Genomic DNA, 117,216 nt, shown 5'->3' with positions numbered 1-117,216 from the left:
AGAGACAGAGAGAGACAGAGAGAGAGAGAGAGACAGAGAGAGACAGAGACAGAGACAGAGAGAGACAGAGACAGAGACAGAGAGAGACAGAGAGAGAGAGAGAGACAGAGACAGAGACAGAGACAGAGAAAGAGAGAGAGAGAGAGATGGGTGGATGGGTGAATAGATAGATGATAGCTAGATAGATAGATAGATGTAGAATGGGAAGTCATTTAGCCCAATTCTCTCATTTTACAGCAGAGGAATCTGAGGACCAGGGAGATGGAATGTTTTATCCTAAGTCACACAGGCAGTAGTAACAAATCTGGGATTCGAATTCTGGTCCTGTGACTCAGAATTCAGCACTCTTTGCTGCCTCTGTTTATTCATCTCTAGAAGGTAGATAACAATATTTCCACAAATTACCTACCATAGCTTGATTAAATAGAAGAAAAAGCATTTATGAATCACTATTTGCCAGGCATTCTACTAAACAACGGGGTATCAATACAAAAAGCAAGACAGTGCCTGCCCTCAGCAAGCTTACATCCCAAGAGAGGAAGGCAACACATAGAGGAAAGTGGTTTCCAGGCATGGATGGTTTGGATGGGGGTGGAATCACTGGTTGACTCTTCCTTTTCACAGTGTGTTTTGGTTACTGATGCTGGAGCTAGAGATGAAAAAACATGGCGGGGTGGTGGTGGTGGGAGTGGCATGGCATGACTATGGAAGAGGTTTCATCACTCAGAAGCCCAGGGCCCTAGGGCAGGAGTTGAAAGGAACTTCAAAGTCATCTAGTCCCAATGCCATCATCATTGCAGTTAGGGATCTTGAGGCCTTGTGAGTTTAGTGATTTGCCCAAGGTCACAGAGGTAGTGAGCCGAAGAGAAAGGATGTTGTTACCCCAGGTCTTCTACCTCCAAACCTGTGTCTTCTTCATCCTCCTCCTCACTACCTCTCTTTCCACATCTCTAAAAGATAGAGGTAAGACAACTCACCCCTAAGGCTGTTCACAGGAAAGGGCTTTTAAATGACATTTAAAATAAGAGTCTTTATTATTAACCCAGGTAAGAATGGCCCCTGGGACAGAATCAAAGTCTTTCCCCCTCTTTTCCTTCAAATTCCTCCACTTCCTCCCTGTAATTAAGGCCTGGGAAAATGAAGAAAACAAAGTCTACTTAAGATCTCAGTCCTAAGCAGGCAGATCCAGAAATCCCGGGAAAGAGGGAAGTAAAAGTGGATCTGCCTAAAGGGTGACTGATGAGATCGCTGATCTAGGAGAATTACAAGGGTTCTGACATTGATGGGAAGAGGAAAGGAGGACACAAGCAAGGAGGGGGTTTAAGAAGCCAACATGGTCCAGGCAGCTCAGTGGTGCAGTGAATAATGCACCAGCCCTGGAGTCAGGAGGACCTGAGTTCAAATCCAGCCTCAGATACCTGTGACTTTGGGCAAGTCACTTTACCCCCAATTGCCTTGCTTTCCCCCCTCCAAAAAGAAAAAGCAATAGCTATTATTCTATCTGAACTTAAGGGAGATAAGGAATGCCACTTCCTTAAACCTCAAGTCCTTTGTTGTTGTTCATTTGTGGCCATATTTGTTCTTTGTGGCCATATTTGGGATTTTCTTGGCTTAGATAATGGAATGGTTTGCCATTTCCTTTTCCAGCTCATTGTACAGATGAGGAAACTGAAGTAAACAGGATTAAGTGATTTACCCAGGGTCACCAGCTAATAAGTGTCTGAAGCCAGATTTGAACTCAGGTTGATGAATCTTCCTGACTCCAGGTCTGGTACTTTATCCACTGCTCCACCTCGCTGCCAGTGAACTGCCCTTCAAGTCCCTAGCCTTCTTCTATTCCTAGGCCTAGGGTAGAGCAGAGTAGAGGGGGACAGCAATTTTCCCTTTAGGGTGAAGCTGTGAGTCTAACATCCTTTCCCACCCCAGTTCTGCTGCCCTCATTTTTCCAATGTCTCCCACCCCACCTCCCCAACATTATCTCAGCTAAATCCCACTTTTTCCTGAGAGTAACCAGCTTCAGGAGAGGGCTAGGTGGTGAATTGGGAAAAGCTCTGATAGAACTTCAAAGGGAGCTGGTGATTTTTCTTCCTAAATAAAAGGAGATACAATCGAAATAATGAAGTCATTGAGAGGCAGAGCCAGAACTTGTGTGTGTGTGTGTGTGTGTGTGTGTGTCTTGGGGGGGGGTGACTAGTTGGGGAGCACTCAGAGAAGGGCAAACAGAGAGAAAAGAAGAAAGGCACAAAAACAAGTAGCACTCTCCGTGACAGCTTTAACTACCTTGCCCGAGAGAAGGCAAGATGTTCGTACCCATCATTGAACATAATTATTGGGGCTGGGATTCCGGGTGATAGCCCATAATTAAACATAATGACTCTGTATTGCTCTGCCCAAGTAGGAGCCCAGACATTTCAAGATAATGGCTTTTCTTCCCTTTTTCTTTGGAGCATATTAGCTCCCTGCATGGACTGAAAGGCACCGATTAACACAAGCACATTCAATAATTAGGTTGGTCCTGACTTCCACACTATTCATTTACTACTTAAAGTCAAACCTGATAAGTTCCTCACTGTGGGACTGGGACGAGAGGAGGAACATAGGAGAGGTACTTGATTCTGTTCAGAAAATCATTATGTCCTGTTCTTGGGGGATAGATTTGAAGCTGAGGCCAGAGAGAAAACCGGGGAATAAGACACTGAGGCATTGAGAAAGAATGGGCTTTGGGGTGAGTCAGAAGACCCGTGTGCTTGTCCACTTACCTGTGCATGAGTCTCCATATCCATAAAGGGAGGATGGCAACACCCAGATGCCTGCACCTCCTCTATAACACTTGTCTTGATTCCCTCAGCTGATAGCGCCTCCCCCATCCCAGATCGCCTTGCCTGTGCCTACTTAGATCTAGACCTGGGAAGGATCCTAGAAGTCATCTGGTCCAACCCCATCATTTTACCGTTGAGGAAACTGGGGCCCAAAGAGATTATGTGACTTGTCCAATATAATACAGATAGAATATATCCAATAGGATTTGAACCCAGGCCTTCCAAGTCTAAGGTCAGTGTTCATTCCACTGTACCCCATTACAGCCTCTGAAGTCCTTGAGGCTAGAGACTGTTTAAGTTTTTTTTGTTTGTATTCCCAGTGCTTGGCACATAGTAGGCATTTAATTAATTCATGTTGGTAGATTAACAAATTGTCCTGTGCCCTTTAATAGCTCTGGGATAGAGTGGTTCAGTAGAAAGAAAGGTTGGACTTCGAGTCAGCGGGCTTGGCTAACTCTACTGTCAAATTTGGGCAAAGGAAAACTCAGCAAGAATTGTGTCTCTCGCAACACTCCACAAAAATGGTGTTTCTAGTAGAAGAAACATGGTAAATAGATGTATGATGTCAGTTCCGATTCTGCCCTAAGGAATACTTTGCTTTAATGCCCTTTCTTTCCAAAGGTGACCAAAAGATTGTTGAGTTTGGGGTCAGAGCACACGAACATGAATCCCAGCTGTGCTATTTACCATATATGTGACCTTGGACAAATGACTTAACTTGTTTGGGCCTTGGATTTTGTACCTGTAAAATGGAGGCTTGGGGGGTGGGGTAGGAGGCAGACTAAATTATTGCTAGGTCTATTCTAGCTCTAAATCTATGATTTAAGTCACTTCAACTCTCTGAGCTTTTGACACTGTTGGCTGTCCCCTCGCCATATTTTCTCCCCCGTAACATTTCTCTCTTTTGGTATTCCTCCACTCTGCCCTCGGTCTCCTTTGTTGGATTATCATCATTCTCCTGTCAATAAATGTCCATATCCTATAAGGCTTTGTCCTGAATCTTCTATTCATCTCTTTACTTATTCCTGGACGATTTTTATTTATTTCTATAGGTAGGGGGAGAGAAAGAGAGGGGGGGGGTAGGGGGAGAGAAGGAGGGAGAGAGAGAGAGAGAGAGAGAGAGAGAGAGAGAGAGAGAGAGAGTTCTAACTTCTCTCCTGAACTTCATTACCAATTTAGGACTGGACATCTCCACCTGGATGTTCCATAAGCATTTCAAATTTAACATGATCAAAAAGGAACTCTCTATTTGTTTTCCACAAATCTGTCCTTCCTCTAAACATGCCTATTTGGTGGGCACCACCATCCTTCCAGTCACCCAGATCCATAACCTTACAATCATTCTTCTCTCTCCCTCATTCTAACTAATCAATAGCCAAATCTTATAGGTTCTACCTGGACAACATTTGTCACTTCCATCCCTTTCTCTCCACTTAGCCTCTACCATAGTTCAGGCCCTCAAATTTCACTCCTGGACTATTGAAATAGACTCTTAAGTGGTCTCCCTGCTTCCAGTCCCTCACCTTCCTAATCCGTTTTACAAAACTGCCAAACTGATATACCTAAAACAAAGATCTGACCATGCCACTCCCCACCTTTCACCCTAACCGCTCAAAAATCTTCATGGATCTCTTTTGTATCTAGGATAAAAGACAAAAAAAAAGCCCTTCACAATTAAGTTTCCACATACCTTTCTATTCTTCTTTCATATTACTCCCCCTGACACCTTCTCTGTTCTAATAAAATTGGCCAGCGAGCTACTCCCTGTACACAGAATTCCATTACCCATCTTCAGATCTTGCATAAGGTATTTTCCATGACTGGGATGCTCTCCTTCCTCACTTCTGCCTCTTAGAATCCTTTCCATTCTTCAAAATACGACTCAGGTTCTGCCACCTATGCAAGGCCTCTCCTGCTCCCCCTCACCGCCGTTTTTAGCAGTCCTTCCCTCTTGAAATCTTTAGTTTCGTGGAAAGGTGTTGCCCTTTTCTTATTTGGACAATTTCATGAATAGAAAACAGAAGAAGTAAGGATAGTTATAAGAGACACACTGAAAGAAGCAGCCCTTGAAGAAAGGGACTCCCTTGGAATAAGGATGACTGTTGTGTCCAAGTTCCTAAAATCCAATTTATGTGAAAGTAAGCATTACAAGACTCAAAGAAGGGAGACCTTGATACCAGAAATATTGGGTGTCTATGGAACAACTGTATATTGCCAGTTTGTGGTGTGGCTGGTCGTAGAGCCATTTCAAATAAGAAACTAAAAGGAAGCTTGGTCAAGACCAGACCACTGAGGGATAAGATTAGATCTCTGAGTAAGTCTTAAAAGAGACCTCAGTGTTCTATCAGAGTAAGACCTCAGAGCCTGCTCTGACATGCACTGCTTGCAGGGACTGTCTTGTGCCTCTTTGTATAACCCCAGAGTTTAGTATAGTGTTTGACACAGAGTAGATGTTTAATAAATGTTAATTGACTGATTGACTGCCTGAAAAAGCTGATTAGAGGGAGAGTTTTACTGCTTGAAAGAACATATTGATCCCAGCTACTAAATGGCCAAAGGATGTGAATGGGCACTTATCAAGGGAAGAAATCCAAGTTACCTCTAGTTATATTTTTTTAAATGCTCCAAATCACTAAAAATTAGGGAAATGTAAATCAAAACAAGTATGATACTCCCTCTCATACCCATAAGTTTATAAAAAGAGATTTTAAAAAGCAAGGAAAATGACAAATGGATATGGGAAAACAGGTACATTGATGTGCTATTTATGGAGCTGTTAATTGGTACAGATATTCTGGAAAACAATTTGAAAACTGTACTTAAAAAGTTACTACTGTTCATATCCTTTGACCCAACTGTACCATTACTAGGTTTATATCCCAAAGAAATAAAGGAAAAATGTCTCTAGGTACTAACATATTTATAGCATCTCTTATTGTAGTGACAAAGACCTGGAAATTAAGAAGGTATCTCTAAATTGGGGAATGACTGAATAAATTGTGATTTATGATTGTAAAGGAATGCTATTGTACTATAATAAATGAAGAGATGATTTCAGATAAATGCAGTAAAACTTGCATAAACTTATGCAGAGTGAAATGAATAGATCCAAGAGAATAATTACTACCGTAAACATTAAATATTGTAAAAATTGAACAATTCAGAAATTCTTATTCTGGCCAATGCAATCATCAGCCATCATTCCAAAGGATCAATAATTAAGAAGGCTATCACATCATGACAGAAAGGTGATGGATTAATATGCAAAACAAGACACATATTTTTAGATATGACCAAATGGGAATTTATTTTGTTTGACTATGGTTACAAGGGCTTTGTTTTCTTCTTCCATTTGGGAGGAAAAACAATGTTTGGTAATTGAAAACAATTTAAAATTAGTTAAACGGTTGAAAGCCTTTGCTGCTTTTCAGAGTTGATTTGAGGAAAAGCTTTGTTGTTTGAGAGAATTGATTGGAGGATTCAAGTTCTATCTTTCTCTTTCCCTGAACTGCCTTCCACTCCTTAAAAGGAGAAATCCCTCAAAGCCTAGCCAAGGGAGCTACCCTGAAAAAGCTCTGTAGTCCCCAGGCTTAGGGTCCTTTTTTGTTGAAAGAGTTTAATGCTACCTGGGCAGCCCAGTAGAAGAAAAGCAAATAGCAGGTAGCCAAGAATCTGCTCTAACCAGCAGTAGAGTGGAGAGGTTGAGAAAAAAAGGTGAACCCACTCAACAATGAACTGCTGTGTAGACTGTGCTTGAAGTAGACCAAGACTATCAAGGCTCAAAGTCCAGACTTTGTGAGTTGCCATGGGTATATAAGTATATGTGCTATATGGGGATACCATATTAAAATTGTATAAGCTTGTATTCACCATCTCTCATGAATACTTATAAATTACAGGGAATATATGTCCAAAGTTTTGGATGGAACATTATGTTTTAATTCTTCTTGTCTTGCACCTTACCTTTTGTTTAATGAATGGATGTTTCTGATGAAGTATTATGGTGTCATTTTGACTGATTTGTTAAATGGGAAGAACATTGGTGGGGCTCAGAAGTTACGGTTGTGAGTAGTATAGCTCTCACAGCAGGATTATCTCTAGAACCGCAAAGAGAGCGGTAGCTATGTGGTCATTCTATGTGTGAACCTCCCAATCTGCCAGCGAGAGTGCTAGATGAATGAGGGAAGAGGGAGAGAAGACAGCAGGTTGGGAGCCATGGCCACACCACATAATTCTTCTTTTGCATTTACTAATCAGTCTAGCTGGGGATATTCTTGGCATAGAGGATAGAGCTCTGGACTTGGAGTCAAGGAGACCTGGCTTTGAGGGCAGCCTCAGACACTTACTAATCCTGGGCACTTCACTTAATGATTCTCAGCCTGTTTCCTCATCACTAAAATGGAGATAACGAGCAGGTCCTACCTCAGAGTATCGTTGTGAGGATCAAATGAGGGAATATATATATAAACATTTTGCAAATCTTAAAGAGCTATGTAAATATTAGCTATCATCATCATCCCTCTGGTAGAAAGTAAGCTCCTGGAGGGCAAGGATTGTTTCATTCTTGTTTCTGTATCTCCAGGGCTTAACATTTATGCTTTGCACTTAAAGGATGATTAATAAATGTTTACCTCAATTTCCTTGTCTGTAAAATGATCTGGAAAGGGAAATGGTAAACCACTCCAGTATCTTTGCCAAGAAAACCCAAAATGGAGTCATAAAGATAACTGAGAAATAACCAAACAACAAATAAATGTTTGTTGAATTGGAGTAAAATATTGCTTTGCCAACTTTCCCATGTTTTTATGAGTATCAAGTGAGGTAATGTCCATGAAATGTCTTTGTACACCATAAAAGCACTCTACAAATGTAGGTGGCTTTGCAGGTACTCCTAAGGACCACGTTGTTCAGTCATTTCAATTGTGTCCAACTCTTTGTGACCCCATTTGGGGTTTTCTTGGCAAAAATACTGAAGTGATTTGCCATGTTCTTCTCCAGTTCATTTTACAGATGAGGAAACGGAGGCAAACAGGGTTAAGTGGCTTGCCCAGGGTGACACAGCTAGGAAGTGTCTGAGGCCAGATTTGAACATAGGAAGATGAATCTTTGTGACTTCCAGGCTGGCACTCTAATGCTTCTTGGTGCTGTCCACTTGGTGTGGTCCTTAAGGACCACAGGAGCATAGCTTCAGAGCTGGAAGGCATCTCAGAGGTCCCGAAGAGGTTCTTGGAAAGAACCTTAGCATGAGTATCAGGGCACTCAAGTTCAAATCCCAGCCCTGCTATGAACAATTGTGTCACTTGAGTAAAGCAAGACCCTTGCTGTCTCCAAAACATATTTTCCTTCTCTGTAAAATGGGGCTCTTCTCTTACTCCGGAATATTTGAAGGTACTGAGGAAATAGTAAGAATTGTGGATTAGGAGGCAGAAGATCTGATTTCTAGTACTAATCTCATCACTTACTTACTGTGCCACCTTGGGCAAGAACCCTAATCTCTCTGAGCCTCATTTTCTGTAAATAATAAATTTTAATAAAATAAAACTTGCTCTGTTTATATTATAGGGCTGGGACAGTTGTATGGAATCAAATGAAAAAATGTTGGGGAGTTTTGAACACGACAAGGTGTTGGCAATGTCAGAAGGGTTCATGATGATTTTAACTGCCAGATTCTTTCCTGTTGCTTCTGCCCCCAGGTGAACTCCTCATTATTTTTCCTTCTTCCTCCCCCTCCCCATTTTAAGACTGCATATGGCTCTGATTTCAGCCAAGACAAGGGAGCTTTCAGAATTCTCACTTGCCAGCAGCCTCTCATAAAAGGAGCATCTCTATTTGGTTTCTGAATTATTTAACCCACAAGTCCCTTTTAAAATATTAAAACTTTAAATAGGTTTACGGCCAAGGCCTTGGGAGATAAACACACCTTGCCTGCCCCCTTTTCCTTGATGGGTTCTGTCATCTGGGGCTCAAATCTGGGGAAAAAACTCCATAGAATAGGACTTCCCTGTTTACTCTGTACATTAGACTCCTCAACTGGGTTCTAAGGACTAGGGGTAGTTTTCAGAGGGTCTGTCAACCTGGATGAGAAAAAATACATGTCAATTTTCCCTAATCTATAACTGAAATTTAACATTTCCTTCAATTATGAATTACCAAAAAAAAAAAACAAAACCGAACATTTTTCTGAGTCCATAGGTTTCACTGCGCTGTTAAAGAGGCAGAAGAAGGGGGAAGGTGGGAGGGAAGAAGGAAGGAAGGAAGGAAGGAATGAAGGAAGGAAGGGAGGAAGGGAGGGAGGGAAGGAGGGAAGGAGGGAAGAAGGGCTAAGTGCTGGGGATGGGAGAGGCACGATTTTGAGGTCCAGAAAGTCAGTACAGGGCCAGGCTGCCCTGGGTCTCTGCTGTATATATTAGTAATTGAATGGAGGGTTGTTGGGCCAGTCTTAATTAGACAGCTGTGTGCCTAAGAGTTGAGTCAGAGGTCCCAGCCCTAGTTCCTTAGAACCCCACCCCAGCCCTAGTCCCAGCTCTAGCTCTTCAAGTTGTACTGTTTCTACAATGCATTTGTTTTCTGTCTCAAGCTTCAATGATGAGCCCCGCTGAATATTTTATATGCATGTCTATAGCTGTTCTCCTTCAGTCTAAAGTTAGAAGGCTCCTGCAGAGGTCATTATACCAATTCCCCTGCCTCTAGGCAGGATCACTTCTAACCTAATCTGGACAGATGAAGACTTTCTGTGTATGTGCTCTAAGAAAAGAGAGGTCCAGGGCACATCTAGGGTCTTCTCCTGACTATTTCCATCTCAGGAGGATAGACTCCGACACTCATCATAACTACCTTGGAAAACCATTGTGTCCTTTTCTGATTGGCAGTGAGAGACATGAGCAGAGAGTGGTTAATTAGACCTTTGTAGAAATGTAGAAATGACAACTTGAATGTATATAGTGCTTTAAGCTGCTTTGCTTTACAAAAGAGAACTGGGTATAGCAGGAAGAGTACAGAACCTGAAGTCTAGAGAAACTTGGGTTTGAATTTCGCCCCTTTGAGCCTCAGTTTCCTCATGTATAAAATGAGGTTAATAGTTCCTCACAGGCTTGTTGAAATGATCAAATAAGAACTCGTACCAAGTGTCTTATAACCCTAAAGCTGCTATTGAAATATCTAGTATTACTAATTGTACTAATATTATGGTCCCTCAATTTCATGTAAAATGGGGCTTAGAATATTCATAATATTCTTTTGTATTCTCCTCTTGATTGTGTTTCTGACTTTCTTCACTTCCTGCTAACACCATGCCTTAGGTACAGTAGTACCCTGAAACTTCAGTGTGTGCCTGGGACCTCCTCGGCCTGAAAGTTCAGCCCTCTCCTATGGCCTTCTGTATCAGCAAGCACCCCAGTGTCCCCAGGGTGGCTGCCAACGCAGGTTCTTAGATCTGCTTTGTTAAAGGAAAGCAACTCAAAATGGGTTAACAAGCTTACTTTAATCAGTCAAATATGTATCGTTTACCTAGTTCAGGGGAAAAAAGGTCAGCACCCCGAACTTCAGAATATACAGACAGAATTATCAAGACAGAGAAACAGATCAAGTAGACAGGTTTCCAAACTGTCCAACCATTACATCCATACCAAATCAACATCTGGGTTTTTCAAAGCCAGGGGGCTCTCAACAACAGCTTCCCAGAGTCTCATCAGATCAAATCACAGAACACTTCTCAAAGTGAGCCCCAAAGTAAAGCCTCACATCAGGGATTATATAGCCTTCTCCTGGGTCAGAGAATGTAACCACCCTCTTGACCCACTGCCCAATCACACAACATCAAGGTGTGGGCATTCCTGAAAACCAAGCCTCCTGACACAGGCTCCATAAGACCACGTTCAGCCTATTAGGAGGCAGAGTATATTTTCAAATCAAGAAAGGCTCTCAGAGTCTCTTAAGCCTATCAAAGGGCCTAAGGGCAGGGAAGATCTTTAAATTTGCATTTCCATTACACCTTCTCACCATGGAACAGCCATCAGCCACACCTGCCCCTTTCTCCTAAATTCTCAGAGAATCTGTTTTGGGGAGTGGTCCAGGTCGGTCCATCTATATTATTCTCCAGGCTGTGCCCCTTCCCCTTACCTGCCCTGGCTACTTTTTGTGTATTGTCTTCCCCCATTAGGATGTAAGTTCCCTGGGAGCAGGTACTGTCTTCCTTTTCACAAGTAATCATATCAAGGGCCAAGGTCTCTCATCACATCCTGGGTCATCTCCAGTCCTCCTGATGAATATCTGGCCACTGGACTGGATATATCTGGCTCTGGAGGAGAAAGTGAGACTGGTGACCTTGCACAACATTCCCTCAACTCAAAAATCCAATTCGCCTACAAGTCATGGCATCATCTCCCTGATGTCATGGTCCTCTTTGAGAACAGAGGACAAACACAATATCCCCAGGGTATAGTTCTTGGCACACTGTAAGTACTTAAATGCTTGTAGCCCTGGTGCCTTGCAATATCTTCCCAGAGTTACACTCCTGAAATCTTAGTGAGAAATTATCTCAGAGGCTGTCTGGTCCAAGCCACACATGAACAAGGAATCCCTCTCCAACATCACCTACAAGTGGTATTCATCCAGCCTTATCTTGAACACATGGAAAGAAACCATCTCCCAAGGTGTCCCATTCCTCTTATAGACAGCAAACCTCTCTGCTTCTCTGAAATGTTCATTCATTCATTGTTCCTATCTCTGCCCTCTGTGGCCAAGAGAAAACCAAATTTTTCTTCCACAGGTTGTTCAATTGTGTTCAACCCTTTGTGACCCCATTTGGGGTTTTCTTGGTAGATACTGGAGTGGTTTTCCATGTTTTTCTCCAGCTCATTTTACAGATGAGGAAACTGAGGCAAGCAGAGTTAAGTGACTTGCCCAGGGTCACACAGTTGGTAAGCATCTGAAGCCAGATTTGGATTCAGAAAGACCAATCTTCCCGATTCTAGGCCCAGCCCACTCTACACACTATGGCACCACCTAGCTGCCCCTGGACACAGGACAGTCATTCAAATACGTGTTAAGAATTCAAGTGTAATGGAGTACCAGACTTGCCATCAGGAAAATCTGGGTTTTAACCTGTCTCTCTATATAAGACCCTGAGTCATTTATTTACCCTCTCTTAGACAGTTTCTTGTCTAAAACTTGCAGTACCTCCCGTCAAGGTTGTTGTGAGACCTATATGAAACAATTATGAACCAAACTTTGCAAGCTAAAAGCATCATATAAATGTCAGCTATTACTGTTATGATTTTATTTAACAAATATAATTTATTAAGCACCAAACTCTGTGAAAAACATAGGGCTATGCATGGAAGATAAAAAGACAAAAATGGGAAATAGTGCCTGCTCTCAAGGAGCTTACATTCTACTCACAGGAAAATTCTGTAAAACATCCAAATAAATTCAAGTAATTTACAGAGGAGGAGAGCAGCTGAAGCATTAATTATAGCTCATTTATGGATGATCAGATATGATAGGTAAAAGCATTTTGAGTATTTTGTCTGAAAACACAATGCAAATGTTGTTTGTTATTCCTTCTCAATGAAAGCAAAGAATAGTTCCTTCCTCTACCCTCACACTTTGCCATTTCTAGCCATTGTTTTGCTGAAGCCAGTAGACAATTACATTGTACATTTCTAATTTGGGGTCAGTGAAGTTCCTGGGTTTGGGATGTGTAAGATATACATGTATGAGTGTATGAACAGAAGTGTGTTTGCAGATATTTCAGGGTGTGAGCTCAACTTCTTGGGGGCCACAGATGGCTCTCAGCATGAAGTAAGGGTGACACCTAGCTGTAGCAATTGCTCATAATGGTAGCTGGAGTCTTAAGCGTCAACAGCTGTAGCCTCAGGCCAGCTTTTGTCTTAATGAGAGCCTAAGCAGTACTCACAGTGGTAACCAAAATGGTAGTCATAGCTGTGACCATAGCTGTAAATAGAATCTGGGCTAGTACTAATAGCTAGCATTACATACGTGTGTGTGTATTTGCACTTTAAGGTTTGGAAAGCACTTTATAAATATTATCTCATTTTACCTCCACAACAACCTTGGGTAGATGGGTCTAATGCTTACCTACCTCAAAAGGTTGTCATAAGGCCTATATGAAGCAATTATGGATTAAACTTTGCCAAGCTAAGAGCATTATACAAATTTCAGCTATTGTCAGGGTTTTTTAATTGTTTTTTTTTTTTAGGAAACTGGAACAGACAGAAGTTAAGTGTCTTGCCCATGGCCACATAGCTAGGAGGTATCTTAGGCTGGATTTGAACTCAGATCTTCCTACCTCTAAGCCTAATGCTCTAGCTATGGCAAACTTGACTGTAGCCATAGCCATAGCTGTAACTGCCACTTTGGACTCACCTGTATACATGGCTGTAACTACAACCAGAACTACAATCGTAGCTATACTTGGACTCTAACCCCAGCTACAATCAGCTATAGTTATCATCATTGCAATGGTACCTATAGTTATAGCTTCAGTCACCCCTATGCTGTACTGTTCTTCCATCATGTCTGACCTTTGTGACCCCTTGGACCACAGTACACCAGGCACTTTTATCCTCCACCATCTTTTGAAGTCTGTCCAAGATGATGTTCATTGTTTCCATCTCCTCTGCCATCCCCTTTTCCTTTCGTCTTCAACCTTTCCCAACATCAGGGTCTTTTCCAATGAGGCCTGTCTTCTCATCATGTGGCCACAGTATTTAAGCTTCAGCTTCAGTATTTGACGTTCCAAGGAAAAGCCTGAATGAATTTCTCTAAGTATTGATTGATTTGATCTCCTTACTATCCAAGGGACTCCCAAAATTTTCTCCAGGACCACAGCTCAAAAGTGTCAATTCTGTGCTACTCAGCTTTCCTTTTAGTTCAGCTCTCACTGCCATGCATTGCTACTGGAAAAGCCATACCTTTGACTACATGGACCTTTGTCAGCAAGGTGATGTCTCTGCTTTTTAGTATGTTGTCCAGATTTGCCAGTTTTCCTTCCAAGGAGTGAGTGTCTTTTAATTTCTTGACTGCAGTCACCTGTCTACAGTGATATTTGAGCCCTAGAATATAAAATCTGACATTGCTTCCATTTCTTATCCCTCTATTTTCCAGGAAGTGATGGGACTAGTTTCCAAGATCTTAGGGTTCATTTGTTTTTCTTTTTTTATATTAAGTTAACTTCAAGCCAGTTTTTACACTTTCCTCTTTCACTCTCATCAAGAGACTTCTTAATTCCTCTTCATGTTCTTCCATCAGAGTGCTATCATTTACATATCAAAGATGGTTGATAATTCTCCCAGCAATCTTCTTTTTTTTTTTTTTTTTTTGTTTTTTTTGGAGGGGAGAAGGTAGAGCAATTTGGGTTAAGTGACTTGCCCAAGGTCACACAGCTAGTTTTGTGTTAAGTGTCTAAGGTTGAATTTGAACTCAGGATTTGTGTTAGTGTCTGAGGTTGAATTTGAATCCTGACTCCAGGGCCAGTACTCTATTCACTGTGCCACCTAGCCACTTCATCCAGCAATCTTAATTCCAGATTTTGATTCATCCAGCCTGGCATTTAGCATGCTGTGCTCTGTATATAAGTTTTTTTTTTAAATGAAATGACAATATATGGTCTTATTGTATTCCTTTTCCAATCTTAATCCAATCAGTTACTCCATGTTCGGTTCTAACTGTTGCTTCTTGTCCCACATACAGGTTCCTCAAGAGACAAGTAAGATGATATGATATTCCCATCTCTTTGAGTACTTGTCACAGAAGTAGATATTTTTCTGGAATTCTCTTGCTCTCACCATAATCCAGTGCATGTTAGCAATTTGGTCTCCAGTTCTTCTGCCTCTTCAAAAACCAGCCTGTTCTTCTGGTAATACCTGATTCACATTTTGCTGAAACCTATCTTGCAGAATTTTAAGCATAACCTTGTTGGCATGTGAAATTAATGCAATTGTATGGTAATTTGAACATTTCTTGGCATTGCCCTTCTTTAGAACTGGGACATGAATGGATCTTTTCTAATCCAGTGCCCATTGTTGAATTTTCCAAATTTGCTGGTGTATTGAGTCCAGCACTTTAACAGCATCATCTTTAGGGTTTTAAATAGCTCAGCTGGAATGACAATACTTGTAACTCATGAGACTTTCCTCAGTATGAGGATAGTTGAAGGGAATATATATATATGTATATATGTATGTATACCTGGGCATATATGTGTATATATGTGTGTACCTGTATACGTAGAGAGAGGGCACAGGATGAGTTGATATGAAGGGATGATAACTAATAAATAAAATTAAGAGGTGATAGAGGAATATATCGGGAAAAGGAGAAAGGAAGAGATAGAATAGGGTAAATTATTTCACATAAAAGAGGCAAGAGAAAGCTGTTACAATGGAGGGAAAGAGCAAGAAGGTGAAAGGGAATGAGTCAACCTTACTCTCATTGAATTTGGCTTAAGGGAGGAATAACATACACACTCATTTGGGTGTCTTACCCTACAGGAAAGTAGCAGGGAAGGGGAGAAGAGGGGGAATGATAGAAGGGAAGGCAGATTGGGGGAGAGGGTAGTTACAAGCAAACACTTTTGAAAAGGGACAAGGTCAAAGGAGAAAACAGAATAAGTGGGGCTTGGAATAGAATAGAGGGAAATATAGTTAGTCTTTCACAACGTGACTACTATGGAAATATTTTGCATAACTACACATGTATAACCTATATTGAATTGCTTATCTTCCCAGTGGGGGTGGGTGAGGAGGGAAGAAGGGAGAGAATCAAACTCAAAATAAATAAAACTCTAAGTTTTAAAAACAAATGTTAAAAACGGTTTTTTACATGCAACCAGGAAATAAGATATAGAGGCAATGGGGTATAAAAATCCATCTTGCCCTACAAGAAAGTAAAGAGAGGGAGGATGAGGGGGGGATATAAGAGAGGGCAGATTGGGGGAAGGGGTATTCAGTATGCTTGCCATCTTGGGGTGGGGGTAGGAGAGAGACAGGGAGAAAATATGTAACTCAAAATCTGGTGGAAATGAATGTTGAAAACAAAATTAATTAGTTAATTAAAGAAATACGCAAAAAAATAACTCAGCTGGAATTTTATCACCTCCACTAACTAACCTTATTGTTAGCCATGGGCCCACTTGACTTCATTCTCCAATATATCTGGCTCTAGAGCAGTAACCGTACCATTGTTATTGGTGATGTTAAGATCCTTCTTTTATAGTTCTTTTGTGTCTTCTTGCCACCTCTTCTTAATCTCTTCTGCTTCTGTAAAATCTCTACCATTTTTGTCTTTTATCATTTTATATGAAACATTCCCTTGACATCTCTAATTTTCTTTAAGGAATTTATTGTTTTCTTCTATTTCTTTGCATTGCTCTTTTAAGAAAAATTTACCTCTCCTTGCTATTCTCTGGAATTCTGCATTCAGTTGGGTTTATCTTTCCATTTTTCCTTTCCCATTCCTTCTTTCCTCAGCTATTTATAAAGCCTCATCAGACAATCATTTTGTTTTCTTTTTTTTGGTTGTTGTTTGTTTTTGGAGGGCAATTGGGGTTAAGTGACTTGCCCAAGGTCACATGGCTAGTTTTTGTGTTAAGTGTTTGATATCAGATTTGAACTCAGGTTCTCCTGACTCCAGGGCTGGTGCTCTATTCACTGGCCACCTAGCTGCCCCACCATTTTGTTTTCTTGCTCTTATTTTTCTTTGGAATGCTTTTTGTTGCTGTTTCCTGTACAATGTTATAAACCTCTGTCCATAGTTCTTCAGATACTCTATCTCCCAGGTCCAATCTCTCTTTTTTTTTAAGCAATTGGGGTTAAGTAACTTGCTCAAGGTTACACGGCCAGTTATTTCTAGGTGTGGTGCTAAGTATCTGAGCCTGGATTTGATCCCCAGGTCATCCCGACACTGGGGCTGGTGCTCTTACTCACTGTGCTACCTGGCTGCCCCCAGATCCAATCTCTTAAATCTATTCATTACCTCTACTTCATATTCATAAAGGAGGTTACTTAGGTCATACCTATACAGTCTGATGTTTTTCCCTACTTTCTTCTGTTAAATCTGAATTTTGCAGTAAGAATCTCTTGATCTTAACCACAGTAAGCTCCAGGTCTTTTTTTTAACTGACTATGTAGAGTTTTTCTACCTTTGACTCCAAAGTATATAATCCATGTGATTTCTATATGGACTGTCTGGTGACACCCATATGTAGAGTCACCTTTTAAATTGTTGAAAAAGAGTATTTGTTATGATCAGGGAGTAATCTTCACAAAACTCTACTAATCTCTGCCCTGCTTCATTTTGTACTCCAAGTCCAAACATGCCTGCTATTCCAGTTATCTTTTGATTTCCTACTTTAGCAATCCAATCCCCTACAAAGAAAGGGACATCTTTTTTAGTGTTTTTTTTTCCATTCATTGTAGGTCTTCATAGAACTGATCATCTTTGGCATCTGTACGGTGACTGTACTACAGTCATAGCTGTAGTCTTTAGATTACTATCTTAAGTGCCAAATCTATGGGTTTCTTCTGAGTCCTCATCCTTCTTGACCTCTCTGCAGCACTTGGCACTGATGACCCCCTTCTCCTCCTGGATTCTCGTTTTTCTCTAGGGTTTTGTGACACTGCTCTCTCCTAGCTATACTTCTATCAGACTGCTACTTCTGTCTTCTTCACTGGGCTGTAACATCATGCCCATTAACTTTGGCTGTGCATTAAGCCTCTGTTCTGGGCCCACTTCTCTTTTCTCATACTCTCTTGCTTGGGGACCTTGTCAGCTCTCATGGGTTCAATTATCATCTCAAAGCAGATTTACCCAGATCTGTATTTCAAATGTTTGTCTCTCTCCTGAGTGCCAATCCTGTATCACAAATTACCTCTTGGCTATTTTGAATTGGATGTTCCCTAGACATCTCATACTTAACTTGGGTCAAACAGAGCTCATTATTCCCCCCCCCAAAAAAATAATTCTCCCTCTTTCCAAATTTCCCTATTATCATCAAAGATACCATCATCCTTTCAGTTCTCTGGGTTCACAGCCTCCTTAGTTTCACTCACCCACATACCTAAGAAGTTGCCAAATCTTGTTTTTATCTCTATAAGACTCCTTGCATGTTCCCTTTCTCTCCACTCACTCAGCTACCAGCCTTGTTCAGGCCCTTGTTACCTCTTGATTGGACTATTGAAATAGCTTCCTAATTGGTCTCCCTGCCATAAATCTTTCCCCATTCCAATCCATCTTCTTTCTACCTGCCAAAGTGATTTTCCTAAAACATAGCTTTGACCATGTGATTCTCCCTATTTAACAAAATCCAGGGGCTTCCCATTATTTCAAGGATATAATATGCATTTTCTGATTGCCATTCCTAATTCTTTACAACCTGATCCCTTCCTATCTTTCCCAGGCTTTTTGTAATAACCTTTTGAAAAATGATATATGGGGCGGCTAGGTGGTGCAGTGAGTAGAGTGCTGGCCCTGGAGACAGGAGGACCTGAGTTCGGATCCGTTCTCAGACACAACACACACAAACAACAACAAAAAAAACCTAGCCATGTGACCTTGGGCAAGTTACTTAAACCCAATTGCCCTCCAAAAAGCAAAAAAAAAAAAAAAAGATATATGAGGGACTGGCCATTGAAAATCCAGTCATTAGGAGCATGTGCAGAATGGGTTACACTTTTGTTTTCATATCATCATCATTTCTAGAGTTATTCTTCTCCATTCCCTTCCCAGTGATAAGATCCTTACTTTCCCCATCCTGAAAGCAATTGGCACTTGGACCCACCCTTGGGAAATACATTCTTCTAGTCTACAAGAAACACTCTCAGCACTGCCTGTTCAAAACCCTATTATGAACCAGGTACTAGACTAAGGTCATAATACATACACACATATGTACATACATGTATATGTTGTGTATGTTCTTTGAATGTAGGCACTTTTTCACTTTTGTCTTTATATCTTGGCACAGTGAATAGAGTATTGTGCCTGGAGTCAGGAAAACCTGAGTTCAAATTCAGCCTCAGACACTTACTAGCAAGTCACTGAATCTCTAACTTAATTTCCCCAATGGTTAAATAAAGATAATAATAGCATCTACCTCCCAGAGTTGTTGAGAGGATCAAATGAAGTCATATTTTTTAAGTGCTTGGAATGTATAGAAGCTTCATAAAGTTTTTTTTTTCATTCCTTTCTCACCTTCTTCAATCCAAGTTGGAGACTTTCTACTATTAGGCCACTGGGTTGGGGGACTAGTCCATCAAGATGTTACAAAGTAAATGTGATTTTAATTTTTCTCCAACAGCTCCAATGGGATAGACCACATCCATCATGATGAGTCCCAAATCTAGATATCCAGCTCTAGTCTTTCTCTTGATTTCCAATCCCACATCATAAATTTCCTCCTAGATACATTGAATTAGACTCAACATACTGAAAACAAAATCCATCTTTCTCCAAAACACATTCCCTTCTCTTCAAAACTTCTCTATTACTATTGTGGAAGCATATTTTAAAAAACCTCTTTAGTATCTCTAGAAATGTTAAAAAATAGTTTCTTCTAAATCCTTCTCCAAAATCCTTGGAAAGGTCCTTTGGAAAGGTGAGAGGACAATGGAGACATAATCTAAAGGTGATACCTTAAATCAAGTAACCGTTTTAAATAATTGCCTCCCCATCCACCCGACTGAAGTGACATATCTTTTCCATTGAGAAAGGATAAAGATATCGGGGAAAGGAGGTGACTTCTTTGTGAATGAGGGGAATAGTCCAGAATACTCGATTACTCAATAATTCAGAATGTTAATCTAGAACTTATTTTCACATATCTTTCCCTTGTTCAATATTCTTATAAATGTTACCTGAAATCTTAGGGCAAAGAGTCACACCACAGGTCAAGGGAGACCGTACCAGTTTGGACATCTCCGTTTCCAAGTCTGAAATGACTTGGATATAGATTAATGTTAAATTAAATAAGTCAAGTCAACAAGTATTAATCTGCAGGAATTTAAATATAGACAAAGATGGAACAAACAAATAAAAGGAAACTGAAAAGTTGAATACCCACCCATGGATATGGTAGAGGAAGTTTGGAAAAGTCAGGGGGGGGAAGACTGAGGAGGATATAGATGTGACTCACCTGGGATTTTCCTTAAAATTTCCTTGAAATGGAAGTTCTGGGAGGAGAAAGTCAATCAGAGGAAGGGGTTTCAGGGGCAAACTGAATTTCCAGAGTGAGAAAGCTGCTGGTGAGAAAGCACGGTAAGAAAGTCTGGAGGGAAACTCAGACAGATGAGCTCAGTTTTTAATTTGAGCTTCAATTTCAGAGTGCTGTACTAATAAGTTTTCTTCAACATTATTGAGGACGCCATGATCCTTCCAGTCACCAAGGTCCATAATCTAGTATCATCTTCTTGTAATATATAAAATGGCTTTTGTGTTAATGCTACAATTAATACAAACTATAGTCAAATAAACATAACAGCAAAATAAGAAACAAGCATATTCAAACATGAACTAATTCATATGTACAACAGTAAACAGATGCAATTACATGCAAGGTACATTTCACACGGGCAATCTTTAATATTAATGCCTAGATACATGTATAACTATATCTTCAGGTTGACCCATAGCATCATAACTTAGCCTAGTGACTGGTTTAATAAACCTCATTCTCTTGTCACTAACTGATCTCTCTGCTCCTCTGTCAGAACTAGTAGCTAATTCTTTTACAACATGACTAATATGGAAAAATATTTTTAAAAAAAGGAACTAAGAGTTAATATAGACTGATCATGAGGATCATTATATAGACTTGTTTGTCTACACCTGGTCTGACAGCCAAATCAGGTCGGTTATCAGTTGATCTCTGTAAGGGGCTGCAAAAAGTTTTGGCCCAGGGGAAGAATGGCCCATTGGTATGGGACTTTCTCCTAATTGGTAGAGTTTAATGTCTCACAGATGCATGAAGGGTAGAGTTGGTGACAGCAGGAAAGAAGAAAGGTCTGTTCATTCTCTTTTGGCTCTCTAGTCTCTTCAAGGGCTTCAGGCCTCTAGCATTGAGAGAGAAGATACATGGGATTCCAACAGCTCTTTAGGGCCATGAAAGGATAAAGGCTCTGGGAAGAAGCCAATTTAAGAGGAACTGGCAGCTTCTATCATGTCACTATCCTCAGCTTGCTACACTGGAAACTTGGAGGAATTTTCCCTTTGGGGAAAGTCAGGACTCTGCCTCTTGGTTGAGCTAATTCATCTCACTCCCAATAAGAGAATTACTTCATTCTGTATTTGGGGGTATGTATTCTCCTATGTATACTTTCTCTGATTTTTGTTTTGCTACCAAGTAGGGTAAATGGATTTCAGAGAGAGAGAAAGAGAGAGAGAGAGAGAGAGAGAGAGAGAGAGAGAGAGAGAGAGAGAGAGAGAGAGAGAGAGAGAGAGAGAGAGAGAGAGAGAGAGCACACATTGGCGACTTTGGAGAGAGTAGTTTCAATTGAATAAGTTTGGAAACAAGACTACAAAGGATTTTCAATCAAGTGAGAGAGGAAGAAACAGGCAGTGAGTATAACTGGCTTTCTCAAGCAGTTTAGCTGAGAAAGGGAAGAGAGATATGTGACAATAGTTAGCAGGGATGGTAGGATCAAGTGAGGGCTTTTTAAGAGTGAGAGAGATAAGGAGATATGAATTTGTAGGGATTAGAGAAGCATCCAATAGAAAGGGAAAGGATAGAGATTAGAGACTATAGGATCACTGAGAAGACAGAGAGATCAAGTATTTTGTCTTGGCAAGAAAAAGGGCTCTTAGAGAGTGGAAAAGAGGATATAATGGGAGAAGGCATTTGAGCAATGTGAGATGAATCAGAGGGGAGAAGATAGAGCTCTTGTAAAATGGTCTCATTTTTTATTTCTCAGTAAAGCAAGGTCCTTATCTGAGAGAGTTAGAAGAAGTACCTGGGAAACCTGAGGAGAGAAGAAAAGGTTTCTAATAGTCACCATGTTGATTGGGAGAGTGATTCAATTAGGAAGGTTCTAAAGGATTGCCTTCCCCAAGTGAGGGCTCAATTGAGATTCTGGAACATAAATGTGTAGCAGACCTGGTCAGCACAGTTTCCAACTTTCTCCAGCTCTGTTTACAGTATATGAATGGGAGCAAAGGCAATGGATTGTCAGAGTAATCCTAGGTTGGGATTTGGCAAGATGAGACAGAACCATGGGGCAAAGGATTTGAGCATGAGGAAGAGTAGAGATGAAATGATTCACCAAAGATTTGCTATAAGGAAGCAAAGCAAGTCGACCTGGTAAAGGACTGGGGGATGGAGGCATTAGAGGTTGGGATGAATATTTTGGCAGCAAAGTCATACTTAAGTTAAAGGTATGAATGTTCCCAAATGGAACTTTAGGTATTAGTGAACTTTGTGGGAGAGGATTTTGAAGGAAGAGATGGGGGATTTCTTGGGGGCAGAAACTATCCCAGAGGCAGCCACCTGCACTAACTAGGCACAAAAGCCTTCCTCCCTCCTCTCCTCACTGAAGGGCATTGACTTTAGCTGTCAGGAAGATCATTCCAAGCCCACAAGGGTATTTGCCAGATGCATCAAAAAGAAGACTACTTCATTGCCTCTCCTATTCCCTACTCAGTTTAACTGAGGACTAGAGGGCACAGCTCCATTCTACTGTCTATGGAAAGCAGAGCTGACACCAAGTTCAGGAGCAGGGAAGCCAGAGGCTGTTGTGCTCTAATTGCTTACAATTAGATCTTGGAAAAATGAGCTTATTCTTATTCAAGCCATGTAAGAACCCTAATTAAATTTTAAACTCCTGTTTCTTTAAAAAAAAAATTTTTCCTTTTTAAATATTTCCACAGAAGGTAATTAACTTCTCCTTTCTGTGGGTAAGCAATTAATTAATACCCTGTTAATTATGATGGAGATCAGGCTGCTGGGTTTCATTCAGAAGCTGGTTTTTGTTGTTTTCTTTTCCCTGAAGGAAGCATTTCAGTACTAGAGGGAGTAAGGAGGAAAAGATATTAGGGAATGAATGTCTTCTTTAGAACCTAGAGAAAGAGTAAGGGGAAAGTAATCCATATGTAGAACCTACAGACTTCCTCTGACTGTAGAGGGCAGTAGACAGGCCGATTCACAGAATGTCACTGAAGGTTGGAAGGGAACTCAGCCAGAGGCCAACCAGTCCAATAGTTTCATTTTAGGATGGGGTCCAGAGAAGCAGATTGCCTTGCCTTAGGTCCTCCAGCTTGGACTAGAACCCAGGTCTCCTAAATCCCATTGCAGAACTCTTTCTAGCCCCTTTCCCCAACCCCATCCCTACCTAGGGTTCCCTTTATACAGTCCATATCTCATTCCCATGTGGAGAGGGGCATAGGGAGACAACTTAGTGGAGACAAAGTGATTCAGGGGTAAAGCCAGGAAGATGAGATAAGGGAATGTCAGAGGCATCTTGAGTCCTAGGGAGAATGAGTCTTAGAAGGGACAGAAAAGGTGGACAAAGCAATGTCAAGATTTAGGGTGAGAAGGAAGAATACAATTCTTAGCCACAAGAGGACGCTCAACACCACCAGATCTCCCAGAGGAGGCCACGTCTCCTTCCACTCCCCTCCCCTCTGCCTTCTTCGAAAATTTAAAAAATTACATGTAGGGAAAGGAGAGTCTGGGAGCTTCCTGTAGATTTTCCTTTGCTCTCTGATGCATCTAGCCCTGCTTGTCAATGATATACGCAAGGGGAAATATGCCTTGAAAGCCACCGTGTGTGTATGTGGACTCTGTGTGTGTGTGTGTGTGTGTGTGTGTGTGTGTGTAAGAGAGACAGACAGAGGGACTGAGCCAGAGACAAAAAGACAGACAGAAAATGAGAATAAATGTGTGTGTGTGTGTGTAAGAGAGACAGACAGAGGGACTGAGCCAGAGACAAAAAGACAGACAGAAAATGAGAATAAATGTGTGTGTGTGTGTGTAAGAGAGACAGACAGAGGGACTGAGTCAGAGACAAAAAGACAGACAGAGAAAATGAGAATAAATATGTGTGTGAAAATAAAGACCTACTATAGGGACCTACTAGGTTAAGCACTGTACAAATACTATCTCATTTGAGCTGCATAATAACCCTGCAAGGAAGGTGCCATTATTATCCCCCATTATTATAAGGGAGCAAATACGTATATGAATTCCAGTGTAGCTGTTTACTTGAGATATAACTAAGATAGGAAGAGAAGCTTGAGGGGTGGGGGTGGGAAGAATGGGAATTTGCATCAAATATTTCTGTTAAGGGTCTGATGTCCAAAATAGGTAGGGAATGAATACATATAAATAAGACCAAGAGCCACTGGCCAATTTGAGCAAATGGACTCTCAAAGAAGAAACTATTTACAAGCATACCAAAACTGCTCTAAATGACTACTTATAAGAGAAAATAAATCAAAACAACTCAGAGGTTTCACCTTCCACTTAGCAAATAGCTAAAGATGTTAGAAGAAGAGAATTATCTGTGATTGAAGATCTGATGGAAAGATAAGCCAAGCACAAAGACATTGTTGGCAGAGCCTTGCCCCAACCATTTTGGAAAGCAATTTAGAATTCTGCTTTTTTAAAAAAAGTGACCAATATCCTTCCTTTTTGACCCAGGCATCTTACTGCTAGTATACACCCTAAAGAGGTCAAAGACAGGTTCCACATACATTAAAATATTCATAGCAGCACTTTTTTGTGATAGCAAAAAATGGGAAACAAAATAGGCCTCTATTGATTGGGGAGCAGCTAAACAAATTGTCATAAATCATTCTATCCAAAAGCATTTATCGAGAGCCTTTCTTTGTGCTGGGCTAGGTGCTAAGGATATTAAAAAAAAGTGAAACAGTTCTGTAGTCAAGTGGCTTGCATTCAAACTGGGAGACAATATGCATATATGCAAATAAGTATTTACAAAATAAACATAAGATGATTTTGAAAGGTAGGGAGAAGAGAACACACATTTATTAAGCACCTATATATGCAGGCACTGTGCTAAGTACTTTACAAAGATCTTCTCATTTGACCCTCACCCTGGGAGATAGATGCCATAATGATCCCCATATAAAGTTGAGGAAACTGAGGCAGACAAAAATCAAGTTACTTGCTTAGTCAGGATCACATAGCTTGTTAAGTGTATGAGGCAGGATTTTTATTTTTCTTTATTTTATTTTTCATTTATGGAATAAAAAAAGCATTTCCCTAACATAGTATGATTTTAAAAGGATAATTGAACATGAAACTGCAAATCTATTATGTACAACTCTCTATTCCTTTTGAATCTAGAATAAAGTTATCATATAAATTTTTTTATCCCTTTTCTTTTTTCCTAACATAGGTCTGCTGTGCCATCTAGCCACCAGAGGGACCAGACCAGGAAAGGCATCATAGGGATGGTAGTCTTTCAGCTGAGTTTTGTCTGAAACAAAAAGGGTCCTAAGAGGCAGAGAAAAGGAAGAAGCTCCCTCTTGGCAAAAGGAGTAGCCCCTTGGAGAGACCAACCAGAGTGTCACGTGAGGAATAGTGAGGCCTGTTTGGCCATCCAAAGGGAGCAGGAAATTGGTAGCAGTGTATAATAAAGTTAGATTGGTAGCTTAGGGGCAGGTTATAAAGGACTGTAAAAGCTAAACAGAAGTTTATAGATGAGCTATTAGAATTTATTGAGTAGGGGAGTGACCTGATTAGCTCTGTGCTTTAGGAAAATCATTATAGCTGCTCTATGGAGAAAGGACTGGAAGGAGAAGAGACCTGTGGCAGGAAGACCAGTTAGGAGGCTATGGCCATACTCTCAGAGAGATGATAAGAGTGTGAGCTAGGATGGTGACCGAATGAGTTGAGAGCCATTGTAAAGTAGACATAACAAGGTTTGGCACCTGAATGCGAGAGAATATTATTGTACCATAAGGAATTATGAATACAAAGAATTCTGAGAAACATGCCCAACCAGGAAAAAATGATTACAATAATATAAATAGAAAAAAACACATGAACAAAAATGGAGCTGAACACTGAATGTGATCACCCTGATTGCCCAATTTCATAAAAAGAAAAGGTTCCAAGAAATGAAGGCACTTGCCCAGGGGCCCCCAGAAAAAAACAGGTTGGATACTCAAATCTCTTAACTCTGAATCCCAAGCTCCTTCTATAACAACCAGGTATTGTTTGTTTATATTATTTTTAATTTATGGAATAAAACAACCACTTCTATAACATAGGTCAGGTCAGACTGCTACCCGCCCCCCCCCAGCCCCTGAGGGGCAACTGGGCATTTTTCCAGTAACTAGTGGGATGACCTACCCTTTAGGCATTTTTCAGGGAAGCCAGGAAGCATTAACAGTGACCTTAGTCCTTAGGAGAGTCTGCCTAGTACCCAGGGATCTGGTTTTGTAGGGATTTACCCCTGGGGATTCACCAACTTGGGGCCTTGTGACCAGTGGAAAGTAGTCGGATTTGTTGCTGGAAAATAAACACATAAGTCTGGGTTCAGATTAGGTCACTCTCCATATGCCATGTCTGCAAGGCATCGGAGGTGGCACTAAGCTCTTGGCTAAAAGCTGGCTCCAGAGACTTCCGTACAGGCCTTGGGGCCTCTTTTCCCCTTTGCTCTGTTCTCTCGAGGTTTCATCAGACAGGTGGGACCCTTCCTGCTTCCCCAGCACTCTCTTTCTCACATGAATGAGCTCTGCAAGCTGCTCCCTGGTCCCTATGTCTCAGCTGAGGATTTGGGGGCATTAAGGATTGAGGGGATTAAGCCCTTTTGCACAGTAGGCCCTGAGGGCCAGCCTAGTTGAACTTGAGCCCCTGGAAAGTGTGCCAGGGAAGGCAGGGGGGGGACCCAAGTTTTCATAGGAAACCATGAGAGGCCCAGTGGTTTGAGCAAAAGACGCATGCACCAAGAAACCAGGAAAACGGGGTTTGAAAGCTGACTCAGGCCCTTACTGGTGTGACTGTGAGAAGACCATCTCATCCCCTTTGAGCCCTGTTCCTGATCTGAAAATGAAGTTAATAACCCTTTAACTACTTATCCCTATGAAGAAAGCGTTTTGTAAACCTTAACATCATCTGGAAAGTGGAACTCAAAAGAAGTGGGATTGAAGAAATCCTCAGATGACCATGGGACCAGAGTATTCAGGGGCCTGGCAGTCCAGAGAGCTGCATTTCCTTTCCTGCTCAGCCATTTAAGGACAGGAGGCCCTTCTCTCCCCTGGGCCTCAGTTACCCACTCTTAAAAATGGACAAGCACAGAAACTGAGGATTTTTCAGGATACCAGAGATTTTGACATGGCCAGAGCTGGGGGGGAAATGGAGAACATGCAGCAGAGATCAATTAATAAGGCTAAGGGCCCCAGCCTGAATTCCAGAGGGGTATTCCAAGAGGCTGGCCTCTTTCCTTTTCTGTTCTTTTTGTCCAGAGTTGCTCTCCCAGCCCAGATATCTCTGCTGAATCTGTAGATTCTCAGAACTAAGTTGAAGAGTTGGAAAGGGTCTCCAAGGTCAATTAATCCCACGTGTTTCTGATTAGTAATCCCTGTTGAGCCTCAGCCTGAAGTCAGGAAGACTCATCCTCCTGAGTTCAAATCCAGCCTCAGACACTTACTAGCTGTGTGACCCTGGGCATGTCACTTAACCCTGTTTGCCTCAATTTCCTCATCTGTAAAATGTGCTGGAGAAGCAAATGGTAAACCACTCCAGTATTTTTTGCCAAGAATGGGGCCAAGAAGAGTCAAATACAACTAAAACGACTAACAACAACCCTCACTACAATATATCTGATGAGTGGTCATCCAGCCCTCAGCAGAAGAGATCCAGTGATGGGTACTCACTACCTTCGAAGCCGCTTATTCTACTGGACAATGGCTCTAACTGTAAAAAAGTTTTCCCTACACTGAGTTTTAATTCGCCTCTCTGTAGCAACTCCTTATGGGAGGACTCCTCTACCCCTGAAGGTAAAATATAAAAAAGTGAGAAGGATGGAACCAAAGGTATTTCTGAGGATAGTAATTATCCCAAGGAGATAATGGGGACATTGAAAACTGTGGCTACACTTACAAGATTATAGGATTTAGAACTAAAAAAGGCCTTAGAGGTCAGCTAATCCAGCCCCTTGATTTTACCTAGCAGGAGGGAGGGAGTCGAGCTCGTTTCCTCGGGCTATCAGGTCAGCCTTGTTCATTTTTCTGTACTAGGAAAGAAACACCAGGGGTTTAAGCCCCTGCAGACACTGTTCGGGGGCTTGGCATCTTGGGCCTAGGCCTTTTTGCCCATTGATTCACTAGGTTTGACATTAGGCAAAATTGCAAAATGGGTCAAGTTGGTCCTCAGTGATTAGCGCCCTGCTCAGTCTTGCCTCTGGGGGCCAATGTCCATAGGTACCCCAACTTGGCTCGAACAGGACCACAGCTTTTGCTGATGAATGCCCCCTGGTTTCTTTTTTTTTTTTTTTGCTTTGACTTCCCTCCTAAATCAGTCCGTTGTGTTTACTCTGAGCAGTGGGCTGCTGTAGCTAATCAGGTAACCTGGTTTCACCCCTACCTGTGTGATCTTGGGCAAATCACCTAACTTTTATCAGTTTTCCAGTTCTTGATATGCAGAATGGGAATAATAATACTGCCTACCTAGCAGAATTGCAGCCAGGAATGTGAAAGCCAGCAGTGGATGGTAAGAAACTCTTTGATAACAAGTATACCACAAACACATTGGAATTATTATTATGGCAAATAGGGACAGCTAGCCTGAGCTCTGTGTTTTGGGGGCCTCTGTAAGAACCAGGCAGTTGGCACCTGGACAGGGCCTTAAGGAGGTAGTCACAAGGAGGACAAAAGAGTTGGGTCCCATGGGTGTTAAAAATAGGCTCCAATAAATTAAGTTGGCCTATGAAGTGACTCCCTAGTGGGTGAAATGGTCCCTGGCCATTTATAGAAGTACAGCCAGGGTCAGATCACCCTGGACTGCTGAAGTGTTGGCCAGCTTCTGTTTATCTGTGTGGGAGTGGTGTGGAGGAGGGGGAACAAAGCAGGATTTTTTACTGATAGCATCCAGTGAAAGTGTTCCCCAGGTACATTCTATGCTGTGATAAGAGAGCAGGGAGGGGCTATGAATGAAGGCCTGACCTCAGAAGTTCTAATAGTGGCCTGACAAAAGGCCTTGAGGCCTCTATCACAGTATCCCTTCTGATGGTTCACTAAACCTATTTTAACCAGTTTTTTGGGAGATAAAAATGTTGGGAGGGTTAGAAGGGAAGAACACTTTTTCCCCCTAGAATATGAATCCCTTATAATATGTCCCTGGGCCTGCATTCCCTCTAAAAGCAGACCTGACTGTATTCGATTTCCTCAAGGCCTTGTTCTTTTCAAGGTTTTCAAGGTAGCAGCTAACTAATAGTATACACATACATGTATATATACATGTGTGTGCATATATACACATGTGTGTATACACACATATGATATTAATGTTTATATATTAATATGCTGAATCATTGTCCCTCTCTAACATAATATCTTTATTAATAGGCACCTTCTGGAGACCATGCCTTGATCCAAAGTGGAGCTGAAGCTTAGGAGCAGTTCATGGACTGACTCCAAAGGCCTGAATCCATAATTTCTCTTCTCATAAACATGTATCATTCATCTCCAGGTCCTAGAGTCTTCTCCCAGAGATGTCATGTTCCTCATGTCCAAAGTTTCTCTTAGGTTCTTGCCTCCCCCTGAACTCAAGGCCAGCTTCAGATACCTACTATCTGTGTGACTCTGGGCAAATACTTTTAAAGTTTCTTTTGCCTCACTTTCCTAATCCATAAAATGAGGGGTTTAGACTCAAGAGTGACTTCTAGCTCTAAACCCAGGATCTAGTGATCCCCTTTGGGGTCCTCTTACACCACCAGCCTAGAGGATAAACCACAAAGACATCCTTCCTTTGAAGGTAGAAACAGTGTCCCTAGGAGGGGCTCTTGAGACTAATTCATGGCTTAGGGTAGGGACTAGGGACTAGGTACAGGATAGCACCATTGCATCCCTCCAGCACTCCTCAGAGCAGGGAAAGGAGGCTTATACTAGCTGCTCTGGAAAGGAGTTATATTGTCTCATTTGATCCTCACAACAACAACCCTGGGAATTAGGTGCTATTATGATCCCTGTTTTACAGATGCGTAAACTAAGGCAGGTTATGACTTGCCCAGGGTCACATAGGCAGGTATCTGAGGCCCAATTTAAATTCAGATCTTTCTGACTTCAAACCTAGTGGTCTATTTACTGTACCATCTAGTTACCAATCTGATCCTACCTGTGCCTTCTTCTGTAAACTCTCTCTTGTAAGTCACTTTTAAGCTCTTTGTAATTCAAACCTGAGCACTGATCCTTTGATTTACCAAGTAAACTCACCCTAATGGGAAGACTTCCAGGCTTTGAGTGAGCTGATATTTATGGACCTGAAGACCTTTCAGCACCCTTTAACTCACACAGAATGAGGTAGACCTCTATTCCCCCCAGATCAAGGGTTCTTAGTCTGAAAATACATGGACCCCCAAGAGGTCTGTGGATGTATTTCAGGAGGGGCATCATCTGTGAATGTTTAAAAATATCCATGTAACAATTTCAATATAATCGGTTTCCTTTGTAATTTTTATATATTTTATTTTATGTATTTAAACATTTCTTCTGAGCAAAGGTCAATGGCTTCATCAGCTTGCCAATGTGGTCCATTTTTAAATTTTATCTGGGGTTCATAGATGCTAACTTCTGAGAAGGGACAATTCTTGACCTTTCTTGTGTCAGGCTCCCACCGGCAGCTGAAAGAAACCTCAGAGGACCAAGCTCCTCATCTTTTGGACAGACATTAAGGACAGAAATTGAGCAACTTTCTCAAGGTCCCCAGCTGGTCTCCCGATCTCTCAGTTCAGTCTTTATATAATACACAGTCTCCGATGGTCCTGAGGGAACCTAGTGGAGGCTCCTTCTTGATTCAGTGGGAGTAGAGAGATCCAGGACCACTTCTACAGCCCGATGCTAAGGTCAGAGAGTGGACCAAGGTCAGAATTTAGGAGAAATCCCAGCAATCTCCCCTCTGTCTCCCCTATTTACTTCAAACCTATATCAGACCCTGTTAAAATTTTCCCGTAGGGCAGGGCCAATAGTACTGGCGTACTTGTGGTGTAAATAGGGAAGGTCATCATGTTTATAGGAGGGAAAGGTCCTTACCTACATCCTTTTTATAGGCCTTCTAGGAGCAGTTATAGGAATCTCTTTGGGAGTGGAGGGGACAAGTGTTATAGCTTTGGGAAAGGTCAAGGAGCATTCCAAGTAGGCATCTATACTAGGAGCCAAGTGTGGTAGGGTGGCAGGATGAAGGTTAAGGCCTCCTCCCCCTCCCCAACCAACTGGGTCAGAAGCATTTACTAGGACCATGGAGCCTGCATCCAGGCAGGAGGCAGGAGCAGCTTGGGAGGCTTCATGGAGCAGCCCATCTCAGCTCCCCTGGGCCAAACCATGACACAGAATTATATTTCCAGGGGCTCTTCCTGGTAAGGAAGTGAAAAATACTGAAGATGGTAAATTTTTTGTTTTTTGGAGGGGGGAAGGCAGGGCAATTGGAGTTTAGTGACTTGCCCAAGGTCACAGGCTAGTTTTTGTGTTAAGTGTCTGAGGCTGAATTTGAACTCAGGTCCTCCTGACTCAAGGGCCGGTGTTCTATTCACTGTACCACCTAGCCGCCCCAAGATGGTAAATTTTTCAGACAAAGGAAAGAATGTATTGGGGTCTGCCACATGTAAAGTGTACAAATTCCTTGCTTCCAGGGGAAATGGAATTATGTCTAATGGAAGCAGGCTCCCCAGACTCCTCTGTGCAGAAGAGGATTACATGTGCTTTATTGTTCAGTCGTTTCAATTGTGTCTGACTCTTGGTGACCCCATTTAGGTTTTTTGCCATTTTCTTCTGCAGTTCATTTTATAGCTAAGAAACTGAGGCAAACAAGGTTAAGTGACTTGCCCAGGGCCACCCAGCTGGTCTGAGGCCATATCTGAGCTAGGTCTTCCTGACTCCAGGCCCACGTAGCTGCCCTTCCATTATATGCTCATTTGCAAACCCAAATCCAAGGATTTTAAAGGAAAAAAAATCATCCACATCAGTTAAAAACCAACAGATTCTTCTTTGCAACCTGGGGCTTAGCAAACTGTACCCTAAAGCATTTAGTTTTCTCTTTCCTACTCTGTCATCAAAGGACATCAAGCGAATGATCAGGCAGTACGGTGAAAGCAGACTCCTGAGTTCCTGTCCCTGTTTTGCCACTGACTAGTTTTGGCACCTTACAAATCATATCATCTCACTATGACTTAGTGTCTTCATCTTTAAGATGTGTGGAGGGCTAGACTAGATGACCAAAGAGGTTCCTTCCATCCCTAACTCCTATGCACCTATGAGCAGTCTATAAAGATAGGGTCGGGGTATGGGGAGAGTGAGACACAAGAATCTCTATTCTTGTTACCATAACTGTACAATAACTGTTTTTTTTTCCTCCTTCACCGCAGTTTCCCCCAGATATTCATAAGCCACTCATTGAGGCAGACAGTGGTTTAACTCTACTCTCTCCTGCATTCTTTCTGTTGCCAGAACCAGACCTGGGCTATTATAAATCAGTAACTCACATCTGGTCTCCTCATGTTATTTTTCCATAGACTCCAAATAAGTTATTGTGGTAGACAAGAATATTGCTCCAGTTCCATGAAGTCTCACTTTCTCTCAATAGACTGTTTTTGCTCTGGATTTAATCCTTGATCCATCCCTCCCTTTTCTAGAATCTTCTACACTTTGCTCTCAAAGCTTCCATACCCACACAACTTTAGTATTTGGCAACTCCCTGCCTGTGATATCAGAGGTGGAAAATGAATCAAATCCTTCTGAATGGGACCCTCATTACTTCTATAAAACCCGTGGCCCTTGTCTTCATTCCTTTACTTCCTTGGTATATGGGATGGACACAAGGGTTCCCTGTGCAAAACTAAGTATGGCGAGAAGAGCCTAATTTAATCTGGTTGTTGAAGGAGGTAGGCCCCATCTTTGATCCCCTTCTTCTTCCTGGTATCACCCAATCATTTTGATATGCCACTTTTGAAAAGTAATTGCTTGCCTATTATTGGGCCCTATTTGCTATTAAATAAATGATACAGGGTTATACTATTACTTTTCATGCAGAGTTGTCCATTATCATTTGGAAGATGGAAGTCAGTCCCTCTTACAAAATAAGCATTGTCAAATGAAAATGGTGCATTCATACAGTACTCATCCCATCTTCTCAGGTCTTGGTGACTTTCATGATGTGGTAATGACTTTGTTGGAGGTCCAGTTCTCGACCCAGTGGTTTGTGACCTCTGAAAGCAAAATGGGCCCCCACTTACCAGGACTAAACTCTTGAAAAATGCTGTTTTGCCTGGTTCGCCAATGGCTTTTCATATTATGAGAAAGATATACACAATTGGACCTTAGTGGCCATTAATCAAGAAATAGGGGATACCCTGAAAATATAGAAATCCTGGCAAGTCTTACCAAGTCTTACCAGTAGACTGATATATGAGCTGGACGGCTGGCAGATGAAAGAGAATTGAGGGAAAGGACCAACAAGATTTTTGTTGATAATGATTCATGCGCTGTGACCTTGCATCTGGCTAAAACAAGGGTCTAGGGCCTGGAGACAAGGAATTAGATGATTAAAGGCTCCCCATTTTGTGGAAGAATTCTATTTTGGTGCCTCTCCTGCATATAGCTATCTGTGGGGAGCCAACAGAGATATCATATACCCTCTGTTGACCTGAATAAAAAAGTTGATGCTGTCATGAGAACAGAAGATTTGGGGGATTGGATCCATTATCATGAAGTCTTTGATGCTATGTTGTAGTGGTCATGGAAACATATGATCCCTTTAAATAATGATGACACAGCTTCCAATGATCTTCATGCCAATCAAAGCATCTGCCTTTGAAAGGTCAACATGACACAACATTTCATAGTTCTTGAACTACCTCTCATGGCCAACTAATTCTATTGGTTTCTTTATCCTATCTCAGGACAAGAGATTTCCCCTTACTGCAGTTGTTATCCATTCAGGATATGGCATTGCCATAATTAGTGTTCTTGCTGCAGTAGACACCCTGAAAGCCCTAACAGGACATAGAAATATCTTTTTTATGGGTCCTTTAGAATCATCGTCTCTGATCAGGGCACATATTTTGTCATGGAGAAGGTCTAATATTGAACCTGTTGCAATCTCATTAACTGGGTTTTCCATCTTCTGTGCTATTCTCAGGCAACTGGTATTGTTGATCTTATAAATGTACTTTTAGAACAATAACTTTCTTATCACCTGCCTGCCTCCCTGATTATTGGGGTTGGGTTCCTCTCCTTACAGAGGCTGTTTTTTCATAAAAAAAAACAAAACACAAAACAAAACCCAAACCTATTGTCCCTAGACCTGGGATTGTTTTCTCATCCAGATGTTTCTTGGATCTGGCTTTCAGGAAGTCTCACTTGAAAAGGTTGGATTACTTTTAGCCCCAATTATCCTCTTTAGTCCTTCCTTATTCCATTTCCTATGTAGAGTTGTTCAGGTCTTAAAATATTTTGACCCCTCCCAGGGTTCTATAAGACCCAAAGAAATAATTTGAGCTGCCCTTAATTTGCAGGGTTCCTTTCCCTTAGGTTGATCTGGACAACTTCCTGAAAAAGGACCTAGGGAACCAAGGGGTAAAATCATTGCTAGATGCTTTGTTTTTTTAAAACTATAGGAGAAGTGAAACTATTGTTTTTATAACACTGGCAAATAGGAATTCCCTTTGGGGAAAAAGAAAAGGATCTTATAGTTGACATGGTAGCAATCTTGAGTTCTTGGACTGAAGGTGAGTTTTTGTGTAACCTCCATAGAAGGATATAAATTCTCAAAGAGGCCTCTAAAGAGACCAAAATTTGGTATCATTCCATTGATAGGGCTCCACAGAATGGGAAGACTTTGACTGATAAGCATGAGAACATTGGGAGACCATACAGGGTAAGCCCTGGTAGCAACTCAGGCCCCTTGACAGGTTGCCCAGCCTCTTAGCTGCCCTGCTTAGATGGTGTAATGGGAATGCAAATTTGGAAGATCTTCCCTGCCCCTAGGCTAAAGTGCACCTGAAGCCTGGGGAGGGAGGCTTGTTTTTCAGTAGATACTTTTTGATTGGCCAGTGGGTCAATAAGGTTGTTACATTCTCTGAGCCAGGAGAAGGCTATATAAGCCCTGATGTGAGGCTTTATTTTGGGGGCTCACTTTGAGAAGTGTTCTGTGATTTGATCTGTATTCTGGGAAGCCGTTGTCCAGGGCCCCCCCGGCTTTGAAAAACCCAGATGTGGAAACCCAGATGTTGACTGGGTATGGATGTAATGGTTGGACAGTTTGGAAATCTACTTGATCTGTTTCTGTCTTGATAATTCTGCCTGTATACTTTGAAGTTCGGGGTGCTGACCTTTTCCCCTGAACAAGGTAAACGATATATGTCTGACTGATTAAAGTAAGCTTGTTAACCCATTTTGAGTTGCTTTCCTTTATCAAAGCAGATCCAAGAACCTGTATGGGCAGCAAACCCTGAGGACGTGCTTGGGGTGCTTGCCGCTACAGATGGGGACAAGTGACAGTGTTGAAAGTGTATTTGGCTGTATGATGGATGTTTCTGGTGCTGCTGTTAGCCATCTAGGTTGTTTTTTACATCAGAAGACCTACTATCAACTTCCCCTAACATTACTTCCATTGAAAGGTTTGTATTTTTAATAGAATTGTTTCTGTTTTGTTTTTCAAATGTTTTTCAAATAGTTCGAGAACTATGAAGTATTGTGTCAGGTTGATCTTTCAAAGGCAGATGCTTTGATTGGCATGAAGATCATTGAACTCTAGAACTACATATGTAAGGATTGTTTTAAGATTATTTTAGTGATGACAGGTTACCTAGAATATTTTGGGGATCTGACAACCAAGAGGTGTGTAAGGGCAGCATCAATTACTCTTCATCTAGAGTGGTTCATCATGGTCCTTGTAACAAGATGGGCAGGACACAGGAGGCTTCTATTGTTAAACAGAAATTATATATCCAAGAGTGTCCTTAACTCCCATCTTAGTTCCTTGTGACTGTTGGAAGCTGAGACCTGTTTTATTTAGACTAGGCTGGTCCTTTAAGAGAGTATTTGTCTTCCTTTCCACCCAAGTTTTTTTTATTCTTTTTTTTTTTTAAAGCAATTGGGGTTAAGTAACTTGCTCAAGGGCACAACCAGGTGTTTCTGGGTGGGTGCTAAGTGTCTGAGCCCAGATTCGATCCCAGGTCATCCCAACTCTGGGGCCGGTGCTCTTACTTGCCCTCTTACTTACCTGGCTGCCCCTACACAAGTTTTTACTAGCATTCTTATTGCCCTGTGGGGAACTCCTATCTGACCTACCATAGCCATGTGCTATGGTGAAAGCAAAGGTGGAGGAGGTAGGTGTTTTATCTGAACTAGTATCGTTTAACTTTAGGAATTATATAATCTCTTTTTTTCCCTCATCACCAATAAATTTGCTTTATTGCATTTTATGGTCCCTAAATGCCTGACCGGAGTTACACCTAGTCCAGAACAAATCCCATCCAATATAAGTGACATGAGATCACAAAGCCTTGGGGTGAAGATCTCAAGTAAGAGAAGAATGATGAGGTATGGGCTCTGGGAGCCCCCTTGAGCTCTCCTTGAGTACAGGCTCCGGGAACCTGTCACAGATAAAATAATTTGGAGAAAGTCTTACACTGGGAGATCCCTATACTAATGTAATGACAGATCCAGAAAAATTTAACAAAAGTCTTAACTAGCGAATCTGGCTTATTGCCAGGTAGTTATAAAAGAGAGGGATCATTTTGCCCATTGAAACTCACCAAGAGGAATATTCAGGCAGGAGTAAAAGTGCAGAAGGCCACCAGAGACCAATCTTCACACTGGTATTGAGGACATGTTCATTCAAAGTGCAGATAGCTAGGATTTAAATCTACATTGTGGATAGTTCTGTCTTGTTCTTGAAATTACTTTGTCTATATATTCTCTGTGTGTATTCTCCCAGTAGACTGCAAGCTTTTTGAAGGTAGGGACTGTGTCTTTTTGTTTACATTTTTGTAACTGTATCCCTACTGCCTATTGTACTGCCATATACCTAATAGGAGCTTAATATATGTTTAATGAATTGAATAGAAATGTTAAATTTGTGAACTCATTGAAAGATTGTTGGGGACATTCCACAAACCAAAAAACAAAGCCCAGTATTCATACAGATCATACTGAATCCAGAAGTCTATGATCTATTCATAACTATTTCATGTCCAGATCAGTTTATTTTCTAGATTTCCCTTTCTCCCTCATCCCACTCCTTGTCCAGTCGGGTGAATGACACTGTCCTGATGACTAATCCATAGGGTTGGTAACCAGGGCAGGGGGAGGGGAGGTGCAGCCTGCCCTATACAGTGAGACATAATGAAGATTCAGATTGTGAAGCATCTCAGGGGTTGCAAGTCCAGGACCATAGGGATGTCCTTTGCTGATCAGGTGAAAGAATCTGGGGAAATAGATGCTATCTCTGGGTTATCTGTCTAGGGTGAGGCCCAGAGAGATTAAGTGATTTGCCCAATGTCACACAGCTGGTAAATGTCTGAGCCAGGATTCAAATCCAGGCTTTCCTGACTCCAGGTTTAGTTTCTATTCATTCTCACACTTGCCTCTCTTGAAATACTTTTCATTTTGTCTTAAAGCCATTTCTGTGTCAGTATCTCCCTATTCCAATCCAGTCTCCATTCTCAGCTGACTGCAAAAATTTCCAAAGGCAAGAGTCTGAATCCTGCAAAATGACATCATGGTCCAATCTTTAGGGGCCTGTTTCGGCTGTCATAAGAACTGCATGGTGGGGCAGCCAGGTAGCACAGCGAGTAAGAGCATCGGCCCCAGTGTCAGGATGACCTGGGGATTGAATCCGGGCTTAGACACTTAGCACCCACCCAGAAATAACTGGCCATGTTACCTTGAGCAAGTTACTTAACCCTGATTGCTTAAAAAAAAAAAAAAGAACTGCATGTTTTTGAAGTTCACTGCTGGAGGCTACCCTATAACACAACTAGCAGCTTTTACATGGTCAGCTATAAACAGAAGAGTACATCTATGGCTAAGTAGGATAGTCCTTTCAAAGGCAAAGAGAATGCTTCAGGGTCTGAAGCATGACCAAGATGGCATAATCCAAAACCAGCCTGGATTGTATCCAAAGTTTCTGTATAATAAAATTCAAATGGTTGAGAGCCACACAGGAAGCCAGGTGCTGGAGTGGAGATTCAATGCGGGGAGGGAATTACTAGATCAGGAGGTAAGATAGAGGAAGCTCAGTTCAATTTCATTGACTCAATCAACCACCATTTATTAAGTGATTACCATGTACCAGTCACTGAACTAAGACCTGGAGACAGAAAAAAAAAATGCCAAACCAGTTCCTCTTTACTCTTATTCTAGTGAGGGATACCATCACATGTTAATAAATAGATACATGCAAAATCCATACATACAGAGTAGAAAGAACTCTAACCCTGGGGACCTGGGAAAGGCCCCCTGAAGAAGGTGGATTTGAACTGTCTTGAAGGAAGTTGAGGAAGAGGCAAAGATGAATGTAGTAGGCACGTAGTCTCTGCCAGGCATTGCTTCCCATTGGTCTCACATGGATCCCACTTGATGTTTCCACGCTTACTTTTGGTATCTTCCAGGCTGCAAAACTTTTCTCTGCTTTCAACTGCTGACTTTAGCTGGAGTCTCAGCTGGGATGCCACCTGCTCCTCATAGCAGAACAAGGCAGTTTTGGCTTTGTTCTTTTAGCTTGGAGAGGGGAGACTTTTTGTTAAGGTACCTTTAAAAAAGATAAGAGTTCAGGGAAGTTCAGATAAAGATCACTGGCCTCCAGAGAAAATGTTAAACTATTTTTACTCACAAGCGGAAAATAGCCACTAGTAGGGACAAACTTGGTGTGTGGTCTCCTGGTCCTCAGTGAACAGCACACAAAGGAGGTGGGGGGTGAATGGGGAACTGTAGCCATATTCCAAAGGCCCAAGCCCCTCAAAAGTTAACTTACATATTATTTGAGACAGAATCAATATGGTATTATTTTGATAAATAATATTTTATTTATCAAATAAAGGAGACTATGCTGTTGTCTACAGGATGAATAAACAGAGGATTATCCTAATAAGGAGTGAGGAATGAGGAGCAAGAAAATAGGAAATTTAGCCCTAAAGATAACCATTCCAGCCAGAGGCTAAAAAGGGTTACAGCCCACCCAATAGATTTAAAACCTTGGGATACTTGTATCCTTGGGGTGGGGCTGGGGGTAGGGAGTGGGAGGTGGGGACAGGCTGTACTAGACAAACCAGTTTTTACTGGTCAACTGAAAAGCAGAAACCTCAGAACCCAATCATTGAACTGGGGAAAAATCTCCTTAGGTTATTTTTTTTTTCTACATAAGAAGGACTCTGTCCTTCAGAACCTTAGCTAAGAATGGATTTTTCTCTCCAGAAAGAGATTCCCCGCTCTGGGAACCATGTTCTTTGGAACTCAAAGTATAGCTGTTCTCAGTTAACACATGCTTTCCAACTTAAATTCCACACACCCCCTCCTTGCTCTTAGATTTCTTGTTCACTAGGGGCTAGGTCTCTGTCAGAAAACTTAAGTCTGACTTAGGGTCAGAAAGTCTATTTAATTTCTATTTGCTAAACTGCTTTCAAGTCAACATCTGTTCAGATACTACTCTTCCAATAAATGGTGAAGGGGCCTTGGGGTATGAGTTCCACAGTCTCTCAGTTCCAAAACTCTTTTGCTTCCCAAGAAGATGAGGGGGAAGGGGAAAAGGCACAGGAACAAAGCTAAGCCAAGGGGACAAGTCACTCTCTTCTCTTGATTTAATGACATTCTTGGCCTATTAAAAGTATATATGGGGGTGGCCAGGTAGCATAGCGAGTAAGAGCACTGGCACCAGTGTCAGGATGACCTGGAGATCGAATCCCGGGCTCAGACACTTAGCACCCACCCAGAAATAACTGGCCATGTAACCTTGAGCAAGTTACTTAACCCTGATTGCTTAAAAAAATAAAAGTATATATAGCCAGCAAACCTTTCCATGCTTTGAGTCCATTCACTATTTGTGCCTTTCCTAAACACTTAGTATTATGGAATAACAGATTTAGAATTAAAAAAGAATCTTAGAATAAAAGCCACCTCTACCTCTCCCCATTTTACAGGTGATGAAGGTGAGACCCAGAGAGATTAAGTGCCTTGCCCAATGTCACACAGCTGGTAAATGTCTGAGCCAGGATTCAAATCAGGTTTTCTTGACTCTAGCTTTATCATACTGCCTCTCTGAATGATGGGGTACAGGCTCTGGAAACCCCTTGAACTCTGATTGAATCTTCCCACTTGATGAGGCATTTGCCTGAGGCCATAAGCCTTTCATTACAGCTGGGGGCCCACATCTGTTGCTCTTACCCTAGTCTAGCCGTCCATGGTCTGTCATCTCCAGGTAGCCTTCAGCTATTTCCTACCCTTAATCCCATTCCTGGATTCTGATCTCAGTTCCATCAAAGATCCTCCTTAGACACCTTCTCAAGACCCTCCCCAAACTCCTCCTCTAGACCCCCCCTAAATCCTCCCACAATCTTTCTGTACATAAAATCCATCTTGGCAGGCTCACTGTGTCAGATTATTCTGGCCTGCTTGTCAATACAAGCTTCCCAGTAACTTAGGCTCCTTAAGAGTCTACCCATTATGATGAATCTTTAATAAACTCTGTTTTACTTTGGCTGAGAGAAGACTGGAGTCCAATTCATTTGGCAGGACCTGGAGTTTTGACATTTTGGGATCTCAAGGACCTCTAAACCCTAAACCTCAACATTAATACTTTTCATTTTGCCTTGTAGCTATTTCTGTGTCAGTATCTCCCTATTCCTATCCAGTCTCCTTTCAGCTGCCAAAGAAATTTTTTTTCCCCACATTAATTTTTCAATCCAGTGACACTAGCCTCCTGGTTGCTTTCACCTCCAACAAAACTCTCCATCTCTCAGCTGGGGACATTTTTGCTGGCTGTCCCTCATGTCTGGAACACCGTCCCTCCTCTGCCTCTCCATTCTGGCTTCCTTTAAGTCACAAACAAAATCCTACCTTTTACCTGAAGTCTTCCCCATCTCCTCCTAATTCTAGTGCCTTACCCCTGTTAATTATCCACTATTTTCCTGCATATAGTTCACTTTGCATACAGTTGTATATAGCTGGCTCCCCGATTAGAGTGTAAGCTCCTTGAGTTAGGGACTGTCTTACTGACTCCTTTTGCACTTAGCACTGTGCCTGGTACATAACAGTTACTTAAAAAATGTTTGTTAATTGCTTATTGATTATTCTATAGCAGGTCTGACCACATGCCCTCTGTTAACCGAGCTTCAATGTCTCCCTCTTATTCTCAAAATCAAATATAGACTCTATGATTCAGCCACACTAGGCTACTTACAGTTTTTGAAACATGACACCCCATATCTTGTTTCCATGCCTTTCCACTGGCTGTCCTCCATGCCTGGAGTATACTCCTTCCTCACTATTTCCTTGGCTTCTTTCAATTTGCCAATGCCTTTGGCCTCACACGTATCTTCCAGCTACTCTGTACATACATAACAGTCCCAGAAAAAGACTGACTGATTGATTTGTGGAAGAATCTGAGCTATTGAAGACTTGTACTAAAACTTGCACTTTTTCCCACCTGGGGAGGAGAGGAAACTCTCTTCCTTCTCTCACAGGAACCAAATTGGAGGAAGGAATCTTCTATTAGAGCAGGAGTTAAAGAAATTCGGGGGTAGAGAGCTAAAAGAGAGAGTTTATAATGACAAGAGGGGGTGTGGGAAGCAATGGCTGTGACAATTCTGTTAGTTTCCCCACAACCCCAAAATGAATCTGCTTTCCCCCCCAGCGTTCCAGCCACCTGAATGAATGTCCACAATAAAGTCATATACTTTGTTCCTTTTCCCTTGATAGAAAAACTGTTACATGTAACTTGTATGTACCTAGCTGTTTTCTCCTCTATTTGAATATACACTGGAGGGAGGTTGCTTTCCTTCTTATCTAGGTACCTTAATTGTGGTTGTGCTGAACCTTTTTGGTTTCAAGCAATCCAAGCTCTCTATTTTATCTTTTGTAATTGCCTCTATCTCTTGTTTGGTTAAGAATTCACCTCTCACCTGAGCTGTGTGAAGCATATGATCTGCTTTTACTATAGTTTTTTAAATAGTATGATCGTTAATATTAAGATCATATATCCATTTAGAACATATGGTGGAATGTAGTGTAAGGTTTTGCTCGAAGTCCAATTTCTGCCAGACTACTTTCCAGTTTTCCTAGCAGTTTTTATCCAATAGGGAGTTCTGTCCTACAGAATTTGTTTTCTGGTTGATTGAATATTCAGCTACTGAGTTCCATTGCAACTAATACTTACTAGTCTAGTCTATTCCTTCTACATACCTCCCTATTTTTAACCAATACCAGATGGTTTTGATTACTACAACTAGATAATATAGTTTGATGTGCTATTTCTCCTTCATCCTCATGTGGTTCCAAAATCTCACTTGATATTCGAGATCTTTTTTATTCTTCCAAATGCATCTTTGTACTAATTTTAACAAGCTCTGTAAAGTTTGCTTTTCATCATTTGAATGGTATTGCACTAAATGTAAATTAGCATCGGTAGCATTGTCATTTTTATTATATTGTGGTAGCCAACAATTAGCACTGAATATATCTTCAGCAAATTAAGTTGATCTTTATTTCCTTAAGGAGCACTTTGTAATTGCATCTATACAAATCTTTTGTGTGCTTTGGTAGATCAATCCCCAGATTCCTGTGAATTGGGTAGAATGAGATTTTTCAGTCTATTGCTACTTCTTGGGTTTTGTTAATTGTACAGAAATGCTGTTAAACAGATCCAAACAAATGAAAGAGTAGAAGGTAATGTGAAATATCTCGTGGGAAAAACCACTGGCCTGGAAAATAGATCCAGGAGAATTTAAAAATTATTGGACTGCCTGAAAGCCATGACCAAAGTAAGAACTAGAAATCATCCTCCAGGAAGTTCTCAAAGAAAACTGCCCTGATGTTTTAGTACCAGAGGGCAAAATAGACATTGAAAGAATCCACCGATCACCTCCTGAAAAAGATCCCAAATAGAAAACTCCTAGGAATATTATAGCCAGGTTCCGGAATTCCCAGATTAAGGAGAGAATATTACAAAACATGGGTACTATTTTTTTTTTAAATCTTGATGGAATTCTCCTGTAAATCCAATCAGAACCAGTTTTCCTATTTGACATTTTCTTTACATCTAGTTCTACTTCCCTTTATGAGATCCAGTTATTTAAGACTTCTATCTGTTCTTCTAATTATTTATTTTATATTTTTGAAGATATCCCTCTAGTTCTTTTGTGTTCTCAATTTTGATAGCATAGAACTATGCACAATACGTTCTGATTATCTTTATTCCTTCAGGTTTTGTTGTGATTTTACCTTGCTCATTTGCTATTTTATTGACTTGATTTTCCGTCCTCTTCTAATTTGATTGCCTGAAGGTTTATTACTTTTATTAATCTTTTCAAAATACTGGTTTTTATCAGTTTTTTGCTTTTCAGCCAATATATCTATTTCTCCTTTAGTTTTTTTTTTTTGTGGGGGTCACAGTCCTTTGGACTTGTTTTCTTGGCTTTCAAATTTTTAAAATTGCATTTTATTAATGATTGCAGGGTTACACTTGTTTTTCGGAGTATTGGGTTTTTTTCTGGTCATACTCATGTTTACTTTAGGATCTCTTTTGGGGGGTGTTGGCCTTCAAAAACTTTAAATTGCATTTGTTAATGTTTGTTTATAGGGCTATGGTTGTTTTTCAGAGGACAGTTTTAGCTGCTACCCCAAAATTTTGATATGTTGTCTCATCGTTAATTGTTCTTATGACTTGTTCTTTGACCACTCGTTTTTTTTGGATTTCACTACTTAGTCTGCATTTGGATCTGTCTTTTGTTTATTCATGAACCAATTATTTTTATTGCATTATCATATGTTAAGACCGTATTGATTATTTCTGCCTTTCAACATCTTTTTCAATATCTCTGTGCCTATGCATATGTACATTCTTTTGCAGTTCCACACGTAGAACAACACATCAAGTCTTTTAATTAATTTCTTCAGTTTCATATTTTCCCTTTTGTTTATCTTCCTTAGACTTACTTAAAACAGAGAATATTGAAATCTTCTATCATCATTGTATTACTATGTCTTCTTGTAGCACAGATGTTTCCATTATGAATTTAGATGCTAAGGCATTTGGAGCATGTAATTTATTACTAATATTGATTTGTTGTCTTTGGTTCCTTTAAGCATAATGTAGTTTCCTTGTTTATCACTTTTTCAAATGTTCGTTTTATCGGCTAGCATGATCACAACTCCTGCCTTTTTCAACTTATTTGATACACAGTAATTCTTTAAAATATGATCTAAATTTTTCTTTTGTGTATATCTTTTTTAAAAAGAATTCTTATAAGCAACAGATTGTATCCAATGTCACTTTTTTTTTATTTTATTCAATTGTCTAATTCATTCACACTTAAAGTTATGAGTTAGGTTATATTTCCCTCTACTTGTCATACACACACACACATATACACACATACATACATATAGACACACGCACATAATGTCCAACCCTTTCTCTTTGGAGTTTTGCTTCAGTTCCGTTTTCCCCTCCCTTTTCCTTTTTTTTTTTTTTTTTATCTCAAGTAGATTCCCTCTTCCTCTCCTTCCTTCAACTAGTCCTGTTCATTAGTTTTTTAAAAAAAAATTTGTGTCTCTTTCCAGAAATGTTTTCATTCTCTTCATTTTAGCCATTCTAGATCCCCACTCTCTAGTTTATGGCCCCAATAATTAGTCTCTCAGCTTTCTCTGTATTCCACTCCCAATAAAAACTTCCTAAGTATTCATTCTGGTTTCTCCCCACTGGACAGTTTTTGCCACTGCCTTGTAGAGCTTGTCCTACAGATTCCCTTTTTTCCACTGTGCCATACTCCAAGAACCATGCCAATTCTTATAGGTGTCAGAGAAGACATTGTCCCATGATACACTTCCTCCCAACCACCCAGACTATGCAGCCTGCTACTGATCTATATTCTCTCCCTAGTTATCATGATGTTTTTACTTCATCTGTCTCAAAATCTCCTTGGGTCCATGCATTCTTATTCCCTCAAGTACCAGGTGCTTCAAATCCCTCCCTCTTTTAAAATACCAAGTCCCCCAGACCACACTCAAAATAATGTCTCCATCTCCCTTTACTCTTTACATCTCTTCACTCATAAGAGCATTAATCACTGGGGTCCCCTCCCACCACCAAAGCAATGCCTCCCTCATTCCTGTCTCCCTCACTTTTTAATCCTTTCCCCTTTCTCCTCACTCACTCCTTTGAAGACTCTTCTCTTTTTCACAGGACTCACTTTCTTCTCATTGCTAGACCTTGATTTGACTCTGGCACATTATATTTCACCCTTTATCCCCCCCCCCCACTCGCTGCCACCTCTTCCATGTACCCTCACACTCTAACAATCACACAAAAAAACACTGATTCACCTATAGGCAAGGTGTCACCAGGTTCTGTCCATAATGCCCCAAATCCACCTCTTCACTGTTACCTCCAGACTTTGCCTTCAATGCAGCCCCCTTAAGTACATTTAGAAAGAAGCCTCTTATTTGTCTCTCTGCAGTCTCTCAATGGCTTTTCTGTTTTTAGCTGCTACATTTATTCACTCTTCCTGAATTTCTTTGTCTTTGTTTGGGTCTGATTTTCTTTCTTAGAATGTTTCAAATGCCTCTTCATTGCTGAACATCCATCTTTTTTCATCTGTAGTTAAATTCAGATTTGCAGGGCAGATATGGCCTGTAGCTGGAGTTTCATTGCTCTTTGGAACATAGTCTGTGTTAAAAAAATTCTGAGTAGTTCTCCTGTATTATTTCTTGCATTATATTTTGCATGTTCTTTTGGGAGAACTATGATCCTTAGGTTGTCTGGACATCTTGTTTCAAGATCAATATGTTGTGTTTGCTTGCTGAGCATATTTCCCTATTACTGTTATTGTGCTTTTTTTGTGTTATTGTGCTTTTCTGCATATTTGCATCCTCAATGGTTCTCTTTTGCTTCTTTGGTGAGAACTGCCATTACAAATTTTGTGCAGGCCGTAAGTTCTGCTTTTCTAATTCCTATTTTCTTTTTTCTTTTTGGAGGACAATTAGGGTTAAGTGACTTGCCCAAAATCACATGGCTAGTGTTTCAAGTGTCTGAGGCTGGATTTGAACTCAGGTCCTCCTGGCTCCAGGGCCGATGCTCTATTCACTGTGCCACCTAGCTGCCCGCTAATTCTTACTTCTTGTTTGAACTACTCAGGAACAATATGATTGTGTTCTCTTCAACTTTTGTACAGTCCTCAGTCTCATCAACTATCCAATTACTTTCTTTTGTTCTGCAGTATTTATTTCATAGCTGCCTGAACTCTCTAACTAGATTTGGAGGACTTGTTTTATTTGCTTACTTCAAGGTCATTTAGTTTTCTTCTTCCTGAGATCTTTGCTAATTTCAGTCTTTTATGTCCGACCCTTTCTTTCCCCTATTACTCACTTTGGGACTCCCTCCTCTGATGGCTTCCTTGGGAGGCTCAATCTCAAAGCATCTCAGCCTCCTCCCAGGCTGGGCAATGAATTCATGGTTCCCATGTAATCTGTCACGTTAGGTGTCGTGGGTGGGGAAAGGTACCGAGTGCGCTAGGTATTGAAGAAAGTGAAACAAAGGGTAAGTGAAGTATCTTAATGATCTGTTATTTTATTGTTATTGTCCTTGGCAGTTGTTTATCCTCCTTGTATTTTTATGGGTGTTAGAGAAATAATTTCTCCAGGTGTGGTTCTCTGGAACTGTTTTGAGCTCCTCTTTATTCAGTGTTCATCATTTCTCATTTATGGTTAGGCTCAAATTTACGGGGAAGGACACCTTGGATTGCATCTTTTAAAAGTTTATTCAATTTTACTTTCTATTCCAAATTCTCTCCCTTTCTACCAACCCTGCTATCATTGACTGAGAAAGCAAGAAAAACAAAATCCATTACAAATGTGTAGTCACACAAAACAAATTAACTTTGGTCATATTAGACCATCACCACCCCCACCAGAAAAAGAAAAAGGGGAAAATATGCTTCAATCTGTAGAGTTCTGCAGAGATCCGTTCTCTCCGGAAAGGACAGCATTTTTGATGGTGAGTCTTGGATCTGTGGTTGGCTATTGTGTTGATCAGAGTTCCATAGTCTTTTAAAGTTGATTAACTTTACAATTTATAATTGTTGCATGAATTGTTCTCCTGGTTCTGCTCACTTCAAGTCATCCTAAGGTTCTTTGAAAAGCACCCCCTCCCCCCCATCACCATTTCTTTCTTTTTTTTTTGTAGTCGGGAGGGCAGGGCAATTGGCGTTGAGTGACTTCCCCAAGGTCACACAGGTAGTAAGTGTTAAGTGTCTGAGGTCAAATTTGAACTCAGGTCCTCCTGACTCCAGGGCCGGTGCTTACCACCTAGCTGCCCCTCCCATCATCATTTCTTACAACACAATAGCATCTATCCCATTCATATAACTTGTTCAGCTGTTCCTGCTGGGCATTCCCTTAGTTTCCAATTCTTCATTACAATGAAGACTGCTCTATTTCTAGACCTGTCGGTCTTTTTTCATTTTTGATCTCTTTGTGGTCCAGACCTAGCAGCACTATTGCTGGGTCAAAGGGTAAGCAGCTTTTTGGGTAAAATTCCAAATTGCTCTCCAAAATGGTTAGACAGTTCAACTTTGCCAATTTCTTAGCTGATCTGGAAGGTAATATATACTCTTGTCTATTATTATCTTCTTGGTTTATCTGCTTATGGTTCAAGGTCTTTTAGTTTTCATTTTTACTTCTAGGGGAGGGGGGATAAACAGAATTGGCCCTAACTGGGTGCTGGCTCTTTCCCTTAGACTTTGGCAGGGTGTCATACTGCTGCACAGGTCTTAATCCAGTTTCTTCTGTTCATCCTCTGGCTCAAAAATTCTCAGTGGATTCCTATAGCCTTTAGGTTAAAAGACAAACTACTTATTTGAACATTTAAAGTTCTCTCCATCTGATGCCAACCTACCTTGCCTTCAGGCACTCTATTTTAGCCAAACTGGGCTTCCAAGTGACCCTCTAGCATGGAATTCTCTCTCATGCCTGGGCCCTCATAGGCCATTCCCAGTGTCACAGATGTACTTACTCCTTCCTTAGCCCTGCTTTTCCAAATCCTTTCCCCACTTTTTAACCTTAAAGGATCAGTTCAGGCATTACATCCTATTCTCTCCCTGATCTTCTCTACCCCTCCCCCCTATAGTTGTTCCCAGTTGCCTTGCATTCCCTCATTATTCACTTGCATACACTCACGTTACTATTTCCTCCACTTCTTTTTTTGTCCTTGTACTCCTAGGGCCTACCACAGTATCTTAAACATAGTAAGCACTTAGTAAATATTTAATAATTTTTTTTTAATAAACATGAGTTAGCACACTAGGAAGCTATTTAAGTTATACTGTTTCATGGCAACCAACTACAATTCATTGTGTTAGAGGACTCCTTTAAATAAATGCTGGACATTGATAATAAAGGAGATCAGTGGAAGCATAGATAAATCGGCCTAGAGAAGTTATCACCAAAAGAATTCCCTGATGTGACAGCACCCAAACATACACCCTGTAGCATTTGGAGTCCTGGGGCCAAAGGTTAGCAGGCACCACCCTCCTTTGCAGGTAGACATCCTTCCAGGTCGCCCTGCCTCCAGTCTCCCCACAATGACCCTACTTTTTTCCTAGAGCATAGGTCTCACCATGTTACTCATCTGCTTACAAAGTTCCTATGTCTCCTGGCTTTCCTACAAACTCCCCTATTTAGCACCCAGAGCACTTCACAAGCTGGCACAAGACTGCATTTCCAGGATTCCTGCACTTGACTTTTAAGAGAGTTTGGCCCATTTGCTCTTCCATACCTGACAGTGCATGTCTATGCACAGCCTGTCCCATTATGTTTGGAATGGACTTTCCCCTCCCCTCATCCTTACAACTTCTGGCTTCCTTCAAGGCTTGGCACAAGGGTCTGTTATCTCCTCATTTCTCACCTCTCAGAACGCTGAGATCCTTGAGGCTAGGGAATGGTTCCTTCTTTGTATTTCTATCGTCTGTGCCTAGTATTAATACATGCCTGTCAAATGAATGGATTGCTTATGAAATTAAACATTTGTTAAGGCCTATATACAGAAGGCTTTGTTAAATATAGAAAGTAGGGTAAGGAGCCAGATTTATCTTTGGTTTATTAGTTTGTGTTTAAAAGAGCTATAAAATGCCCTGAACAACTTTCTAGGTGGTGTACTTATCCTTCCTACTCTTCTGAGTATGACTCTAACTTGGTTATAAATACTCCTCTCATTCTGCCTACCCAAAGTCAAGTCACCAACTCTTTGAACAGTAATCAAATGAGACTGCACAGTAACGTGGAAAGTGCACTGTGCTGGGAGTCACAAGAGTTGGGTTCCAAATCCAGGCTCTCCTACTTACCACCTCTGAGACCTTGGGCAAGTCCTCTAAGCTTTATTAACCTCCATTTCCCATTTGTAAAATAAGGGGAGTTGGTCTAGATCCCCTCTGTTGGTCCCTTCTAGCTCCCATCTAGGACCCTATTAAGTACTAACATTATTCTATCCATAGCAAAAGGTCTTGTGGTGCATGACTCCATTTATCTCACTGGTGACCTGTTTGGGTTGTTGTGCTACTATTACTAAGGTTAAACTTCTGATGCCCACACTTGAGCTTGGCTGGGCACAACCTGGACCTCAGCTACTATAAAATTAGGTCCTTTATGCACATGGTTTTCAAACAAGTTTACTTTAGTAGCAAAAATGCCTTATGAAGTCATCAATTTAGCATTTACCTTTCCTCTCCCTCTTCAAATGACCTTTAAAAAGAAAAAATAGATACAACACATGTACTAATTATTGCTAAATTTATTGTATTGTGTGAACCATTTACTATGGGAGAAAAAACCTAAATACTTAGAACTAAAACATAAATCTGATGCCTAGTTGACAAGTTCAAAATTCAATACAATAAAACACTGCTTCATAGAAAACATCAAATGGCTTTAAAAAGCAAATACCCTAACCCACATTGTCCTTTTCCTTTTTTAAAATTTAGGAAGACAACAATGATAAAAATATACACATATATAAAAATACAGTACACATGTAACTAGTAACCCAGTCAAGACCAAAGAGAATTATTCACATTACACCATTTAATACTGTCTCTGGGTCAAAAAAAATTTTAATTTTAAATTTTCAGGAATGGTCATTTAGTTCTGGATTTTTCTTAATTTTTTTTTATCTTATCTTTTCCTAAAGAATTTTTTGTACAACCTAATAAATTTATATAGGCCATTTTCTCATACTGAATTTATAGAAAATTCCAAATTTCAGCAGAATTTATTATAATTTTTCAATCAAGTTTGAAACTTGTGAGGTTTTTTTGGTTCTTGTTTTAGCTAGAAAAGAGAAAATGCCTTTATTTCTATTAAATTCAACAGTCATTCAGTAAAATAAAATGATGTATTCTCCCCAAATCCTTTATGCATTAGGTGACAGATTCTACTCTTGACTAATTTCAGCTTTCCTTTTGTTCTTTTTTAAGTTTACAAACTTTACTGGCATTTAACAGGCATGACTGGTAACTGAATCCCCACCTTAAGCATGCAGATGAAAGAAAGCACTGCCAAAAGGGAGCTCCTGGGCTTTCTCTTTACGTTGGCACTATAACTACAAATAAACCTGCCTTTTTACTATGGTTTATGAAGAAATGTGGGGAATCGGGAGGAAAAGGATGAAGCAGACAGACTAAGAGACTATGCCTACATTATCTGTTCTCTTAAAGCAATAGGTAATAGTCTGTGAAATGCAACTGACTTACTTCCTACACTTCATTTAGAAGCCTCCACAGTGGGACAGAAGGCTATCAGCAGCCTCTGCTGCATGACTTATATCAAAACACTAATGTGTCAGTAAGAGGCACAAGGGAAAGAGAGAGGAGACCTCGTTCTACTTCTAGCATTCCTCCTGACTGGCTGCCTCAATCGCTTAGCTTTGGGGACCTCAGTTTCTGTGTCTTTGACAGGATGATTTCCAAGGCCTTTCTGTTATAAGACACTATGAATGTACACTGAAGTGTTGTCATTTTTGTTTTCTGGCTACGTAACTGTTATCTCAGCTTGCAGAATATATTAAGTGCCTCTTTCCATAGAGTTTCCTCTTTCCCCCAGCCTCTTAAATTTTTATGAATTCTAACAAAAATTATACCATATTCAGTCAATGACATTTTGTTTCTCAACACATATTCTGGGGGTAGGGGATAACCATACAAGCACATTTTACTTGAAAAGTGAGTCCTGCATCCTTCTTTGAAGTCTAAGTGATCTGAATGCTGTTGAAGTAGGAGAGGAAATTTAAAAAAAATGTACCTCTTGTCTGCCTGCCTTAAAATAAGGAGCAGAACGAAAAAAACGAAGGACACCAACCACATACACAAACCTCCAAGGCACATAAAAGCTGGCATGATTTGGTTCAATATTGACAATGACACTCTGGAACTTGGCTACAAAAAATGAAGATTCAGGCTCCTATGGACAAATCCAAGTTTGGTGAATGAATTTTTTAAAAAGTATTTATTTGGAACAGTTAGCCTTTTACAAGGTTTTGGATCAACACTTTCACTATGTCACTTACTCTAAGTTACCTCTGTTCACTGAATGCCTTTTTATCACTCTTTCTTCCTCCCTGTATACAAGATTCAGGGAAAATTCTTTTCCCTAGTCTTCCCTTACCCCATCTCTTATCTCTTCAAACTCCAATTCTCTAACTTGAAGTGAATAAATAGTCTCACAAACTCTTCAGGTTCCTGTTGGGAAGAGAATAAATCTAACTGTTCCTGACTAATTATCTTAATTTGCTTTAAGTCTACTGAGAAACACAGTGAAAGTCTTCACTGAGTATTAAGTACAGCAGCAAATTCCCTCCCATCTTCTCCTGAATAGTGGGTATACAGGGGCCAAATTCCTCTGGCCTGGTTTAGTATGCAAACATGGAAAAACTTTCAAACAAAATAAAACCTTACACACGCTTAAAGCTCAGAGCAGAGCAAAAGGCGACCAGTGTGAATAGAGGAAAAGTAAAGCTGCCAGAAAAAATGCTTCCAATAATTTCACTAAGTTTAACTGGGGTTTTAGAAAAAAAAAACCCACCCAAAAACCTGAGCTAAATTCAGTCATTCCTTCAAATGCCACTCTACATTTAATGGGATTCAGGAGGTGTTCTAAGGCAGCCCAAAGACAGAGACTTGTTTAAAAAAAAAACAAACAAAACCAAAGCACTCTACTTTCTAATATTAAAAAAGGAAAATAATACCAAATGATTTCAAAAGTGGGGCTAATGTACAGTAAAGAGTTAAATACCCACTTTATACTTCTAAAAAAACAGCAAATTTTAATAATAGTGTTTTAAAAAGAATTCCCATGAACATTTTTACCTTCTAATTATCATCCCAGGGAAAAATAATTTTTAAAAAATGAGGGGTATTGAGAATAAGTCACAGTAAATTAAAAATTTTTTTAGAACTATATTCTGACTCACATAGAGACATAGTTAGAAAATGTGGATGGGAGGCAAAAAAATATAATTATAAAAGCAAAAGATTTAACAGTAAAAGGTAACTTCAAAGCTCTAGGCAGTTGTTCCAACACAGCTCCCTGGGATAATGAGCCGGCAGGACATGACCCAAGTACCAAGAAGCAGGAAGGGTTAGTTTCAGACTAGGAACAACACTCATCACATGGGGTTTTGTGTATTTTTCTTCCAGGTATGTTTGCTGCCTGATTTTTTTTAAATGAGATAATTTTAAAGACAAAATAAAACTAAACTATTTAAAAAATTAAGGCTTTTATGAGGAGGTCTACAGACAAACATTTAAGGCACATAAGGATCTTCAAGTCACTATTACAATCCAATATGTAAGAACTGGCTTCTTTCCTCATCCTTACTCCCCTCCAAAGTATGGCAGATTTAGTTTGTAATCATTTTAAATAGAGAAGGAAAAAACTCAAAACTGAAAAGTGTTGTGGAACCCTGGTACAATTTTGCACAGAAATGCCCTTTTCTGCATTAAGCACCACTGGCACCAGTCGGCCAGGAGACCATCTCTGGTTCTCCTTTCCATCTCCCCACCTCCGCAGTGCCACAGTCTTAAATACGATTTTCTTCCTCTTTGGGGCCTTCTTCTGGAGGTTTTTGCTGGACAGACTCCACAGCCTTATTGGCTTCTTTCTGCTTCTCAATGTCATCTATGTTGGTTTCTTCCTCCCTTCCCTCCTTTTTCAGCTCCTCCTCTGCTTTCTGTTCTTTTGCCAAAAGGCGATAATTGATGCCCATGCCAATAAAGAGGTAGATGCCTGACACAATCAGGATGACACCACAGGCCCAGTATGTGTATTTATAGTCTCCATACATATCATTGAGACGACCTAAAATTAAAAAAGGAGATGTTCCATGGTTAGCAAAATGAGACATCACCAGCCTCCCAGATGCCACCACCGAATTTCGGGTTTTACATATATTGCAAAGTTATAAGCTACAATCTTCAGACTAGAAGCAGTGAGATTTAGTTAGGGGTCATGGATCACTAAGGATCATGTGGATCATATGAGCTCCTGCTGGGGCTGAAGCAGATCCTACAGGTTTCTTATTCCTAAAAGCTTTTGAATGAAAAAGTTGGAAGAAAACTAAAGAGGTAATCTAGCCCAACAATCTCATTTTAAGGAATAAGAAATCAAGGCTAAGAGAAAGAAAAAATACCTAAAGAATGTTCTTCTAAACAAACAAAAGCCAGGATGAGACCTTTCTATTACACTTCCAGTTAGTCTTGAGCACTCAACTTTGTCTAAGACAATTTATCAGTCTAGTATTATTTCCTCCTTTACTACTTATCCAGTCTCCCACAGAAAAGAAGCCAAAACAAATCCATGAGTTAATCCTGCACAACTAACAAATAACACAAAGCATTCTCAGAAAGACCAAGTTCTTCCATTAGTTATATATTTTTACAAAATCTCGGAATTTAAGAGGTGGAAAGGATCTCATGGGTCATCTATCCAATCCACACCCAAAGGGAATCATCGCTATAATATCCAGTCTTTGTCTTAAGTAATTTAATGAGAATTTACCACCTTTGAAGGCAGCCCACCCTACTTTCAGATAGTTTTAGCTATTAGCAAGTTTTTCTTGGCATCAAATATAAATATTTTCCTTATGACTTTCCAGCCAATATTCCTAATTCTTCCCTCTAAGGACAAATAGAGTAAGTCTAATCATTTCCAACCCTCCCCACCCCCAAAATTACTCTGTATTTATTTTATACATGATTTGGAAACATTTAAATACATGTTGGCTCCCTCTTGGTAGAATATACGATCTCCTTGAGGGCAGGAATTGTTCATTTTTTGTCTTTTTATTCCCATCATCAAATACCATGACCTAGCACACAGTAGTTGTTTAATAAATACTTGTTGATCATGTGATTCTTCCACAAGGCAGCCCTTCAAATATTTGAAGAGATCTATCATGTCCCTCCTCCCAAGTCTTTGGCTAAAGGACGCCCCTTTTCTCATCTCCTTCAGCTGATCCTCACATGACAATCCATCCTGTCTGCCTACCTTTGAACACTCCCAATTACCAATGTCTTTCTTAAAACTATGCTGTTCTGAACTGAACACAGCACTCCCAGATGCAATCTGAGCAGGTGAGAGGCACCATTACCTCCTTATTCAAGGAAGCTGTGACTCTTAATGCAGACCAAGACTGCTTTGGCTTTTCTGGATGCCTTGGCATACCATTAACTCATAATAAGCTTGTGAGGCACTAACATGCCTAGATCTTTTTCGGATAAATGGCTGTCTGTGCCTCCCTAATCCTGCACTTATAAAGTTGTTTCTTCTTTCTTTTTTTTTTTTTGGTATCCATGAACATTTACCTATATTGAATTTTATCTCACTAGATTTAGCATAATGTTCTACTCTATCGAGATCTTTTTGAATCCCCATTCTGTTGTCAAGCAAAATGATTCAAATATTCCCAAAGGATTACTACAGAGCTAATTTCACTTCCTGACTTAAGGCAAATTCTACTTAAGTTTTAAAGTAAAGTTAAAATAATTCTCCACCTGCTTTCAGTTTAGGGTTAGTGCTTTATAGAAGCTTTATAGTTTACCCAAACATATGAACTTACGCATATCATATTTTAAAACAGACATACTATACCTAAAAGCGGTGGTCCCAGGAGGACAGGAGCGCACTCCATGATCGTCAACAAACCCACAGCACTGGAGAATCTCTGGGTTCCAACAAGGTCCATTAGTGTTTCAAACAATACTGAGCTGAGCCAGCCAAATGCAAATCCAAAGAATGCCGCATAGACACAAAACCCAACATAGTTGGTGGATAAAGGTGCCAACAGGTGGCATATACCATTACTGACTATTGAGAGAGCAAAATAATATTGCACTCGAGGTCTCACCCACTTTGTGTTGGCTACAAGTCCCATTGAAGGTCTGGCTACCATGTCAACAAAAGCTAAAATGGAAAGCAGAAAGGCAGCAGACTCTTTAGGGATATGCTTACTCTTGGCATAATTACTAAGAAAAACTAAGGGAGTAAATAATCCAAAAAACATGAATATATTGCCAGAGATATACAGTAAAAAGCCTCTGTGCTTGAACAGGGAAAAATCTAGGAACTTATTGATGGTGTGAAAGAAAGAGCGCCTCTCCGGCTTGCTGCTCCCACCGATCAGGTCTATGTTGGCATCACCAGCACCTTTGGAGTCCAACTTCCCGATTTCCTGTAGGGCTTCTTTAGACACTTCTTTTGTGCCTGTCCCTGGTTTGGGTCCTATTGGTCGCATAAGAGATCCAGCCACACAGCAGTTCAATAGCAAACCCCCAAGAATTAAGAAGCTGCCCCTCCAGCCAAAAACATCAAAGAAAATCTGATTTACAGGGGCCAGGGTAGAGAGAAATACAGGACTCCCCGCCATGGCCAACCCATTCGCTATGGGACGCTTTTTGTAGAAATATCTGCCGATCATGGTTAAAGCTGGATTTAAGTTGAAAGAGAGTCCAAGACCTGAGTAAGAGGGGAAAAAAGCAATTAACTTCAAACTATGTGTAAGAAGTATGTGACATAACTAGATTAAAAATAATCATAGGTATTGCTCCCTCAAATCTATTGTACTTTCTCCAGCACTGGCTGCATCACTTCCAGGAATCAGTATCTGATCACCTTATAAAGAAGTACTACTCTATCAATCTATTAGGAAGCATTAATTCAGGCTTACTATATGCTAAGCACAGGCTTTAAGTCTCAGTTTCCTAATCTCTTAAATGGGGATAAAAATATCTGTAGGATTTACCTCAAAGGGTTAATTAGAAATGATATAATGAATACACTGTTTAAAAATTTTAAACATTACATAAATGTCAGTTATTATTTCCTTCCTGCATGATATTAGTAAAAATGTTTACCAGTATCATTTAACAGGGCCAAAGATAGATCCCTGGGGGACTTCATTAAAGAGAACTCCCTCTAAGTTGACATCAATTATGACTGCTCTTTGGAACCAGTTTTTCAACCATTTGTGAGTCTTTTTAACTGTACTATTTTCTAGCCTACATAGCTCCATCTTGTCCAAGAGGATTATAAGGGATTCTGACAAATATTTTGCTGAAGTCCTCATCTACAATATTCCCTTGACCTACCAGTCTGCTAACAAAGTAAAAAAAAATGATGTGAGGTTAGCCTGATATAGCCTTTTCTTTATAAAGGCAGATGGCACTTTTCCTTGTAATAATGCTCTGCGTGTCAGGCTCATCATTTTTGTAAGATTGTTTCTGATCATTTATCAATTTCTCTACTTCTATCAAGATTTCTTGGTATCTATGTCAAAAGACACTTCTAAAAAATGTTGGCAGATATCTGGCAGAAGAACCAATGCTAGGAATTATAGCACGTAGAAGAACACCCCAACTTACCACCAATGACTCCAACACAAAAGTACAGCTCTTGCACAGTGTTACAAAATGAAGCAGCGATCAAACCACATCCTGATAGGAAACCACCAAACATCATTACTGGCCGGCTGCCATACTTATTCACCAGAATACTGCTAATGGGACCTAGGGGAGAAAGCATTGAGAGGCATACAGAATAAATGAAAACTCTTCTCTCCCACTCTTCTTTGAGCTCAGGAGCCAACACTGAAGGAATTTAACTGGAAAGGTAATGTTCTCTCTCCCCAAGATAATCATTCTATGGAACATGCCCTTCTCTTAACACTTCCCAAGAAGCAATCTATCCATTCTAAAAGTATAATGGCAGGGTTGTCTCTCGTTCAGATCACCAAATAGGAAAAACAATGAGGGTCTCTTCATAAAGCCCAAAGCATGTCAGTGTTCAGGGTGTGGCACAGAAATATTCAAACAACTATAAAAAGGCTATACCATTTAAAAATAACACATGCCACTAACTCCAACAAGTCTCGTTAAGACAATGTGTTCATCAGGGTCATTAGCTGAGGAGGATGGCATCAATCAGCTTTCTTTAAAAACCAAAAGGGTTATAATTCCCAGACCTTTATAATAGTGATTCAGAAAAATATTCTAGTTGCTTCACCTCACTAACGGGGTAAACACAAAGAAGAACCTGTTGCCCAGAGGAAAGTTTCATGTGCAATTAGTGCACTGACGTCAGCTGCTTTTGATGCAAAATGCAAATGGATTTTAAGCTTCCTGCCAGTCCAGACATGAGCTCAGTAGTATTAATTATAGGCGCATACAAGTAACTACATGGGAATGACTACCTCTGGGTTATATTACTCTGCTTCAAAATTAAGCAATACATTTCCCAAAAGATAATAGCTACTTTTACATTTTAGGGAAAAAATATTAGAGAAAACTGTTGGGATACTGGGATGTATCAGGCAAGACTCCAGAGGTCTGGGCTCCCATAATCCTTTCCCAACCCACTGGTCCTGTCCTAATTTAACTGGAAATAGATAGCATAATGCAACAGAAAGAGCACTGGACCAGATCAGAAACCAGGAGCCCTGGGTTATACCTGGAGCTTTGCCACTAAGTGGCAGAATTTAGAAAAGCTGTTTCTCTTCTTTGGCCTTGGTTTCCTCACATATAAAACACATGGTAAAAGCCTGTTAATTCAGACTATTAGCTCAAGACTGATTTCAGGAAAGACATTCTAGTTCTCTACCAGATTCTGGTTATCTAAAGTATGTTTTTAGCAATCTTAGTTGCTTAGAATTTATTACTCTGAGGTACTTCTTGTAAATATACAGAAAAGCATAGTGAAAAGAGTCTTGGATTTAGGGTCAGAAGAGCAGAAGTCCTGGATTTCAATTCTGGCTCTGTTACTAATAAATCATATAACCCTGGGCACTTAAATGAACTGTCACTTATCTAGTATTTCTCTTTAAACTATCATATTGTTCACTTATGCTGATATCAGTACTTGATTAGACTATAAGTTCTTTAAATAAGTTCCTTAAAAGCAAAGACCATATCTCTTAACTTATTCTGTATCCCTCCAATAGCAACTTACACAGGACTGAGCTAATGGTAGTTACTTAGAAAAGACTACTGGACTGAATCTGCCACCAACCCAGTGCCTTAAGGTAAGCCATGAATCTATGTATGTCAAAGTACTCTGAAAACCATAGGACATTATATAAATTATTGCTGTTATCATTATCATTCATCTTATTAACATCTGGAACATAGAGAATCCAAAAACTTAAGTTTATCTATATTCAAGAGAAAAAACAGAATTTGAGACATCAGATTGCTACCAAAATCAACAAGGTAACAGAAGTCAAATCTTGAACAAAGAGGATCTACTTTATCAAATATAATAAATGTCTGTAGCAGGTCCTCTGCCAGGGTTTTGTTCCACACTAACTAATTGCTGCAGAGATTAAGGATTATGCTAGTTTAACTTTTAAACATAAAAGAATGCCACTTGAGGTCCAGAGGCAACACAAACCACTACCGTTCATTAGGGCCTTGTAAGTCCCTCTACCTTATAAAAAATGCAAGTAGTGATCCTTTTGTTACACAATTCCAAAAACACACAGGATGATAAGTAAGCAAAAACTAAGCCTGAGGTCTTGCTGACAAGTTTCTCACATTTATGAGGCCACAAACAAAGGGAGATCATTCAGTTTTGCTATTATATTACCATGAAAACTTTTTACCTGAAACCTTTTCATGGAAACCAAAAAAAGTTAGCTTGAATTTTCACTCTTCCAACATCAACAAAAATACTCACACTTAGACTTTGTCTTGAGAAAGCCTAGATGACAGCAGCAATGAGAAACTAGCTAACAGCACTTCTTGATTCAGGAAAACAAACAGAAATTTCAAGCACTGTCACTCCAACAACCGTAGTTCTCCAGACAAAAATGGCTCCTTCCATTAGCAACCTGTAGCTTCTCCAAATCTCTAATTTCTATAATAAAACATTAGACTTTACAAGGTACATAGCATAGAGTTCTCCAAATGATAACTGCAAATAAAGCACCAGTCATAACTATAAATACTGTTGTTTCAAACATGTCACTAACCAGGAATCTTTTCTAAACTAATAAAAGGCCCTCTGTGGCTTGGGTACTTACCTCCTCCGTATGTAACAGCCAACATGATAGAAGATATCCATGAGACTTCACTAGAAGTGGCATTGAAGATGACTTCAATCTCTTTGAAGAATACAGTAATTGACTTGGCAAATGCGTAAGAGAAGCCAATAGAGATGAAAGCTCCAATAACCACGACCCATCCCCAGCCTCCTTCTGGTGGGGTATACCCCTGGGGACCTCCAATTGCCGGTGCCATCTTAGCTGAAGATGGATTCCAAAATTCAGTTCAATTCCAAAGATCTGCAAAATACAAAGTTAAAACACTGTTTAGCAAGTAGGCTCTCCCCCCCATACTCATTTTTCTGTGTCCTAGGTGCTGTTTAGATAAACTACTGGTAAATAGGTAGATAAGGGCAAAGTAATGTTCACCAGTCAGTTCACCAGTCAGTTATAGAACAAAGATATAGCCAGCAATATTCTACCAAATATAATTATCATGGTTAAGTCAGATAAAAGACAGATTGTTAAATGTTTCTTAGAGTCATTTATTTATTTATTACCCATAAAACTTTTTAACAAGTTTAAAGGAAAAAGGCTACCACATTCCTTTAAAAGCCATAAATACAGCATTTTCATTCAGCAATAAACTTCTCTATCACTCCCCTCCATTCCAGACAAATCGATTTTGATTTTATTAGTGGCTCTCAATACAGGCCATTACAAATCTCACCTCCATGCCTCTGTACAGTTCGGAATGTTACCTCTTCACTTCTGTTAGCCTCCCAGCTTTCACAGCACAGCTCTTCTGCTACCTCTTAAAACAGACCCCTTCCTGACCAGCATCTGGCTCTTCCATATTTTGTATTTACTCAAGTTGTGCTGCTGTTCCCTGAGTAGAATGTAAGCTCCTTGAGGGCAGGGATGATTTTATTTTATATTTGAATTCCCACGTCAGAGACTAGCTTCCAAAGTATATTTCCAGACTTGAAGGTTAACCAAATAGGTAATTCAGAGTTCTCAAGTTTCCCCAAAATAAGGAGCCCTTGGATTTGAAAGGAAAGACTTCTAAGGCAGAACATTTGCTCCACAGTGTACAGTTTAAGGGAATTGTTTATCACTGGGGAGATTAAAGGTATGAGGGGCCAGAAGAGCTTGACTTTACCAACCAGCCATGCTATTTCTATGAATTGTTCAGATGATGTAAGTGAATGAGGAATAATTTGCCCAGTAGTTCCAGAGTCTTCACCTTCCAGTAAAAGCCTAATGAGCTATTTTGGTGCTTTTATGCTCCCGTATCCATGGACTTTGAGTCACTCATTACCTGACAAGCATTTATTAAAGGTCTAATGTATGAGAGACATTACACAGGGTACTGGGGACCCAAATACAAAGGATGAAATAATTTCTACCTTTGTGTCATACATTTTTTGAGGTGGTAAAATCTAAAGAGTTCCTGTGAAGGAGCTGGGAGCCCTTTTACACATTCTGGGGCAATCACAGACAGAAGCTAAACTTAAGTTTTACTGTGGAGATTTTCCTGGAGTCTTACTTCAAGGTGGGGAGTGGGGGCAAAGAAACTCATGGGGATGTGACCACAGTGAACCCAGAGAGCACTGAGCTGACACAAACATTTGAAAATTAGCCTCATACCTGATAACTGTCAAGGTCTAAAGCATCTTTCCCTGTATAACTAGATACCAATAAGAAATATACTCTGAAGGCAGGTTCTTTCGCTCATTTATTCATGTAAACATTTAAGCACCACCTACCACATGCAGAAGTATATGCTAAGATTCTTAAGTAGAGATAACGTTTAATTTATCCTTGTCCTCATGGAGCTTACAACATAGCAGATCCAGCAATAAAAAGTTTAGCAATTGCTAGTGGCAAACATAACTAGGAACTGAGGAACTCCACAATATAAAATGCTGGAGAGAAGAATTCAACAAATATTAACTATTTTGTACAAGGCTGGAGCTTGTTGAGGTAACAACAGTAGACTTCACTTGAGAGGGATAAGCTTCTAGAAAGCTTCTTCTTACATAGTGACACAGAAAATCAACATTCAATCAATATTTCCTTGAGTGTTTCTAGGTTCCTATGGTATATCTAGGGGTCTAAACTTTGTTTTCAGACCCTCCTATATCAAATTTCTTTCCTCTGAAAAAAGTCCACATACTCAGTCTATTCCTATGCTAGTAATGGTACATTAAAGATTACAATTTCATTCCTGATTATCCTATTCCTGAAGCTACATGAATCCCAGCTTTTACTGTTATGGCCAAAGCAGTTAAATTTTAAAAGCAAGCTTCTCCCAACTATACATAATAATTAGGATCACAGATCATAGATTTATTTATATTTCATTCCTGATGCAGAAATATGAACTTTCTGGAGGTGGGAAGGAAACAAGCCTCAGAGAAAGTTCATTTGAGGAAATGAATGGGGAAAATTTTTCACCTTTGTTAATCTCTGAGGCCCTGTCTAACGCAAAAATATAATCATAAGAGATAGTACTTAGCAAGAAAACACGTTTAGCATTAAATTAGGAACTAGTCTCTAAATTTCACTACCAAAATTGATTCTGAACCCAGGAGCACAAGGGCTAGAAACAATATTCCAATTAAAATAAAAGGGCAAGCGACCCCAAACATCTCAGAATAGGAGAGGCTGAAGCTATTAGGGAGAGGTTCAGCCAAGGCCGCAGAACTCTACTTATGCAAGTTAAGTTAAACTCTGTCAGCAGCTCCTCTTTTGGCAAGCTTCCACAAATAGTTCAGTCCAACTGTGTGATTCCAAAGAAGCCGATTTTACAGAACCAAGCTGTTATGTAACATCACAAGCAACCAAGACAAGTACACCAGGCCAAGCCAGAGCTTTAGACCCAAATACAATAACCTACTTGTGTTATTGTCTAGGTTTATTTCCAGTGTTAAAAGGTTAAGCTACCCCAACCTAGTATGAGGTGAATGATCCAGACTGCCTCATTTGTATCCTGCCCTAACAAGAAATAAAGCTTTTTCTACAGAGTATAAAAGAAACCAGTAAATTGTAAACAACAATGGTAACTCTTGTACAGGGTACTCCAAGAGTTCAGAATATTCAATCTCTCTGACCACCCATTCTATTTCATATAATCCAGCACGACTGATCTTCCAAGGATGTTCCTCCTTACTTCTGCCTCCTGAACTCCTTGGTTTCCTTCAAAACAAAATCCAACTTCTGCAAGAATCCTGATGAAAAATCAGCTCCTCAAGGAGCTTACAATCTAAAGGAGAAGATAAGATGCATAGAATTATATATGATACAAGGTAGAATGTTATTAAGTGCAAAGAGAGAGCCAACAAAGTAGAATAAGAAACTTGACAAAATAGCAATTATATTGATCTGAAAGGACTGATAGAGGAAGGCTTCATATAGGAAACAGTCCCGAATCAAGACTTGGAGATGATTTCAATAGGTAGAGAGGTGAAAGCAGTATACTTTAGGGAGCAGGAACAATTTATCCTAAGGTACAGAGGCAATAAAAAGAGGGGATCAGGGGATAGCAAGTATTCTGGTTTGCCCAGAATTGAATTCAATTTAACAAACATATGTTAAGTGCCTACGTTGCAAAGGCAATGGGGTATAAAAAGGCAAAAAATTAAATAGTCCTTGACATCAAAGCGCTTACTTGTACACAAATAAATGCAAAGTACAAAAGAGGGAAAGTAGGTTAGTAACTTGGGGGTGGAAGAGGGTAAAGTATGTTTCAGGAAAGGGCTCAAATAGATGGTACCACAGCTTTACTTTGTAAGAGATGGAGGTGAGGAGAAAGCATGCTCTAGACATAGGGGAAATACAGTGTGGCAGTGGGGAAATGAAATGTCACGGACAGGGTACAACTAGAAGGTATGTTTGATTAGAATGGAAAGTTCATGAAAAAAAGTAAATTGAGGTAAAGCTGGAGGGGTTAAATTAAAGCCAGACAGTAAAGAATCTTTAATGTCAATACCAAAATGGATTGTGTTTTATTCGATAGGTAATGGGGAGCTACAGATGACTCTGTTATTTGCCTGCTCAAAAGCTTGTGCCCTAAGCATGCTCTGCACTGGGAAAACTCTTTGGGCATCCGGATATAAGAAAAAGTGGCCTGGAAGAATCAAGGACCCTAACTGGGAAGCCAGACAAGAGCACAGGTAAGTGATCATGAAGCCTGGAACAGAGGTGAGTGGAGAAGCAGGAAACACATACCAGAAATAGTGCCAAAGGTCACCACCAAGATCAGCCCTGCTGCTGAGGGGGGGCCACCCCTCAACGGGGTCAGCCAAGAAATGCTATTCCCTGCCAATATGCCATCTCCTGCTCACTGCTCCTTTGCCTGCACTCATGCATTATGGCTCCAGGGCTCACACCTCCTCTTACTCTCCCAGTGAATCATCAGCTGCTTCCCAGCACATCACACCCCACCCTACCCCCACACTCCTCAGTGACTTCGACTGACTGGTCAGTTCCCCCTGAAACTTGCATTTTAAGTAAGTGCCTCCCCACCCCGTCAGTCATGTTCACTCCTTTATTCCTCTCAGGGTTCTACTCCCAACTCTCAAACTTCTTTCTCCCATTCTTCAGGAGCCTTTTCACCCTGTAAAATACCTTTACCACACTGCCTTCCTTTGATTTGAAATCCACTAAAAATTCAACTTTAAATTATACAATATGGGAACTGTCTAACAGTTCTGCTAAAGAGACCTGCCTTCCTTCTAAAATGATGTTAATTTAAAACATTATAAGCCCCAGTTTTCTATGCAATTAAGTAAACTGATTAACAAGGTTAATTTATCATGGAATAAACATAAAGCAAAGCTGTTTGACATTTCAAAATGTTCTGAAAGACCTAATACATAATTAAACTTAAGCTTAACTGTAAACTATGATTTGTTGCAATTTTACTTAAATAACCATACTTTTAGTATTTAAGATTGAGTCTCAAGTTTTTCATCCTAAGCATTTCTCTGTATTCAAAACACCTTTCTTTAAACACGTCAAAATTAGCTTTAAAACTTCAAAATTATTAAGTGAATTCACAAAATAACAAGGAGAAAAAAATGGTAAGGAATCACATGCTTAAAAAAACAATGAGAAAGAAACCTTTTAAAAGCTAGACATGAATGCAAACACAATTCTGTCAATGTCCTACAATAAATTTGGCTGCATCTATTTAAAGCTCTTAAGGCAGAGAATAATATACAAAAAGGGGCAGTTAGGTGGCGCTGTGAATAGAGCACTGGCCCTGGAGTCAGAAGGACCTGATTTTAAATCCAGCCTCAGATAACTTAACACTTAATAGATGTGTGACCTTAGGCAAGTCACTTAACCCCAATTGCCCTGCCTTCCCCCTTCCAGGAGAAAAAATTATATAAGAAAAATAATTACCATTCCATTAACATAAAACTGCCATTTTAAAAGTTTATAAAATTTTACTGCTTCATAAGAGACACATACATACTTAAAACCATCAGCAAGTGTTATTTATAATGGGGATAAGCAGAAGCTTTTCCAAATAAGATGGATGCCCATTATCACCAATAATGAATTAGAAATGCTAGCAGTAACAGTAAGAGAAAGAAAATTAATTGAAGGAATCAAAATGGGCAATGAGGAAATAAAACTCTTTTTTTTTTTTGCCTTTTGGAGGGCAATTGTGGTTAAGTAACTTACCCAAGGTTACACGGCTAGTTTTTTTGTGTGGGTGTTGAGTGTTTGAGGCCGGAACCAAACTCAGGTCCTCCCGACTCTAGGGCCAGCACTTTACTTGCTGTGCCACCTAGCCACCCCTAATAAAACTCTTTTTGCTGATGATATGATGATATACTTGGAAAATCTTAGAGATACAAACACTCTCTCTCTATAAATCCATAGGCATTTCTATATGTCACCAACAAAACCCTGCAAGAAGAGACAGTAAGAGAAGCCCCATTTAAAAAGCTGTAGTGGAAATATGTTTAAAATGATTGTACATGTAGAGCCTATATCAGATTGCATGCCATCTTGGGAAAGGGGCAAAAATTTAGGACTCAAAATCTTATTAAGTTAAAGTTGAAAACTAAAACTAAATAAACAAACAAAAATAATAATAAAGTACCTGTAGACAGTATAAAATATCTAGGAATATACCAAGATAAACCCAGGACTACATAAACATAATTACAAAACACTTTTCATACGAATAAAGTCAGTTTTAAATAATTGGAGAAATATCAATTGTTCAAGGGTGGGCACAGCCAATATAATAAAAATGACAATTCTACCTAAACTAATATACTTATTCAATGCAATCTCAATTAAATTACCAAAAATCATTGTATTGTGCTAGAAAAAAACAGTAACAAAATTCATTTAGAAGAACAAAAGGTCAAAAACATCAAAGGAGTTAATTTTTTAAAAATATAAAGGAAGTTTAGCAGTAACAGATCATAAACTATATTATAAGGTAGTAATTATCAAAACCATCTGATACTGGCTAATAAATAGAAAGTTAGATCAATAGAACAGAGTAGACATGCAATACATAATAGTAAATCAAGCTTTTGGGATAAGAATTCACTATTTGGTAAAAACTGCTAGGAAAACTGGAAAGCAGTCTGGAAGAAACTGAGAAGAGACCAATATCTCACACCATTTACCAAGATAATGTCAAAATGGATACATGACTTAGACATAAGGTAAGATAACACAGAAAAATCAGAAAGTCATGGAATGTATTAGATTCATGGACAGGAGAAGAAATTTTGAATGAATAAAAAAGACATAAAGAACACTGTCAGGTGTAAAAATGGGTAATTTTGATTACATGAAGTTAAAATAAGATAAAATAAAATTCATGTAGCCAAGATTAGAAGGAAAGGAAAATTAGGAGAAATTTTTTTATAAAGTTTCTTAAATAAAGGGTTCATATCTCAAATATATGAAGAACTTTGTCAAATTTATAAGAATAAGAATCATTCTCCAATTGATAAGTGCTCAAAGGATATGAAGAGACACGTGTGTGTGTGTGTGTGTGTGTGTGGTGTCTGAGGCTACAATGAACTCAGGTCCTCCTGACTCCAGCCATGGCTTTACTCCCCGCACCACCTAATCGCCCCAAAGAGGCAATTTTTCAATCAAATAAAAAGATAGTCATGAAAAAATGTTCTAAATCATTATTGATTACAGAAATGCAAATTAAAGCAATTTTGAAATATCTTACACCTATCAGATTTCCTAAAATGGTAAAAGGGGAAAATGACGAAAGTTGGAGTGGATGTGGAAAAACTGGATTTGAACTGATTTGACCATTTTGGAGAGCAATCTGGAATTATGTCCAAAATATAAAATTCTGTATAGACCCAACAATACCACTATTAGATCTGTTTCCCAAGGTGATCAGGGAAAAAGGAAAAGAACACATATGTTCTAAAATATTTATGGCAGCTCTCTTTGTGGTGGTAAAGAGCTAGAAATTGAGTGGATGCCCATTAACTAAGGAATGGCTAAACAAGCGGTGGTATGTGATTGTGAAGGAATACTACTGTGCTCTAAAAAATGATGAATAGGTTGGTTTTAGAAAAACATGGAATGACTTGCATGAAATAATGAAGAGTGAAATGAGGAGGACCAAGAGAACATTGTATAATGGATAAACAGAAGTATGTATATAGTATGGTTTTATATTTATACACACACACACACATTTGTGTCAATGGTGGCCTTCTCTAGAGCAAGGCGGGGAGAGAAAAAAAATAAGAAGGGCTATCAGAGAACAAAAGAAAACTCAAAAAGAAGCACTTTTAGAAAAGCAGGGTAGTTTTAAAAGCAATGAGTAGTATTTACTAATTAGTTGCTTTTTAAAAGTAAACTGTGAAATGGAGATTCATGGTTTTATATTGAGTCTTCTTTTTGTGTTGTGCTGTATACATGGAAATGCTTTTTCAAAAATTTAAGTTAAAAAATAATAAAAAATTTTTTCAAAGATCACAAAAATAAACAATTTGAAAAGGATAAAATTTCTAGAACAAAACCCTTTTCATAACTTATTTACAATATCCTTTTGAGAAAAGGGAACACAAATTCTATTAGTATTCTAAAACCCAAAGGCTCAAGCAGATTAAAATGTAAGATTTTAGCCTGCATTGTCCTTTTCCTATTAGTCTTGCTATTTAATTTATGATTGCCTCATAGCATATAGGCTAAAAGTGATGGAAAGGAAGCTCTGTCATTTCACCTTGTGAAGAAAAGCAGGGGTTTTTTTTTTGTTATTCTATGACTCCTAAAAGTGATGGTAAGATACAGTGAGCCTTCCAAGATTTTTCTGAACTGTTTTCTCTTTAATGCAGTATCTGGCTCTGCATGAAAAAGTTGTAATCTACATGAGGGGACTGAACTAGGCTTCTTCTAAATCTCTTAGTTCTACAATTCATGTGAAGAAATAACTGACTGCAAAGCTAGTTACTTCTCTGTAATTTTTTTTTTTCCCAGAAAGGAGTTACAAAAGAGCCAAGAATGCTGGGAACAGTCTTCATTATGTTTTTTATGTTTTTCCCTCCTCCACCCAAGTCTAACACAAAGACCTTTATGTGATGTTTTTCAAAGTGATAAGGATGACCTGTTTTTGAACTTAATATTAAGGTAGAAAAGACGCCAGAATCTGTAAATTTAAAAACTTGTTTCTATAATGTGGGAAATATAGTACAAAGTTGGAGGCTTACTTGGAAACTTTTAAATCTTTTCGATTAAGTTCTACTCTAATAGAAATGCTAATTTCACTGGAGAGTTCCAGTTTCTAAAGTAGCTGACATAGCTGGTTGTCTCTACAAGTGGCCTTTGCACTGGCTTCACAGATTCTAATACCACTCAACCCAATCAACTTCTAAGACCTCTTCCCCATCCTAGTTTTTTACCCCACTTCAAGCAACAGAGTAAAAGTAAATGGTTACATACATCCTTGTAAGAAAACAAGCAGAAGTGCTGATGAGGGAAGAAATTGAGCTTTTTATCCTACTTAGCTGGCCAACACCCAAAGACTATGAAAGCCACTTAATGTGTTTTGATCACAGTATTAATGATCAGAGACTCAAAAATTCTAATCCTGGCTCTACTATAATAAGCTTGTGCAAACTGCTTCCGGTCTTGAAACTCACAGGGAAGCTAAATGATTATACTATGAAATGCTATAGTTTTCTATGAAGAAAACTATACTATACTATCTAAAATGTTTAAAAGTATTTAAAATCTTTCTTTCATAAAAGGAATTTAAAATTTTTTTTTTTAATAAAAGCTAGACTACCTATTTGCAATTCAAAAATCTAAATTTGTTTCACTGGTAGCACTAAGTAGGTTTTAGCTGCTGTTATCTAAAGAACCAAACTGCCCTATCAATAAGTGGTGAGTGTGTTGTTATACTTTCACCTGTATAACCTCAAAAGATTTTGCCTGAAAGCTACCACCAGCGAGTTCTCAGTAGCTTCCCCATTAACTTGCTAAACACCTTTAAGATCTTTCTGTTTGGAACTTTGAAGTCAGCTGCCTTAAGGATTATGAACTGATCTAATGACTGAAGAAAGAATGACATTTCCCTTCCCCCCAATATTCCTATTTAGGTGAGGATGAGAAAAATTAATATTATATAAAATCTGCTGTTTTAGTTAAAAAAATAGGAAATGTAAGCTAAAAGCCTATTAGTTTAATAATAAACCCAGCAATTGTAACTATATTTCATAAGATCACAGATTTAGAACTGGAAAGGATGTTAGAAGGACTTCTGGTCAAGATGCCTTTAAATGGGAAGCAGTCTACCCAGTTCCAACACATCTACTCCAGTAAACCCCCCAAAATTTTTACCACATTGAATAGGACCAAGAAATCCAAGGAGAAACTATAGGATCTTTTTCTACACAAAAAGTCAGCCAGAAGCCTACAGAAACCCTAACGAGGGGCACCAGCAAAGTCAATGACAGTGCAGTGACCCCATCACCTCACGCCAGGACTACCACACCAGTCTGCTGATTTGGGGTGAATAATGACAACGGAATCCAAACTACAGAAAGTGAAGAGCAAAGTAAGTGAAAGCACCTACTGCAGAGAGCCTTCTGACATTTGGCCACAAAAGAGAGGAGAAATTGGGACAATGGCTAGTGGGAGTTGAATACATCAATTGAAGGTTTCTGAAAGATGGGGAAGACATGGGCATGTTTTTGGCAACAGGGAAGCAGCCAGTAGAGAGGAAGAGAGTGAAGATAAATGAGAATGGAGATGATAGAGCGGGCAGTCTGATGGAGAACAGGATCACCTGTGTATGTAGTCCATTCATCTTAGCAAGGAGAGGGGTCACCTCTTTATGTGAGAAACAGGTGACAAAGGAGATCGTGGCAGAAGGCATCTGGGTGATGTGACATGAGGAGAGGACAAGAGAGAGTTGTCTGGGAATGGCTTCAATCTTTTCAGTAAAATATAAGGCTGAGAGAGTGAGGGGAGAGCAAGTCACAAGAAGTTGAGGAGGGAGGAAAAAGGTTTGGAAGAGCCCACATGGTGAGTGGGATAGTTCAGCACACCATCATTTAGAGTGTGTAAAAAAGGATTACTTCGCAGCAGTACTGAAGGTGCTTTGGAAGTTATATAATATAAACTGGTAGTGGATCCAGTCAGCACAGGGTTACAGAATTTTGTAACAACTGCAAACAGAAACTCAAAGGCAAAAATGGATTTCCACCAGGACAAGATGAATACCTATAAAAATGAAGGGTTTTTTTTTCCTTAAAAATGAAATAAAAGCTCTGGGAGAACTGAAAAGAGAATAGATAGCTTAGAAGTGGTAAAATTTATCCAAGAATGTAAACCAAAATACATCAGAGAGAAATCAATAACATGAGATAGCAAGAAACAATAAAACATTAAAAAAAAAACAAAAATAGAAGAACATGTATGATGACATATTAAAAACCACTAACTAGAAAATTGGTCAAGGAAAAATAATTTAAAATTTTAAAAATGTATTTAAAAACATGATAAACAGATCCAGAATTTCAACTCAGATCTTGGACATCTAAACCAGCTTTCTTTTCACTACACTAAAACAGTTAATGATATTCAGCATTTGAAAACAGGGTTTCATGAGGTTAGTAGGCAGCTGAGAGAATTTACCTAGAAAAGGCAATACAAGTCCCAATTTAGTATTGAGCCTGAACACGGGCTCCACTACTTTTTAGCTGTATGACCACAATCAAGGCACTTCCCCCCTCTCTAATCCTATGTCTTCACCTGTAAAATGGACGATAAAATAACAGACTTAGAGCTGGACAGAATGGTAGAAGCCGACTATTCCAAACTTCTCATTTCAAAGATGAGAAACCTGAGGCCCAGGAGTTGTGATTTGCTAAATAATACTATTTTAACTATCCTCTTCACAAAATCGTTTAAGGAGCAGAGCATTGTAAATTTTGAAGTGATACATAAAGAAAGCCTCATAATTCATTCATGTCTAATCTTTCCCTTTCACAGTTACGTACACTCAGTTCTTTACCAATCTGAAAAAGGTTTTCTTCAACTTTTTTTTTTTTGCTTTTTGGAGGGGGAAGGTATGGCAATTTGGGGTTAAGTGACTTGCCCAAGGTCACACAGCTAGTTTTAGTGTTAAGTGTCTGAAGCCACATTTGAACTCGGGTCCTCCTGACTCTGGGACTGGTGCTCTATTCACTGCTGCCATCTAGCCACCCCTTTTTCCTCAACTTTTTTACCCTGTCTGGGTATTACCCCATCACCTTACCTTAAGGGTCAAACTTCTTGAAAAAATAATTAGATCTGACACTTCCATTTCTTCCAATTCCTCATTTAGTCTCTTGCAATTGAATTTCCCTACCTTTCCAATCTTCAAATCCCTCCATCACCAACATCCTCCCACACAAATTCTACACTACAGTCAAAATTAACTTTACACCCATTCATAATCTGTACTTTGCCCTTTCTCCACCTCAAGTCATGCTAACCCTTTCACCACCAACCCTACTTCCCCCAAATTCCTAGCTATCCTGCAAAGCTCAACTCAAATGCTTCTTATTCCAGAAAGTTTTTTCCTTTTCTCTTACTCCACCACAAATACATCCTTTGAACGACTTGTCCTTTCTTCTTCACATGGAGCCAAATTATCTTCCTTTTTGCAACTTCTAGCCATTACTTGTCTTCTTGGGCAAAGGAGAATAAATGTAATCTTGACTTTCACAAAAATGCCTTCATATACTTGGAGATGGCTCTCATATGTCTTCCCTTCTTAAGGCCAAACCCCCCCAGTTCCTTCAACTGATCTTAACCACAAACCAAGCTTTGGCCAGATATCTGTCAATGGCTCACTATAGTATGAAACACTGGAAACAAAGTCTTCAGCTGCCTTAATTTGCAATTCAATCTAGATAGTTAAGGTATGGTTATAACTCTTATGGTACAAGTTAAAGGTTAAGTGGTACTTCATATTGTTCACTGATAGATCTGGGTTCTTCCAATACCCAAGAAAAATGGCTTTTTTAAATGGAATTTCTCCAGAGGCCTGTGCCCCATTTTTGTGTCTCTAGTTTTTTTCTGTCTTCTCCGTCTATATTTTATGTCACTGTATCCACCACAGCCATGTACATACAGACAGTTCAAAGTGCTAAATATTATTGCAGTGTTAATTGTAGCTTTCTATGAAGGATCTAATGCCAAATGTGATCCAAAATCTGCCATACTGTATTCTGTTAGTGAAAAATTTTGTTAAGATATTTTCATCTAAAATTTTAAAATTGAAGCTGCATTTAGCTAAAAATGTTTTTTGTAGTGATAACGCTTCCAAAATTTGATTTAAGATTCAGTTTGCTCATCTGTAAAACCAAGAGGTTAAAAAGTTAGATGACTATTTTATGTACTATTAATGTAAAAAAGGTAGAATGTAGAGATCTACAGACAGATGAAGATCACCTTATTCACTTATCTTGACTTATCAAACACTAAATCCGTTCCATATCGCTCTTCTGAATGTCCACAGGACTAAAGAGATTCATTCTCTATGCACATTAAAAAAAAAAAATTGAGCATCAACAAGGAAGAAAGAGGAAAGGAAGGAAAAAAGGGAAAGAGAAAAATAAAATATGCTTCATTCTACCATCAGCTCTCTACCTGGAGGTAAATAGCATGTTATATCACGAGTTCTTTGGAATTAAGATTGGGTTAAAGTTCCTAAATCCCTCACAGTTGGTTATCTTTACAATACTGTGTTTATTATGTAAATTGTCCTCCTGCTTATGTTCAATTCACTTTGTATCAGTTCACACAAGTCTTCCCAAGTTTTTCTGAAACAACACCCCTTTTACCACAGTACACCTATTAGATTGGCTTAACATGACAAAACAGGAAAATGATAAATGGTGAAGATGTGGAAAAGTTGGAACACTAATCCATTGTTGGTGGAGTTGTGAGCTGATCCAGCCACTCTAGAGAACAATCTGGAACTATGCATATAGGGCTAGAGAAATATGCATACCCTTTGACTCAGCAATGCCAGTTCTAGGGCTATATCCCAAAGAGATCATAAAAACGGGAATAGGACCCACATGTACAAAAATATTTATAGCAGCTCTTTTTGTGGTGGCCAAGAACTGGAAACCGAGGGGATGCCCATCAACTGGGGAATGGCTGAACAAGTTGTGGCATATGAATGTAATGGAATCTTATTGTGCTATAAGAAATGATGAACAGATGGGATTTCAGAAAAACCTGGACTCATATGAACTGAAGTTGAGTGAAGTGAACAGAACCAGGAGAACATTGTATACAGTAACAGCCACAGTGTGATATAACTGTGATAAACTTAGCCCTTCTCAGCAATGCTAGGCCCTAAAACAATTCCAAAAGACTCATGATGGAAAATGGCATCCACATCCAGAGAAAGAACTATGTAGTCTGAATGTGGAGCAAAGCAGACTATTTTCTTTTTGTTCTGTTTTTTTTTTCCTTTCTCATGGTTCCTCCCATTCTCTAATTCTTTTATACAACATGACTAATGTGAAAATATGTTTAACAGAAATGTCTATGTAGGGCCTGTATTAGATTGCATGCTGTCTTGGGGAGGGTGTAGGGGAGGGAAGGGAAGAAAACTTAAAACTTATGGAAGCAAATGTTGAAAACTAAAAATAAACTTAAAAAAAAAACAACCAACTACACCCCCTTTCATCATTTTATAGTACAATAGTATTTCATAACATTCATATAACCTAACCTATTCAACCATTCTCCAAATGATGAGCACCCCCTCAATTTCCAAGTCTTTGCCACCACACAAAAAAAGCTGCCATAAATATTTTTGTTCATGTATCCTTTTCCTCCTTCTTTGATCTCTTTGGAGTATTAGAACTAGGTCAAAGGGTATCTATTCATAGCTTTTCTGATACACTTCTAAAACTACTTTTTGGAATGATTGGACCAGTTCACAGCTCTATCAACAAGGTATTAAAGTAAAGTACTGTTTTTCCCATAATCCCTCAGGTTTATTTTTCTTTTTTGTCAACTTGGCAATTTGAAAGGTATGAAGAGGCACCTCAAGAGTAGCTCTAATTTGAACATGCCTAATTGTTACTGACTCAGAGCATTTTTTTTTTCACATGGATACTGGTAGCTTGGACTTCTTTCTCTGAAAACTGCCTATTCATATACTTTTTCCATTTATCAACTGGAGAGTAACTCTAATTCTTATAAGTTTGATCCAGTTTTCTAGATATCTTAGAAATGAGTCTCCTTCATCAGAGAAACTTGATGCAAATATTTTCCCCCAAATTTACTACTTCTCTTCTAATTCTGGCTTTAGTTCTTTTTGCAAAAGCTTTTAAATTTTATGTAATCAAAACTACCCATCTGACCTCCTGTGAAACTCTTTTGTTTGTTTGGTCGTAAATTTCTTCCTTACCAATAGATCTGACAGGTAATTTCTAACGTTCTTCCACTAATTTATGATGTCACCCTTTATGTTTAAATCATATGCCCCCCTTTTGACCTTATTTTGGTATACTGTGGAAGATGTCAGTCTATACCTAGTTGCTGCCAGACTACTTTCAAGTTTCTCCAACAGTTTTTGCTGAATGTTTCTTGTCCCAAAAGCTGGGACATTTGGGTTTATCAAACATTAGGTTACTGTGTCCATTTGCTTCTGTGCAGTGTATATAATCTGTTACACTAATCTGATCAACCCTCTCTACTTCTTACCCAGTACCAATTTGTTTTGACAATTACAACTTTGTAGTATAGTTTGAGAGCTTAGGTGTACCTTTTTATGTTTCTCTTGACTCCTTTGTTTATATGTCAGATTTTCTACTTGGCTCTGGCCTTTTCATCCAGAATTCTTGGAAGTCCTCTATTTGGTTAAAGATTCAATTTTTTTCCCTGTAAGATTATATCCAGTTTTGCTAATTAAGTTACTGTGATTTTAAGTCTAGATCCTCTGCCAATCTGGAATATTATCTCCTAATCTCTCCATTTCTTCATAGTGGTGACTTCTAAATGTTGTGTGAACCTGACTGTGGTTCCTCAAATGCTTTAATTCTTATGTTTTTTTCCTAGCAGCTGTCTTTCTTTTCTTGATCTGGTGAGGTCTGGATTTTGGTTATTTTATTCTTGAGAGTTTCCATTTGGGAATCTTTTTCAGCAGGTAACTGGTAGATTCTTTCAACTCTGATCCTACGTTGTCCTTCAATTTGTTCATTCTTCCAGCTTACTCCTTGACTTTAGACTAATGTTGATCTCTGAACACTTGTCAGGGGGATGTTTGGATTGAGGTTCTGTCCTCAAGTCCTTCTGATGTTTTTTTTTTGGTGGGGAGGGGGGATATAAAGGAGAAGGAGAAAGGTGGGGAGGAGGAAGGGGGAAGAGAAGGGGCTTACAAACCTTCAATGATCCCAAATTGGTGTGATCTAGAGTGAAGTCAATTCACTGCCCTCCTGATCTAAACCCTGTAAGTTCCTAATCCAGGTTTGGATCTATCTGCTTGTCCTTAATTGGAAGTTTCACTAAACTGCTGCTGGACTCAGGCATTATTAGCCCACTGGGAGGCTCTGCAGGTATAGAGCAACTGAAGTGCCCGATACCCTTTGGTCTGAGACTCCTGTCCTGGTTATTTCCACTGCAGGTTTATGTGCAAGGTCAAAGGCTAGAATGGAGTTCCTGCTCTGCTCCTGGGATCAGAACCACACAGGTACTGTTTGCTTCCAGAATTTGTTCTTAGCTCAGTATATATAGCTAGGGCCAACACTCCTCTCTGGTTTGCATCTGTGATCCAGAGCTGAGAAGCGGGTGAAGAGATCTGCCAGATGGAGTACATTCCTCCACTCAGTGCTTGTAAAGAGTTCCTTTGGGATTCCTCTCTGCTCCAGGGTCCCGTCTTGGCCCTCTTTTGGTTCTTGGACACTGAAATGCTCCCCACCACTGGCTCCTAGCCCGTCCTTGTCCCTAGTACCTGCAGACCTCTGTCTCCTTAAAATATTCCGGAAAAATGACTGTGACTTTTTCTTGGCCTTCCCAAGCAGAATTTTGTCCGGTACAATTTCTTTATCTTTATCAATGAGTTATGTTGGGCAAGCTACGTGATAAAACTTCCTCTGCACCATACTTTTTGTTTCTTCTGGAAATTTCATATTTCTTTCTTACTATTAAGTCCCAGAGAGAATTGAAACCTTTAGTTATTTCTTTGGGGCTCTAAAATATATTCTTTTTAGTTTCTGGTCCAATTTATTGTCCAAATTATTGTCCACCACCAATTCAACAGACTCTGACAAATTTTTTAATGGAGAAAAGTTATGGGGGTCTTAATGGACTGCAAGGTCAACATAAGTCAATAATGTTACATTGTGACCTAAAAAGTTAACTGGATCTTAGGCTACATTAAGAGATGGTGTCTAGAATGAAGAAACGCTACTCTGCTTTGAGGAGATCACATCTAAAATATATTTTGTTTTCAATGCTACAATTTAAAGAGAAAGATAAGTTAGAGTACATCTAAAAGTTTGAGGGGACTGGTAACATACCATAAGAGATCTGATACAAAAAAAAAAAAAAGAAAAGGAAAAAAGGTAGATTGTTTAGCCCCAAAAAGAAGTTTTAGGGCTATCATGATGCGACGAAGGGTTAGACTTGCCTCTGAAGGCAGAATTAGAAGTGATGATAGAATTTTAGGAGAAACAGAGTAAAAAAATTTGACAATTAGAGCTGTTCAAAAGTAGAGATTGGATTAGATGACCTCTACAATCTCTTCCCCAACTCATTCTGTGATGGCATCCCAACTTTGTCCCAGGAATCTTGTTTTTCTGTATTCCTTTTTTGATATTCTTTTTTCCAAAGGGCACACAGAAAACTCTTAATGTTTACTGATGAACTGACTACACCTAAACCCTCTGCACAGTATAAACTGGACAGTTTATATCCAGTTCTTTGTCTCCATGATCCTTTCCCTGGGTTTTAGTCACTTTACTATTTTATCCCTTTGCTTCTTTTTGTCAAAACTTTTACTTCCTCCCCCCCCCCCCCCCCCTTGTTCCCTAAATGCCATAAGAGAGAGTAAAGGAAAGTTCTGAACTGAAATTCCTGAAGAGGCAGAATAACTGAGAAATGATACGTATATAAACACTGACCCTGTACCCTGGATAAATAGATAGGATTTTCCTGATGTCAATTCATGACTTAATAAAGAGGTAGGGCTACTTTAACAATACTAAGTAGAACCCAGTCCAATTAACCATGCAAGCTGTTGGAAAATGAGAAAGGAAATACATTTATCTCTTCCATCCTCCTCCTCTAATAGTATTCCACAAGCAACTGTGATGTGCTCAAAAGATACAATTTTAAAACTAAATAATGATTACCCACCATTATATTTAATTCTGATTTAGCCTAGGTTAGGGTATCTAACCCCATCCAGACACATCCACTCAATTTACTGGTGTATTTTCTTAAAACAGACACAATGGTATTGTTCATCTGTGAATTGATACGCTCTGGTTAAAGAAAAAAGCAGTTGGCATGTTGGTGGTCTAGCCACCATACATATAAGAATGCACTGACATCCAAATCTCTACTCTTCTTACAGAAAAATTAACCAATTCAAATTTCTTAACAACATTGTCCTTTCCAGGCTCATGGGAGGAAAGCAGTCTATTAACCATAAAGCATTATAATAAACCTGAGCTATTTTTAACCATTTCAGTGAAGATAATGATCTGGTCATCAGAATAAGACCTGCTAATCTTTTATGGTAGGAGAGAAGGAGAGAGGAAAGGGTTCACAGGGGGTTCACCTAGCACATGGTAGTTGCTAAATAAGAACTTGGTGATTGTTAGGAAACCTTGTTAGTCAACAGACGTTTCAATGACAGGTACTGGAGAATCTCAGGTTCTCATTCTTCAGTTCAGAGGTCTATTTTACTGCCTTGTCCTTCCCCTGTATGAATCAGTGTAGTTTCTGTCAGAGATGAAAAGAAAATAAATTGGTAAGACAAACAGCTGAACAATTAGTTTATACTTTTTATTTAAAAAAAATTTCAATGAACTCTTTGCTACTTTTCAAAATAAATGTGAGTCACACAGATTTCCATTTACTTTTTCAACTCTGATAATGAAAAAACTTGAACCAAAAAACAAAAATCACATGACCTTTAGTTAGATAACTTGAAAGAAAGTTATGCAGGCTTTCAGTATGTGGATAGGATTTTTTTTCTTAATTTTCCCAGACTGATAAGTTGGTAAAACATAAGAACAAAGTACAGCAATGGGACCTATGTTACTAACTACAAGGTTCTAGTTCCAAGACTCAATAAAGAAAATACTTCAGTGTTTTGGGTATAGAACTCACTATTTATGGCATTAAAGATATACTCTGAAGTAATCTGCCATTTTCCATTACTACCAGATTTCAAGTATGGTCTGAGTGATATTGTTCATGTTCATGATCTAAGATCCTGGTTAGCTAAGTACAGAAAAGGTCACTGCCAATAAGTTTTGTCACTAGTGTTGAATTATTTGGCCACAATGAACCCAGGAAACAGTTTTAAAATATAGTGGTAACCAGCAAATTAGCATGAGAAAAAAATTTTAAATCACTAATAATTCTATAAACTCCAAAGAATTACCATCTATATAATCTCCAGGAAGCCATAATCTTCTGATATAATGCACATCCTGTATATTTGACACAGAAAAAGTGTCCCTTAATGGCCCTCTCACTTCAAAGACTCAAGTGGCAGGGTAGAAAACGGGCTGGACCTAGAGTCTTGAATCCTGCCTTAGACACTGGACATTCACTCTCTGTGTAACCCTGGTCATGGTCAAGTCATTAACGATTCTCAGTCTTGGGGGATGTAGTGAGACACACCTGAGATCATATGTAAAGTGTTTTGCAAATCTTAAGGTGCCAAAGGAATGTTAGCCATCATTAGCATGTTCACTCTTCCCCCTCTTTACCATAATTTAAGCACTAACTGAAGGGTAATCCAGTAGACAGACCATAAACCTTAAAATCCCAAAAGACAATAATTAATATAAAACTGCAAGTTCTTACTAGTTCAGTAAAAGAAAAAAGTACACTAATATATGAACTGATTTCTATACTAGACAAAGTCAAAGAATTTTAGATTTTAGAAGATTTTTAGATTTTAGAAAAATTAAAACTAATTTCAACCAGTAAAAAAGAACCTAAAGCTACCAAAACTTTCATTTGTTTAAATTTTAAGCTAGAAATTAATTAAGAGACAGAGAATTCAAACAGAGAGTCCCAACACCCTCTCTAAATAATGCTGTAGAGTATTAAGTGAAATCTCAATGTGGGAAGAGGCACAAGAGATTTTTTTAGAGGTACATTCTACAGACTACCTGGACAAAAAGAGAAAAATGAGGAATTGAACAAACAGATAAACTTGGCAGAGGCATGATATAGTAGTAGTGGGAAATTTGTATTATCTACACCAGCTAGAATTATCCATGTCAAAAGGAAAGCAGGGAATAATGTCTTGACTTGCTCTAAGGATAATTCTATCCTTCAAAACAGAGGAATCAACAAGGGGAAATTTTATTCTGGATTTGATGCTCATGAACAGAGAGACTTGGCTGCTGGTAAGAAAATGATGTGAACTAAAGGGGAAGTGACCACTCCCTTCCTAGAGTTCGTGACAAAGAAGAAGAAAGCTAGTATAGTCTGTCATAAACTCTAGATTTTAGGAAAGCAAAATGCAGAGGGTTCAGAGGGAAGAACAGGTAGAAACAGAACAAAATTCCACAGAGAGAAGTGAGCCAGGAATTGTAGGAAATTCAAGAATGAAACTCTGAAGACACAAGAGGAAATAATTCCAGTAAGTAAGAAAAATGGGAGTTATTTGAAGAGACCAATGTAGATGAAGAGAGAACTCAACAACAAACTTAAATTTACAAAGAAATATGCAGGAAATGGAGGCAAGGCCAGGTAATAGGATATGAATATTAAAGTGTGGCACAGTCTTATAAAAATATTATTGTGATGAGCTGAGGCTGGGGAGTAAAACTAAAATAACAAAATGTTCTCTGTGTGTTTTATCTATAACGGAGGAAAAAGGAGACCCACAGAAGGGATTCTTTGTACCTCAAGTCAGTAGACATCTGATTTACTTGCAGAGAGAGATGGCTGCCATAGCCAACAAATCAGAATATAAGTTGATTTCTAAAACCTTACAAAGACGTTTGACAGACAACGAAAAGCAATGTCATTTTGTAAGAGACAGCTAGGTGGTACTGTGGATAGAGTACTGGGACTGGAAATCAGGAAAATCTGAGTATAAATCCACCTCAGACACTTGTCAGCTGTGGAACCCTGGGCAAGTCGCTTAACCCTGTTTTCCTCATCTGTAAAATGAGCTGAAGAAGGATGTGGCAAACCACCCCAGTATTTTTGCCAGGAAAACCATCAAAGAGGTCACAAAGAGTCAGACACAACAGAAAATGACTAAACAAACATCAATCATCTTATAAAACAGAAAAGTAATAATTCAATTTAAGACCAATCTCAAGAAAGCATAGCAAGATATCCAAATATACAAAGTCATATCAAGGATATTCAAGGATAAAAACCAGAAACGGACAAAAATAGAAGATAAATGGAAAGGATATTTAAAATTACAAGAAACATTTTTCTATTAAAAATAGTAGAACCACATATAGTAAAGAGGAGTTTGGATGAAAAGCAGCAGCCTACACAAAGGTAACTTTAACAAACACATTGCTACTTACAAGGGAAAGAGAATAGTTACTAGCAGGGACAGTCTCAGTGTATGATCTCCATTCTGGCAGTGTATTTCCAGCACTGGGCAGCACACAGGTGTGGCTGGAGATAGAATCCATGCTCTAGGTGAAAGTCCAAGACAAAGTCAGTATGACACCAATGGGAGACTTGCCCTCTTACTTGCCTCCTATAGGAGGAACAAAGTGAAGGGTATTTCCTAAATTGCCTAATAAGGAGTGGGGAAATAAGGAGTAGGAAGTAGAGGAATTAACCAATCTAGCAACAGACTAAAAAGGGTTATTAGCCTTGACCCATACTAGTCAGACCAGTAGTCTTCACTGGTCAACACCACCACATTTGGACCCCAACATCATAGGCAATCCTTGAAAAGCAGAAATAACACCAAAAAACTCAAATGCAGGAAAAGCAACTAGGTTTGGATCAGACAAAACCAGAGATCTGTGCTGGAGGCAATAAAATGGTGGGATCAATTGAGGCACCAAGTCATAAGGTAGATAAAGGAGAAGAAAATGCCAAAGGTATGAGATGAAAATTCTCTAAGTAACTGTTACCCCAAAAAAGGACAGCTGGAAAATCATCAACCACTAACCTGACTGTGCTTTTCCATACAAAATCTTTATGAGGGTCATCTAATCAATCACTAAGAACACTAATGAAGTAATACTAGGGAACAAGAAGGCTTTCATGAACTATTCAACAATGGGTCATATTTTTACCTCAACCCCCCAAGTGAGTAAAAGGTATGGAAAACATAAGATTCCACTGTGCTTACAGTTTGTCAGGCTGGCATGTTAACACAGAGATTTGTGCTGGTCACAAAGATTCACCACTGAGACAGATGACATCTAACACATTCCAGATAAAAGAAGGATTCCATGTTGATGGAGAGGTCCTCCAAATGCTACCTTTTTTCAGATGATGTTGTACAGATACTACAAAATCTCCTAGAAGAGATACAGTATAACCCAAAGGAATGTGACTCCTTCATCCACACAGAAAAGACCAAATGGATGAAGAGCATCTATTGCCTAGATTTTATTATGCATTTGAATGTACACCCAATGAAGTAGGAGTTCTCCATTTGTAGCTAATTAAAAACTATAGCTCATTGTAATTAATTTCCTTTGTAATCTTATGTATTTTATTCTATGCATTTAGAAACATTCTTATGAGAAAAGGGTGGACAGGCTTCATCGACTATCAAAGGGGTCCATGAAACAAAAAAGATTAAGAAGGACATCAAGAAGTTAGTGTCCAGGAAGACAACCTTATTGTTCCTTAAGAGCCTTCAGTCCATGCATGTGTGGTTCTGTTGAAACTGGGTATGTTTAATCTAATAACCACTTATGAGAGATATGCTAGCTGTCTTAAAGTATGAGAAGACCTATCATGCAGATAAGGGATTAGTCTGGTTCTCTCTGGCCCCAAAGGGCAGAACCAGGAGCAATACGTGGAAGCTACAATTTGACTTATAAGAATTTCCTATTAGAGTCATTATAAGTGGAAGAGGCTGCCTTGAGGGATGGGTTATTTCTCATGAAAGCTATGCATACTGAGGCTGGATGACCGCATGTTGTGTACGTTATGGTAGGCATTCCTTTGTGGTAATGGAGTGGAATAGATGACCTCTGAGGCTCCCTCCAATTCTGTGATGCGAAAACATTTCAGCTTCAGATGGTAGCAATGTTCACTGAACAATCTGAGGCTCATGGAAAAAGAAGTCTCTGTCCTAATATACAGGGTCAACTTGTGATTATTCAAGACTCACTATACAGGTAGTCAGCTAAAAGCTTATTACCTCAACTAAAGGTTCTCAAATTATAAAAGAGGCCGTGTTCTAAAAACTCATTCGTAAATTGGTTATTTGGAATTCTGATTGCCTTTTTCCCTACAGAAATGTTATAACTCTAGGCCCCTAAGCCAGCCAACAAACTGAAATCCTGTATATTTGCAAGAGAAAATACTAGACATACTAATATTTCAATACTAGTAATTAAAACAGAAAAACAATAAAATTGAATGAGAAATAGTTTGTCTTCAATGCTACTGTTTGAATTAAAATGAAAAGATGAAAAGGTAGATAAGGAAGATGACAGAACTGATTATGTTGATTTGCACTTCAGCAGTTCCAGTGTTCCTTTTAAGAAGTATTTTATTTTTTCCCCAGTTACATGTAAAGACAATTTAAAATATTCATTCTCTTTTTTTTTTAATTAGGTAAGGTTTAAAGAGAAACCAGAGCTTAGATTTTGGCAGCGGTTCTTTTTGTATTTTTGGTCTTTATTAATTTTACTTTTAGTTTACAAGATTCATTACCATAATTCCTTGATTTTCAAATTTTCTCTCTCTCCACCCTCCCCCCCATCTAAAATATTCATTCTTTAAAAATTCTGAGTTCCAAATTTTCTCTCTTCCATTTTGTTGTCAGATAATTTCCTATGAGAGTCAACTGGTGACGATACTGATTGCTTCCATCCTATCACTGCTCAAACCTTAGTAGCAGCATCCTCTCCTCCTTCCCTCTGAGAAGGGGGCTAACTGCTTCTTACTGTGTCCTTAATCTCATGCCAGCAGGCCTCCCTTCTCCCATCTCCAATTTTTCCCCCATCACAGGCTCATTCTCATCTACCAGTACATGTGCTCAGGTATCCTCAATCCTAAAAAGAGGGAGGGATGGCAGACAAAAGAGTGGGAGTGAATCCAGGGAAAATCTTGACAGATTATCTTTATGTTAATTCCCTTGCCCTAGTTCTGACTTCTCTATTGAGCCACAGAGAGACATCTCTTAACACTCTCTAGGATATTTCAAACTAGACATCTCAAACTCAAAGAATCCAATACCCAACTCATCTTTCCCCCTAAACCTGCTCCCTTTTCAGATCTAACTAGTTTTTAACTATGAGACTACCATCCATTTAGTCTCCAAGCTTTAATCTTTGGAATTTATCTTGGCTATTCCCTGTCCCATACAATTAGTTATCAAATCCTGTTCCATCCTGTTCTCTACCTTTTGCGCCTCCCCTCAATTCCTAATACCTCTACTCTTTATTACCACTTACTTCGATTTTGCATTAGTCTTCTTACAGGTCCTCTTATCTTAAATCTATTCCTCCTACCACTGACAGACTCATCTTCCTCATGCATAGATCTAGTCACTTAAAAAATATGATTCAAAGAGTAAACCCACCAAAAAAAAAAAAAAACCCTTCCCTAATACAATTAAACTTGAATCATGCCTTTGTTCTATATTAAGAGACGTGGGCTCTGACTCCTGGTTCAGCTAAAAATTGTCTTGTGAATTTAAGTCACCTAAGCTTGCCACTTTCATCTGTAAAATCAAAGTACTGCACTACTAGGTGAGCTTTCATGTTCCTCCTTGTTGCGACATTCTATTAGTCTTTATCCCACCAGAAATTAGAATCTGAGACAGGTGTGTGAAATCAAGGTAAAGAGAAATTCCTCCATTCCTTCCCATTGTACATCTGCCATAATTACCCAGTGCCCTTAAGACCAGATCAAGGACACCAATCATCTCATTCAGAAAGGCCCTCTCATCTCCCCTCAATATGTGTGTCAGCATTCCATTTCCTTTTCCAGTTAGCAACATGCTTCATATTTTTTATGCTATTTGTTATACAAAAGTTACAGCTGTATATGACAGCGCTTACACCTACCATGTGTCTTTTCAATGCCCTCTGGTATATGATTTTGATTCTTCTGAGAAAATGGCACCTCATGTTTTGAAGCCATATAGTATTAACAGGAGAATGCTGGTATAAACAAAGATGGCTTCTGCAATAGGGTTAGAGCAATCAAAGAGCTATGCAGTTCTCTAACTTTGTTCTAGCCTCTGAAATTGGGCCTACATCACTACCAACAATGCTCATCCAAGAGAAAGCCACACATACACACACGTATATGGTGTTGGAGTAATTGTATTTAATTGTTACCTATGTGTTGTCCCAAATACCTAAATTTTAAATCCCTAAAAGACAAAGAATTGCTATTGTATCTAGCTTACTGCTATATATATTCAAATTCAACAACAAATTTTAAGAAATTAAACACCTACTCCATGTAAAGTACTGGTAAAGATACAGACAAATGAGAAAGTTCTTAAGCTTACAAACTAGCAAATAACTCACATTTAAGCATTCCTGAGGTTTATAAAGGCCTTTTCTCATAACAATCCTGACAGGTAGGCCATATAATTATTATTACTCCCATTTTATAGAAGGGAAAAATTGAGGCTTTATAATGTTAAATGACTTGACCATGGTCACAAATGGTTTGTGACCCAATACAAGTCCCCAGACTACAAGTTCAGCCATCTGTCTACTATTCCACATACCCCATTACCTCTCAGAAAGTAAAACAGGTACAGGAAACCGAAAGCTAGAAAATATTTCAGGAAGATCTGAAACCTGGGAGTGGGGAAGAGAAATTTTTTCCTTTAAAAAGAAAAAGAAAATATTTTGATGTCATTTGAAAAGTACTGTTTACATTTACACTGTGTATTACTTGCTTTGCTTGCAGTATTATAATTTCTGGTACGTTAAATTGAAATTTGCAGTTTGCAAAATAGTAAGATATATGCAACTATAAAGGTGGTGAAAATCTGAGGAATCCTATTTTTTACCACATTATAAGAAGCAAGTAAAATATGAACAGAAGAAATCATCAACATTATAAGGAAAATTTTATTTTCTGGAAATCCATTAGTATCAAAAGATAGAGAAAATACTTTGGGAAATAAAGCTGAGGGGGGAAAATCAACTATAACTTTTGGCCAAGGAAATTTTGTCTTATTTTCTGATTTATTATGAATAATTTTTGCTTCTTATGATGTATTTTTGTCATCCTTCTACATTTCTGAAAACCAAAGCCCTGCCTGGATTGAACTAAATTTCTCTATCCTTTCTACAATCCAATCAAAGCAAAGAAGGGACTGGTTACTCCCCTTTGTGCAAATGGAAGAGGAATTACTACCTCTTATTCTTATATTTGGGAATTGTATCATACTACTTGTTCTCTGTAGAAAGGAATTCTATCTAGGGGGGTGGCTAGGTGGTGCAGTGAGTGGCACACCAGCCCTGAGTTCAAATGCGACCTAAGACACTAGACACACTAGCCATGTGACTTTGGGCAAGTCATTTAACCCCAATTGCCCTCCAAAGAGCCAAAAAAAAAAAAGGGAATTCTAATGATGTATTTATGTATTTATTTCTAAGTCAGCCATACTATTGGGTAATTTTAGAAAGCACATTAGAGAAACAAAGGAAATGAACATATATTTTAAGGATTTTATTCATCAGCCTGAGAAAAAGTAGGTAATTCTAAATTTTCCAATACCCTCTCCCCCAGTATCCAATGGGGGGGGGGGGAGTGGTGAGGAGAGCCTATTGGGTTGGTGGCAGCAAGCCTTTTCCCTCCAATTTTTTTCTGGTTTTATTGTTTAGGTCTTTGGAGTTCTAGCTGTACACACTGATAGTTGCTCAATAAACATTCAGTTTAACAAGTGAAATTGTACATTTTCACTCTTACTTCTGACTACCATTACCATGATCAACAAGAATTAAGTGCTTTTTGAAATACCACATAAAAACAGTGAGTAGTAAAACCAGACTGCTTTGCTATATTCCTGGCACAAATCATTATTTTGGGCAAGTGGTAATGTGCAAAGTTAGTTTTATAAAGCATTCTTTGGCAGGGTGCGGTGGCACAAGCCTGTAATTCTTGCTACTGAGGAAGCTGAGGATCACCTGAGCTCAAGGAAGACTAAAGCTGATCTAGAAACCACACTATGGTGGGTGGCTCCAGGTGCAGGAGGCCACCAGGTGGCCACAGAGGGATAAATCAGCCCAGACCAACAAGACAGATTCCATGCTGATGAGCAGTGAAATCAAACCCATGATGAGGGGCTGTTCTATTTCCAGTCAGGGTAAGATTTCAAGACCAAGTCTCATAATAACACACACACACACACACACACACACACACACACACACACACTGTCTCTCTCTCTTTGATATTAAGAGGCACTAAATATATATAGCCCCTTACATAAAGAGTATAAATTTATTTCTCACTTTAAAATGCTAACAACACCTAGATTTTGCCAATGTTAAAACTTGATAAAAAGTAGTATGTGCTTCCTTTATGGAACTGTACCTAGAAATTCAGACAAACTATCATTTAATTTTTTTGAAGTTTTAAAAAAACAACAAACCTACTGAATCCACTTTCCTTTCCCTCTGAGTAGTTTTCCAGGGAACAAAGATAAACACAGACACCAATATCACAGAACCACAACTGACTGAAATAAAGGCAGTCTATTCTAGAAAAGCACTTTGGGGTGCTTACCCTTCCCTTCCACAAAGAATATTTCTTTTCTCCTTGGGTTGCCTATAAATAAAACCATTAATATGTATCTGTTTCACCAAATAAGTTTCACCTAAAAGGCCTTTCTTAGAAAAGTCTCATGTTAGAGCTTTATTTTGACTTGACTTGTGGGAATAAATACACACTTACAAAATTTGAAGTAAAATGCCTGGTTTCCATTAACACTGACTTTCTCCTACCAGATAAAATAAAGATCATTTCTTCACTTCAGGGCTTTGGGAGGTCCATGATTTCACTGGCAAGGGTACTTACTACTTTCCTCCTCCCATGCAGATTTAAGGCTCTCCACACTTCAGTAGTCATCTTTCACAAGTTTCTGTGGCCAAAAAAATTCACCAGGGGTGGGGTGGGGGCGGGGCAATCTTTTGCCTCTTTTACCTCCCAACAGCAAAGATGGTCCTCAAAGGGCAGATACACAATAAGTCACCAGATCTGTACTTGGAAGCCTTTCTACCCAGGGCCACCTTCATTCCTCTGACAAAGGTTCATAGTAATTTTTATATTTAAGTCAGATTTGTAAATAATCTACCATGAAAATCAGACATGAATATTTGCATAACAAACCTGTACCACTCCCATATGACACAGCAAGTCAGATTCTTGGGTTGCATCATAGCCTGGTGCTAACTTCACACCAACCAGAGAAAAAGAAGGAGATAAAAAAAGCTGCATGGATTTTAGTAAAGTAGAAAAGGGAATAAGGTAAAATACTGGCTGTTAAATTTTGCCTCTAATGATAATTAGTAATGCTGGGGGGGGGGGGGAGTGTCACAGTTTGTAAGGGATCAAGTCTACTTTTGAAAATGCTCTAGAAAAGGACTCATCTTCAGCTCCCTGTAATGCTTATGCTTCTCCCTAGAACCCTGGAGTCCCCCAAAAGGTAGTTAAAAAAAAAAATCAATGATTAAAAAAAAAAGACCTACCCCATCCCTACATTTTGCATATCCCCTAAGCATTTCAAGCTTTCAAAGACCAAGTGACTTCAAATGTACACATATTCAAAAATTTAACCTGATAACAAGGGTTTTAAGGGAACTATCACACCAAGGCACAAACACATTTCTAGGAGCTCACAGGGAGAGCTCTGCATACTCAAGGCAGTTAATATTTTCGGAATGAACATATTTAGTAACTTAATCAAGATCTATTAAGAAAGGAAACAGGATTACTTTCTTATATGTAAAATCAAGAATATGGACTGAATTTATCCTAATGTGTTTTCAAGATCGAGAAATTCCATGATGATACTGCTACCAACAAAGAGCTTATGTTTAAAACAATATATGATTTATGTAGACTTTAAAATTAGCACAGCACCTTAATTTTCCCATCGGAGGCTCACAAATTCTAGCAGTGACTACTACAGCATTATTATCTCTATTTTAAGATGAGGAAACAAACTCAAAAGTTAAGTAACTTACTGAGGGCCACCCCCACCTACCTAGTAATGGGCAGTGTGAGAATTTGAACCCATCTTTTCCTAATTCCGGGTCCAGCACTCTATCCACTATGCCTTTTAAAGTAAATTAAGCTTATCTTCACATGGTGTCAGCACATTTTAAATTTTCCTTCTGGTATTTTTGTGGTTGAGGAGAGTGATGGAGACAGGCTAAGTATAGCAAAACTTTAACTAAATTTTGAAACTTTATCAACCTGTCTCAAGGCATGTAAAGGCATATATATACACCTCAAGCTGAGCTTGGGTAGGTGGGTAGGGCCCCTTATAGGACTTATGTTAGCTATACTAAGACCCATCTAGAACCCCAGAATTTAGAGCCCACCCGATATTACTAAATAGCCACAACTTTCTGGAGTTTGACTTCCAATCATCATTACCCCAAAACTGTGCGATTAAAATGGTGTTATTCCTAAAGCATAAACAATTCTGAACAAAAAGGCCACACTGGGTTGCTTTCGGAAATGGTAATTAAGAAAGACTGGTGAAACTAAGCACAGAATTATCTCCCAAAGAAAGTTAAGTAGGAATTTACAAAGGTTTCATTTTCATTGGCCAGCACTGTTAACTAACTGGCAGTAAGCAATAACAACTCCCCTAACTGTTAAACTCTACTTCAGTGGCAAAAACCTCATCTCACTACAAGGGCAGTAACAAACTACAATGTCCCGCTATAGCCAGGTCCCCACTAAGTGGGCGCATGTATTTACAAGTTATAATGATGTAAAATTCAGTAACTTGGAGAAGCTAGGTGGTGCATTGGCCGAGATGCTGCGCCAGGTCTCGGGAAGACTCACCTCTGACACTTACTAGCCGTGTAACCCGGGGTAAGGCACTTAACCCCGTTTGCCTCAGTTTCCTCATCTGTAAAACGAGCTGGAGAAGCAAATGGCAAAATGCTTCAGTATCTGGGCCAAGAAAACCCCACATGGGGCCATGAGGAGGGCAGCAACCGTGACTGAGTATGTGCAGTGCAAACTGCGATAACGCAAGCGCGTCTGGGGAATTTTGCACTAATCGGAACCTGGTCGTGCCTCTGCAGAGATTGCAAACTCCCCCAGATTGCGCGACGCCCAACAGTCCCGCAGGAACCACTTTAACATTCATTCTCAGCACGACTCAGAAGCAGCGGTCCCGGGGTGTGCAATGATTACTAGCTCGAGGCCCCCAGTTCAAATCTACCCTTTGCCCTCTATTACCTGAGCGAGCGCAGACACGCCGCTTCACTGACGCGGGCCTCAGTTTCCCCAAGCGTCAGGGGGCGCGTCTGCGCCGCCTCCCAGCTCTAGAGCTTTCAGCCCCAGGCTCACGCGTCGGAATTGCAGGAAGCCCCGGCCCGTGCCCTCCCGCCCGGGTCCCGAGCGAAGCCCCGCAGCCCCGAGCGGGCGCCACGTGGGGAAGGCCCGGCGGCGGTGGCCCCCCCCATTCTGGCCGGAGGGCACAGGACTGGCGGGTACAGCACTTATCTCCGAGGCTCCTTCCTTTTATTCTCGGCCGCACCGCACCGCCCCAGGGCCCCGCAGAGCCCCTCGCCGCTCCACAGGTGCCCCGCATCTCCGCGCGGGGCTGAGCCCCTTTGTGCGCGCGAGCGGGCGCTCACCATCTTCCCCTTTTCCCCCTTCCCCCGGGGACAGCAGGGCGATCGGCATCTCGCGCCCCCTTCCCCCCCCACCCCGGACCCCCGCCGCTCCAGGTTCTGAGTGGAGCCGAGGCGCGCGCGGACCGGACGGGGGAGCGCTCCCGAGGCGGCCGTTACCCGACTAACCGTTATGTGCGCGGATCTGGAGGGAGGGTGCAGGGAGGGCTCGCGCAGCGCCGGGCCCGGGCCCCACGCTAGCCCACGTCACTCGCTCGCTCGCGGGTCCCTCCCCCAGCGGCAGAGGTAGCGACACCCCGAAGCCCCCCGAAGCGCCCGCGCAGCTCTGCCTGCCGAAGCGCTCGCCCCTGCCTTATAATGCGCCCGGGGCGGGAGCATGCGCACAGGGGGCGGAGCTTCCCGGCTGCCCCGCCCGCCTCCCCCACACCTCCGCACCCCCGCCCAGACCAGCTCACACGTCCACACGCACACACACACTCACACGCGTCTCCCCACGGCCCTGCCACGTGAGCCACGCTGGGGGAGGAGAAAGCCCCAGCTCCAAGCCGCCTCCCCAGGGGGTCTGCTTGGGCGTACTTGCTAAACCTCCGAGCGTCCCCCCTCCCTGCTTGAAGTCGCTTAATGTCTACACCAGCCCCCAGGGAGAATCGTAGGTAAGCCCCACCTCCGCACAAAAGGGATGTTCCGAGAACGAGCTTTGCGAGGGGGGGGGGGGGGGAACCCCGAGGAGGAAGATGTGGATCGCATGGACCGCGTGGACCGGCCGTGCTCCGAGCCCTGCGGTGCTAAGGAAACCAGAGGGACAGCCCCGCCCTCGAGGAGCTTACCTCGTTACGGGGAAACCGCTGCTTGCACATAGGTCCACGCAAGGTCGCCTGCAGAGTCGTGGTGCAGTCGGGCCCCCATCTGGGGTTTTCTTGGCAGAGACACTGGAGTGCAGTGCCACTTCCTTCTCCAGCTCTTTGTACAAACAAGGAAACTGAGGCAAACAGGCCGAAGGGACTTGCCCAGGGTCGCACAGCTAGGAAGTGTCTGAATTCGCATTTGAACCCAGGACTCCCAGTCTCCAGGCCCACTTAGCTGCCCCAGTAGAAGGGAAGTAATCTGAAAGGAGAAAACACTGGCATTTGAGGGGGACTTGGACTGAATCTGGAAGGATGCCAAGGGAAGGACTCTGCAAAAACGCCGAGGGCAAAAGGGGGTGGAGCATTCCAGGCTTGAGGGGAGGGGGACAGCCCGTGCAAAAGTCTGGAGACGGGAGACGGACCGACCTCTGGGAGGAGCAGAGCAGACTGAGGGGTGGTTTTCCTGTATCACAGGGTTTCTGGAGGGGAGCAAGATATAAGAATGCCTGAAAGATCGGAGTGTGAAGGGCTTACATGGACAGAAAGCAGTCTATATTCTGATCCTGTAGGCAATTGGGGATCACTGGATGACCTACACTTTAGGAAAATCGCTTTGGCACCTACATTTTCGGAGTGATTTGAGACAGACTAATTAGAAGGTTATTTCAAGTCCAGAAGTGATATGAGAGGCTAAACCAAGGTGGCAGCCATGTGAGTAAAGAGAAAAGTGTTGTAAAGGTAGACACTATAAGACTTGGCAACTGATTGGATATGCAGAATGAGGGAGAAGGAAGAGGAAAGAATGACACTGGGGTTGGAAACTGGGTGCTCTGTTAAGTAGGATAATGTAAATTTGGAAGAGGAGAGGATTTGGGGGAAAAGATAATAAGTTCTGTTTTGGATATGTTGGGTTGGAGATGACTGTAAGACATCCCTTTCAAAAAGTCTGAAAAGCAGTTGGTGATTTGAGAGGCTTTGATCTCTGAAAAGAGGAGGATTTTACATAAATCTGTGAGTCTCCATGGAGATGACAGTTGAACCCGCAGGACTCCTATTGGAGCTGAGGAGGTGACTGAGTGAGCAATAGTTCTTAACTTTGGGCCCCTTCTGAGAATAATATTTTTTAAATGCACAAAGTAAAATACATAGGATTACAAAGGAAACCAACTACATTGAAATGCATTTTTTAAACATACAAATTTACAGATTCCAGGTTAAGAACCCATGGTAGAGAAGGAAGAAGAAAAGCACCAGGACGGAGCTTTGAAGGGACCCGTAGCACTGACGTCTGATGTAACTGGAGAATTGACAGGAGCACCACAGCTCCACAGACATCTCTCTCCCTGTGGAAGCTTGAGACCAGTAAGTGTTTCATCACCAGCAGTGGATGCCAAGACTTCGATCAAGATGGAATGAGCTAATGAACAAATGAGTGAATGAATAAAAAAGCCCGAGCTCTGTGATAAGTGCTGGGGTTACCAAGAGTCACCGGTTTTCCAGGAGCTCTGATTGGGGGAGATGACAGAGAAGAAAGTCCCCCTGCACTGTCCCTGGAAAGGCCTGGAAATTCTGAAGGTTCCCAAGTGAAGTCGATTGGATGTTAAGGCCCTTAGGTTACATAAGTAAGTCAGATGGCAGAACCAGGAGACTTCAGAGGTTAGAGACCGAGAAGGTGATAAGAGGTGGTGATCCTTTATCTAATCTGAAGGAACAGAGTTGTGAACTCACATCCTGTCCAAGCCCTGGTCTAAGAGAGAGGACAAGGAGAGGAGGGCCTCTAGTGGCTGCTTGCCTGGATTCTGGGACTGCTGGAGGACACCGGGAGAAAGGTTGCCTGACCCTTGGTGGTGGTGATGCCTCCCTTGGTCTCTTATAGACCAGTTATGTAATGCTGATTGTGGCAGGAGGAGTGAGCGACTGTGAGGGAGACATCTCCAAAAACGGGCAGACCTGAGAGAGCACGTCTCCTTGACCCACAGTATGTGAAGCCAATCATTACAGCTGTTGATAAGATGTACTCCACCAAGCCCACATATATGAGACACCTTTCCAGGAGATCGCCATGGAAGTGAACTCCTACTTGGGAAGATTAGCTCCACCCCCGCCCCTGCCACCTTCATGCCCATCTCTGGCTGGCAGCCGTGTGCAAGGGCAATGCCAGTGGATTTCATTTGATAGAAGCCTGGGACTCTTACCATTCCTCCATCGAATTATCTCTGTAGGATGCCTAACAGAGTACTAGCACTGTGCCTGCTGGCAGGGTGAAGACTGGCTTCTTGAAGATGGGCATTATAATAACCTTTATTCCCGGAAATGCTACCACAGAGTTAAGCCTGTGTAGATGAGCCATGAGGCTCTTTCTGGAGGATCATCAGGACCATTCTACTGCAGACATAATAGCAAAAGCTGTAGACTGAATACTAACTCAACTATCTCCATTCACCCTAGACTGAATATACAGAACCCTGCTGCACTAGACCCCACGAATACTGCCCCTAACCCACAGCTAGAGAATTTCCTATGGAGACAGTCCATATCCCATGAGTTCATTCAAATGCCGAAGAGCACTGCTGCCAGCAAGCAGTATCCTCAGTTTGGCCACTCACTTTATTTGACCTTTAGCCATGTGATCTGGTCAGTGTGTGAGACCCTTCCTGGGGTCTCAAGGAACTCAGGTTGAGAAATTCCTTGATACAGCAAATGATTTTAATGTGAAGATCTTTTTTTTTTTTTTTTGGAGGGGGCACGGCAAGGCACTTGGGGTTAAGTGACTTGACCAATGTCACCTAACTAGTAAGTGTTAAGTGTCTGAGGTCAGATTTGAACTCAGGTCCTCCTGACTCCAGGGCTGATGCTTTATTCACTGCCCCACCTAGCCAACCCGTAATGTGAAGATCTTGAGCAGAGTAATATAACTAGAGACATTAAAAATGATGGAAAACCTTAGTAGAGACTTGCACTTCCCTGGTGCAGATAGTCTTTCTAACCCACTCAAGGCAGGTCCAGGCTCTCTACTCTCTAGAGGTGGTAGTGGTCAGTCAGGTCCAACTCTTAGCCACCCCACTGTCCATGGGATTTTCTTGGCCCTGGAGTGGTTTGCCATCTTCTTCTTCTCCAGTGGATTTAGGCAGACAGATGTTAAGTGACTTTCCCAGGGTAACACAGCTAGCAAGTGTCTGAGGCCAGATTTGAACTTGGTTCTTCCTGGCTCCATGCCCCATGCTCTATTGACTTAACCACCCTGCTGCCCTTTCTCTTCATTGTTTGATTATTTCATGACTCACCTCTCGTTCAAGTTTGTTATGTTGTAAAAGATTGTGCACATTGGCATGCTAGAGAACAATCCCAAGACCTCAAAATCTGGGGCTGCTGCCGTTGTGCAGATGTTTTTTAAATGACCTATGGGTGTGAAAAATTTCTCCTAGTACCCAAATCAAGGTCATTTTGCAAAGAGGCTGTCCACATCAGTGAAGAAAAAAGCACCAACTTCCAGCAAAGGCCATCAGGAAGGGCCCAACTAGCTAATTCTTTTGTGGATTTGGCCAGATTTTGCCACACCTGTATGTATCTGATATTTTCTATTTATGAATCTTGAACTTTAGTCCAAATATATGAACTTTAGTCCCCTTCTTGGGATCAGAAAAACAGAAAACTTGGGAGGTTAGGAGGAGCAGTGGAGAGAGTGAGTGCTAGACTTGGAGTCAGGAAGACCTAAGTTCAAATCCAGCCTTAACCTCACCACATGAATTTTCTTCACCTTTAAAATGTATATCAGTACAGTAATAGCACCTCTCTCATAAGGTGATTATGAGGCCCAAATGAGGAATATGTAAAGGCCTTTGCAAACTCTGAAGTGCTATATGAATGCTAGCTATTACTACTAGACCATTTATTGAATAAATTAAAGATTTAATATTTAAAACAAAAAAGAAATAGGCAGAAGACTTTGGACAGTAGTCATTTTTTGGTTTGAACATGTGATTTCATCAATGTTGAGAGCTTTGGGGATAGAAATATCTTCCACTTCTGAAAATTGGAACTCCTCTGTAATTCAGTTCTAGAAAGCTTCCTGGAACATGGACAGATTTCAGAGGTTTCCCCAAGGTCATAGGGCAAATATGTCATGAGGCAGGAGGTGGTTGCTGTTCTTGTGGACCCAGAGGAAGGCCTTCTGTCCTCTACTCCACACTTCTCACAGCCAGAGCCGTTATAGATTCTTAAAACAGAGCTGTTCTCAGCAAGGAAGTCATTGTTAGAGGAGTCAAGGGATGCAAAGTAGAAGACCGGATTCTTGACATTAACAAAAGTATTTACAGCAGAAGTTTATCCATTGCCTGTTGTGTGTAAAACTCTTCATTAGACATTAGTCAGTGGGATATCGGAGTCTATCTAGCAAACCAGATAAGATAGCAACATATAACTACAGTAAAAATTAGAATGTAACTAAACAAGGTACAGAATGCTACAAGGCAGGTCAGGTTGGGGGTGGAGTGGCGGAAGCATCCTAACAGGTTAGATTGGTTGGGGAAGCAGCTGAAGTTTCCCTTCAGATCAGTAAGAGCAGAAGGAGTGCCTTCTTTGTAGTCAGCCTCCAGTTCAGTGAACATGGTGGCTATGTTAGAACAATCTAGAAGAGCTGAGTTTAAGTAACTCCTCTAACACATATTGGCTTTGAGACTACGAATGTCATCAATCTCTCAGTGCCCCTAGGCAACTTATTTTAAGAGCACAGATTCTGGGAAGAGGTCAATTTGCATTGGTGGAAGAAGTTTCTAAGTAGGAATTCCCCATCTGATCCCCAACTAAAGGGATGAGCAGGTGAGAATGGCACAAAAATGGCTAAAGGAGGAAGACTGTATAACAGCAGAAGCTCTCAGAGCCCAAAAGGAGGAGGAAGCAGAATCACAAAATCAAAGAATTTGAGAACTGGAAAAAATCAAAATCAGGTGTCATCTAGTCCAACCCACACGTGAAAATAAATTCATTTTTATTAAGAGCCTTTATCATAGGCCAGACACTGCGTTAAAAGCTAGGGATACAAAAAGGCAAAAGAATATCCTTGCCCTCCAGAAGCTTACATTCTAGCAAGGAAGGAAACATGCAAATAATTATAAACTAAACAAGCTATATATAGGATTGGTAGGAAATGATTAATCAAGGGAAGACACTGGAATTAGAAGTTGGGGAAAGCTTCATGTAGAAGGGGGGGATTTTCATTAGGGTTTAAAGGAACTCAGGAAGGCCAGTAGTTGAAGTGGAGAAGGGAAAGGATTCTAGGCCTGAGGGACAACTAGGAAAAATGTCCGGGGCTGTGAGATAGTGTCTTGTTCATGAAACAGCCAGGAGGCCAGTGCTGTTGGATCGAAGACTTTGTGTCAGGGAGTGAAGAGTAAGAAGATGAGAAAGGTAGGAAGGAGCTGGGTTATGAAGAGCTTTGAATGCCAAACACAGCATTTTGTATTTGATCCTGGAGGCAATAGGGAGACACTAGAGTTTATTGAGAAGAGATGGGGAGGGGGAGGGGGGAAGTGGCATGGTCAGCCCTGTGCTTTAGGAAAATCACTTTAGCTGTTGAATGGAGGATGGAATGGAGTGGGTAGAGATTTGAGACAGGCAGACCCAAAGCAGCTATTTCAGTAATCCAGGCAAGAGGGGATAAGGGCCTGCACCAGAGTGGGGGCAGAGTTGAACCAGAGAAGGTAACATATGGGAAAGATTTTGTTGGAAAGAATCCCGAGCAGGATGCACTCGACAGATTGTCACCCAGGATCTGCTTGAAGACTTCCGAGGACAAGGAGCAAGACCACCTCTGTGGACGAAGCCCATTTCTAATTTGAAGCAGGGTTTTTGTTGTTTTGGTAGAGGAAGTTCAGTTTGTTTTCTACTAAATTGTACTTTTTTTTACAACTTCCTCCCACTGTTCTTGGTTTTGCCTTTCGGGTTCAAACCAAAGTAATCCCTCCCTCCATGACAGTACACGTGATATATTCACTGTCACGTTCCCCTGGGGTCTTTCCTTCTCCAGGTTAAAGAGACTCAGTTCTCTCAACTGTTCTTCATGACATACTCAGGCACTTTCACCATCCTGAACGCCCTTCACCTAATCATTGTCATTCCTAAACTGGGGTGTCTGCTTTGTTTGCAAAGCCCCTTACATATATTATCTCATTTAAACCACACAACAGCCCTGTGATATTGGCTTCTGTTATCATCCCTATTGAGCAAGTGAGAAAAACTAAGGTAGACAGAGCTTCATCAGCTTGCCCAGCATTGTACATCAAGTCTCTGAGGCAAGTTTGAACTCAGGTCCTCCAGCCCTCTAACCACGACACCCCTCAGCAGTCTCCTCATTTTGGTTTCTTGTTACCCACGTGGCTTCAGCTCACCTAAAAGGATTTGATAAGAGATTTGGTAAAATGTGTAACCAACATCTAAGCAAACTGTACGTGAAGCATTCCTGTGAGTCAGAGAAACCTCATCAAAGAGGGAAATGAAATTAATCTGTCAGGACCTGTCCTTAAAGCAGCACTGGCTCTTTAGACTCACTATTTCCTTTCTTAGAACCTCACTAATCATCTTTTTAAATAATCCAGAATTTTTCTGGGAATCAAATCAAGCTCACAGGCCTAGGATTTACACAGTCTACCCTCTTCCCTTTTGGGGAAAATTGGGACACTTGCCCTTCTCCAATTCTGCAGTCCTTCCCTCCTTCCTGATTTTTCAAGGCAAACTCATAGTGATTCAGCAATCACACCTTCTTTCAGTACCCTGGTCGAAGGGCCTGCTGACTTGAACAAGAACAGCTAAGTGTATTCATATTTTCTCCCTACTTGCCTTGTGTTTCAGCTCTCTATTATCCATATTTGTTCTGTATTTTCAAAGATTTTCTCCATGGAGAAAAACAAATACAATTTGGGTAGTTCTACCTTCTTTTAGTCATTTATAACTGTTGTACCATCCACCCTGCCCAGTAGTCACATCCCTCTTTTATTCTCCTTCTGTCCCTCCCTAGTAGATCTTTAAAGACAAACTCCTTCTGTTGTCCTTAACTCACCACTGCCACTGATGCTTGCTTTAGCACTTCTGAAACTATTCTTAGGAGACTGTCATGGGTTTGTAGTCGTCCTCTATCCACTGCCCTAGCTTCCACATTCTGTATCTGTCTTTTATAAATCTTAAGTTGGCTATTGAGTTCCTTGTGCATCCACATTCATTCTTCTAGACAACATCCTGTTTTCTTCAGTATTGAAACTGTTGCTTTGCAAGTGATTTCAAACTTGAGACCTTCCTAGCCCGCCTTGACTGACTTCTCCTATACTCTCCCAAAATCTAGATTGGAGGTCACATTGCTTGCCTTGTTTCTCTTCTGTCGGGAATTCTAAGACAAAGCACTTTGTTGCTCCCTCTTTCTCAAGTTCCTGTCATTTCTAGTTCACAAGTTTCTCTTTGTTGGGCATAATCAGGTCCAGAGTAGGAATTCCTCTTATTGCACCCTCCACATTTTTGAAGAATGAAACTATGAATAAGATAGGCAAAGAAATACATGCATATGTGCATAGTTCATATGCTGCTCCCTTTTTTTGGCAGAGAAAGCTCTTACTTAACACAATGTCCAGATCATTGAAACCCTCTACCTGAGCCTATCACTCTTATATGGGACCTCTGTGTATGCCTTTGCTCTCTTGTCCAGGTGGTGCCTTGGACATGCCCCAAAGATGTCACTTCGGTTTCTGCCTTTGTTGCCTTTTGACTTTCACATGATTGTTACCCTTCTTGCTTCCCTCTCTCTACTTCCTTTGTAATGTCTTTGAAAATTTAAAAAAAAAATACCTTAAGCTGTTGACTGACTCCCTTTTGTAGAAATTTTGGATATTGGAAAAATCCTTTTTATTGGTCTCCTTTTTCCCCCCCTTGCTTTTCCTCCTAATACCTTTAAGTGATAGGTCACATGAAAATTAGTTTTTAAAAGAAAGTTATACTAGATAGCAACCTGTATTTTCTAAAAATAATGGAAACAAAATATAAATACCTAAATGTATAATGCATAAGTAAAATAGATAATACTTAAATAAAATAATGTATAACACACAAATACACAATGCATATTTTTTTTAAAGTTCATCTACTAAATCCTACCTAAAGTATAATACCTCTATTAACAAAAAGTCAGAAATACTCTCCATTAATGTCACCACACAGCCATCATAGTTTCCCAATAACTAATTAATAAATTTTGTTATATAAACCCCCATCTAAAGTCACATGAAACCCCACAGTGATATCTTTGCAGAGAATATAGCTCCTTATTAAGAATGAGAATCCTGGAGGGTTGGGGGGGGGGGGAGGGAATTAGTTGCTGGAGTTTTCCACATCTGGGAAGATTGATTATTCCTCCAGGGTGACTATAAAGGCATATCAGGACATTCTTTTGCCTGCATTTTCTTGTTGGCAAGTTGGTGTGAGATCTGACCCCGAGGCGTGTTTGTAATATATTACTGTGTACAGGAGCTGTTTACTGAGTGAAGTAAAACAGGAGAGAAATTGAGCAAGAAAAGAGGTCGAGATGTTATTGCCCCCATGCCTGGAATGCTCTTCCTCTACTCAGGCTTCTCACCTCCCTAGCCTCCTCTAAGTCCCAACTAAAATCCCTGGAAGCCTTCTCCAACACCTCTTAATTCTAGGGCCTTTATTCTCTTAATTATCTCCTATTTGTCCCATATATAGCTTGCTTTATAGATGTTTGTTTGCATGTTGATTCCCTTGTTAGACTGTAAGCTCCTTGAGGGCAGGGGTTCTCTTTTGCCTCTTTCTTTTGTATCCCCAACTCTTCACAAAGTTCCTGGAGCAGTACCCAGTACATAATGGGCACTTAATAAATGCTTATTGAGGGGCGGTAGGTGGTGCAGTGAGTAAAGCGTTGGTCCTGGAGTCAGGAGGACCCAAGTTCGGTTCTGGCCTCAGACACTTAACACACACACACACACACACACACACACACACACACACACACACAAAACTAGCCGTGTAACCTTGGGCAAGTTACTTAACCCCAATTGCCTTCCAAAGAGCCAAAAACAAAAAACAAACAAAATAAATGCTTATTGATTGGTTGATTATTGAGGGCTTATGAAGTAGATATAAAATATTTCAGAGTCCATGAGAGGTGAGCATGGTGAATTTCCACAGTGGATTCCAGTGAAATGTATACTGACCTACATAGACCTCACATGGATAGCTGGGGAAAGGAGTTGTGGGACTTGGAATCTAATGCTCACCCACATGGGAAAATATCAACATTTTGGGAACTGTTAAAACCAACTTTGGCAAAGGCAAGGAGTCTGATTAGCACCTCTAGCAGTTATGCACCTCTATTAGTTTTCACATAGGGGAAAAGGAAAAAAAAAACATCCATAGAGAAGCCAAGAGGTGTAAGCATAATTCATAACAGGTGTGATGGAGTGCTGGAGAGTCTGGTGTATTGTTACATGTCGCTAAATATTCCCTCTCCTCCACACTGGCCCCACAGGAACTGCTTTGCCCTCGGATTGTTGGACTTTGGTGAGTTCAGTCAATCAGAAAATAGTTGGAGGGAAAGGAATGAACATTTACATCAGGCCTGCACAACCTGTGGCCTGCCAAAAGATTTCAGGTGGTCCATGAAAAATGTAGAGGAAAATCAAATTATCTGGCCTTACCCCTTCTGAAAGAAAAAAAAATTCTAAAGAAAAGAACAATCAATGGGAAAGCTGCTTCTGGATCATTAGTAATCTCCTGAAGATCTTGAGGACCTCAGGCAAAAATGAAAAATGATCTTCATACCCCTTTCTTTCTTTCATCTGCCATTCATGGGCCCAATCTCACTGCTGACCTGTAGGAAAGCTTTAACCTGCTCCTGTTCCATTTCCACCCTGATCTGGTTCACACATCCTTAAGTAGCCAGAGGGATCATCTATCTCCTGCCCCTGCCTGGCCTTGGGCCCTAATCTTGTTGGTGCTGGATTTAGTGAGATCAGCTATAACCCGAGAATTTGTGAGCTTAAGTGATATACTGCCCCCATCCTCTGCAGTAGCAGTGATTTCTAGGCAGCAAGCAGTTTCATATAATTTCTTGTAAGATTTCTTAAAATTTAGCATTTTGTCCTCTAGTCAAGATAATGGGATTTTTGAGGAAGGTAGGTGTCATGAAATACAAAACAAGTCTTGAGAATATCATAGTATATAAAGTTTCCAAGATGGAAGAGATTTTAATAACCATTTCTTCCACTCCACCTATTTACACATGGGAAAACCAACTCTGCGAGTGACTTAAATAACTCGTCCACTGCTTAGTCACAGTTCCAAGAAGGAGACTGAAATGAGGGCTTTTGGCATTTTTTCCATAATGTTTATACTTGGGGGGGAGGCGGTTACCAGCCAATTTATATTTTTCTTTTCTTTTGCTTTTAATTTGTCCATGCAGACAGGCAGAAGAGAAAAATATTCTCTTACAGTAGAAGCCATGGGGGAAGGGAAGAGAAATATTTTAGGAAAGGCCCATAATACTTAGGGATAGACTATCTATCTATATGTATGGCCAGATCTTAAATTGTATGTTAGGGTTTGTTGTGGAGCTTACCACCAGTTTGAAAAACTGGGCTCAGAGGATAAAAGCTGGAGATTGATTCCTCTCTCAAAAAATGTTTCACTTTTCCCAGAAAACTAGTAAAGACATTTGAATTCCTTAACATTTTACCTTGATACGTGATCAGTGTTATTGAGTTGCATGCAGCTTCTCATTAGCCTGATTTTGATACATATGTCTGGATTGTCAAGGCCAGCAAGCCACTCCATCCCATTCCCTCAACGTACACTAGAAAAATGCAGCCTCCTCTCTGGACATTCCATTTAGTATCTACCTGTTTTCCTAAAAGTCTGACCTCTCTCGTGTCCTTTGACTTTTGAGATGTTTTGTGACATAAAAGTTGTTAAATAAAATATGTGTTGTTTATTGCCATGTAATTTTATTTCCCGTTTCATAATAGTAGCTGCTGTTCTCTATTTCTTTTTTTAAAGTAATTTATTTTTAGTTTTCAACATTCACTTCCATAAGATTTTGAGTTCTAAACTTTTCCCCCTCCCCCTTCTCCAAGACAGTGTGCAATCTGATGTGGGCTCTACATATTCATATTAAACATTTCCACATTAGTCGTGTTGTAAAGAATGGGAGGAACCATGAGAAAGAAGAAACAAAACAAAACAAATAGAATGCTTCAGTCTGTATTCAGACTCCACAATTCTTTTTCTGGACGTAGATAGCATTTTCCATCATGTATTCTCCATTTCTTACTCAAGCCTGGGAAGCATGAAGATATTAACTTTTCTTAGCTCAAACTATTCCTCCATTTAAACTAGCCAAAGGTACAGCCACATCAAGTAGTTAAAAGTTTGTCAGGTTAGTGTATTCCTGTTTCAACTTATCGACATATGATAGTATCAGTGTAAACACCTAAAATCCCTATGTATTATGTGAAATGCCTCCTAAGGACACAAGACTACTTTCCATAAATATCTGTTGACAGTTTCAAAGATAATCTATAATATCCCAGGTAGCCATAGCTTCAGATAATCATATTTTCAGGTTATCTTTTAATTTTCTCTTATAACTCTTTGGAATTTAAGCCCCTGTGCCTTCCTCTCTGGCAGAGGAAATTGCAATACTTTTTCACTTTTACTCCAAATAGTTGTCACTTTTCAAGACCAACCTTTGTCTTCAGGCTTGACCTTAAAGCCTCTGTTCTGAATATTCTGCCCTGCTTATCAATTATGTAGAAGTCCAGTCTCCATGTTTAAAAACCCATGTTTTAAACTTTGCTGATATAAGGTAACAATTTAAAACAATTGAGTTGAAGCCTATTCTACCTTTTACCTCTTTCAGAAAAAAAAAAGATTAGTGCTGAACTTTTCAGCAATTTTAAGGGCATGTGCCCTGCAATCCACTATAATAAACACCAGTATAATTGACTTAACTGGAGATCTTGACAACTGGCATTGTGTGTTATGTAAATAAGTTTTACAGAATCTTGGAGTAACAAGGTACCTTAAATACCATCTAGTTCAATTTGTAACTAGCTAAGGAATTATCCCTTAAACATCCCAGCCAAGTGATCAGTCATCCAGTCTGGGAATTGGAGTCAGGACATTCTTAGTTTGAATCCTGCCTCAGTCACCTACTACATGAACCTGGCAAGTCACTCAACCTATCTATGCCATACTAGCACCTCTATTCCCAGGGCTTTCACAAAGATTGCATGGGTTAATATATATAAAAGCATTTTGCAGTTCCTAAGCTATATAAATGCTAGTTATTTTTAGTGAAAACCTACATTGATGGGGAATTCATTGACACCCAAATTAGCAGCCCTTTTCCACAAGGCCTCAAAGGTTGGGGACTCACCCTTGGGACTCAAAGCTAAAATCTGCCAATAGGCCATTGACAACCCTTCCTACTGCTTCCAGTTCTGCCATATGGGAGCAGGCAGAACAACTATTGAAGATGAAAATTGGAAGGACCCTATGCAGTTCAACCCCTAGACCAAAAGAATCCCTACTTATAATGTACCCAGCAGTGGTCCTGGGAGAGAACTCGATTCTCCAAGCCAATCATTCTGCTTTTCATCATCTCCACCCAACAGGTTTTTCCTGTCATCAAGCCTCAATTGGTCCCAGACTCTGCATCCATTGCTTCTTCTTTTTTTTTTTTTTTGGAGGGGGGAAGCTGGGCATTTGGGGTTAAGTGACTTGCCCAAGGTCACACAACTAGTTTTGTGTTGAGTGTCTGAGGTTGGATTTGAACTCAGGCCCTCCTGACTCCAGGGTCGGTGCTCTATTCACTGTGCCACCTAGCCGACCCCCATCCATCGCTTTTTGCTTTGGGTCCAAACAGAAACAAGGCTAAGACTGCCTCCACAGTGAACACTTATCTGAGTTATAATCCACACTTTCTTTCAAAGTTTCAGCTTCACTCTCTTGCCCAGGTGTTCATAATCTCTTGCAATACTTTCTGGGTTTCTTCAGGTACTGTCATTTGTACTCCTGTTGTGATCTATTCGAGATTTAAGGTAGACATAGCTGACTCACAGGGAACTTACCTAGTTGAAATGTATTTAAATCAAAACAAGGCATGTATCAGCCCATCTGTGATACAATCCTTCAGATCCTTTTGGCCTTGGTTTGAGATATACTAGGGCACACATAGGGTCCAACCAAGAGCTGAACAGCCCTGCTAAGACTTCATATTGTCTGTGAATCACCTGAACATTGGTTTTGTATTCAAGGATAAACAAAGGAAGCTGTTATTCTTTACAAATTTACTGCTTTAATCACAGACACCTTCAGCTGTGCCAATTAGAAATAATTTAGATCTGGATCCTCACTTAGGTTGGTCCAGTTCCTTGGTGGTCAATGACCTCTCCTATGAACCTCAGTCATTCTGGCTGTCACTGTCTACATCTTCCCTCTTCACTCTTAGGGGGAAAGAGCCAGATGTGAGCACATTGCCTCTTAACGTGAGTCACCAGAAGTGGGTGATGATCATTAGATCTGATATGACTTCATGAAAAGTTTCCTGGGAATTTAGGAGGTACTCTTACTCTGTTTCCTTCTGATTTTTAAAACAAGACTCTAGCCTAGACAGTAATATAGATTTGATATTCCTCCCTGATACAAGGCCCTTTGCTTAGCGTATTTTGAATTTAGTGGGAACATTTATAGATTTCTGAACAGTCACATTCTCATATCTAAATATAGTCCCAATATATCCATTTTTACCAATGCTATTTATACCACTTGGTGAATGAAGCATAATCAGTTTTTATTATTTAATTAGGGCATAAATTAAAGGCTCTTTATTGCAAGTGCCTCGTGTAACATTTTAGTACCTAAGTACTACCAATGATTGATATTCTCTGCTTCCTCAATGCATACAGTTAGTGATATTTTAGTATCATATCCAAAATATAACAGTGAAATGTTTGTAAATTAAGTTTAGTTCAATTCAACAAGTATTTTTAAGTTCCTGTTATGGTCTAGGGGTAGGTACTAAAAGTATAAAGACAAAAAACAGAACAGCCCCTATCCTTAAGGAGTTTATATTCTTTACAGAGAATTCAATGCAAGTTATACAAATTGTTGTCATCCACAGAACCCAAGAATTCTGTTGAATAATATTAAGATACTTCTGTATTTTGCACACAACCACCTACATATATAAATATGTACACACACGTATATATCTGTGTATGTATATATATATATATATATATATATGTAATACCACACATATAGGATTTACAAAATATTTTCCTCTCTACAGTCTATAAGAGAAATACTGCAGACATTCTTATTCCCATTCTACAGATAAGGTGACTAGAGCAAGAGGGCTTAAAGTGATTTGCCCATGATCATGCTACAGGTGCCAGAATTTGAGGCCATGTCCTCTGACTCCAAGTTTATTTTCTCTCATTCGGTGCTGCCTCCAGCTCCTCCAACTAAAATCTGACCGAGCCAGGCCTTGACTTGAGGTCTTTGACTCCAAGGCCTATACTCTTTTCACTACACATTGCTTTTTGCCTGTCCTCAAGAGAAATGCAGAGGGAAAATCATCCACTTACCAAGAGGTTTTAAAAAATCAACAGGAAAAAATAATAAAATCTAGAAGAAGAATGGCTGATTGAGCCAAGAAAAGCAGAAAGAGGTGAAGGGACCAGTGAGTTACAGGAGGATTGTTTTGCTGCTCCATACTCAGCTACACGGAAAGATTGTTCTTTTGACTGACCTCTAGTTAACCTGATCATCAATAAACCAGAGCTTAGCGCAGGGACCCGTGAGTTTCCAATATGAATGGTGTATGCATTGTTGCTCTTCTGTGATGAATTCTAAATGGTAATGTATTTTTCCATGCCTTGAATGAGCCTCTTCTCATCCCTCTGTGATCAGGGTTGCTTATTACCAACTGACTATTCTAATCTCTTTACATCTTACTTCCTAGCCCAACCACCTCAGGCGACCAATGGAACAATTTGCTTTCTTGATAAAACAAAGTGTCTTTGTTTTCTTGATAAAAAAGAAAACACTTAAAAAAAAAAAAAGAATGCTTGAAAGAGATGGCTAGGTGGCACAATGAGTAAAGCGCCAGCCCTGGAGTCAGGAGAACCTGCATTCGACACTTAACACCCACACCCACACACACAAAACTAGCCTTGTGACCTTGGGCAAGTTCCTTAACCCCAATTGCCCTCCAAAAGGCAAAAAAAAAAAAAAAGAAAAGAAAAAAAACACTCTAATATGCACAGATTTTAAATAGGCAAAGCAAAAACATATCAGTTCATTTCAAGAGAGAACAATGTTGTAAACTTCACTCCTATGCCATAAACATGGTGATTTTGAACCTTAGAAAGAGCTCTGAACCTTGCCATGTCTGTAGGGTCTACTATATTAAAACCCTCAAGGTGCTTAGAATCCATTTTAGAGCTGGAAGGGACTTGAGAGGCTGTTTCCTCCAACCACTCTATTTTGCAGATGAGAAAAGTAAAGTGACTTACCTGAGACCACATAGAGATTTCATGGCAGAGGAAGGACACTGTATAGCCTTTGAATAGAAAAGAATAACCGGGTAATGCAGGGAAACAAGGACTAGTCTGGGAGTCAGGGACCCTGGCTCTGCATCCTGGTTTCTGCCACCAATGGACTATGACCTTAGGCAAGCTACTCTCCCTCTCAGTTTCTGGGTCTCAACTATAAAAGGAAGGGCTTGACTCCATGACTTCTAAGGTGCCTTACAGACTGACCAGCCTGTGATCCTAAAAGTGGTGACTAAAGCTGAATCAATAGAGGGAGGGGATCCAGTCCTCAGAGGCTGATTAGAGACTAGAGATAGGGAATGCAGCAGTTGCCCTGCAGTAGGAAGTGCCCTGTGAGGAAAATGCCTTTATCAGGGCAAGCTGGCACCTTCTCTGCAATTTGTAGGCTGATTGGGGGGAGGGGGGACCAGCTGAAGTTGAAAATCTCTGCCACAGCTGAGAACTCCTGAGTTCAAGGTGGTATTGAGGGAGGCGCACCTGGGTCCAGAGCCAGAGATCACGAGGGCAAGCTTGTGCTTTCATGAGGGGCTAAGGTACACTTAAATATGTATCTTCCAAATACATTATTTCAGACATAGACAGAAAGGTACCAGCTAGAAACTACAAATAGTACATATTTAAACTTATTACCAAGGGCAGGCATAAAGCAAAGAAAAGTCATTTGTTAAGTACTCATTGTGCAAAATGCTGGGTTAGGCACTGGGAATTCAGACAGAAAAAGAAAAGAGAGCCTATTTTTAAGGACCTCACATTCTAATGGGGGAGATAAGACATAAAACACCTACTGTGTGCCAGGCACTGTGCTGAAAAGACAATCCCTGTCCTCAATGAACTTAGAGTTTTATTTGGGGGGAGGGCGGATGGGGGGAAGGTAGAGACAGCACACAAGAGGAAGCAGGAAAGTGTGGAGAGGGGAGCACCAGGGGTACTCATGGGAAGGGTGTGGGGAAGACCATCTTGTTCCATGGAGTTGAAGAACCAGTCAGAGCAGCAGGTTCAGAGTGGAATGGGCCCCAAAGTCCAGAAAGGAAGGAGGGCATTGGGAGGAGTTTGGTGCTCCACCCTCCATACCTCTGGTCAGGGAAGAAGAGACCGAGGGAGGTGGTATCAGTCCAGGCTTGAGCTGATAGCTTCATGATTCTAGTGCCTTCTCTCTGTTAATCAACATTTATTAAGTACCTACTATGAGCTAGGCCCTGTGCTAAACACTAGGAATACAAAAAGAGGCAAAAGATACCTTCAAGGAGTTTAAGATTTAATGGGGGAGACAGCATGCAAACAAATACATACCATCATGGGAGGACGTCTGGACTTGCTCATAAATTGGACTCAGGAGGGTCAGAGTGGCACAAAGCTGTCAGCCAGACTCTTTCTTTCAGAGTCATTGAAGTCCAATGGCAAGGAAAAAGCCAGGACTACTGGTGATGGCCCAGGATGCAGTGGATGACCCTGGTGCCTTCAGTGGTATCTAACCAGTGTCAAGTGTGCCTGCTTCCCTGATCACTGTCACACAGCTAGTAAGTGAGGCTGGATTTGAACTCAGGTTTTCTTGACTCCAGAGATAGCGCTCTATGCACTGCCCCACCTAGCTGCCCCAGATTGTTAACTATTTCCTCTTTATCCTGAATACAGCTTGCTCTGTATGTATTTGTTTGCATGTTGTCTCTCCCATTAGATTGTAAGTTCCTTGAGGAAATTCTATATCCCCAACTCCCAGCACAGGGACTGGAACATAGGAGGCTTTTGATAAATGCTTGATTGATTGATTGGTGAGAGGTTCCTTTTTCAGGTCTTCAGTAGCTGTGGCAGTTGAAAAGGTGAGTACTGTAGCTCCTGGAAAAGTAGTTGCCAGGCCACATAGCCATAAAGGTTGATTCCCCAGATGATGGCTGTGGGACCTGGGCTAGAGCAGAGCCCGTGGTCTGGAGGGCCTTATTATTCTGGGGTTCTTAGACAAAGAGTTCTGGGCTGTCTCCATTCAGGTAATTTCACGTGTGTGTACGCCCACATATATGCATATGTCATAATTTGAGCATGCAATATATACATATCTATACATACATGTACATCTATATGTCATGTCATAATAATAGTCCTCAAGCAAATAAAATTCACCTTAGTTATTTCCTTTTCCTCATGTATCTCACCCAGAAACAAAATTTAATATTAAGATTTTTAGGAATTTTTGATGAGGAAAGAAACAGGACATTGGTTCATAAGAATGGGACTCCGCACAAAGCTATGTTAAGCATGTAACCCAGGCATCAGTAATGTATATTTCTCCCTTTAAAGCTCACATCACTGGACAAATGGAAGTGATTGCCCTGGGAATATATATGGAGGGGGGATAGGAAAGCTGAGAATTGGTAATTCCTACATGACCCATTTCAAACTGGCCCTGTAGAGAGCCTGAGAAATATATCTATTCCATAGGTTTTTGCTTTTTTGTTTTTTTGCTTTTTGGAGAGGGGAAGGTAGGGCAATTGGGGTTAAGTGACTTGCCCAAGGTCACACAGCTAGTTTTATGTTAAGTGCCTGAGACTGGATTTGTACTCAGGTCTTCCTGACTCCAGGGCTGGTGCTCTACTCACTCTGCCACCTAGCCACCCCTATTCCATAGTTTTTGAGGAATCAAAGGATCCTTATGAAAAGCTGCTAACAGAAAAACTTATTTTAATTTCAATCAACTGATTGCAAAAAGAGCAGGCTGAGTGCTCAGAGTTCATTGATGGTAAACAGCTATTGACTTTTGATATTTCTATTATTTGCTTCAAGGAAAACTCATTTCCTCACTCTGGGTACTTCCTTCACTCACACAAATGACAACCTCATGTCAACTCCTTTTTTGACTGAGGACAAAAAAAATCAATTAGTAATGAGCCTTCTGGTGATAAATCTACAATGCAAATTCCTTTTTAAAAAATTCTTGGATGTGTTTGATATTTACTGATTTTAATTTTTTTTTTCTTTTTGGAGGGCAATTGGAATTAAGTGACTTGTCCAAGGTCACACGACTAGTTTTTGTGTTAAGTGTCTGAGGCCGGATTTGAACTAAGGTCCTCCTGACTCCAGGGCCAGTGCTCTATTCACTGCACCACCTAGCTGCCCCTTGTTTACTGATTTTAACTATATCAAAACTAGAAGTTTGAATTTTGAAGCAAGTAACACGTTTCAAACCAGAGACCTTTCAGGAGCAGCTATTACAACAAGTAGAAGATAATAATAGCCAGCATTGACAAAGCCCTGTACACATCTTATTTTCACAGCGATCTTGGGGTTAGGACAGAGGTTAAGCAACTCGCCCAGGTCACTCAGAAGTACCTTGAGGCCAGAGTTGAACTCGAGTCTTGCAGGTCCATCACTCTCTCCATCGTACTACCTAACTGCCATATGATGGAGAATTTATGTTCTCGGAAAGTTTGGAGAAACCCTCATTAGCACTAAAGATTACATTAGGTAGTGAGCTTCTTGAGGGCAGGGGGACTGTCTTTTCCCCCTTTTTTGTATCCTTATCACTTAGCACAGTACCTAGCACATAGTAGTATTTATTCGAATAAATGTTTGATTGAAGATTCCATTTTGATTTTTGGTCAATTACAGTCAATCAGATTTCAGTAAAATTAGCCAGAAGCCTGAGGCAATATCCTCTCCCTCAATAACAGGTTTTTCTACCTTCCCTTCCCGGGAAGACAAACCTGGTAAGAGAAGGTAAGGAGGCCCTCACTCACCTAGGCCTGTTTGCAAGAGATAAAATTGCTGCTCACCTGGAATCCTCAAAGCCACCCTCCTCTGTGTTCTCTAAAGGAAAAGAGAAAATACTTGGCCAGCTACATAGATAAAACCTCGGAAAGAATGCAGCTATGTAGAACCGAATGTTCTGACAATGCAGCTGTGTAGAACCTAATGTTCTGACAAGATTCTGGCAATAGCGGTGCTGTCATTTTTTATTCCAACCTGGGCTGTGCCCACCCTATTTGGCAAATAGAAAGTCCAGAATCTAGCATTAAAAAACCCAAATAACCTTTCCCCCAGACCAGGGATCCCAGATCTCCTTATTTATAGGAAAGAAGATCCCCACTTTTGACAGGATTTTGTCAGTGGCCTGGGACCCAGTTTGAATTACTTTCCAGCACAGTTAATGACTGGGCATCAAGCCATCTGAAGAGATACGTGAACTTGAACTTCTATGTACACATACCCTGACACTGAAATCACAAACTAGGTGTATGGATCATACACCATGAATAGGGTGAGGACCTCAGACAGAAATGTCACATGCAGCTGCTGCTTTAGGCCTTGACTGAAATAAATGAAATTGTCCCCTCCCCCCAACCCCATTCCTTTCTGTGTGAAAGTCATATAGGGTCCATTAGTTCTAGCCTGGAACGTGAGATAGGCATCTGTTAGCCTTCTACTAAACTGTTTATCATCTTTACAAGCAGGCACAGCCATTGATTGATCTGCTGTAACCTTAATGGTATGGGGGCCAGGGGAAGCTATGTATTTTATGAAGTGTGCCTTGACCTGAGGCCTACAGGGAACATCCTGGTCCTTAGGAAACAGCAGGAACAAGACCCCAGGGCACTGCCTTGTGAAGGGAAGATGGAGAATGTGGGAGCCTGTGAGGTTGCTTCTACAGAGACCAAGGCTTGACAGCGGCCTGAACCAGGGAGACCACCTGGGGTACAGCACAACCAACCTGGGATTGCAGAGGGGGGTGATTTGAGCCATTCATTATTTAAATGTTCTTGCTTACTAGGTGCTAATATCAGTTGTTTCTATCTGTGGAAACGGTAAAAGTGTTACCAGCAACCTCCAAATTTCAGCTCCCCAGAGCAAAGCCCCTCAAAATCCTCTGCTAGGATGGTCTAGTAGCCAGGGCATCCAAGATTGCTTCTGGTTAACCTGTTGCTCTCAAGTGTCACCTGAATAAGCCACTTCCTTCCTCCATGACTTAATTTCTCCAACTGTTAAATGGTGAATAAAATCCCTGACTTCACAAAATAGCCATGAGGATGTCTGAGTCACACTTGAATACCAGGAGGTACCTGGATGGAAGACCACGTGGAGCTTCTGGTATTTCCTTTTAGGGCCTCTCTGGGCAGGAGCAGAAACTTAGTTATTAAACTAGAATTTAATGCTGTTGATTTCAGTCCTGCAGACTGTTATAGCTTGCATTTCACATAACCATGAGTTAAATTCTTCTCTCTGGCCGATAGGCAACATTCCTTGACTTGCTAAGGCAATCATTATAGAGGGGCCTGTAATCCAGAAATCATCTTAAAAGTGGAATCATGCAATGTTCTAGTGTACCTCTTTAAAAAATTAGTTAATGTAAGGCAAACTCTATTTCTTCCCACACTCCCTCTACCTGTGCTATTTGCCTGAAATTAAACCGAAGTTTTCTTGTTGATTTTTCTGATGGCCTAGGATTTCTGTTCTTGTAAACAGCTAAAAAAAATAATAAGTTCCCATGTATAAAACGAAGGGACTGGACTGAGCGATCTCCAAGGCCCCTCCCCGCTCTAAATCCTATGATCCTAGTTTGTCGCTTAACTCTGCCTCAGTTTCCTCATCTGTCACATGAGCTGGAAAAGGGCAGGGCAAACCCCTCCAATATCTTTGCCAAGAAAACCCAAGACAGCTCAGGCAGAATCAGACACAACTGAAATGATCCAACAACAAAAAAATGAAGAGTGAATATATGTTCCTAAATCCAGCTCGTTTTCTCAAATCCCATGCTACCTCTTGGTATTCAGAATTTTCCAAATTCTGTGGTACAGTAGGAAGACCACAGGAGGGCTTGCCCACCATCTGACTCTGTGACCACGGCAGGTCATTTCCTTCCTCTGGACCCAGTTTCCTCATCTGTATAATGGGATGATCTCTAAAGTACCTTCCAGTCCTGTGAATCTGTGGTGTGGAATATTATTGACCTGTGTCTAATGGTTTATAGAACAGGAAGGTTGTTTGAGTTTGCTCTTTAAAATGTAATTGTTATTATCCAGATAGCCAATAATATAGCTAGCATTCTTCTGGCATTTTAAGGCTGCATGTGATAGCTCATTTAATCCATGCAATGATCTTGGGAGGCAGGTGCTATTATGATGCCCTTTTTATAGATGAGGAAACTGAGGCTAAGTGACTTACCCAGGCTCACATAGCTAGTGAGTCTGAGGCAGGATTTAAACTGAGGCCTTTTTTGACTTCAACTACTAGACTCTATTCATGGCAACACCCCCTGCCCAATAATAATAATTTAGCCATTCCTTTACTTCCCATAATGCTCACTTCTTTTGAGCCTAAAAAAAACACTTTACTCATGATCCAACATGGTGTATGTGTGTGTGTCTTTGTGAGCCTCAGTTTCCTAATCTGTAAAATGTCAGGGTTAAAACAGATCATCTTTAAGGCCTCTCCAAGCTCTCTAGTCCTAAGATCCAGATCCCTTTCATTTCAGAACATTTGTTGTCCTTGATTTTGTCACTATTAACCACTTCCTTCCTTGGTAAAACTCCCTTCACCTCCATGACTTAGCACTATGACATTCTTCCTAGCTCTCCAAGCATTCACACAACTGTAACAACGACCAGATATCACAGTTACATTTCACATACATTTGACACTGGGGTACATTTAAATACAGTTGAATGTGACCCACCTAACATCCCTATGAGAGGGACACTTCACTTTAAGTATTATCATCCAGATCTGATTTCTCAAGGAAGCCAATCATTCCCTTTTTTATGGTACCATCATGCTTCTAGTCACTCAAGTTAAAATTCTGGTAATTATGTTATAGCCCTCTTTTATTTTTATTGCCTGAATCCCTTGTCATCCAAGTCCTTTTGATTCTTGCTTTGAAACCTCTCTCAGAATTAGAGATCTTTGATTCTTAGAGTTGGCTGTGATCTCAGAGGTCATCTGTTTCAGTCCCACACCCGGACTTCTGCCCCTACAAAGAGCGCAACTCATTTCCTTAGACAGGGAAACTGAGGAAGTGTGAGCATAAAATGAGGAAGCTGACCTGAATAAAATCAGAGGTGCCTTCTAACTTAAAAATCCTAGAGTTCTGGAATCCTAAATGACTAATGACTCGCCTAAGGTCATACAGATAGCAAATGACTAAACCAGGAAATAAATCTAGGTTTCCAGCTCTCTTTACACCTGACCAATTCCACCCCGATGTAAGGAAACACTTTCTAACAACTAGAGCTATGTAAGGGGAGTTGATGTTGTCCAGGAAGACAGGAAGATCCTTATCATTGCAGGTCCCCCAATAGAGGCTGGGGATGGCATTGTCTGGGGATCTCTACTCAGATGACTCTGAGTTCCTGCCATCTTAGAAATTCTATGATATTCCACTGCCTCTGTCTCCCTATTGACTCCTCTTCCTTCTGCTCATTAACTGTGAGTGTTCTACCAAGCACCTCTGTTCTTTGCTCCCTGAAATCTTTCTCCCAGTGAACAACCCACTTTCATTTATTCAACCTCTATAATGATGACATCAAATTCTATATTTAAAGCCTTGTTCACTCCCTATACTCCCGTCCCATATTCTCAACTGCCTTCAGTATATTTCCATGTAAATGTTTAACCATCATTTGATATAATATCCCAACTGAAACTTAAGGTCTCTCTCCCTTCTATATAAACCTCTTGTATTTAATAATAATACCAGAGTTCCCCCACCCAGAAATGAAAAGAGTGTCATGAGAACTGGGAAAAAATAATATTTATATGTTTATATTTCATATGTTTACCCTCGGGAAGAAAACCATAGCACCATGGATGCCATTGCACTCTCTGAATATCATCTCTCAAGTCCTTACCAGGCAACCTCTCCCTGTACTATTTCCCCAATATTAAGTACAACATTTTAAGAAGGATACCAATTCAGATGTTCTGGGCCAGGCCTGATTCAGTCCAGTTCACTCTTTCAGGCTTGGCACTGGAATAAAATGAAATATTTGTAGGAAGGAATTTTACTCAATAATAGCGCATGATGGATATTCAGCAAAGAAGCAACATTACTTCAGTTAGGCTCCATGGCCTTCCCATCTGCATTTGCTGTGATGGCCCACCTGGTCAGAAAGATGTGTAGACTAACAAGGCAGCAGAAAGTCTATGCAGCTTTTATGTGTTAGGCAGCTGGGAAGCTATGGCAAGAGTTGTAGTCTTGGTCCCCTGGACCAATCAAGTCCAAGATGGTTCTATTGCCTTTTTAGGAGAGAAAAAAACAAACTACTATCCTATGTGGCAGGTACCTTCCAGTACCAGGCCATTCTTGGTGAATTTCTAGAAGCATCCTGGGACCTTCTGCCACAAGTGCCCAGCAGATCAGTAATAGATATTGCCTTTACCACCTCAGGCAAACCACCATCCATCCTAACAGCTTGATTGCTACCAACCAATTAGAGACCATGACCTGTTTCACAGTGGGATGATAAGCTCTGGCTTTGCTCCCATACCTGAAACCCACAGACATTTAGAAGTCTGTGAAGCTACTGGGAACAGGGAGTGGCTGGATATTGTGAGCATGCCTCCTTTCCTGTAGCTCATGAGTGTCAGTGAACACTCAAGTAGTCACAGAATAACACAGAAAAAGAAAGACAAGACCAGTAGTTTAGCTTGACAAATAGGGTCAGACAAAGGCCGAAAGGAATATGAAAGGAAAGTTATAGGAGCTTTAAATGCCAAACAGATGAGTTTATATTTGTTCTTAGCATTAATAGGGATACACTGGAGTGTTTTTATTTGCAAAATAAGAACACAAAGGGATGGCTAGGCAGCACAGTGAATAGAACTCCGGCCCTGGAATCAGGAGGACCTGAGTTCAAATCTGACCTCAGACACTTAACACTTATTAGCCATGTGACCTTGGGCAAGTCACTTAACCCCACTTGCCCTGCCTTCCCCCCTGCAAAACCGAAAAGAAAAAAAATAAGAACACAAAGAATTTCAATCCAAGGGCATGGAAAATTAGGAGAACCCCTTCTTCCTACTGGTAGCGTCCTATCCTCCCCTTGGCCTTATTCTTTCTCCATGACTTACATAGGACTACCCTGGGAGGGGCTCTAGGCAGGGAGAGGTAGGGTCAGGACTCAGGATTCAGTCATTGACACGATGCCCTGCTACCTCCTTACTCCCCCTCCAAGGTCCTTTACCTCAGGACCTTGTTGCTAGTTAGTTCTGTTAAGGATCTGGCTTTTTTACTTTTTCTAGTGCCTTGATTCCCACCTTTTTTTTTTCCAGAGCCTCTGGGCCTGCTCCTCTTTTCACCCTTAGCCACCCCTGAAGGAATATTCCCTTCCCTGCACCCTCCACCTCACCCAAGGGATGAGGGGGGAAGCCCTGTGTAGTCTCCATCTCAAAAGTAGGCTTGTACCTAGCAGGAAGCACCTTTTGCAGTCCCCATTTCACCAGTTATTGAAAGAGCTAGTGTACTATCCAGTAAATTCAGTACCCGGGAAAGAGTAGGGAATGATAAGAAAACAAATTGCTGAGAAACTGGAGAACAGAACAGGAACCCCATTACTAGGGTTCGAGACAGGGCACCACTTCCTAAGGTGTTGGAGTTGGGATTACCTGGTATATCTTCACTGGAAAGTCTACCAGGGGTGGGGAGCCGTGAGGCCTCAAGGCCACATGTGGCCTTCTAGGTGCTTGGGTGTGACCTTTTGACTGAGTCCACATTTTACAGAACAAATCCTTTTATTAAGGAGATTTGTTCTGTGAAGTTTGGATCCAATCAAAGGGCCTAACTTGAGGACCTGTTACATGTGACCTTGAGGCTGAAGGTTCCCTATCCCTGCATTTAATCTGGTACTTTGCCCAACAGTCCCCTTCTGCCTAGGGAGAGGACTGGGCCCAGAGTCCTAAATTGAATGTAAGATACAGCATAAAGGACCCCTGTTGTGAGGATTAGAGAAGGCTGCAGGGGGCAGAGGTCCAAGCAGATAATTAAACTGGACATTTGCTATTACAGCTTGAAATACCTGAAGGCTGCAGAGAATAGGGATTGGTGCAGGGAGAAGAAGCCTTATCCTGCCTGAATTTCAAGTGTCTGTTGCTAGTAGGAGAGGGCACCCTTCTTGTAGCCTGAATAGCATGGGGTAACAAGCACAGGATGAAAAAATGTTGAGGACCCCTTTGTGTACTCCCTGTTCCCTCAGTAGGGAATGGGGCCAAGGTGGCAATTAGAGAGCAATTAACAGCACCAAAGAGGGAGAGAGAGAGAGAGAGAGAGAGAGAGAGAGAGAGAGAGAGAGAGAG

General features: G+C 40.4%; 1 protein-coding gene and 1 long non-coding RNA gene across 18 annotated transcripts; one reads left to right on the top strand and one right to left on the bottom strand.

The window, feature by feature from the left end:
• Window positions 1-49,989: 49,989 nt before the first annotated feature.
• SLC16A1 (solute carrier family 16 member 1) lies at window positions 49,990-92,012 on the bottom strand. Of its 17 annotated transcripts, XM_069090344.1 has the most exons (8): window positions 90,648-90,832; window positions 81,012-81,125; window positions 78,104-78,219; window positions 65,440-65,667; window positions 59,782-60,042; window positions 57,128-57,271; window positions 55,359-56,222; window positions 49,990-53,567 (listed from the first exon to the last, which is right to left on the bottom strand). In XM_069090344.1, the coding sequence occupies exons 5-8, from the start codon at window positions 59,996-59,998 to the stop codon at window positions 53,290-53,292; spliced, it is 1,503 nt and encodes a 500-aa protein (XP_068946445.1). In that variant the 5' UTR covers window positions 59,999-60,042; window positions 65,440-65,667; window positions 78,104-78,219; window positions 81,012-81,125; window positions 90,648-90,832; the 3' UTR covers window positions 49,990-53,289. The 17 variants fall into 17 exon arrangements, with proteins under 17 accessions (XP_068946445.1, XP_068946433.1, XP_068946447.1 ...); XM_069090332.1 differs by lacking the exon at window positions 65,440-65,667; XM_069090346.1 differs by lacking the exon at window positions 65,440-65,667 and having other exon boundaries at window positions 78,121-78,219.
• On the top strand, window positions 90,927-95,257 carry LOC138162853 (uncharacterized). Its single transcript, XR_011168734.1, has 2 exons — window positions 90,927-91,132; window positions 92,531-95,257. It is a non-coding gene; the product is annotated as an uncharacterized lncRNA (long non-coding RNA).
• Window positions 95,258-117,216: the final 21,959 nt, after the last annotated feature.

This window comes from Petaurus breviceps, unplaced genomic scaffold (genome assembly GCF_028583685.1).
Source record: "Petaurus breviceps papuanus isolate PSGF00001 unplaced genomic scaffold, PetGlider_PUasm1.0 186, whole genome shotgun sequence".
Lineage (NCBI taxonomy): Eukaryota > Metazoa > Chordata > Mammalia > Diprotodontia > Petauridae > Petaurus > Petaurus breviceps.
This window is presented reverse-complemented; position numbering and strand designations above follow the sequence as displayed.

Coding starts and splice junctions, on each gene's coding strand:
- SLC16A1 (XM_069090334.1), bottom strand. CDS start 59,998: ATGGCACCGGCAATTGGAGGTCCCCAGGGGTATACCCCACCAGAAGGA. Junction 57,272..59,781: donor GGCTGTTACATACGGAGGAG/GTAAGTACCCAA, acceptor TTTCTCCCCTAG/GTCCCATTAGCAGTATTCTG. Junction 53,568..55,358: donor CCTGGGACCACCGCTTTTAG/GTATAGTATGTC, acceptor TTTTAATTTTAG/GTCGTCTCAATGATATGTAT.